The sequence below is a fragment of the Buteo buteo genome, chromosome 6 (assembly GCF_964188355.1).
Source record: "Buteo buteo chromosome 6, bButBut1.hap1.1, whole genome shotgun sequence".
Taxonomy (NCBI): domain Eukaryota; kingdom Metazoa; phylum Chordata; class Aves; order Accipitriformes; family Accipitridae; genus Buteo; species Buteo buteo.
Genome location: NC_134176.1, coordinates 11,957,176 through 12,099,590, shown reverse-complemented (window position 1 = coordinate 12,099,590; position 142,415 = coordinate 11,957,176). Strand labels below are relative to the sequence as shown.

Here is a 142,415-nt window from a genome sequence, read left to right as displayed (position 1 = left end):
TTTCCTCTGCCATCAAAAACACATTTCGCCCTGGCCTTGCAGTGGGTTGCACTTGGGCCTCATTATAATTGAGCATGGACAATTAATTCAGGTTGCAGCCATTTCTATCAATAGCTTTGTCATCACCATTTTCAAAATCGCACACTTCTTTCTACTATACTGTTAAGATTATGTATTCTGTGGAATTTAAAATTTTAAAAACAAATACAAATAATGATTTCAAACACAAGTAATGACTTTAGTTTTAGAGGCAACACTGATGATGAAAGAGTCCTGGAAATCTCCCACTGCGTGGGATTATCTTAGAATTTCTACCAGAAAAAAACCACGGCATCGGAATAAGAATGAATAATACTGGTTACATCCCTGTGAATGTAACACATTCTAAAATGGGGTTTGTAAAGGCTTAAAGAAACCCCAGAAAGTCACATCAGGCCTAAAAATTATCAGTGTAAACTAATATTTTTGTATAAACTAAAATGATTTAATATTTGGGCAGATTCCCAGCTGGTGTATACTGTCATAGCTGCAGTGCACAAGGAGGCAGCTATAACAATTACATTAGCTGATTCTCTACTTGCCTCTACCAACCAATGTCTTTCAGTCCCCAGTCTTTAAAGTGAGGTGACAGAAACAGAAATTCCTCGGTCAGTTCTGCATTTGCAATCCTTTTTCCAGAATTAAGACTCAAACCACATGCATTCGATTACATTAAAATCAATCCTTATGTTTTGTCCAGCAATTGTAATCAATTCCAACATTTTTTGCTCTGATTGCAAATACTGTTAAAGTTAGGGTCTACTCTGTCTGTGCAGTGCAGTGATAAGAGATCCTTAGTGTGACTTTTAATGTCCAGAAGATAAAAAAACTGAACTCTTCACCACAATCATGTTGTTTTGTATCATACTGTTTTCTTTTGTTTTCTGTGTGTGGTCACGGCCAAAAGAGTGACATAAAAATGGCACCTTAACTAGCAGATCTGCTTCCTGTGTGTCTTTGAGTCATATTCTCCAACTCTACTGGCAAAAACAAGTTTTTACAACTGTTAGCACTGTAGCCAGTACAGCTCAAAGCACAAGTTGCAGCCTACTCTGGATAACATACAAACATTGTCATCTAAGTTCCACTTACAAAATCACTGTCACTATCACTAGCGATAGTACAAGAACCAGAAAGCACAATTGGATTATCACGCTGCTTTCTGAGTTTTCAGAGCCTTTAGATAGGAAAAAAAATCACCTTCTGATTTGTGAATGAGCCTTAACTAGTACCTGATAATATGCAGAATATTTATGGACAACAAAGAAATAGAAAACCCACACAATCAGTTTTTTTACTATGGCCCAATTTCTAAGAAGAAAATGAATACACTTTGAAATGAACTCATTTGTTTAAATGGGAGAAACAGAATATAGCAACAACGAAATATAAAAGAGAGTAGCTGCTATGCAATTTGTCATTCCCTGTGCAAGTTTTGCTACATGGAAAAAACAGCACTAATTAATGTTGCCGTTCATTGGCAATAAAACAGCAAAATCAGCTGCTGTTAGTTTTGTGGTCTCAAGCACTTCTTCAAAAGTTTATTTCAAAACTTCGCCAATCAGAAACACAACTCTGAAAGACAAAAACAGTCCTTCCCCACAACTCCCATTTCCCCTGCACCCTTTCCCCAGCCCTGTTTAATTTGGACTGCGAGTATTAAACGTGGGCTTTATTGAGGGTGATAGCGGAACTCCTATTGTATCAAGAGGCCTAGGATTTTCACCTAACTATCCACCATTGTATAGCTCAGATTTTATCTGAGTGACTACCGCTTCCATAGAACGGCAACGCAATGCTTAGCTTAAATACCTCTTCAAGCCTGTGCACAGAACTCCCACAGATCTCACTTTTGCCACGGCTCAGGACAGGCAAACCCGTAGGTGCAAACAGCATTACTGAGCTCAGTGTGCTGCTCACACTCTGCAAATCGCTCCCCTGCTCCAATGCCTGCAGTTCAGCATTCTCATGCTGGCTGGAGTGCCCATGAGCGCAGGGTGAGAGCATTAGTCTGGTTAACAACCCAAATAAACCTCTATTTTTTACCCTTTTTCTGACTCTGTCCGAAGTCAATTACAATTTTTTACAAACACATTGTAAAGAACATATTTTACTGGCTATCAAAAAGAAAAAGATGAAGCAGCAGCCCTGTGGCAAAAGCAGAGAGTCAGGAGACCTGGATTCTTTTCTTGGCTTTGCTTCAGACTTTGTGACTGACCTTGGCAAGCCAGAGAGAGGCAAATCCCACTCCCTTCACCATGCAAAGGGTCCTGCCTGCTACCCAGAGAGAGGAGCTCCGCTGCAAGTGCGTACTGTCTGAGCATATATGCACACAGACGTATATGTACGCACAGAAATATGGATCATTTGCACAAGAGACGAGTATTCAAATCCAAAATTCCTGTCGTTGTCACAGAGCAAGGTGTTAGCTTAACTTGAGAGTGAGGAAGGAAGATAAGACACCATGCAAGTCTACTGGGTTTCTCCTTCTGCAGGTCAGGTGTTGTAGATTATTTTGTAGTCCTGATGATGAAGTAACAGACAAGAAACTTATTTATTGCATAGTGTTCAAAGGCTATTTTTCCTTGCTGGTGTCTCTAAAAGCGAGGAAAATATTACCTACATCGTAGGATGGATTTCAAGGCCAAGATGGTAAATATTTATAAGAGACATAAAGTTTGTCAGATAAAATATGCTTTAGAAAGACAAAATGTTATTGCTAGGCTGCCAGATCCCCAGAGATGCCAAGTTTCCAAAAACCCCACCAGATCCAGCGGTTTTTTCTAGAGGTTTGTATTTTCTCTGTAATAACAGGAATAGATTTGTTTCTAAATCATCTGTACACTGAATACGGACAAGTTACTTCTCTTTCTCATTTTCAATTCATAATTAAATCTACCCATGACTATACCGAGGTCTTCCTTGTGCGCTTAAAAATGACTGTGCAGAGGAAACTACTGGATACACGAAGCATCTGTTGATAGCCCAGGCTTCCACCCTCCTCCACCAGACGAACCAGGCATCAAGCTGCCATGAAAACGCCCCGCTCTAACACCGCCTGGGCGCCTGGCTGCACCAGGTGAGACCCCCTAACACCAGCCCCAGCCCTCCCCACCCGTGTCAGCTCCCTTCTTCAGCACACACCACCTTCTGGGCTGGCCAAGTCCAAGAAAAGGGAGGACGTGCTTTGGCAGAAGACGACCTGAGGACCGAGCCCTGAACACCGCCGTACCGCAGACACGTTTCTGGGCTGCACACGCCGGTGTTCCCGCCGCCGGCTGTGAGCGGGCAGCAGGGTCTGTCCCCGCGTCCCTTCTCCGGCTGAGGACTGGCTCCCCGAGGAGGAGATGCTGCCATTTCTCCAGCCACCCTCCGCCGCTTCATCCCCCTCTGCCCCACGGTGCCCCCCGACACCTGAGCTCCCTGCCCCGCCTCACACCGTCGCTCCTCTCACGCCCGGCCCGGCCGCCCCGGGGCTCCCGCAGCCCCCCGAGGGCCCGTTTAGGAGACACCCCACTCCCCCCCCCCGCCACTCCTCCAGGCCGCTGCCCCCCGGGGCTGCTCCGGGGGCCGAAGGGCGGCCGAGCCCTGCCTGCGCGGCGCCAGGCCGGGCCCCGGGGACGGGCAGGGCTCCCGCTGACCGATCCCCGGAGGACGGGGCGGGGAGTCGGGGGAGGGCCGCCACACGACGAAGGGCCGCTGCCGGCCCCCCCCCGCCCGCCGCCGCGGCCGGCGCCCCCGCCCCGCCCCGGCCCGGCCCCTAGCAACAAGCCGCCGGCGCCGGCCTCCCCGGCGCGGCCGGGCGGGGGGGGGGCGGGCCCTTCCGGTTCATGTCGGAGCTGGGCTCGGCGCGGAGGAAGCCGGGCGGCCATCTTGGCTCGTCCGGGAGCGGCGGAGGGGCGGGGGGCAGGCAGGCGAGCGTCGGGCGGGCAACCAGCTTCCCCAGCCCGGCCGCGGCCCGCGGGGTTGCCGGCCTTCTCGGAGCCTGAGGCGGGCGGGTAGAGGCGCGCCGGGATGCGAGCGGCGGCCCGGTGAAGCGGGGCCGCGGCGGGGGAAGGAGAGGGGAGCCCCTCTCGGCGGCGGGCCTGCGCTAGCCGTCGTGCCCTGGCTGCAGGGGAGAGGGGCCGGCGAGAAGGAGCCGGGCTGCGCGGCGCCCCGCTGCCTCCTCCTCCTCCTCCCTCCTGCCCGCCCGCCCGGCGTTTCCCCCTCCCGGAGCCGCTCCCTCGCCGCCTCCCTCCTCCCGGCTCCATCCCTCCCCGCTTGATGAGGCGGCCCCCTCCCCGCTGCTGACCCCCGCGGACCCCGGCCTGGCTGTAGGGATGAGCCCGGAGGACTCGGAGGGGGCGAGGCCGCTCCGCTCCCTGAGGGGGATCTAGCTCGGGCGTGGGGCGCCGCCGGAGGGTGGGGGGCACCGACGCGACGCCGCCCCCCCGCCAGCCACCTCGTCCTTCATGGTGGCTCCCTGCGACCACCATCTCCGAGCAGACGCGCAGCCCGGCCCGGGGGCCCGTGTGTGTGTGTGTGCGCGCCGCCGTCGCGGGCAGCGCGGCCGCCCGAGTGAAGTAAAATGTCCACTCGGACTCCATTGCCCACGGTGAACGAGCGCGACACCGAGAACGTGAGTACCGCCGGCCGCGGGGGGACCGGCCCGCGCACCCTCCCCCGGCGCCGCTGGCTCTGGGGACGCCGGGCCCCGGCCAGCCGGGGGGGGCATCGCCCTGCGGAGGGCTGTCATTAACCTCTTGCCGCTTGTACTACTCCCAAATTACCGATTTACTTTAATTATTTTTTTAACTCCCCCCACAGCACGGTTCGCCTGTTTAGTAGCGTTTGCGGGCATCCCTCCCCCAAGCCCGGTGTCGCTCTCTAACGCTTTATTCGAGTATCTCTCGGTGGCGAGGACCGGGTTTGTTATGTTGGTAACGGGGAAGAGAGGATCCGCGATGGGGAGGGGGGTCCTGGTGGCTTGCTGTCTTCTCCTAGTATGCAAACTTACTGCTAAAAGCAGCCTAATAAAGCTCTGGTAAACAGATAAGACTAATTCAGCTTTGGTAGTGGTGGGCTAGGTGACCTAGATAATAGGCCTCTTCCCTGCTTAATTTGCAGGGTTCTCGACGATAATGACGCTGTTACACTAGTCACCTGTTCAGATGACATTAAAAGGGTTTCTTTATTGGAATTATCTTACAGATAAAGGAGCCTGTTCCCTCCTTCCTCCCTCTCCTTTTTTTTTCCTTCTTCTTAACAAAGCCAGGGTTTAGGAGTTGACATTTTATTTACAGGATTGAGTCAAACGCTGTATTAACAATTGCACAGGTTGCATGCTAAAGGAAGAAAGAAAGAAAAAATAATAGTAGTCCTACCACATGAGCAGATAGCCACAAACAAAGCTTAGTAGGAGACTCCCTTTCTGCAGATAGGAACTGTATTTAACTTAAAACTTGATCCCAGTGTATCCTGTCTAACCATTTTTCTGCATAGGCTCTGACATGTCCCCAAATGATAAACAGAAGGGAGTTGTCACTCACTGTAGTCTAAAATGAGTTGATCAGCAAACTTTGTATTCAGCTTTCTGTGAAGGCTATCTGATATTCTTTAGAAGACAGATGCTAAGCTTGACAAAGGAGGCTTTTTTTTTTTGAGAGGACTGCTTATGTTTTGGACTGGCAAAAAAAGTGGAAACTTTGGTTAAAGATCAGGAAAAATTGTTGGATTGTTCCAGACCGTAAATAGTCCAAGAAAAGTGATGGTAGCCCCATTGTTTAAAACAAGACCAGACAAAGCATTAGAAAACATGCTGCATGGAACAATTACTGAATTACTGGGGATTTAGATTTTATTGACATAATAGGCACTTCTAACTTCTGTGATCTTTATTTGTTTTAGCACTAGATGCAACCTGCAGGCTAAGGGCTGTATTGAGCAAAAAGCCAACTAAGCATATTTGGTTGTAAAATCTCAATGAGCTTCCTGCCTTGTGGAAGAAAATAATTAAAATATTATGCGGCTCTTCCTATGCCATGGGGAGAGTTGAAGTTGTAGCATACTCTACAAAATACTTTACAAAGTTTATTTGGATAATTGTTTTAGTCTATAAGCAAACCTGACTGAGGTTTTCAAGCTCCATGTATGTGTGTGGAGGCCACCCAGTAAATAATTTTAGAAAGTGTTCTCTAATGTAATCAGGTTCTCTAATGTAATTAATTCAAACTCTACTATGGATAACTTAACGGTGGAAAAACTTGGTATGTGCTCGAGGAAATACATTATTCACAAGCTGTGTGTTCTAGCACTTGGATTTTTACATGTCTTCCACTTAACGCACCTTGTTCTCACTTTAAAATATTGGTCTAAGACTTCTCTTTAGTAATCTTCATAATTAACATAGATGGATTGTCTTGCTTGCAGATGAATTGCCTTGGGTTTAGATTAAGGCATATTTTTCAACTGCTGTAATCTGGTCTGGTGACCACAGAAATACCTGTAGGTAGCGATATTGACAGGGAATGATTAACCCGAGTACTTGCCAAATCCATTGAACCAACCTCCCAGTACAATACTGTATGCTTCAAGTAGCTGTCTCTGATATTCTCGCTATCAGCTATCTAGAAATTCACCAAAATACATTCTGTTTAGCCTTGCTTAAAACTAAATTTAAATCTGACATTTAGTCTGTCTGACTTAGCCCTACAGCTGTGAATGCCAGGTCTCTTTTTTTAATACCAAATGTGACGATTTTAATACTTCAGCTGACTTTTCTTCCACCGCAAAGCTGGATGTATTGTGTTGGCAGGTAAATTGAGCCCTTGATTCTCCTTCACATAAAAGAAGTCTAATTAGTTAATATTCATAGGACTCTTTGAAGCTCAGGTGGGAAGAGGATTAAGAGGTGCCAAGGTAGTCAGCTAGCCTTTGGGCCATGGTTGTGGACCCCCTTAATGACTTCTGTCTGCTTGGAAGGTTACCACTGCTGACAAAGGCTTGGCTGGTGTTGAATCTGGTTGAAGCGTGCTGATCATAGCTTATCCATGCCTATACTTGCAGTTTGAAAATGAAGTTAGCCTCCAGAATGACGGTGAACGTAAATTATCATTGTCTGTGCTTGCAGTTAACCATGTTCAGTGGTTGGCAACTCCTGTTGAATAGACAGGGTCTAATTGTCAGGACTTGATTTTTATTTTTTTTTTAAAGGCAGTGTATACCACTTCTTATCAAGACATGTACTGCTGAAGTGGAAATACTGTAACAGTGACTTTCCCCAAAAGCCACTCACAGCTATCAAGCCTTTAGTGCCTTTGAGATTAAAGAATTTGGCTCCGAGTCACCTGGTTTTGAGAAGAAAGGCATCCCAGATGATCTGTGATCACAGGAACTTCACACTTGGACAGTTGGAAGCTGGCTGTTGGCCTGCGATGAGCTGGCTTCTCATCGCAAAGGTAGAGCAGCTCCTCTCTGGCCATGTCTTGTGCAGCAATGGCTGCCAGCTGTTTAGGGGACAGAATTGAATGAGAGGATCAGATCTTTTCTGTTTTCCTCAGAATTATGTCCTGCATGTGGGAGAAAAAGCAACAGAGTCAGCAGAGAACGCTTTCATCCAAAACTGGGAGACAGGGTAGACACAGAGGAAGGACCTTTAGGTGACGGAAGAATGAGTAAACCTGTTTTACTAGTGATGAGGAGGAAGAGAGAGAAGGTGGAGGAGGAAAGAGTGTGGAAATACAATAGGAAAGGTAGATGGTGGAAAACAAAAGATAAGAGGCAGCACAGAGGAATGTGCATATGGCAGGATGGAGGACAACCAGCGACAAAGAAATAGGAGCAGAAGGAACAGGATTGTGGGGAGTAGGACAAATGTTCATTAAAAAAAAATCCCAAAGAGTGGGAAGATGATAGCAAACTGTAGATAGAAACAAGGAAATACAGGTGTTATGGAGGTTGGTAGATTTTTTAAGAACATGAAATAGAAAAGAAACAGTTTAATTTGAACCTCTGTTCATTGCACAGCTGTGGGGTTTTGGGGAAAAAAGGTAACTGTTTTGAATGTGTTGGTACTGCAGGCCAATCTGAATTAAAAATTTAAGTAATTTAATATACTCTTTATCTCCATGACTGTGCCTAATGTGAAAAATTTGCTATTGAAAAATACCAGTGTGATGGCAACTGTGCTTGTACAAGCCCATACAAAAGGATTCTGTGCAGCAAAAGTATCTCATTTAATTTTTTTTAATTTAAAAAGGTTTAGTAAAGGCAGGGTTACATTCAAAAATTTACTTCTAAGGTACTGTGAAGGTTAGTGCAGTATGTCTTGGTTTATTACCAATTAGCTATGAAATGCATTAGAGCATTTGCAGACAGTATGCAAGCTCGCATTATTCTATATATTATTTATCAGTCTTCTCCTATTACAAATAGATCTGTAATCAGAATGCTTTCTTCCATAGCGTGAAATCCTGTGGTGGTTTCTTTTGGGGGGGGGGGGGGCAGTGTTTTTTCTTTTAAAGAAGGGGCTGAGGAGGAAAGTATGCCTGTGGCCAAGAGTTCTGGTATATTTTTTTTCCTACAGGGACCATATACGTTCTTCCATATTTTTCACCAGTTGTCATAAATGTTCTGGTTTGAATTAGGTGAAGGTGGCAAAATAACTAGAAATAAAATATCTTTTAGGTATTCATCTGGGATGTATTTTTTAATTCCAAACTTTCACAGAGCAGGAAAATGCTTTTTGTGTGTTTCTCACTGCCTGGGGATGCCTGATAGGTCTGGTACTGTGTTTGTACTCAAAAAATACCTGATTAGGTTGTGCGACATTGCGAGTCACCGACTGCTAGTATTTTCACATTTTGAAGTGAGAAGTTTCATTCTTCAGCTCTGCTAAACCGCCTGTGCCGTATGTTTAATCATTTGGTTTCACTGTCAGCTCAAACTGATAGGAGGCTGCTGGGGGCGTCAGCCTTGACTGCATCTTCCCACCTGTGGTTTATGCTGGCACTAATTACTGCAGGGCTGTATGACAAGTCTGGTCGGCTCTCTGATCTGACTAAAATGAAGGCTTAAGAAAAGTGGGTTTATCCCCATTCTGTGTGGCTGCAAATACTGACACAGAGGAGAGGATGGGAATGTCCAGTTCAGGTGGGGAAGGCTAGAAATGCTTCTTACTGTTTTAGTTTTAGTTTGATTTAAGCCAGTTGTAGCACAGCACCCTAGGGCTAAGATAACTTGAGTTGTGCCACAATTATGAACAGAGATACATAACTGCAGTGGTGTACCTTTCACAAATCATGTTGTTTTGCTCCTGGAAACGAACTTCCAATTTTTTTTCCCCCTTTTTACATTATTTCAGTAACTCGGAAAAACTAATCTATAGGACCTTACTCTAAAAGTTGTTAAAAAAATCAGACTTAGTTCATGTATTTTATTAGCACCAGTGGATGTGACTTAAATTGTGGCCTTGGAAGTAGCGGTCTGAAAACCAGAACACAGCTACAGAAATTATTGAAAGAAAATAAACAAGAGGAAATATGGGGTTTAGTACACTAAACTTCGTAGACTTCTTCCTAGGCTTTCTTATCCACTCGCCTAATATCCTTACCTGCTCGGTTCTCCATTTTGATTCTAGTCAAAAGATGCACTCGTGTTGATGTAAGCGGACAATTCCTGTTGACTACATGTCTCAGGTGACTCAAGTCAAAGGAATTCTAAGAGTGGAGGCATTTGTCTCTCCAGATCTCCATTTCATATGATATATAAGTAGCATGTGTCTGCAACTTCTTCCTCTTCACAGTCAAGTAATGCTGCCTCATGGATGTCAGCCAGATCAAAAATGGAGGTCACTTTTTTTTTAGGCTCATGGCGTATCAAGGTTGGCTCTGCTTAGTGTGGAGATCATCTGCCACTAAAAATCTTTAGAATGTATGACAAATAGATGCTTAGTCCTCTTAAAACATAAACCTGAAAGGTACGCAGTATGCCTGTGATAACGCTCCAGTCAGTCTTCTGGATGAAATCCTTGGGTTAAGAAGAATTCTTGGCCCGTAAAGCAGCAACTTGTTGAACTCCGTGTGTGTGTATATATACGTATAAACAAAAATTAACTTTCAAATAAAATTTGTTCCTGCAGGGTTAAAGCCTAAACAAAGTTTTCTATCTGCAAGCTCAATGTGGTCTTTGAAAACCAACTGTGAGGGTGGTTTTTTTTTTTTTTTTTTTTTGTTTAGCATGTAATTACTGGCAGTGATGATTCTGGAAACAACTTAGTTGGCAGTATTGTTGATGAAGAATAGAATATGGTTGGCTCTTCAGCTATTATTCCCCAGGCTGATGTCAATAAATATCCATTTTAATCAGCAGTAAAGAAACTTTGGCTGGAAAGATATGATGAATGTCAGATCTTGATAATGTGAAGCAACAAAAGAGCTTTTAAAAAGCTTTTCTAACCGGCACCAGACTTATCTTTTTGATTATATAAGCAGGATTTCTTCAGTGTTGTGTTGTTCAGTGCTAATCATGGAATTACAGATTCACTCTCTTTCGTATGCTGTATAGAGTATGAACCAAATGAAGTCAAATACATCAGCAGAGGCTGTAGTGGTTATACGTGGAAAGGACTCCTGAGTCAGACCCTGTATGTCTACGAAGAGGAGCCTCTTCCCTTCGCTGAAGGCTGTTAGTGCTTTGCTCTTGGCACTTTCCCACTCTGGTGTCTGCCTCCATCAGGCTGCCCAGTGTAGGGAGTTGCATTGCTCTGCTTGGTTTGAGCTGTAGCAGCCTTGTCCTGACTGTTACTCCTGTTTTTTTCCTTTATTTCGCCCTCCCCGCTGAGGTTAGGGAGAATTAGGAATGTATGTCAAGAGGTATAGCCTGTGTGTGCTAAAGATTGTATTTACCCTTCAGGTTCTCCCTTTAAACTGGTTGTTTGACAAATATGACCTAATTAAACTAGCCACTCATTTTCATGAAGTGTCATACCAGTTAAGTGAATGAGTACTATGGTAGGCTGAGAATTGCACAGTGAATTCTTCAGCTTTTGACAATGGAAGCATCCACATTAGTGTGTTCTCTCCTTTACCAGCTATAATGTATTTCTAGAAGGTTTGTTTGTCTCCCTTGCTGAGTTCTGACCCTCTCAGTTGTTCCACTCGATTGCAGCATTCATAATGGTAGAGCTGTAGCACACTTCAGTGAATAAGTCTGCCTTCATGGATTGATAACTTTAGTACCACATTGGATAGCATTTTCCTTTGTAGGACGGTGTTTAAAATTTCATGAGGTGGAAGCCATGACTGTTCACCCTTAAGATTGATTATGTAGCAAGCTAGTCTAAAAACTGCCTTTTAATTATATGTGCTGGAACCAAAGAATTGGTTACGCAAACATCGTCATGGGCATACTGAGTCTGACAAAATCTACCTTGCTCCATGTCCTGATTTATGCCCTGGGCAGTGGTAGGATGGAAGTAAAATCAGGACAAGTACAAGACATCTTCACCTGGAGTTGTCTGTTTTATAGTATAGGAAAATAATGTAATGTTTCTATAATATATGATGACTTAGGGATTCCCAGAGCAGTAACTGGTATATAGACAATTCTGGTTGAGTGTTTGCTGTGACACCTCTTGGTGGTTGCCAGAAATGTAAGTCTGTGTTTTGACTTTCCAGTAGAATTCCTTCGTCAGCAGTCGCAGGATGCCCTGCTGTGCTGTTTCACGGATATATCTGCGCAATAAGATGCTATGTCTGTGAATATCCGTAGGGCTAACCTTTTTTCTCTTACCCTGAGTAGTACTTAGCAGTCTGTATGTTCTTAAAGATGTTAACGATAAATGGGAAATAAAATAGAACACATTGTTAGGAAAGGCTGCAGTGAAATTTGTCTTCACATGTTTCATTTAAAATATTTTTGTGTTTTAAAAACCTATGTTTCCTGTTAAGTTTTTCTATAAATAAGAGAGCTGGTGGGGAGTGTGCAGCCAGAAATTACCATGTATTTATATGTTGTGTGCCCAAGTTTGGGTGATGAAGCAATTTAGTGTCTCAAGTGTTCATCATGTCCTGGAATGTTTAGATTATTAACATTGTAAGGGATAGGCTTAAGTACAATTTTTTTATTACAATTAAAAATGCTGAATTGAATGAGGCTATCATGACTGTTACTGGTCTGACAGCTTTCCAAGAAATTCTATAGTATCACTTTGTACTATTTCATGCAAAGATGAGGTAACAGCTAAGGTAATAAACATTCCTAGAGACTTTTGTAAGATTACATTTTATTAGTTCATTTGGCTGATGAGAAGGTAGTTTTCACTATTGTATAAAATAAATGCTTTAAAAAAAAATGTTGATACCGTTTGTCCTCCCTGTTTTAGAAAGAAAGCTTCCTACTTACTGTAAATAAACATGGATTTTTGCAGGTCTTGGGCATTTTAATTTCTTAATGTTTTTCAGCTCTTCGAACGGATATCAGATTCTGTCTCTTCCAGGTTTTTCTCAGCTGTTGGCACCTTCTTAAGCAGTATAAGAACTTTGATACGAGCCATCCTCTGCCCTGCATATTTCTAATGCTCTGAATGTTAAGATGTCTCTAATCATACAGATACTGGATAAAGCTAACATCTACCAAAAAGATTTCAGTTATTGGCACCTTCATACTTCATTTGCTTTTTACTTTCTTTTCTTTTCTTTTTCTTTCTCTTCATGCTAATCATTATCTGGCTATGAAAGGATGTCGGCTCATCATTGGGGGAAGGCTTTTGCGAAAAGGTGGGTTTTGCGTTGTGTTCCAAATATAGTTGGTCTTAGGCTCAGTCCCTCACAGTAAGGTCTCTCACAAATGGAGATGTTTTAGTCCATTCCCTTCTGGGTTGATTAATAGCAGGGTGGAGCTGGGGGGAGGAGGAGAATGCTTTTTTTTTTTTTTTTTGAGAGGTTGTCATGTTGACTTGAAAATGGATAGTTTTTTAGGGAAGCCTCCTACTATGTACAAAAAAACCCCCTTTAAACTGTTCAAAAGATTTTGATATGGAACCTGATGCACGCCTAGATATGGAAGAAAGTGCTTTCTTGTCATGAGTGGATTTCAGGAGACTTTTCTTTTAAAAGATGGTGACTGGCTAGCCTGAAGCTGCACGAAGTAGCCAGTCTCCTTGCTTCACCCCATCTGCAGTATAATGGTCTTTCTTTGCATGAAGACAGGTATTTTGGGAATCCCTCAGCTATGGTGAGTGTCATGAAGAAGTGTTACCCTTACACACAACATGTGGCCAGGAGATACAACTCACCTACCACAATGTATGGAAACTTACTACAAATAAACACATGCTTGTTTTAAATCTGAAGTTTCTAAGACAAACCCCTATTCTTGCTGAAGCCATATAAATGTGGACCTGGGAAAGAAGCCTGTAATTGAACAGAGTCTTTGGGGGCCAGGGGGTGAGGGAGGCAAAATCTGCAGAGTTGAGGGTCTGCTTGGGAAAGGACAAATGACCTGCATCTCAATTTAGAGAGCAGAGGATGCTATTACTGTTTTTCTGGGTTGAGATTGGAGCTGTTAATCTGTTTGCTGAGGAAGCTACCCTGGGAAGTAGCTGAATACAGCCAAATGCTATACAAGCCAAAGCGTGACTTGAACTTTTCTTGGACCATCTATATTTTTGCTTTTTGCCTACACCATTTAGCTTTCCATCTACCTATCATGGCTTCTTGAAAATTATTTGGGTGGGAGAAACACTTTTACTCAGTTTTGAGTTTATGCTTTTTAGTACTGTATGCTACCAAGTCCTCTTCCTTCATTTCCATGAGCAAAAGAAAATCCATGTTGAAACTTGGAAGCCGTTTTCTGCAGTTTTTAGAAAGCTTGTGTTCTGTTCAATGCAATAATCTTGTATTTGACAGAAGAAGGACCTGCTGATATACTTACTTACATGAAGTGAAATAAAGTCCAAATTAGATATGGTTGCAAATGGACAGATTTCTACAGAGCAAAACACGTCTATGAGCAAGTCAGTTCGAGAGAACTGAACTGCTTAGGAACACACAGTTCGATACTCAAAAACCACAGCTGAAAAAGGCCATATTCTTGAAAAGAAGTAATCTGGGTTAGGGTAGAATTGCAAACCTCCGTACAAGGAGATTGTGTTAAATTTATCAATGCTAGTCCAAATAAATTCACAGCTGTTAATTCCTGCCTTTAAGTGCAAAGCTAGAAAGCATGAAAAAAATTACAGGACACAAGAAGTCATTCCTCAACAGAGGACAGCGAAGCTCTCAAGGTATTTTAACTGGGGTGGCTTACTATGTGGAATAGAATTTGTTAGTGTAACAGAGTCTTTCTTTTACCTGGTATTGTTTGTCTAAGTAGGATGTGAGTAAGATCAGTTCTGAATAACCTGTACACAGGTTCTCTTGTTTGGGAATACATGGTACCTGATGCCCACATCTCAACTTCCTCATAAGCTAGCTCAGGTCTAACACAGTTTATTAGTTCAAGCACAAGACAGCACCGATGCAGATACTCTGTTTTCGGGGTCAGCTGTGTGGTTCAAAAGCGACCTACTTGTTGAATCTGTCTGCTGGAGAGCCTAAGCAAATAAGCCCTGCTTGGAGGCAGGCTGGCTCTTGCTGAAGCCAGCTTGTGTGCCTGTGCCACATGCCCAAGTGTGAAAGAGCTATAGTCTAAATAGTCCTGATATGCTTATTTTTCCAAGGTAGGTTATCAACTTGGTGTAGTGCAGCTGTATTCCTGCAATGCCATACTTGAACTAAAAGTGAACCTTCCTCTAATGTATCCAAGAAATATCCTCTTGGCCCTGTACAGAACATCCTGGTCTCTGATCACTGGGGGGTAGCAATGTAGGAAGATGTTAGCATCTAGCATCAGCAGTTGCTGCTTTTTTCTAGTTGTCTGAATAATTTGACACTAGAAGGTACCAAAGGAGCTGACAGAGAAGTTCTCTGCATTGTGTGCTGCAAGGTTTGTTAGAAGTCAAAGTTAAGGGAAGTGTAGAGGCATTGCTGTGCCAGTACATACAGGCTTAAATAAGATGGCCTGAACAACCAGCACCAGGCTGGTGTTAAGGGCATGCAAAATAGTGAAGCTGTTGATACAGGATTTCACTGGCTTTAGTAGTTCTTTCAGCTGGGTTACTGCTCTTGACCTTCCTCTTGAGAATTATTGATTGATAAACATTTATCCAGTTGTTACAGTCTTGAGATATTACTGAGAACAATGAATTGTTATCAAGCATTGAATTTTTACTGGATCTTGTTACGGGTGTGCTTCTTGTTCCTGTGCTGGTTATTAGTGGTTTGGAAGAAGTGTATACTACTGCTCCTGAAAACTAGGATAAAGATTACTAGAATATTAAATAGGGCAGGATGGGCCAATCATGGGGAACACGTAACCTGCATGTAAGGAAACTCTGCATTTCACTTCAGCCAAATGTGAGATCATGTGTGTAAGGAACCAGGAATGAAAGTCATTACGTGTGGTAAGGGAATGGGAAGCAATAATTCTTAAAGAGTTAGGTTCAGTGTCGGGTGGTCAGATACAGATGGCCTTCTGCCATCTGATACAGATAGCCAAGAAGGCAACTTCTGTCCATGTAAAATCAGTGGAGTGTTGAACAGAAGATGCAGTCTCTGTGTTTAGTCCTACTGCACCTGCTGTGGGTATGGCATGGCCAGTTCTAGCATAAGCCCTACAAAAAGATGTTGGAAAAATAGGAGAGGGTTCTGAAAAGAACTATAAGAAATGTTTCCTTGTCTTTAATCTTTCTTACAGCAGCCTGTTTAGGGAGCTCAATATATATATATATATATATATAACTTATTAAAGGGTAATGTGATCATAGTAATTAAGTACCTATATGGAAAGTACAAATCTGGTGACAATGCAGTAGCCAGGCAGTAAGGAGAAGCTAAAGCCAGATTGATACTAAAACGTTATATGTACCACAGTGTGTGTGTAAGGGCTTAAATAGTAACTGTTGAAATAATTTTCCGAGAGTTGCCATAGACTTCTATCAGTAGTATTTATTAAATGAAATGAATGTGTTTTTAAAAATAATTTCATCACAGCTGTTGCACTCAAATTAACAAACCAAGGAACTTAAGATGCCAGAGTATATGGTCACAAGGTTACATCAGGTTATTAAATAGAGTGTGAAACTTGCCAAGTGTCATGCAAGCATGGATTTGTTCATTTGTGCCTGTACCATGGTTGTTAGCTGTTGAGTTATGATCTCACATCCTTATGCTACAGGGATTTTCAGACTGAGTGTTGCTGTATGCCAGATTTTTGGTTGTCCCTGCTGGGTTTCAGGAAGCGTAGTAGTAGAAGAGCAAGATCGGGGATTTCTGGGATGACCGTGAATTTAGTGTGTCATCTTCTGCGTAGCCAGACATTTGCTCCACATTTGCAGACTACTGAGCTTTTCTAACTAATACTTGAATTAGTGAAGTTTGTGTATAGACCTCAACCATGAGTTGAGAACGTGAAGGGACCTGCTCTTTCATAAACAGGCTGTCAGGAAATGAAAGAATACTTTACTGTTATCTTAACCATGTGATCTAACAAATAAAGACTATTATAGGTATGATATATATATATACCCATTCATTTTTACAATTAATAGCTGTTCAGAGAAACTGAGTGAACGGTACTTAACAGATTGCAGACAGTATCTCAGATCTCTGTAACTGGTGCTCAGCCTATTAATATCTGAGGTTTCTGTACATTAGGTAAGATTTCTTCCCTTGTTCTCCAGGCTGTCCTGGGTGTTTTGAGTCATGAGGTTTTGTAGGAATAGGAGTCTAGTGTAAGAGAAAAAACCCCTTTTATTATTTTATCAGTAGTATTAAACTGTCAAATATGGGTGAACGTTTTACTGTGTGTACTTTGGAAAAGCTTTGTTCGTGTCTCCTTTCCAAAGGCTTTCCTGGTCTAGTTAGGCACAGTAATGCAAATGGGAAATAATATCAAACACCTCCATGTTTCATAACTGATTTGGCAGTCCATGTAAGTTACTTGAAACTGCTCAACTATTGCTGCAGTTCAGGTTGTGTTTCGCTTGGTCTTTACCAGGTGATTAAATGGATATTGTGTTATGAACTGGGAACCTCTTTATTGCCCCCATCAGAACAAAGTTCAGTGTGAATCTGAAGTTTGAGTTGGATCCTTTGAAGAAGCCTTCAAAGGAGTTGCTAATGTTTTTGAATGTTGTATGGTTATCATTGATGTGTTTTGTCTTTATTTCTTAGCCTTAATCTGTGTATGTTTTTATTGCAGCACACGTCCCATGGAGAAGGACGGCAGGAAGTTTCCTCTCGAACTGGGCGCTCTGGAGCTCGCTGTAGGAACTCTATAGCTTCCTGCGCAGATGAGCAGCCACATATTGGAAACTACAGACTCCTTAAAACGATTGGAAAGGGGAATTTTGCAAAAGTAAAACTGGCAAGGCACATCCTAACTGGCAGAGAGGTAAAGTGGTATGGGTGTAAACAGTAGTGAATTGCAGTAGGTGTGAAGGTTCTTTTAGAATAGCATCATCTAAGTCTGTGAACATTTAGCACATTTTACTCGAGGTACTGCCACTGATGTAGAAAAAAATATAAATGGAAAAGTATCTTTTTTTAGCAATGATTACAAAACAATTTCTCTTGAAAATGGTCTCTTAAATTTGTATTTTTGACAAGTCACTGTCCAACTGCATTGTGTTCAAGTTTGCTACTAGAATTCTCTGCTAAATCCTCCATTCCCAGAAAAGGACTCAATATATAGCAATTAAATAAGCTTGCTGGGAAAACTGCCTCTTGGTGTCTATACTGCACAGTGTAGGGCTGTACTGGAGGGCAAGTTAGGAATGAGAACTAATACATCTTCTTGATTATGGTCTGAATAGCCCAAACTCAGTATTTTCTTGCCAAAGCAATGTATTTCCCAGGAGATCTGCTAGTGTCTGCAGTGCTGGGCAGCCTTGGGAAGACAGTCCAGTTTGTTCAGACCTGGTTTGTGTGTCTTGCTCAGTGTTGTATGGTGTAGACAAGCTTTCTCTTGTATCTGTTCATAGTGTCTAACTCGGTTCCATAATTAGTTTCTGCATGCCATTGCAATGTAATTAATAACTTGCATTTAATGATGGTTCTGCTTTGGTGAGCTATAGTCCTGTTTGCTTGTTACAGGAAGGTGTTACTTGGTGCTGTTTTATTAATAGTAGCTCTAGGTACTGAAAGAGGGAGAAACACTTTGTGGACCTTTTCTTGCCAAACCTGTCTAATGAAGTAAATGTTTGCTGATACCAGCAAGGACTTTTAATGAAAGCTATGTGGCTGACTGCAGTGCTTTAAGGGAATTTCTTTTTTCTAAGCTAATAGGGAGTTAGTAGCACTAGGAGGAACAGAGGGGATGTCATTTTGCAAGAGCTGTTGGGAGGGTTTGGGGTTTTGGGGTTGTTTTTTTTAAGCTGACAGTTCCCGTGGTCAGCAGTTGTCTTCTGGTGTTAAAGTAAGTACTCGTTTGTAGACAAAGATTTTGGTTAATTGCTTTCCACTCTTAAGTTCCCTCTGCTTTTTACTAATACTTAATATAGGAAATCCAAGTACCTGATTAGTATTTCTTTGCTATCATTACAGGAGTTGGAGATAGGTATCATATGTCACACATTGCTTTGCAAAAATTGAAGTACGTTTTCTTTTACTTGTACATAACTGTGTGTTGACCTCTGGTTCATTATCTTTGTTTGAAATTTCAACAAATAAACTGACAGTGTAAAATCTTTGGCCAAATTTAGAAAGATTTAAGTACTAAGTTTCTTTAACTCTCATGGAATTGATTCAGAGCATAAATCCTTTCCAGGATGTGGCCACTGGTCCTGCTTACCTAGAATGAGTGGCCTTCCTTTGAAGGGAACAATTAAGCTGGTTTTATAGGAATATCTTGAAGATATTTTAAACTTTTTTGTTTTCTTTGTAAGAGGGATGGGTAAAAGTTTCTCTTCTTGCTAGGTGAACTGTACAGCACTGATAATTACATTTTAGAAGTGCATGACCAGAATTGTTCACAATATTCTGGATAATAATTTCCCCAGTGTCATTAATTTACCCTTACAGAAGTATTTATCTGATCGATCTTTAGATTGTGCTGACCTTTTTCATGGCTGTCACATTGATATTTTTTGGTTTTGATCAGCAACAGCACCTTGTACTTTGTTGAATTTCGCTTTCTTTGCTAACTCATCTTCAAGGTTGTTTATATCAGTTTTCCATTATATTTGATGGTGCCTCTTAACTCCTTCAACAGACTTAATCATTATGGTTTGACTTCCTGTGCCAAGGCCACTGATACAGATATTAAACAAGATTGGTCCCAAGTCTTGTCCTTGAAAAACTCTCACTCATTTATTTCCAACCTGTTATCTCTTTAGCCATTTTTTTTAATTAAAAAAGCTCTGTGCACATTTCAGCTTATCTAGTTCAATAATTTCCATGCATCCTCCTAGATGAGGCTTTACAGTACTCCAGATAGTCATATCTTGTGTGTTTCCATAGGACACAATTAACTGTAGGAAAATGTTGCATTTAACACTTCTGTCTGTTTCCCTATTTTTTCCCTGCAAGTTTCGAGCTCAAGAATTTTATGGTAAATGGCTCTACTAGGAGAAAAAAGTCTGATAATTTCTAAACCTGTGCTGCCATTTTGTTCTTGATGGATGTTAGAAATCTGTGCTGCAAGAATGCTTGGGGGTTTTTTTTCTTTTTTTTTTTCTTTAAACCTGCCACTCTTAAGAATTCTGGGATAATGTTCTCAGTCTGCCCTCAGCCAGATGGCACTCATCTTCCTGAATTTGTGATTTCCTGCTTTACACACTCATTCCTGCTGGCTGTCCTGTCTTTGTTCCTATTCTTTTTTCCATCTTACGTATCAAAACCTAAAATAAAATGCTTAGTTTCGGGAGTCATGCTTAAATGAGTTTTCATCTCTGCTGTATCCTTGCTGTATTTGAACCCTACTTACTTACCTTCTCCTTGTTATCTATGTAGCTAGCCTTAATGTTCTTTTAAGTGTCTGGTTCAGCTGCACTTTATCGCAATTCCTTCTTTATATATCTCCACTGATTAACTTCTAAATCATGCAGCAGATCAGCACTTTTATGTCACTTCTTGGGAGGAGGGTGTGTTTGTTCAAGCATTATTCTAGGGTGGTTGCTCATCTGCTTACATCTGGAGTCCTTCCCTATGAATTTTCCTGTTGCTTGAGATACAGCTTTCATGCTTCCAACTGGAGTTAAGTTCCAGGACTCTCTTTCATTTCCATCTTTAGTGTATCTGCAGGATGTATGATGAGAGCCCAGCCTCAAATTACAGAAAGGGAGAAATGTTAAGCCCTTGGGGGGCTGATCAGAACATCAGCCTAACTTGAGGGGCTTGAATTCTCCTACCAAGGAGCGTGTGGCCTTCTGCTCACTGCAGAGGTATGGAGGGAGGGTTAGCTTCACTGCACGAGAGCTGGTGTTTGGAAGCATGCTCCTTTGAGATCCTCTGTCTAGGAGAGTATTATTTGTAGTCTGTCTGCCCTTTCGAAAGCAAGAATCTTCATTGTAAATCGTGCTTTTGTTAATTCTTTGATTTTTCCAACAGAAAATACGTAGCTGAATTTCTCAAAGGTTATTTCCTCTGACAAGTTTTCCATACTTGCCAAAACTAAACTAAAAGGTGAAACTACCTTTTGCTGTTACTGGGGTGGTCTGAATCACATCCAAAACATATATGGATCCTTCTGTTCATTAAAGGCATGTGTTTAGTTAATAGCCAGGAAGTTGAAGTTTCCTAGTGAGACAGGATTCTTTCAGGATCCAAGTCTGACTCCAAGGAATCTATTGTCATCTTCTTTCTGTGCTTCCCTTGGAAAAAAAATAAATTTAAGAGGGAGAAAACATTCTGAACGGTATCAGTTTGGCCAATTTGCTCAGTGTCTCAACTTCTGATTGCTTTCACTCCCTCATTCAAGTCATGTAGGAGGAGTGTTTTAAGACATGTTATTGTGATCGGTGAAAGCAAAGTTAATTTTAATTCTACTAATGAATTCACATAGAATATCATGGCTGATGCAGTGGTGTAACAGTGTAGGTGGTCTTGCATTCCTCCAACATTGGCCATAGCACACATTACTTGAAACCGTTCCAGATTCCCTTGTGTAAAGAGAACAAAGTTTCTGCTTTGGAAGGCAATTTGATGCTTTATTAACTATGCTTAGTAAAACGGAGGATTTTCTTTTTCAGGCTCATCAGAACTATTCTTGAGGGCAGGATCCCTTTGCCTGTAATTTGGAGACCTTATCAAGGCACTTGAAGCTGGTCCCTGTTCTGATGATGGGTTCAAGCTCTCAAAGTCAGTGTTAACACATTGTACTCTCAGTGTTCACGTGGATAGGAATTCTCTAAATTCATCCTGCCTTTAAGGCTATAATTAGTGCACTGAATGGGCCTATGAGTCTGCCTTTCAGAAAACTGAGGTGTGTGCCTTCCCTGTATCTCCAGGGCTGAATTTGCCAGTGTGAGAGACCTCTATGTTCATCCAGCACCAATGCACAGTGCGAGAGGTGAGCTGTGTTTTGCAGAAACCCAATACCTTAAGACTTTGTGGGTTGAAAAAAGTTTACGTCTTTCAAAGATTGACCAGAATGCTACAGCTCAGAACAAAAATGCAACTTTTTCTGAGTGGAATGCACTTACGAGGCAAACAGGGGTCTTCTGTGGCATGGGTAGTCTTGGGACACCAGGTGACTTTGTCAACAGCAGATAATGTTATTTGAAAGGCAGTGGTCACTCTACATCCAGCATGGATTTATAAGAGATTGCAGGAAGTGAGTAACTTTGTTACCTTTGTGACAATAGTTCAATAGGTGTAGAGATAAAAATCTTTCTTGGTTTCATACACAGCTGCTAATATAAAAATACCTATTGCTTAATGTGTTTCCCTTGTTAGTATTTTTGAAGTGATTTCTCAAGGTTTTGCAATGGAATTTTGCCTCAGGAAATAGTGATCTTTAATTTCAGTAGCATACTTTAGAAGAAAATACTCCCCAAAGCAAAAGTATTCTTAGATGGCTTCTACGTCTCATTGTATCTTGCATCTAGAAGGGCTTAAAATAATCTCGAATGTCAGTTTCAGAAAACACCATACCCATCATACAATTCTATGATGCACACAAGCGTTGAACACTGTGTTCCCCTTTTACCCTCTCCATCATGATGATGATCCATCCATGTGTTTTTGCACTTGAATGTAGGGATATAAATTTACTTTGATGTAAGATATTCTTCATTCTTTATTCCATATGTTGTCAACCCCAAGTTAATGACATGACAAAGATAGCACAAAGTGATGCAGGGAAACGGGAGCTGTGGCATGGAGCAGTATCTACTGTTTGAGCCAAAAATTCAAGGGGAATTGAAAGCCCTTGCTTTGCACCAGTGAGGTATTATAATCAGCTGAGTTGCAGCATCTTGACTCTTTGAGAGGCACCATCTTCTTGGCTTCTGTAGAGTTTCTTCTGGTATGTTTAGTCTCTAATTTAGAAAGGAAAAATACCAATTGGCGTGTAATTCTAGAAGGATTCCTGTTTCCTGTTCTAACTCATCCTGTATCTAAATGGCATTGCACTGAAGCTTGTCTCTGTTGCCTATTGATTGCCTCAAATCTTCAGGTTATGACTAGTTACCATGGTACTGAATTTCTCTTTTGATTAATTTGTGAAATTTTTATTTTGTTCTTTAATATTTCTGTGCAGTATTTACTAAAAAGATAACTAGTAAAGGAATGAACTTGCCCAAATTGTTGTACTATAGCCAATATAGTTGATGCACAAGTGATACTTATTTTCATATCCATCATGGAGCAAATTGATACAAATATTCAGTGAATTTCCAAAGATGAACTTAGTTCTTGCAAAATCTGTGTGGAATTGCTTTCAGTTTGCTCTGAAATCTCTGTTTTTAGAAGCATCTTCACAAACTGCCAATGCCCAGTCAGTACTGTGTAATCTGTTGTGTTATTATACTGTGTAAATATTATCTGTAGACACACTGCTCTATATTGGGGCACTGTCTGGTGTTGGAGTTTCCACTGTTATAAGTGTGGTGGTCTTAATGTCAAGAAAAAGACTGAGTGAGCTTCTCGTCTTAATACATTTAAAATACTAGGATTTTTCCCACTCTGCTGTTTAGTTTGTTGCAGCAGAAGTAAATTGCACTTTAGCCATTATTTCCAGTTGTTTTTAGTTTAAATACAAGTACATAATTTACTGAAGAAACTTGAATGATTTTTGTGTAATTTTCATGGTTTCCATTTCTGTTACTGGATTTGCCTGTCTTGTAATAACGCTGTGTTATTCATACGGAAAATACTGATTATGAACTCTTCCTTTAGGTTGCCATAAAAATAATTGACAAAACACAGCTGAACCCAACTAGTCTACAAAAGGTAGGTTTTTACATTTAATCTTTCAACAGTATTGTAACTTGTTTTATTTCACCACCTTCCATTAACCCCGAATGCCTGTGCTGGAGAATCTGAAGCATTACATACCTTGCACACATCTGACTACTGTATTTAATAACTAGTTTTGTAACAGATATTTTTGACAACCCTGCAGTTGTTCAAGATGAACTCGTACAGAGCTGTAAACTGAGAAAACGGTGGTATTAGCCACTTCCTTTGTCACCAAAGCATAGCTAACTCTGTAGAGAGGACGTTCATGGTTTGGTGTCATACACCGGTGTCACATTCATGCTGGTCACTTTGTTAAACTTACAAATACAAAGCTTATGTTCTCTTAAACTGGCCTTGAAAATACTGCCTCTTGACTGAAGGCCAAGCAGTATCTATGCTTTCCATGTAGTTTGCAGCAGGAAAGGTGATGCAGTTTTGTGGAACAAACCGGGGCATGGCTATTCTGGTTTCTTGCCTCTAGCCTCAAATGTTTAATGTGCTGTTACAGTTGTATCGCCTTATCTATTTTAGTAAGTAGTGATAAATCCTACTCTTTCACCAAGCAAGCCAGTCTGCTTTGGAGTGCCTGCAGGAAGTACATTTAAATGTCACTTTTACCTAGGACTCTTCTAACTCTGTCCTTTTAAGTGCTGCAGTCAAAGGCTTTTTATTTACTTTTGAGTACTTTGATAAAAAAGCCCCTTGCAATATTTCTGTTTGAACGAGAGAATACCCAGAACTTACCTGCAAACAAAACGAAATAGCATAACCAGAGTAAACTGGAGAATATACACATTTAGATTTTATGCAAATATTGAAAAGATCGTGTTACAAGATGTTTTTATCAAAATTAATAGTGCAAAAGTAAATTGGAAAAAACGCACAAGTTCTTACATTGCACAGTTTGGTTGAGAGGCAAAGAATAACCTATAGAAGAAAGGCTCCTTCATCTGAGCAGGTAGCAACTTCCTGCTGACTCTGTAGACTGGGTAAAAGTAGATAATGTGGTTCCAGCTTTGAGAATTTTTTTCAGCTTAATCCCTGAGGTTATTAGTAATTTCTGTGCAAGCAGGGAGGAAATTAAATGCAAATTAGGTAATAAGATGGATTAGATAAAGTTGATTTTGTGTGGCAGATCTGTGCAACTTGGAATACCTGAAAAAATTGTTAAATGCTTGAAGCGCTTGGAAGAGAAACAAAAGCTGTGTGATATGAAAGGGAGGGGTCAGGGCATGGGAAGAATGGTCAGAGAAAAGTAGAGAGGCCGTGTTTTCAGACAAAAATGTAAAATCTTAATCCTTCGAATGGTGTTATCTTGAGATTGGGCCGTAATGCTAGCTTGAGCTCATATTAAGGTACAAAGCAAACCTTTTATAAGTCACGGGTGTTCAGTTGGCAAGGCCACAAGGTGGAAGTGCACTTGTTGGCCCTTTGGTTCCTGGGTTTCAGCCTGCTCAGTGTCCACTGGTGTCTCAGTCTCTGTTGTAATTTCATTTTTGTTTACAGTTTATAAATTAGATTATAAAGTGCTTTGTAAATTGGTCTTGTCTACCACTGGGTTTCTTAAATGGGAGTCTGGAAGAATAGTACAAAATAGCAGCGTAGAAAGCAGATCAATTTGGGGAGTGAGATTGCTAATGTGCTCTCCTCTCTAAGCTCATTTGTTATATGAGCACAGAAAAACTTTAGCAAGATGCGTCAGTGTTCTCAATTCAAAAAATGAAAGTAATTTTCTTAAAATTAAATGCCTCCTTGTCATGGTAAGCAGAGTAACGCACAACACGTTAATTACCAATTTTGCTTGATCGAGGCTTTTTTGCAAACCCTTGCCCCTTTTCTCCCAGCACTGTCAGCAGTACCATAGCCTCAGTGCATTTGAAGCCACTGCGCACGCAACCTGTAGATGCAGGGGAAGCTAAGATCAAGTGCTTCTGATCTTGTACTTCTGGAGAGAGTGATAAAATATTTGAGGTATGGTGGGGAGGGAAGGGCTGTGCCAAGGAGAGGGTGTGGTATATAGTGTCTCAGCTGCGGTGTAGCTGCATACCCTAGTCATCCTTAGGTGGGGAAACAAATGGTGATGAAGACTGCCGATTCCTATTTCTCTGTATTATGTCTTCCACACCAATAATGCCGATACTGCTGCCAGAAAGAAGTTAACCTTGTTAAGGACTTGCTTTGCTTTCTGGAGCAGTAATGCTTGGTATGCCCTTGCAGTAAGCTACGGGTGGCTGCGGTCTTGACAGCTCAATATTCAGCAGTGCAGCTCTTCAGGAGAGTCGAGTTTCTTGTCTGCTGCTGAGGAAGTCTGTGGTAGCCACATGCAGCTACTCTTAACTGTTGTTTTAGGACCTAATTACTACTCTGCTGCTTTTGCTTAGTGAAGAGGAAACTGTAACCGGTACTTCCCTGGTTTGAAAGAAAAGGGAATTCTTAGAGCTTTTTTTTCCCCGTGCTGGTGGTGTTAGTCATAGTCGGTGTTCTCCACAAATGTACTTCTGTCCCCAGTTCCAGTGAATATTGGTCTCACTGGAAACAAGTGCTGGTGCTACAGTAGTTCACTTCCTCCTAGCCCCCACCTTCAAATTGTCTGGTTTTTTTCCTTTTGGATTAGCAATGCCATTATATACAAGTTTTTTCACCAAGCCCATGTAACAGCACTAAATCACTTCTCATTTTCCTCTTTTAGAAGTTGGCTCCTCAGCCAAATATTTTTGTTCATTATGTGCAGATGTTTTGCCACTTGTTTGGGCCATTTTTTGTTAAAGCTTTTTAGAGTTCTTAAATATCAGTTTTAACAGGGACCATGTCCTTTCCAACCGTGGATCAATAAATATTTTAAAAATGGCGAGAAAAGGATGAGAATTTAAAATGCCCAGGCCTTTCAGTTTATAACAAGTATTTTTTCTGTTTTCAAGTTGTGGTTTGTTTGAGGCAAACTTGTATTGTGTAAAGGTTTCCTGCTTGAGGCTCCTAATTATATGTAGGGCATACTTCATTGAGCAGTTATGAGGAGGAGCCTAATACAGAGGTCAAGCCTGAGCTGGCTTGGGACACCTCATGAAAAGCCCCCCCCACTTTGAGGGGAAGGAGGACAGGATATGTTGGTGCTCTGCATCTGACAAATGTACTGACTTGCTTTTTAGCAAACTTTTTCTGGTATTTTTGAAATAATTTGTTACTGAAACTCTTGCAATAGCTGATGTAGGAACAATTCTGATCTCTCACTGTGTTCAAAGAGAGTTGGCTTAAAAGACTGGTCTTCTTTCCCCCCACTCCCTGTTGTTTCGGATGTGTCAGCATAACAAAGTTGAAGTAAAATTGATTCAAGTTCATTACCCAGTATGTGTCTCTGCTTCCATTGCTGATTTGTTGGGGTTTTTTTTACTCAGTTTGTTGGCTAGCAGCATTAATTAAATGTAATTCTTTCCCTGTATCTAACATGGGTTACAGTCAAAGGACCAGACCACAACAAAGCTGAAAGCCATTTGTTTGGCAGACTAAGGATATTTGTCTTAGTCTTTGCCTAGAAGCATTTGTAGAGCTCCTGTTGATGGAAAATGAGCTGTTCGACAACTTGGGAGTAGTTTTTAATCTCAGCATTAGAAATTAAACTGATGAGCACTGTTTTCAGTTGATTGTCTGCCTTTATGGTCTCATTATAACAAGTAAGTTCTTAAAACTAAGAAAATCTTCTGTATTGAGACCCTTCACATTACATCTTCTGGTGTTACACCTCCTGTGTTCCTGTGGCAGAGAACCTCAGATGTGTGGGCTTTTATCATACCTGGCTGTTTGCAATGAATTTTACTGCGTGATGAGAATTGCTACTTCATTTGCTAGAAGTTGATGCACATAATATTTGGGGGGAATGAAATCTGGGGAACCTTTTTTCAGCATACTGTGTGAAAGTTATATGATGTTTTACATTGTATTCCTCTATCAAAAATAGACTATAATACAATGTCAAGCATTTGCAGATATCCCTGTGGAAGTTGCTATCTGTGTCAAAATACCACACATAACATTTAAACTGACTAGGGGAGCACAATCTCAAGTGCATTTATCTAACTAAAATTATAATAAAGAATTCAGTGGTGGTTGTATCCTATTCTCAAGTATTTTTATTTTTTATTTCCTCTGAGACAAAAATAGTCTTTTTTTTAAAAAGCTTGTTTCTAGTCACCCGCTTCAACAAATGGCTCATATGTAGAAGCTACTTTTTGACATGCTTCATTCGGGTTAGTAATGCAGAGTAGTTGTCCTGTGGACCAGTGTTATATTTAGAGCAGCCCAAAATGTATTATGAGCCTGACTTTATTACATTAGACCATCAAAGTGTACAGTGTACAATGGAGGAAGTAGCTAGCTCCAGCCAAGTCAGCGTACTTAATTTAAAAAAAAAAAAAAAATTTAGAGTGAATATATTCATTTACATAATGGTATTGTGAATTCTAGCCTCATTTTTACTGTCTTATTCTATATTGCCCTTGGTTGACTGTTGTTGTTTGGTGGCACCAATTATTATTGCCTATATTCCCATACTTAATCCTATGAAAGGATTTATTTTTTTTTTTAGGTGGGTGAGGTGATGATAAATAGGCTAATGGCTGAAGAACAGCCAAGGTCTTAATCTGTGCAGCAGTGGAGTTGCCCTTGATAAGAGTCTGACCCAACAGGCTTTATCTGAGTATTGGGGGTGGAAGATACCAACAATCAGTTGAGAGTGAATTAAGCAAACTGTCTTCAAAGCTTTAGAAGCCGACCAGAGGCATTCAGTTATATAAGCTGTGATTAAAAGTATTAATGGAGTATTCAGAATATTTTATACACCAGTTCAGCTGAACTGAATGAAAAATAAGAAAAAATAGCCATAGATGCTATTGCTTTTAAATTTCTGACGATCAGAGAAAGATGGTGAAGTAGTCTACCTTGTCTAATTATATATGAAAAAGCTCCAGAAATAACACAGTTTTTAAAAAAGGCAATTTACTTGCCTCTCTGGGGGAAAAAGAAAAGATGCATGCATAGTTTTTGACACTGTATTTTGCATTGCTAAAAATTTACTTGATCAATCAATCCTGATTGCATTTAAGCAGCTTGTCATCTAGTGAAGTGTCAGGCATAGACCTGGATAATGATAATAAGATAATTAAAAGCATTTGGAAAGCTGTTTGGGTTTACTCTTGTGTTCAGATAGTGTGCTATTCACAGCTGTGGCTGTAGCATGGGGGAGAACATCTGTTGGGCAGTGTGATGAGGATGACTCCCCAAATCTTAGCCTTTACAGAAATGTCAGAAAGCAGAGAATGGTTAGAACAACTCATCTCCAAATTGTGATTTCCACTACCCTTAACTAATAAATAAATAAATAAATTAATCCTACCCCCACATTTTTTATTTTATTAAAAGACACAAAGGCACATGGATTTTGTTTTGCTGACTCTTTGGTGGTTTTCTGTTTGTTTCCTATGTTTCACTTTTTTTTTTTTGCACTTTTATTAAGTACACCTACAGATTTTTGAGTTGTTAGTAATACATGTAGACATATTAAATGTCTTCACTTTATCTGAAATCTGACCTGAGGCAAATGTTGCAGCAGCACTTTTTGCTTCTTTACTGTTAATAACAATGCTGTTATCTCTTATTTACAAAACTCTTTCTTTTCTCCCATGTCTGCATTCCTGTGGAGCTGTGGACTTTCATTCTGTTTTAGTTGCTTAACATTAAGTTTAATGTGATTTGTTACATTACTGGTGTGCCTGTAGAAGTTGGTGTTGGGTTATAATAAAACCTCTTAATTACTCCTGCTTTTTGAAGCATCCTGCTTGAAAATAAGCGAGGCTTAAGAACATCAACCCTCTGGAGTCTTGGGCTGGCTTGGGAGGAGCTGCAGAGGAAGAACAGCTATGCGCTTGACAGCCATATAGCGTACTGCCTAAAAAGAGAATTCTTTGGGTTTTCCAAATACAATAGTACTTGCACTTCAAGTTTATTGTAATAGTTTTTTATCCTGGGTCTTTTCTGGGAGAAGTAGTAGGACTATTTTTACTTTATCTGCTATTAACCAACTTCATTAAAAGCAGTGTTTTATATTGTATTAACAACACCTGTGGCATTTTTAGTATTACACTTACAGATTTATGTGCATCTTATAATTGTCTTTTGCAGAAGAGTTTTCAGAGGTGAAGATAATTAACAGCTGATCAGTACTAGACTTTTCTTTCATTTGTGGTTCATTAAATGTCATTCCCATATTACCATCCAGTTGCAGGAGGACAGAGTTTACTCTGTGTGACAGGCAAAGTTGAACTCTTTGGAAATAAGTATTCAGGCAAAACCCTCTTCACATGGGTATTGGTGTTGGGGTGGGGGGAACAAGATCCTTACAATCAGTATGTGATCTCTGGATGCAGCACCATTGATGTGATGTCATGCTGCGGCTTGAAATGGGTGGTTGTACTCCCTCACCCCCTATCTTGCCAAAATAGATGCGCTGGGCTGGGCAAGGGAGCTGCAACAGAAAACTTAGAGATGGAATGTTTTTATTTGGGGGAGTTGTGTGTTTTGTGAGATTTTTCTGTTGAATTCATTCCTGGACCTTGTGTGTCAGTCTGAGTTAACACCAATGCTTGCATAAAGGGAAGCAGTATGATCCTGTTGCATGGGAAGGGGAAGAGGGTGGGAGCAAGCTGATCCCTTTGAGACTGTGCCCCTGAAGTAATGGTGTTTCTTCTGTCTGCTGGGGTTAGGAAAACACTGTTTGTGTTCTGCCCTATTAATTTTGGCAAGTACGTTCAGCGTGTTGTACTGGCTGAGCAGGCTTGGAGGCTGGATGTCTGGCAGTGAGTCAGTGGAGCTGCAGTGACAAACCCAGGACTACATGCTGCTGTGCCTCAGTTGCCTTTCAGGAACACTTGTGCAATACAAGCAGCTGATTTTTCACCTGTGAGTGCCTGTGGTAGCACAGTAATACTACGGTTTTAACAAAGTACTGAAGAGTGATGAATTCATGCCAGTAACATACTGCAGTGGTCTTCAAAAGGTGCTCTCGTGGGGGTTCATGAAACTTTGGAAGCAGTATTTTCTGTGAAGGGGGTGAAAAATGGTGTGAGATGTACTAGCCAGCAATGAGCTGTGTGATCTTGTAGTGGTCTTCTGGCCCCAAAAGTCTGTGAACCACAGAGCTAAGATCACTTCTCTCCTGAGCTATCTGTAGTGCTTTGTGGGTCTTTTCAGGTTTTTGAGGGTTGATTTGTTTGGGGAGGTGTGTTAAAAGAAGCAGGCCCATAACTTCCTTCCAGTAAGTGCTTATTTCCGGAACTTCATTGAAATGCTAATAGTAATGTATGTTTGTTTCTGTTTAAGTATATCAAAATCATCAGGCTGTAGGAAGAATGGGTGCTACCTATTTCATTAACTTATTTCATGTTTTATGTTTGTTTCAGCTCTTTAGAGAAGTAAGAATAATGAAGATCTTAAATCATCCAAATATAGGTACATTGTTTCTTTCACATAATTTTCAACTCTGGAGAAGTTTTAGCTTTTTCACTGTTAAAATTGCTGTGGTATGATTTTAAAAGATGATTCTGCACTAGTGTGTCAATTTACTGTAAAGTAGCAGTAATAAATACTTTTCAGAGCTGTGTGTTTTTGCTGGTTTGTTTTTGGTTTTTGTTGTTGTTTTTTTTTTTTAAAAAGCCAAAACCCAACATTTTGGTCCCTTTGCACAAAACACTTATTTGCATAGCTAACTGATAATTTTGCTCCTTTGGAGTGTAATACTGATTTTGACTGAAATCAGGCTCTCATTAAAAACAACTATATACCAAAAATTAGAAGATGTCAAGAAATTAATCAGGATTGTACATTTAGATGATTTAGTCTTGTTATGGGACTGTCAGCAAACTGACTGATAACTCATTTGTCACCATATATGCCAGTTCAGTGCATAAAAATGACTATTGCTGATGCTCAAATCTGTGGAGGTTCTGCTTGATTTAGTTGCTTTTCTCATGTAACAGAAGCAAAGTATTGTTTCTTGAGAAAATGTTGTTCTGTATGGCTTGACCAAATGTGCTACAGTATTTTCCATTTAGGAACATTAGACAGAAAAAGCTTCTTTAGAGTGATAGTCTGATATTGTCAAGCAGCAAGCAAATAGTTTTGTGTTGGGTTTTTTGTTTTCTCTGACAGAATTCTCTGTGGGGTTAACAATACTTCTGCAACTAGTTAACTGATTAATAAATGGCTTTCTTTTCTAGTGAAGCTATTTGAAGTCATTGAAACTGAAAAAACCCTCTATTTAATAATGGAATATGCAAGTGGGGGTAAGTATCTCTCTGCTGTGATGACATAAGTAAACAAATTGCTGAGTGGGAGAAAGCATTTGTTTTCTTTAAAGTTTTGTTTTCTTTTTCAGCAAATATTAATGTCATGGTAATGTGAAATACTAAGCAAAATCCTAAATATTCTCTGGGACTTCTTCGGGCAACATAATTATAACTTGTAAAACCAGCTTCTGAACTTACTGCAACTTAAATCACATTTGCTTTGTTTTCACAACTCAAATTTAATGGGAATCTTTATTTGGCCATCAATTGTTCCTGTCAGTAACAAATGCCAACCTTCTCAATTTATTGTATTCAGCTGCCTATCTCTGGTGCCCGATAGTGTATAAGGTATTTGGTAAAAACATGTTCAGATGAAACATTTCTGTTTCTTTAACTGTTGCTTTCAAAAGCATGAGTACTGCAACTTTTGTGTTTTAGATGTTGACATTTGACATATCTTAATCACAGACCTTCTACTGTCAAGAATTGTTGGGCTTAGCCTTATGCCATCTTAGGAGGAACTTAAACATTTATTCCTGATTGCAGGGTGAGAAGCGGGAAAAGCATGCATCACTCAATGTCAGAAATTTTCACCAGAGTTAGAATTAAGGTATTCAGGCTTAAGTTACTCCTTGCTGACTAAAACCTAATGGCACTCAGTTTGTTAATGTGACCCTTTAGCATCCACAGCTGGGGATCTCAAATAGTTGAGGCTTTGCTTTAGTTCCAGGAGGGAGATACAGACACTTCTTTTCAGAGAAAATCAGCATTGAATTCTGACGCTGACATTAGGTTATGTGAAGTTTAATGAACTACTATAAATCAAGTAATGATTCTCTACCTGCCTGTGTTTTCTTCTAGCACCTCCCTAAATGCTCAGCCAAGATATACGTAAACAGAAACAAAGTTGGTAAAATACCATTAAAATAATGGCTAGTACAGGTGTTTGTGTAGGCATGCTGTTTGATGGTACTAGACTTAAAAGTGAAGTCCTATTGCCATCTAGTGATTAGCTTCTAGGAGGTGGAAGGGCCAGCGGTTCTCTAAAGCAGTGAGAATCTTTCTTAGGGTAATGGAGAGATACATACTGTACTGGTCTAAAAGGCTGTGAGCAGTACCGTTTGCACATGCCATGTTGTGCAAGACAGGAATGGCTCTTAATCTCAGTGGCAGGCATCAATTTCCCGTATTTCCTCTTTATCAAGATACTGGTCACGCATGATGTATATGAACTCTGTGGCTGCAGGATGAAACTATTGCTACAACTGCAACACTTTGCATAAATTGGGGATAATTCTTTCTCTGGTGTAATTTTCTCTGAATTATGAAGAAGTGTTCAGGTTTGTTCCTTCAAGGTTTTTGAAGAAGCAGCTGTGAAATACAGCCAAGAGAGTTACCTGAGTTGAGTATTAAATAATACGCTACAGAGGGAAATAAGGCTATTTTGTAGAAAATCCTGACATTCCCTCAGAATGTTAAGTTGTTGCTTTGCCCACTGTATGACTCTTGGGTTTTTTATTCCAGTTTGGTGGAGTTGCTTCTGTTCAAAAATAAATGTGAAGTTACTTAGCTCTTCCGTTGTGAGGTGGCTATCTACAAAACAATGATTTCTTGCTCAGTAGAGAATATTTAGACGTTTGATCCACTTCTAAAGTTTTTATTAATTTTGCATATTGGCGAAGAATTTTTAAAACTGTGTAGTAGTCTGTGTTTGTAGGACTTCTTATGTACATGACTGGTTTTTAGTAAAGAAAATCTCCCATGCACTTGCAAACATGGGCCAGTTGGCAGCACCTAAAGCTCAAACGTTGTAGTCTGTATTGATGTGCTATAAAATGACTGGATTAGTTAAAGGGAAGAAAAAACCCCAAACACAACAGATCTTTACTACTGCTTTAGTAGTCCACAGCCATACAACATTGGGCTTGTTCAGGAGTAATCCTTCTCAGTGTATCTTACAGATCTGATGGTTGTGTGATGGATTATGTCAACGTGTCCTGCTATGCTCATTATTGTGACCTTCCTTGTGGGTACCTCTTCCAAGCCTAGGTTAAAGCTAAGATTTCTGATTTTGGTTAGAACAATTTTATACACGTGCACAAAGAAAAATTCTAGTGCTGGTATGACAATATTTACAAATACCATCAGATGTTCTCATATATGAAGCTTTTTTTTGTGGGGCAAAAGAAACCCCTGTGAGAAAGTCTGTGAAGAGGTACGGGTCATCCTTATTTACAAAACAGAACTATGCTGCTCAATTTCTATCATAAACAATTGGAAGGAAATGTTGTTTGGTTTTTTTCCTATATCCAGTCATTCATTAAGTCTTACTATTTTCTTGTATAAGAGATGATGTAGTAAATTGCACAGCAGTTGTGCCTTGTTCTCTTGAGCTAACCTGTAATCATAAACTTGAAATACAGTCATTCTAGTGAAGCTGCTGTGGGCTACTGCTAGAGTGGAATCTCTAGGTTCTGAAATTGGCGTTAATGAATCTTGTTACTGAATTGTAGGGGAAGTGTTTGACTATCTGGTTGCACATGGAAGAATGAAGGAAAAGGAGGCTAGAGCTAAATTTAGACAGGTATGTATAACATTCCTATACATGAGCTTTCACCCCTTCCCTGGTTTTAATGCTGAAATGAGTAGAACGGCTGTCCTTTGTGTTTGACTTGTTGCAGTGTTCAGCATGTTGTGGACTTGTAGCCCCAAGTGAGAAAAAGCTTGGGTTATGGTCGTACTTCAAAGGGGTTAGTAGTCCATTCAGTAGTGCTAGTTTCCTTAGGGCTGTGTGCCAGGGTGTCCAGGAGTGCCAGAACACAGTGCTTGATCCAGAAGTGTATTCCATTCCAAAATGCGTTTCCTCTAGGTTGATTTCATACATCCTTAGTTCAGCTGGTCTGTAGCATTTTGGAAGTTGCTCAAATGTAACAGGCTACAAACAGGCCAGTTTCAAAATGCAGGCAGTGCGTGTAACAGGGATCTGTTCACCTCTATCTGCTTACATGAAAGTACGCAGTTTAATAGTTGTTCTAAAAAGTCACAGAAAAGTAATTTCTAGGCTTGTTAGTTAGCTTTCTGTATGATGGATAAACTAGCCTTGCAAAGTTGTTGGATTTTCATTGATCTGTAAAAAGCCTTTTCATTCTACAGTAAAGCAGTATTGAACATAACAAAATATTTTTGCATAACTAATTTAAATCCATATCTCTGCTCTTGTAGCACCTAGAGTTTCATTTGTGGATCTGACTGGTCTGATATACTTTTTCTGCTCTTGTGCAGAAATGCGTAATTGCCCATGTTATTTCCGTGCCTTTAGTCACTTGGATAACCTAGGTAATGTTGTGAAAAGTAATAAATATCAAAATTATGCTCCTGCTTAATGACACTTTAAAATAATGAATAGGGAAAAGAGTGTTTTATTGAATGATATGTAGGGGTTTTAAACTGGTAATTTGTGGCAACGATGTGACAGTCACTTTCACTCTTGGAAGGGGAGGCTCCAGTAGCTTCACTTCTTAAGCGTAGCCATAAAAAAGTAGAAAAAAATTGATATCATATACAAGAATTCCAGGAAATAAATTAATGACTTTCACAAAATGTCTTGTAAAGAAAACTTTCACACTTCTCTAGTGTGGGTAGTGTGACTGAAAGGAACAATTTGGGAACTAGGAAACTGTGCCACAACTGTTTTGCTCCCTCTGTCTCATAGTAATAATTGTGTGAAAGCAATATAAGGAATAAGCTCAAAAGTAGCAATGAAAGTAAGAAAAAATAGAAATGTATTTAAGCCAACATAAGGAGCCAAAAAAAGCATTTCTGTGAAATCCCTGTTCCTTTGTTTTCTCTCATCTCCAAATCTTATATTTACCCTCTTTAATCTTTTTGGGGGGGAAAAAAAACCCCACAAAACAAAAAAAACACCAAAACCCAAACAAAACAACCCAAAAAAAGCAGCTGCCAACTTCATATCCCCAGAAGTGATTTGTGCTTACTGGAGTTACACAGCTTGATAGTAAGGAAGATTTTTCTTCCTCTTAAACAAAATCTTACATGTCTATTTAAAGCTGCTTCCTTCCCTTTCATATTCCAGCAGGTAGAGAACTTTCCTTTGTGATTGAGAGTTTCTGGTATGTGTTTCTGTGCTGTGTTGGAGTAGATATGATGGGTTGTGGAGCAGTCGTTCCCACTTAAGCCGTCTTCCAAATCCCAGACTGTTGCCTTGCTCTTCGTAATGTCACTTGAAGAGCTTCAGAGTAATTTGAGAGGATTTGCTGTTGTCTCTCAGATGTGAATGTTGAAAACTTCTACTGGTATGGTTTTCTGCTCTTTGTCCTCAGTTTCTTTTATCAGGAGCTGTGTGGAAAAAGATCTTTCAGTAATTCCATTGAAATTGCACATTTGTTCAGCAATTACCTATTTTTTTCTAGCAATTTGACTCCCCTTTAAGTGAAAACTTGTGGAAACAGGTCAAACATGTTTTACAGGTATGCTTTGTGCTTAATTTTATGGGATAATTTGGGTAGTACAGGATATACATAACTTCATTTTTTCAAAAACAAATGTAAAGGGAAAGAATTTAAAAGGTAGTTACCTGCCGAGCTGAGTATTTGACCCATCAAGAGCTGATTTTATGTACTTCAGGTTCTCAGCTTTTTTTAAATTTTTTTTTGTACTTCAGTAGACTAAACGCTGCTTATAAAGATACATAGATGGCCTCACTTGAATCCACTGAAATACACAGAAGTGTTTTCAGTGTTGTCTTGTAAGGCTTGTCTCCTTACACAGGCAACTGTGGTCTGTCTTCCTTCAACAGCTGACTTCCCAGCTACTGAGGTCAACCAATTTTAGAGGACCTTGATCTTAAAGATGGGAGGTTCTTGAGAGCTTCAAAAGCATGAGCGCCTGGAAAAAAAGAGAGAACCCTAGTAATAACCCGAGGAGAGAAACTATATAAGCTCATTGCGCTTTGCTAGAGAGAAGAGGATGCACACAGGACAGAGGTCAGGCAACTTTGATCAGAGCTTGGCATTTATTAGACAGTAAGGCTCTGGCTGTGGGACAGTGTCAAAGGAAACTAGATCTTACTGGGTTTACAGGTCATAAAACTATTCATTTCACCTTACTGTAGTCCCAGAATAGCTTCATACAGCTTTTAGCCATTGTTGGAGGGCGAATGCTCTCTGTAGAACTTTTATCTGATTCAGTGCAGCTGTTCTTATGTTAGATAGAGACTTATGACATAATGGGGGGGGGTATTTGCTAACTGGTTTAACAGACGGTGGCTGTCTTTAAACTGAAGAAACAGTTGTGCCGTGGTATTGAGCTTATTTCTTACAATAGGTTGTATTATATCTTGTTTTCGGATCATGTTTCTTCTTTCAGTAGATGTGATTTCTGGATCAAACACTCATGTTTTATCTGAGGAGGCTCTTCCTCTCTAGCAGGCAAAGAGCAGAATTTGGCAATTCTCCCCTCTGCTTGTTTAAAAAAAATAATTTTTTTTGGTCCATTTTGTTACACATACTTAAGGTTTTTAGCAGGAAAACATAACATAAAAGACCGTGATCATGTTATTCTCGTCATGCTTGACAAGGAACACAGGAGAGGGTACAAACACTAAAAATAAAGCCATGCTCTGCAGTTCACCATTTCAAACTCCTTTTGTGCAGCCATGTGTAAGAAATTCAAATCCAGAACGTTTTGCATTCTTAACATCACCTCATTTTTCTTGCCCTGTTACAGGTTTCCAAGCAGTTCTGGTTTGATCTTACTATCCTTTTTCCATAGAATAATCTGCCTATCTGGATAAGAATGCAAAAATGGGTAGCCAAGACTCAGGGCAGAGGGTCTCCTGAAGTGGATGTGTCTTAATTCCCTCTCTCCCTTTACTGCGGCCAATTAGATCTGGCCTGCTTCAGTTTTCTCACTGTTGCCCTGCAGAAGTATTTTAGAATTTTTAATGCTGGTAGATGTTAGGACAGATCTTAGAAAATTTAAAGCAGCCGCAAAATACATCTTACTTGTTTCCAGTTAAGAAACAAAATACTCGTGGCGATGTGGAAGGGACCTTGAGAGGTCATTTATCTATCCTTCTGTCATTTAATCCTTATGAAGAATGGTTTCTCTGCCTAGAGATAACTTGTTCTAACTTGTTCTTTAAAACCTGTGATTATACAGATTTTTGAAATCCCTCCCAAGAAACTTATTTCAATGCTCCAATTGTTATCTCTAGCAAAAAGGTCTGCTGTTTCTTCCCCTCTTCTCCCCACCTGCCAAGCGTCAGCAAATTTCTCAAACTGAAATAGGTTGGGGGTGAGGGGGCTGTCAGTGGAAACAGTGATGGAAGTTGGAAGACAAGGGAGTAAATGCAGTGCAGCCATGCTTTGTGCTATTTTTCATTGTTATGACTGCTGTTCTTCAATTATTAATGTCATACACATTGCATTATTTCTCTTCCATTTAGATTGGACTCACTTCTGCAGTCTCTGTGCTATCCTGTTGCAATGCAGAGTAGTTCAAAAGCATCTGCAAAGGAAGCTACTGATTGATCATCTGCTAGACCTTCCGCTCTTACGTAGTCAGAGTAAAAGTGGTTTAGGAACAAGTGGTGCAGTTTTGTGTCTGCAGTCCCGAATAAAGCTTGAGGTGTTTGTCATGCTGTCAGCCTTGGAAACCCCTGCAGAGTGAGCTTGTGACTGGTGATAAAGTAATGGTAGCAGAGACGAAAGGAAGGAAAACCAAAAGGTGGTACAAGTGGTGGCGTGGGAGCACTTTGGCGGTTTCAGTAACTGTAAAAAGCTGAACTTGGAGTCTGAAAGAGGGAGCCAGTATGTAAAGGAACAAGCAAAACCAGAATGAAAGTGTAGGGAATGGAAATATTTCAACTTCTCATAAACTGCTTGGCTTGTAAGGTCACATTTTGCACACGTGTGATTCAATAATACAGGAGTACAAAGATCAGAACGCTGGTGCTTAGGTTTCGAATGCAAAATTGACTGGTGGGTCAGTTCTTTGACCTGCCAAGAACCTTACTTTCACCTAATGTAAATACTGGGAGAGAGAACCATTGCTCCTTACCAGTACAGGAGGATCCTTATGCTAAGCTGGGCAGTCTGATCACAAGTTATTTTTTGTAACAGTAATGATATGTCGTCTTCCTGTGTTGAAAATCTTAATCTTGAACAAAGAATGGAAATACATTTATTTCAGCATAGTTATTACAGTGAATTATTTTTATGTGCAGTTCCACTTCTTTTAAGCAGTCATAACATCTGCCTCAATTCTGACCACGTATCCATGACAATAAAATGTGTTTGACTGCATTTGTGATCATGTAACAAGACTTTATCCAGCTTTTCCATACATGTAGAGTTTTGCAGCAATGCTTATGATTCTAAAGCAATGTACTAGGACATTGTACTGTGTAAATAGCTTATATAGTTCGCTATATAAAGCAGGAAAAACTAAATGATATTTGGAAACTATGATGGAAGAAATTATTCCATTACACTTGAGAGACAGAGAGAGGTTTTTTCCATTCAGCTTGCTACTCTTGTACAGTATACAACATACAATAAACCATATGCACTTAACAGACCTCTGTCAGATGCACAGTTGCTTCTCACTGCGGAAGTTTTGACAAACAAGCTGTTTCCTGGTAGTTTCTCTAGTAGCTGAGCTTGTTTCTTACCCTTTTCTCTCCATGCTGCAGCATGAAAACTCACCTTTGGAGAGGGACTGAACACTTCAGTCTAGAGGGGAAGCTTTTATTGCTGTATACAGTATTGGAATGGAAATACTTCAGTAACCTTTCTGAAAGTCATTGCTTCTACTGGTCTATAATTAGGCACACAGGAAAAACAAACTCCTCTTTCAAGTATAGTAGAAACCAAATAGATCAAATAACAGACACCTAAGTTATTTAGCAGCTTTTCCTCAAATACGCTGGTCAGTATAGTAGTTGGTTACATTGCTCTTGAGTGGATAAGTACATGTCAACTTCAGTAATAAGTGTTGAACTTTTTGATTAAAACTCCTGTTTCTTTGAGATGTCACTTACATAATTGGGCTTGTTTTCTATCCAGATAGTATCTGCAGTGCAGTATTGCCACCAAAAGCATATTGTTCATAGAGATCTCAAGGTGAGTAGGAAAAAGTGCGTGAAGTGTGTCAGTGCGTGTCAGCTTCTGTACTTGTGGGTGTGATCTTTATTGTGCTGATAAAATTTAGTGTGTATTAAGCTTTCTAGTTAGTTTATTTTTTTGCTTGTGTTATAGCAAGTTTTGAGGAATGTTTACAGTATAGAACCATTTCAAATAAAAGGAAGAGGATTTGTAAGGCTTTTAAATACAGAAATTTAATGGCTGCTGAAAGATAGCCTCTCACCCTGTAGTCAGATTCAAATCTCATGCAGGTCAGTGTTAGCTGAGAATTTTTTTTTTTTTTTTTTTTTTTAAGGGTAGTTTGATAGAGGTATGACAAGTTTTGGTCTCGAACAGAATGAATTACCAGTTGTGATCATGCAACTGAAGTATGGTGCTTTGTAGCTTGGCATGAAATGGTATATCCCTTCTTTAAATTGTGCCTGTTGTGTTAAGTGTCGCCACATAACTTGTTCAACATATCATAGTTTTGTAACTTAAAAAACAAACAAACAAAAAAAAAAGCAAAAAAAAACCAAAAACCCAACAACAAACAAAACACTACCACCAAAAAAACCCAACAAACCTCTTGAAAAGAGTTTAAAGGTTATGTATATTACCAAACTTTTGCAAGAATACCACATAAAGTATGGATAGTGAGACTATATCTTGTTTTCATCTTAATAGATCAAAATCTAAATTACAATAGCTCAGGATACATTTCTGTGGAGAAAACAGATGGTAATAACACAGTTTTCAGGTAGCATAACAGCTTGCATAGTCTGAAGCCATTGTACAGAGACCTTTAAAATAGGAGATATGTGAATGATAGAGTAAAGCATACCTAAAGACATTGCAAGGAAGTGAATGTTAACAGATATTTCAGCTTTCTGTCTTTTAAGAATGAGTAAAAATGGACAATAGCATTCTAAATCAAGTGTTTTAAGTTCATCTTACAAACCATTCTTTCTATTCCAGGCTGAAAATCTATTGCTAGATGCAGATATGAACATTAAAATAGCTGACTTTGGTTTTAGCAATGAGTTTACAGTTGGAAATAAACTGGACACCTTTTGTGGCAGCCCACCATATGCTGCTCCAGAGCTTTTTCAAGGGAAAAAATATGATGGACCTGAAGTAGATGTTTGGAGTTTAGGTGTTATTCTTTATACCCTTGTGAGTGGATCTCTTCCTTTCGATGGACAGAACTTAAAGGTGCGTTTTTGTGGAACATGTTGGGCATGTTTATCTAATGTTTTAAGTGATTTGCTGCTTACAACTTACTGTCTGTTCTTCTTCTGTTACCAAGGAACTTAGAGAAAGAGTGCTAAGGGGAAAATACAGGATTCCTTTCTACATGTCCACAGACTGTGAAAACCTCCTCAAACGTTTCCTGGTGCTAAACCCCACAAAAAGAGGCACTCTAGAGGTAATGGCACAAATAAGGTGCATCAGAAAGCTAGACGCTATATTTTTCAAACTGTATTTTTGAGTTGCGACTGATTATTGTCGTACTGTTCCTGTATAGTTTATTTGGAGTGGGGTGGGGGATTGTTGAGTAAAGCATGTGACTTTTTTTTTAAGATTTTGTTTACTGGGGTTACAAGAAAGCTGACTCCACAGTTACTTTCAAAATGGATGTGAGACTACACTGCATATGTCATATAACTTTTCCTGATGGTTACCTTGTGGATTCCTGCATTAATGGATGATCCATCAGGACGTTTTCCACATTTTTAGATGTGTACTGGAAGTGTTAACTGCTAGGTTATGATGGGGTTGCCTTTTGCCTGCATTTTGTTCCATCATGGAGGAGAAAGGCTAAAACAATACTGGCTTCCGTGGACTTCCATAGTCAAGCCTGGACTTACTAAACTTGTCAGAGTTGTCACGCTGCTGCTGGTCTGTGTTACAGACTTTTGGCTTTCAGCTATGTGCTAGAATACAGCTGATTGGGAAGCAGCCGGGCTTGATGTGCGTAGTTGGTCTCCTCACTGGAGCAAAACAAAACCGAGTAGGTGTTGGCACCTGTTCTGGAAAAGAAAAACTAGAAGAGGCCTTGGTGTTTGGTAGATAGGGGAGTTGTTTTTTCAACAGCTCATTTTCTTTTCTGGTGAGTGTATTGTACTAACAAAACCCTTTCTTTTTAGCAAATTATGAAGGACAGGTGGATCAATGCAGGGCATGAGGAGGACGAACTTAAACCTTTTGTTGAACCAGAATTAGACATCTCGGACCAGAAAAGAATAGGTAACTGAGTATTTTTCAGCATACTGTTTGCATGATGTGGGCATGGTTTTTTCCTCCACCACTCTGTATTTGTTTGCCATTTGGAAAAAATAACTAATTTTTTTAATAATGATACTTCATCAGGCTTATGTTCTCACACTTAATCGTTTAGTTTAATTCTTTAAAGTGTTCCATTCTTTCTCTTGAACTTAAACACTCAGCCAGGCTAAACATCAGAGTATTTCTGTTACTTACAGAATGTGTGTTTGTTTTTAGATATTATGGTAGGAATGGGATATTCTCAAGAAGAAATTCAGGAATCCCTTAGTAAAATGAAGTATGATGAAATCACAGCTACATACTTACTGCTAGGAAGGAAATCATCAGAGGTAAGTACCATTCTTAAAAATGCAAAGAAACAAAAGAATCCAAAAGTGTCCATAGCAAAGTTAGAAGCAAAAATTAAGTCAGTAACTATAGGCATTGCATTCCTGCACAAAAGTCCATTATGCTTAAAAGCACATTATGCTAATCATCAGTGTCAGCTGTCCAAATGATGCTATGTTTGTTCTCACCTTGATCTGAGTCAGTAAACTCTTGCCTTTAGGCTCCCCAAAACTACCCTGCTTACTCAGCAGTTACTCCTCTGAAGGACTTTGTATGCCAGTTACTGTCCTGTCTAGTCTAGGAGCTCAAGTGTGAATATGCCAGCTGTAGATATTTTAAAAGAACCAAGGAGCAGGACCGATCAACCTAAAAACATTCCCACGTTGTAGATTACTTTTCCATATGATGCTGAGAGGGCTCAGCATCTGTAAGCTGCTCTTGGTTCCTCTGCTGTAGGAGTTGGTGTGGTGGCTTCCACAAAATGTATTCTCTCTTCCTGTTAAAATCTTAAGAGAACTCTGAGGAGACACTATTGAAAGGAGATGGGTTTTCTTTATCTGATTGTCCTTTGAGGAGCTGCAAATTCCACTTGAGTTTTACCTAAGACAGTTGCACAAGAATCTAAGAGAAGGGACCTCTAAGCAACTTCCTTGCTGACTCAAAATTTCCTATGTACCAGAGCCATCTTCCTTCTGTCTCCCTGTTACTGCTCCCCTAATATGGTGGATGTTGAATTTGTTTTGTCTGAACTCCTTGTTCTAATATTCTCATTTGTATTGTAGTTGGATGCAAGTGATTCAAGCTCCAGCAGCAATCTTTCACTTGCCAAAGTTAGGCCAAGTAGTGATCTTAATAATAGCACTGGACAATCTCCTCATCACAAAGTTCAGAGAAGCATATCTTCTAGCCAGAAACAGCGGCGGTACAGTGATCACGGTGAGCAATTCTCATTTTCAGTGTTGCAGAATATAGTGACTTCCAGTTCTGTTTGGTTTCTGAATTTGTCTCCATCCCCTAAAGGTAAGGAGGACGACAACAGTGTAGCTCACAGCATGGTGGTTAAATAATTCACTGAAGAACCAATTTTTTTTTAAATGGTTTTATAAAGCCTTCAAAAACAGCATTCTAGAGGAATGCTGAATACAGCAACTTAATTCTCTTATTTTGCCTTGTCTTGTCCCTTGCATTCCTGACCGTGCTGGGGAAGTCTTGTTACACAAATTGAAGAGAGTGTTGCAACCCCCTTTTTCATGAAAAGCACAGCACTCCTCCCCCATGCTCTTGTATGTCTGTTCAGCTTTTGTTTTCTTTGGCACTAGTAGGTCAGCTTGTGTCTAAAACGAAGAAATGTCAGTTTGCCAATATTTCTTGTTTCCTGTTTCCTGAGGGTAGTGTCACTTGATTGTCCTGCAGGAATTAAATTTCTAAAGAACAGTGACTCAGACAGACTTAGAACTCTACTGTTTAATGAGTGTGCAAGGTAGTAGCTTAGGGTTTTCTAAATATCTTAACCATCTTCCTGCTCAGACACTAACTCATAAAAGGAGTCTGTGTTTAGGTCTGCTTTTAAATACCTCAGGTGCGTTCAGAGGTTGCTTTCCTTGGGGAGTCTCCTGGGATGACAGTTACTGTGTTTTCTGATGCTTTTTAATATATATATTCTCTATATATTTATGTATTTTATATATAGTCATCTGTATTTTTAGATGTTTGTGTGTATACATACACTTTTTGATTGTTATTAAAACACTAACTACAAAATTGATGTATCCTCTTCTGAGAAGGTGTAATTGAGACAGCAGAAAACACAATCCTGATGTACTTGCATGCTTTTCCCAGTGTGCAGGAACCTATTAAAGCAAGAGGGAGCTTGCCACTGTTGAATGGGCTGCCTCATTCTCAGGTGTGCTGGAGCAGTTTTCTGTTCTTGACACACCCAGGGAGGCTAGTGGCAAACCGCTGCTGCTTCTGGGCTGTTCCAGGAGTGCAGTCCACTGGCTGTTAGTGCTGCTGGTGGTCCAGGGTTCTGTCACCAGGTACCTGTCTCAGGAGCCTGGTTTTATCAGAAGCTGGCTTGAACAGCATGTGCCAGCTTTGTGCTAATGAAGGATCATCTGGTTTGCATGAGTCAGTTACTTGTTAAGTGTCTTTAAGGTGACTCTAAAGGGGTTTTTGTAGCAAGCCAAACCAGTGCCAATACTCAAACACCAGAAGCTTCCGTGAAATTCATAATTTTTTCATGGAAATCAAGTAGTATCTTCACCTGGAAAGGTTTTTGTTTTTCACAATATTTTGCTGTCTTCTGAAATATGTGTACTTTGATAATTTAAATAATTACCTTTTTGCAACTCTGATTCCCAGTGTTAATTATTTTGATTCTCATGTGTGAATACGTTTCCATTGTAGAGAAAAATAGCTACTGAACTTCTGAGAAGAAAAATCCTTTTCCTGTTTCTTTTGTGTTTCTTTTTTAAGCTGGACCATCCATCCCCTCAGTAGTGGCATATCCCAAAAGAAGCCAGACTAGTACTACAGACAGTGACCTCAAAGAGGAAGGAATTCAGTCAAGAAAATCCAGCAGTAGTGCTGTTGCAGGAAGAGGAATTGCACCAGCTAGTCCAATGCTTGGAAATGCCAGCAATCCCAATAAGGCTGATATTCCTGAACGTAAGAAAAGTTCGGCTGTTCCTAGTGTAAGTAGAAATGCTTATTTATCAAAACCATGAAGTGCTTTTGAGGGGTGAAAAAGTGTGATATATCAGTGGTTCTGATTTTACTTTTCATTACTTTTCAAAGGTGTATTCCAACCTGTATGTAAAAGCAGTGTGCCTGGCTTTTGTCCTTGTGGGCTTCCACCACCTGCCCCTAAACCTCAACAACAAAAAAAACCCAAACACACTGAGGTGCATAACTAGTGAATTCACAGGGTTGAGCAGTAGGCAGTGTGCCAAAATAAAGAAACTCTTCAGTTCAGTTTGGCTTTAACTTGTATACTCTGTGGTGCCTCCCTCTGAGGCAAAGTTGGAAATCTGTTTTCACGTAAGTCTTGAGTCTTATAACATTTAATTACTAAAACTTTGGGGGTTTGTATTGAAAAACTTCCTTCTTTTCAGAAGAAATAACTTCCCAGTCCTTTATTCTTCTTGGAATGATTTATTTTTTTTTCTAAACTTATCCCACAAAGCTGTCATATTTGGTCATGTGCTCAGCACCATTACTTACAAAAATGAGAACAGAACTTCCTGAGCTCACAGCTCTTTGACAATCTGAAGCAAAAGTAGTAATCTAAGATTTGTTTCACTTTATTGGCTCTGTATTGTCAGTTGGCTCACTGGGTGATAGTGACTTAGCTGGAGGATTTCAGCCAAAGAGATGGCCTTGGAAAGACGTGTCTTCTACTGTAGCAGCTGTCATTCATAAATCTGAACAAGAGCTCATGATTTTGGGCGACCTTTTTCTGATTTTTGTGGTCCCCTGCCCTTTCCCTTGTTTTTTGATCAGTCCAGAAACCATTCAGATTTTTTTTCTCCTTACATGACAGTTCTTGGCTACTGAGCCTCAAAATGGTGGGATAATCAAATCAGTTTTGTCCTACATTGAACTTCCCTCGGTGTTGTGTAGTGCCTTATTCAAGAGCTTTGCATCACAGTTACAACATATGTTGTATTTAGTATCTTTAGTATTTTGATCTGCTATTCTACACCACTCCCAAATCCTGGGGATTTATTCTAGTAGTCTTATTTCAAATTTCATACTACTGTAGCTGAAGTAAAATCTGAGCTCTTAACCATAGGATCTTTCTCTCTCCTGATTCAGTGTGCAACTGATCCAACTGATGTTTTACAAGCAGTGGTACAAGGTGGTGAACATGGAATCAGACTTGTGATGCCACTCAATTAATTAGGGTTTAAAATTGTCTCTGTTTATAGGTTGCGATGTCAAACAGTGCAAACTCTCTTTTTTATCTTCTCCCCTGGCTAGAGATTATTCTTTTGCTTTCTGGCTGTTGGGCATAGAGGGAAGCACTGACTTTTTTCACAATTCCTGGAACTGATTAGGGAGTTTTATTTCTTACAGTATTAGCATGCATCTAGAAGGAAAAAAAGAATGTTGGGAGTTTACCATGTTGTCCTGAAGTTGAAAAAAGTTTGAGGTGGAGAGAGTTTGTGTTCTCACTGAGCCCTTAAGACCTAAATTTGGTAATACGGTGAGAAAATCACTGAAGAGACAGAAAAATATTGTTTAAAAACAATTATTACTTTGACAGATACAGTGAAAGTAGTAGAACTGGTCCTCACTGGAGACCCTTAGCCAGTTGTGTGCTGCTCTTATTAAACAACAGAGCTTACAAGCATGCACTTAAGGATAAGAGTTGTGCTTGTAGAGCTGATAGCTAAGTCTGGGGTTGAAGTAAGGGGCTCCAAGCTGTACCTCTGAAGTTGACAGAGCGTTTAAGCTCTTGCAAACTAAATAGTTCTGCAAGCTGAACAAGCCCACATCAAAAATATTCAAGTTCATTGGGCAAATACCAAATCAATACTGAAAACCTGCTACAGGGGTTGCATAGGTAGCAGCAACTAGTAACAACTTGTTTATTACTCACAGCTTTGGATGTTTCCTCAATGCTTGTAATCAGGCTGCCCCAGAGCCCTTAGTATAGCTTCAAGAAAATTGGAAGAGGAGGATAGATGGTATGTTTGGAAAATCATTTAGGACCAAAAAACATACTAGTGCTCTTAAGTAAATAGATTGGTTCATTATTGTAAGTCAGAAGCTGATTCTTTGAAAGTTTTTCATCAGTCCTTGCCTTGGTGTCTCAATGTGAAAATAGCCTGCCTAAGCAGCGGACACAAGACTCCCTAGGAAAAGAGGAGGACTCTGTACCACAAATTTGTCCTTTGTGCTGTGATTGGACCTTGTGCGTATGCTCAGAAGTCTTAACGTGCTTTTGCATTGTCAACACCTTCTGCAAAGAAGGCAGATAGTGCCACAAGGATGAACTTATGCAGCTAACCCTGACCCTAGGGGTTGTCATTCCATCAGGGAGTAGTGTGGTGCTGTTGACACCAGTTTCAGGCTCCCTGTGCTGTGCATCTATGCAATTTAGTCATGCAGTAGATTGGCTGAACAAAAAAGTCATAGCTGAAGAACTTCATTGATGAATTGTGAAAGCTTGTATGCTAAAAAGTGTAAAGGCCCCAATACCAAGACTGTATTCTTGCTAAAACTGACATTTGAAAGCTTGAAATGCTTAAATCTCTTCTCATGACCTCTGAAATCTGAGCCAAACAGAAAAAAATGTATACTGATCCTTCTGTCTTTGCATTCCAGAAAGAGCTGGGAAAGTCCATCTTCAGAATCCTCTGATTTCAGATATGAATAACAAAACTTGTCCACTCCCAAACCTGAAAATGCATAGTCCTTAAAGTTTGATCCAGCACAGAAATGGCTGTCTTGTCTTTCTAGATGTGCAACATCACAGTACATTTTAATGTTATGTGGTGTCTTCTCAAGGGAGACAAATATTTAATGTTCTAAGGGAGCAGGTAGAAAGAAGGAAGCCACCCATTTCTGTGTGTATTTCCCACCAGAAAAACAGTCGGATTTTCTAGGTGCTTCATTCTCTAGCATGTTCAGGAACACAGACCAAAATGATAAGCAAATATTAATAGGCAATACTTCAATGTACCATTGGTGTGTGAGGGCTCCGCAAAGTATCTTGCACAGCGTGACCTCTCAAGAACATACAAACAAAACTTCACCTTAGGTGCACAGACTTCATTGCTAGCAAGTTTAGTAAAGAGAGGGGAGTTTGCCCAATGACAAATGTCAGAGAAAAGTGGAAGAATCAATGTGACTTTTTTTTTAAATAAACAAACAGATTCAAAGACAAAGGATGCGTAAGGAATAAAGTACAAGGAAGGGGCCAGGAGGACTTCTGCTGATGCTTGGCACATGCCTATGCCTAAGGAATATCCAGTGAAAAATTCTTGACAACCCTTGAGACAACTACATCCATCTTAGATTTTAATTAATAGTTTTGCTAATCTAAAATACTGTTGATACTCTTTGTACTTTTTAACACCAGGAGGTTGCGCAGTTCACTTGGTTTCGTTTTTGTTTGTACATTCACGTAAAGATGTATAACAGGTCAGCAGTCTTTTAAAGAGGCAAGATGGCTTCATTAAATCTGCTGCTCAGGGATTGCATTGCTTGAGACTCCCTGTATAGCAAATATTATGCCTTAAGGCACTGGAGGAGCTTTTGCTGGTTATTGAGAATATTCCACTGTAACAGTTTTATTTCAGGTTTGGAAACAAAAAAGGTTTGTCTACTCTCCTTTTGTGCTTGAACTAGTTTTTCCTTTCTTTTTTTTATCCTTCTTCCCATGATTCTCTACTGTGACCATTTATGTAAAACCTTTTCTTAATGCTATTTTGAAAATCCGCTGAATTTCCCTTGTCTGTCATAGCAGTAATTCTTCAAAGAACTCCAAAAGGTTAGTTGAGCATGAAGTCCCCTGCCTGATTCTTAGTGGCCATCCTTACTCAACATGTGCTTATCCAGGTGCTGACCAGTCATTCCCTTAAGCTAGCCTCCTCCAAGACTTTCCCCAGCAGTGATGTTTAAAGTTAATAGCCTATTTTGCTTCCTGCTTTGCCCCGTGATCCTTTTCTTTAAAGAAAAATTTTAAATGTTTTTTCCACTTTTCCAACCATATGCAGTTTCCTGTGTTATGTTCTTGGGGTGGGGAGAAAAAAATATAAGGCTTGCCGGCTTTTACTTCCTCTACAACCTGGGTGTGCATGTTTATCTGGACCACCATGCTTTTCCTACAGTAATTGCATCTAACTTTTTATAATTCTGTTATCTGTGAATTACCTAGCTTCTCAGTCGTTCCTGGAAAATTGACCGCCAACTTGGGCATATCTCCACCCTCTTTCTCTGTAAAGACAGAGGCAAAGTAATTCTATTTCTTTTCTCCCTTTAAAGTAAGGTCTGTAGTTTAAGTTCCCCTGGTTCTCTTGTCCTCAATGTATTATGCTTGTATTTAAATGTATATTTTTTAAAATGTCTTATTAAAATTCTCTGCAATTTGTCTCTTTAATTTGACTTATTCTTCCCTGTTTTTAAAACTTGTCTAGTGTTTTATAGTATTTTAATATTTAAAAGTCCATGTTTACCTTCCCACTGAATTTTACCTCATTTGTTTCTTAAGTCTTTGCTTTTCCTATCTTGTTTAAGGGTATGGTTTTAACTTAAAGGAAAATTCTACAATCTGCAAGTGGTAAAGTATTTCAAAAATAGGTTATAAAGACATAAGGTATCCAGATGTAGATGAATGCTATACATGCTGAGAGTTTGTAATTCAGAACATTGGTAATTAAAAACGTTAAGCGATATTTGTTTTGAGCCATCAACATGAAATACAAGAACAACTTGTTAGAATTATTTTTTGTGATTGCGTTATTCCTTAAAAATACTGGAAGGTGTTTGTATATTAACTTAATTATTGTAAGTCTTCTAACTGTGTAGAACTAGCATGAAGTAAAACTGCCTTCAATTATATGTAGACTTAACCCCAGAAAAGCCTTTTGTGGGGAATAACAAGCCTGTGTTTTTTAATTGTAGAATAATACTGCCCCTGGAGCAATGACGCGGCGCAACACATATGTTTGTAGTGAAAGAACCACTGCTGATAGGCATTCAGTGATACAAAATGGCAAGGAGAACAGGTATATGAAATGTCTTCATATGGTATATGTCCCTGTCTTCACATTTGCAAAAAATTGTAATGCCTAATTTAAAAATCAGTAATACTCTAGTGTAATTCTTAATGAAAGGTGAGTACAGATCCTTGGTTATGGAGCACCTGTAAGTATGTTGGGTTTTTGTTTTTTGGTTTTTTTTTCCTATACTTAATTCATACAATCTTTATACTTAGAATGTAAAAGGAAGTTCCTAATTTCTGGTTAAATACATGTCATATTTGTACAGCCTTCATCTTAACTCAGCTGTTAACTCCTGTGGCCAAACAACATACGCTTGCAGAAGAGGTTTGTTTACTGTCAAACGACAAAGTCCATCTCTCTTGGGCCATTCTCTTTTTACATTTCACTCTAAACTGTACTTTGTTGGGATTATTTGGAATACTGTTTTTCTACAAAGTCTCAGGGAGAAGGTCAGTTTTTTCTGAGGAAAGATGAAACAGTGGTAGGCCATTGTCTTGGACTAATAATGTTCCTTACCGATATTCTTGTAGTGTAGTTGCTTCCCAGTGTTTACAGAACTCATCTTGAGAAGGGATGCACTGATACCTCCATATTCTGAGTGAAAACAGTTAGAGAAATAACAGGTTTCCTCCTACTTTACTGAATGAAAGCCTGACTGCAGCATGCAATGGAGTTGGAGTTAACCAGTTCATGGGTTAGCACCATGGCCATGTCTAGTGCCATCCTTACCTGTGTACCAAAGACTGAGAGCCATAGAAAATAAAGATAATAGTGAACGTATGCATTAGGTATAGAGTAACACTTGTGAAACATACCACCAAATTTCCTGGCTGGGTGAGGTGTTTTAAGTTCCAACCACCCATTCTTCACAGAATTTTCCTGGTCTTAAAAACTGGTAACAGTTAAGTACTTGACCATTGCCAGGAGAGCACCCAGAGAGCTAGTACTTAATAAAAATGCTTAAGCTTGGAGGAATATGTACATCTCTCCTACTCTTACCAATTTTCTCCAGCCCTTCCTAATTTTATGATATATTGTAAAGGGTGGGAAGAAAATGCTTTTCTTCTAGGTCGGGTTTAAGTTGGTGAAAGATCTGCCATTTTTTGCACAGAATTTTTCCACTTCCTCTCAGCAGTTCATAAGGAAGAGTGGCAAAGTTGTGATGTTGCATGGAAGGTCCTTCTGTCCCTTGTTTGACTCCTGGAGCCTAGGGATAAAGAACATGATTTTGACCCTGTCTCTTCCTCCTAGCTTTCTGCAAACTGAAAGTGATTAAGAAAAAAGTCAAGTATAAGTTTGAAGAGTGCCAAAAGTCTAGCTGGCCAGCTGGGCCTGCAGTCAACTGTCTTGTGAAGTACAGCACAGCTATTTGGTACTGTCTCTTAGTGTGTCTGTCTCAGCCTTCATTGGTTAGTCCTTGTTAATGTTACCAAGTTTGTTTAGATTAAAGCTCACCAGCCTTTCTTTGATTTGATACGTTAATAGCTTTTTTCTTTCCAAACTGTCTTTGAAAAATGGATCTTTCTGTCCAAAATAGTTTTGATCGGATTCGATTACTTGATTTCTTGGTTTAATTACATTTTTGTTCATCTTTAAACTAATATCTTTGCAATATCTTATCTAAAATTTCTTTATTACATTTTTTTAAAGTTATTAGATATTGTTTACTAAGAAGGCTTGAGATTCAGATGTCCCCTTAATTTAGGAGTAACTTCATAATCCTAAGGAGCTGTCTTCTGAAATTGTTATTTTTTTCCCCAGATTTGAGTTTCTCAGCAAACTACTGTCTTTCCGGTTTGTCGCATATGGGCATTAAGCTCAAAGTTAACATTGAGTAGTACTTGGCAACTACATTAATTCTATTTTATATTCATAATTGGTTATCCTTACATAATTTATCTTTTATTGTCAATATGGTATCCAAACATCATTTGCTTATCCTGCAAACTTTAGCCCTGTTTAGGTCATTTGAAATGTCTGAGCATTTATATTTTCACTGTTGGGGAAAAAAAAATCTTTATAGCTTTTATCATGTATTATTGATTACTACTTTTGTTACTTTTTATAGAGGGTTAAAACAAGAAAAGATAATGAGAATGCATTGCTAATTGTTTTACAATTAGATTTCTCATTGTCTGAAATGCTTCAACACTAAACTGCACATTCATTTTGGCACAATTTCAGAATTACTGTGATTTGGCACAGAATTCAGAACTTATATCTGAATATTTTGTTGTTGTAACTGGGCAAAGGCTTGGCTGATCACATGAAATGCAGGGACCTTTAACGCAGGCTAAATCGACATAGCTGTTGATGGGACTGGCTCTTCAGGATGAATTCTGCCTGCCTTCAGGTGTTTCTGTAGTATCTAATTATTGTACTTTCAACTTGGCAGAAAGAACTTTAGAAACTTGTAATGGTTCTTCTTCTGTGAGGCAAGATCTGACGTAGAACCTGGGCTTTGTATAAATCCAAGGTTTTGTTAAAAATGCTTTCTGTGCTTTTGAAATGCCTATTGGTGGCAAATGGTAAAGGCAGGAGTAATTGCTATAAATGATTTGTTACAGATTGGATTTTAGTTTTTCCATAGCCAGTCAGATATTAACTGTGACCCAGATATTAACTGTGACCCAGTGAAAACTTGGGAGACTTGCCTTAAAAGGCAAGATGTGCACATTTGAAGTCTCTTCTTTCTGTAGAGAAAGTTTTAAAATGTTGCTTGTTCTGCTTTTATCTTGCACATTGAATTCTGAGAAGGCAGTATTTCCAAATGTGTGGAAACTTTGAGGAATTGATAGTCAGCTAGTGGGCTTGGTGTTGGAGAAAGTAGTCTTGAAGACCCCTGTGCCAGACTGGTAGAAGCAAAAAAAAAAAAAAAAAAAAGGTTTTGAAGTTTCACATCCCTACTTTTAACACATTGTGTGGCTGACACAGGCATTCTGCAGAGGACTGCTGGCTTTCCTCCAAAGTCTGAGCATTAATTAACGCACTTGGGGACTTGTGAAACACTCTTCATAATTATAGGCAATTGCTTTAAATCATTTGTAACACAAATGATTTACAACAGCATCAGATTTTTAATAAGCATTGGCACTAATTAGTGAATGTTAGCTCACTGTTTCTGTGTTCCCAGGCTAGTAAGGAAGCTGATTTCTAGCAAAGATTCAGAGGAAGAGATATATATGCTTTAATACGTGCTCTGGTACCTTACTGATACCTTTAGCTATCACATCTTCGGAAGCAGGCGACTAAATAAAACCTGGGTCTAATGTGTTGTAAATCTAGATTCTTTCTCCTTTATCTTTTGCAACAAATTGAAAGGAACTAGAAGTGCTTGAGAGGCTAGTGACCAATTATTTGGGGATTACTTGACTTCAGAGTATTGCTTTTGAGATGAATGTTTATTTCCGTACAATTTCTTAATACCCTGGGATAATGTAAAAGCTGGGCTGTGTTGCAGGCTTCATTGTAGAGATGCATACACGATGTGGATGAAGTTTTCTAGATTCTGAAAAGTTAAAACCAAGAGAAAAAGTAGTAGATTTTGCTAACTGTTTTAGCCAGCAGTTCTGATGTCTGAGCTGTGGGGTGTTTTCTACTAGTGCTTTGGGAGCTAAGCCTGAGAAGTGGGTCAGCTTGATACTTGTAGCTGGACTAGCTTTCTCCGAAGTCTGACATGCCAGAATGAGATAACAGGACTTGAATTTCAGTATGTGCAGTCATGATGTAACGTGGAAGTGAACATGCAGTGTCATGAAACTGTTGCTGACAATTACGATTTCTTAGCCTCGAACAATATTTCTGAACTACAGTTGCCTTACTTTTAAAGCAAACAAGATGAATGACATACGGTGTTGTAGCCTGAAAGGTCCAATACATCTTGTTGGCCTCTCAGTTTTCTCACATCCTTATTGTTACTAGATAATGTGAAGGCTGCAAAGAGTATTTTGGCCCAAAGAAAGAAAAAGATTTCATGCTCCTATTTTAACATATTATACAGCTGGCAGCTTACTGGCCATTCTGCTAAGACAGCACTGTATACCTTCCTTCAAAGCCTGAATGGTAATTTGGAGAATTTAAGGTTCATGGCCAAGCAATATGAGACGCTCTTCAACAGTCATACCTCTTTCTTCAGAGAACACCAAGTGTTATTTATTGCTTCCTACATGTGCAGGTTGATTTATAGTAGCCTTTTTGTTTGGACCTCTCTGGACTTGTTAAAGATCATGATATTGTTGTTTTCGATTGCGCCTGTGAAGTCCCTCAGTTATCAGATGTGGATCGAGATTTGAGAGCTTGCCCAACTTACACTGATTTCTTTTAACATGGATACATTCTGAAAACAAAGTATTTCACTGCAGTAATGGAGCTATCATCAGTCTTTTGGAAAGTGCAGTTGGTGGGGTTTTTTAATGCATTTTTTAATGTTAAGACCAATACGAGTTACATCAGTGCTTTATAGCAGTGCTTTGTCACAGAACACTGAGTTATTCAGGTTCTGTATGTCAAGGAGGGTATCACTGCAAACTAATGCTAATGGTAAGAGAATGATCACTTCATAGATGTCAAGTGATATAGTAAGGATGCTTTTTAAGGGGAGTGTAGGGTAGTTACTACTATTTACATAGAAGAGGGCTGTTAGAGTTCGTGTTCTTTGATAAATCAGTTAATAGAAGGAAAAGTTTGCTTTTTTTCTATGCAGTAGTTTGTTGTTGGTCCATCATGCTCTTCTTTCTGCCTCTGCCTGAACCCAAACCCCCTCACAGCCTGACAGAAATGTTCGCTTACGCAGCTAGCCCTGCTTCAGTTTGTACTACATCCTTCTCCAGTGTTCGGCTGCGACATCAGAAGTCGATGTCCATGTCAGCCTCTGTGCACACGAAGATGATGTTGCCTCCAATAGACAATGGCGCAGATAACTTCAGGCCTATGTAAGAACCTGAAATCGTTGTGAAACTAACTTATACCCACTGCTTCTTAACTTTGTGCTGTGGAATTTTAGTCCTAGATTGTTCTAGTATATATTGCCCACAAGATGTGTGTTTCCTCATTTTTTTTAGTCTTGTTTACATTTGTCTCGTGGTGTGTCAGGCTGTCTGTGACATAATCCTGCAATAATGAACCTTAATTTTTTTCTTAGTGTTAGGAGTATTGGGCGTTCCCTATTGTCAAAGTTTGTGGGAGACTTTAATTCTGTATCCTGAAGGACTTCACTACTTGGAGCAGTTCACTTGTAGAGAATTTTGTGTAGGATACTTTCAAATTAGCAAGATTTTCAAAGATGAATATATAGAATGTGGAGGGAGAGACACTAAAGTTACCTATTGCTTCTCTTTCCTGGGAGGAAACTTTACTTGTCTATTCTTTTATCAGTCTTCAGTGAAACATTGTATGCCTAGTTTATCTGGTCTTTTCCAGGATACTCCTGTTGCATTTTTCTGCCTATGTAGGTTTCTGTTTCGGCAGCCTTTTAATCCTAACTTCTTACAAGTTTTGATTCCATACAGTGCTGTAATAATGTTGATATTTCCAACCCTGGCCTATATAAAAGTGTCTGCTTATGCTTTACTGTAGAATGTAGTGTTTTGTGTTTCCTGCAGAACTGTAGTGCTTCTGGAAAGAAGTTCTAGCGTTGGTTTTTTTTTTTCTGCTCTAGCACTATTCCCGATCAAAGAACTCCTGTTGCTTCAACTCACAGCATTAGCAGTGCAACCACACCTGATCGTATTCGTTTTCCCAGAGGAACGGCTAGTCGGAGCACTTTCCATGGCCAGCTCAGAGAGCGACGTACTGCTACCTACAATGGACCACCAGCCTCCCCCAGTCTGTCCCATGAAGCAACACCACTCTCACAGACTCGAACCAGGGGTTCCACTAACCTGTTCAGTAAACTAACTTCAAAACTAACAAGAAGGTAAGCCTCTTAAAATGGTAATGCAACATTTCCTTTCTACCGGGTAGTAGAAACACCTAGTAGTTCATCGCTTAGGTGGTTTTGTCCACATTCTCTGATTAATGGCTTAACAATTTCTGCAACTTGAAATGCACTGGCTTATGATTTTTTCATAGTTCTTTTTGGTTACAGAAGCTATTTGTTTTTAGCAGTTGAATCAAGTGGAATAAAAAGTGAGACAGTTTGGTCTGCGCTCTTCTATGCTCTTCATCCTCATGTCTCAGGTACAAATGCTGCAGAGCTGAAACATTTCAGCTCAGTTCAAAAGCTGCTCGCTCTGACTTCATGGTCAGTCAGTAGACAGCATAAACTAGGATTGCAGTCTTGATATTTAATGGAGCATTAGAAGCTCAGGTTGTGTTTCCCAATCACTTAGGCTGTCAGTGTTTCCAGAATAACTTTGCTGGCAACACATGAATAGAATTATCACAGGTGAAAGGGTAGGGGCAGGAGACACAAGTTTCTTTTGGCAGTAGTGCTAGCATAGGTCATGTTAAAATAATGGCAGTACTATGCTTTCAGTCTAGGCAGGAGTCTGGTCAAACCTTGAAAAACTTATTCCTGTTTTGACCTTTAGTTCATGTGCAGATGCTGATTTTGGTGTGAAGGTATGTTGGTCTAGCCAAAGCCTAGCTTAAGTAGGTGCTGTTCCTGCACTAACAGTTTTTATTCTAATTGGACTTCTAGTTTCAAATCCATGTATGATTTAAATTAGTTCCTACAAACCCTAAAATTGAAAACCATCATTTTCCTTCTATATTTAAAACCTGTTGGTTCACATACTGCATACTTCAGACCACTCTGATACCAACAACTTTTGTTTGCAGAAGTGAGGGTTTGTTGATCTTTGCCTTAAGATAATCTTCATGCTTTTGTACCTTCCTCATCAGGTGAAATTTTTTTGAATATATCATTCTGATCTTTGCCTGCTTGCTTTTGTTCTAGGCTTACATCACATCAGCACCAAGCCATTTCCTTCCTGTCTGTTCTGTGATTATATGTTCCTCTCTCTCTCTCAGCATCCTCTTCATAGTCTCCAATTCCTACAAAATAATGCTGAGCCAAACTCACAGTTTTTCACAACTGGCTGATTTCAATTTAGAGACTGAATTTCTTTAAAAATTTAGAAGTTGTTTCTGTGAAAAACAAAAATGTGACAGCCTAGCCTTTGGTAAATGTTTTACCCTGCTCAGCTCTCTGCCAGCTAACACTTCCCTGGGAAATACTGTACTGTATGAAATTCTCTTTTTTTTCTTCTTCTTCTTTTCCCCTTTTTTTTCTGTTGAGAGGGATAAAAGATTAATTTGAATTTCTTTTTAAGAATTAAGTCATCTGCTTTTTGTCAAGTGAAGTCTTAATCAGACACATTCTTTTGGCACATCTTTCTTACTGTACTTTTGTTTGTAATATCCTTACTTAATTTTCCATCTGACGTTCCAAATGTGGATGCTCAAACTGTGAACATGTAAGCTTTTCACTCGGTTGTTTAGGCAGTATTCAAACTTCTGTCACTACCTCTGAGTTTCAACTTTTTGCAGTGCAGTGTGGTTTTCTTGAAGTTTTTCTGCCACTACTTTTGACAATAGTTTAAATTGCATCTGAACTTGATTAAATAACATGCAGTTGTAATACAGTAGCACTGTTAGAGATGGTTAAGTTTGCACTTGGAGGACCTTTTACAGTTGGGGCTCTGTTTAGTATAGGTGCTGTACAGACTACTAAAGAGGTGAATAGTGTTATCAAAGGACATCGTTATGTTTCTTCTCTCTAAATAAATTATAAAGAACCTTGAAACATGTTAATTTATTTTAGCATTCTCTATGGGGAATCAGAATCCTTTTGATTATGAACTACGTATGTTCTGGTGTAGGCAGTTGTTACATCTTCTGTCACTAAATTAACTAAATATTTAAGGCAGTTTTTGGCACAGCGTGGCTGACCTAACGTGCTGAAGGAAGGAAGAAACCTAACTCTGAAAATACTCAAGATCTAATTGCAGTAGAGTTACTGATTTTTGCTTTCTATTTGAAATACATGAAGAAAATCCAAACATATTTTTATGTGGCCTTGCAGATTGAGTTTCAAAGTGTTTCGACACTAGTACGTATTTTAATTCATAATAACTACTGGTGGCATATTCCCAGAAAAATTAAGTTTGGAAGTAGCAATGTTAAGATTTTGACTCTTCAGACCCTAAATCCTCTGCCTAATCTCAGAATGTATTGAAGTGTAATTTCATTGCGTGTTTTAAATGAGATCTTTTTGCATGTTTCACTCTAAATGGCTTTTTCAATTTATTTTGTACAAGACTTTTTTGTTAATTATTATTTTGGCTTAATTTCTTTTAGAAACATGTCATTCAGGTTTATCAAAAGGTAGGATTTATTTATATTTAAAAAAAGTGGCTCCTGCAATTAACAACAGATTTGGCTTTCTAGCCTTGGTTTTCTGAAAAACTAAACTTTCTGCTGAGAACTAAATACTTTCTTTCTTGAGAGGAAAGCATAGAATAAATCCATTAACTCATGATGATACTTAAGAATCTGTGGCACCTGTATAACAAGATGCTAAGCATGCCTTGTGAATTCTTCTTTCTTTGATAGAGTTGGTAGTACCAAAGTAATTCTGTTCTCTGTACTAATACACTTAGCATGCTTATGTTTGAAGAATGAGGTGTTTGATAACAATGATGAAAGTATAAACAAAACATAAGGTTACAAGCAAATAAAGGTAAGTGATTCTAAATTTACATTCTTTCTCTCTTTGTTCTGTGATAATTTATAAAAAAAAAAACAGTTTGAAGTGTTGCCTGCAGTTGATGCAATAGAAGGCAAACTGAACACAGTTGTGAATAACAGTTTTGTATGGAAGATTGAATGAAGATGCAACGGCTGTGTACTTATTTTAAAATGGGATGCATTTGCTGAAGTGAATTGCAGCTGCAGTGCAAAAAGAGCACTTCAGTTATAAACAAAAAGTATAACATCTATGCAAATTTACGGACAAAAGGGAAAAGCTCAGAAGTCTGATTTGCATTTCAAGCCCAAAGGATTTAATTTAGTTTTACAATTTGGGAATGAATCAAGCTGCTATGTATCTTGTCAATCCATTATGATTCATGAAAGTTGGTTATACAATTTTGATCCGCAGGTAAATATTCCAGCAGAATTTTGTAACACTCTGTTCAGTTGTATGATAACTTGGAGCTTCTTAAAGGGTAGTACTTTCAATTTCCAACTACTGATCAAAAATAGGGAGACAGGGCCAAAAACCAGACATCTGTTTTAACTTTCAAAATGCAAGGCTATGCACGTGACTAATTTGAAGTTTGTCAGACCATTTCAAGGAAATACTTTGATTAGGGCGACCTGAGACATGTAAATTGCTGCCTAAATTTGGGATTATTATGTACAGTCCGAGTCCTACCTGATTTAAATGAGTAAATTCCATGCAACGGTATTAATAATCAGAGCTCTTCCAAACATGACTATGTTTAGAACTGGTGTTGGTTGCGCTGGCTGGCATTGTCATAGCTGACTTGAGAAAAAGAACACACACCAACTTTTAAGGAAGGAAACAGTCCAACACAGCATACAGATGAAACTGAGCAGCGGAAATAGTTTTAACCCATTGTGCGTCATGAGTTGTGGGGTGCATACCACATTGTAAGAGGGAGCTTTTGCCTCTCTAGTCACATTGCTTTTAAAACAAAGGGTTGTGATCTGTGCAACCTCCACAACTGGATACATATAAGTTTGTTACACTGCTGCTCTGAAGAAAGATGGAAAATGCCAATATGAGTACAATTTTAAACTAGAAGGTTACTGTTCAAATTTGAGACTTTAAAAAGTTATTTTTTTTAATAATTTTTAAAGATTTTCCTTTGACTTGAGGCCAAGAATCTTAGAATATTGTGGAAATAGCTGCTACAGCTTCCATGAATATGCCTTTTGAGTAAGAGATTTGCAAAGTCTTACACCACCTACACAGGACCAGAGCCTGCTTTTTAAATTCCGTTTTAAGTGTGCATGGTGCCCCTTCATACCTGATCTGTATGTAGGTACAAAATAAAATTGAAAATATTGGAGGTTTTGGCAATTTCTTCTCACTTCTTATGCTATGAGTCTTTGATACTGAAAGAACTACTGTAGCTGAATAGCACGTATATATACTACTGCAACATCATTCTACGGAGCTGAACCAAAAGTCGATAATCAGTCACTCCTTTTTAAACTACTGAGTTCTAATACTGTACTTGGTGCACAGAGGTATAAAATATATATGTATCTCTTGTACCATGCACTGTCTTTGCCAGTCTGCATATTGTGGAAGTCTAACTTAACTTTCTGACAGCAAAAATCACCTTCTATGTTCTGGATTTTATTGCAGCATCTTTTCTCCATTTCCATAAATTGATCTTATTTTAGCGTCTTGCACTTTTTGCTGTTTTTCCGTATCTTTTTAGACAGTTTTCTTTGTGTTTATTTGGATTTTTAACACAGTGTACAAAGATGTAAAGAACAGAAAACACAGCATAACTCAGGACAGATATATGGAAACATTTTTGAAAGCCTTTCACAAGTTATAAGGGAGATAGTGTATAGGCATTGCATGACAAATGAGAACACAACTTTCCTTTATATTTGTTCCATTCTCAAGATCAAGGAGCATCTTGGTCCATAAAATTAATTTATGTAAAAATACAAGCAAAAGCAGAAAATTCAGAGCATAAACTAGCAATTTGTAGTTCCCACAGAAGTGAAGATTGTATTAGCAGTGAGGCGGCCTCAGGGCTGCCTCTGACTTGCAGACCCACTGAAACAGTACTAGCAGTACAGTAAGTGACTGTTCCTGAAGCACCAGTGCTGGGCTGTAGAACTGGACCATAACCATGTGCTTCATGAAGGAAGGAGCATCTAGAAAGACTGGCACAGCTCTCCAAAGCTTGACGTGATGGCTTGTATTTGAGGATGCGTGTCACCGAATGCAGTTCCTCATGCTAAACAAATGGAGCATTGATGCATGGAAAAACTGAGCGTAGTAAGGATTTTCTGAGAGGCTTCCATGAAAGAGTGTTTATTATTTCAAAGTGGCAGGTATTTTGTAAATTATGACCTTCTTAGATTTAGAGTACAGTGGTTTAGAAAGAGAACAGTTTGGCTTAATTTCAACCATGAAAGGGTCTAAGAACATCATTAGGGATTTTCCCTCCCAGACTTTTCTGGACAGATTCCAGTAACAGTAAGACTATTCATTATCAGGGAGACTGGTTGTGTTCCCGTTTTCTACAACCTTTGGCGAGTTTTTTTTTAAAAAAAAAAAAAAACAAAAAAACAAAACAAAACAAAAAACACAAAACACACAAAAAAACCAAACCACAAAAAGCCCCATAAATGCTTGCAGCTCTTAACAAAGCTGTTGTCTTCCACTTCGTAGGTTCACAGTAGGCTCTTTAAAGTTCAAGTACTCTCAATTTTTCAGTTGAGCAGTGTCTTCAAACTTGTTGCTTGCTTTGCCTGGTAAAAAGAGCCTTTCCCAGATCACCTGAAAGGTGTGGATTTGTTCAGCTGGTACATGTGATGGTTTCTCCCTTCCCACCTACTGCCTTCTCGGTCCTACAGAGTTGTTGTCAAGGATGAGTTCAGGGACTGTATATGCAGACCTGAAAAGTCTCTTTCTACCTTCTCCTATATACACAATAGATAAGTAGCATGAGATCTCATGAAAGTAACTACCATTAAAAACCCACTTTGAAGTGCTAGAATTAGTTGAGGACTTGTCAGTTGTTTTCTTCTCATTATCATCTTTATCCTTTTTGCTTGTGACAGCTGTTCATTAGTCAATGGCAAACGTTTCATAGCAGAGACTCTGTCGTACCATGTGCTGTGCACTACCTCAGAGAGCAGGGTTCTGATCAGATGCTGTTGTGACAAGCAGCTCATAGCTGAGTGACTTACCACTTTCTTAATTGGATTTCTATTGCAATAGCAGTGTGAATTTTGAACAAGGAGCAGGCTCCATAGCCTGTACAGCAAGTGCTGCCACCGTGCTCCTCGCAGTGCTAACACAGCGTCTGTTTCCTCGTGACAGGGACTGCAGAGTCCTCTTACAAGCCTGTTCCCTCACCACAACCCTCAAAAGGCAGGAGGAAATTAAGCCTCGTAACACCCCCCACACCCTGATCTAAGTACTGCTCTGCATCAAAAAATAAGCTTACCATCTTACATTCCTATCCCTAGACACCTGTCAGCCAAACTGCTTTAATAATTTACATTATTCAGTGAAGCCATGTACTAGCTTAGAGTAGTCTTGATAAGAGCCTTATAAAAGCAGCTTCCCTGCAAGCAGAATTAATGCTGAGATGTCGAACCATGGTACTGCAATAATGGGAAGGTCGAGGAAGATGATTTTCCCCTTAATTCTGCTTGATAATGTGTTTTCAAAAAATGGTAGTGATCAGCAATGTAGCTTTAAGCAATGCAAGAAGACAGAAAGCTTGTTTATTCTTAGATGTGGAAGATGCGTCACTGTGGGAATTAATAGGATAGAGTTACCACAGCTTGAGAAAGCTTGGATTTACCTCTAAACTTTTGTTAAAATACATATGTATCTTGTTCTTTTGCGTTAAGGTATTTGGTATTGTTTTAAACACCTAATACCTCAGATCTGATGTGCATAAAAACACACAGGGTGATGAGACTTGTCTGTAAATAGGATATTTTTTCAAATATATATTGTACTCCCAGATAAAACTTCTATATATCATTAGCCTAAAAATAACTGGGAGTTATTTCTCTTTTAGGAGGTACTTACTAAATAATAGAATAACTTCAATACACTTTGTAACTTTAGTTTCACATTTTCTGCTTTTAGAAGTTCAACTTTATTCAGTGAGTCCTACAGTATTAATATATATAGACATTCATTTTAAAAATAAGTTATGGTCTTTTTAAAAACTGTAGTTTATAGACTTCCATTTGGTTTGACACTATATTCTGAATTTGGTCTAACCTATGAAGTTCTTTACATCTTTGTTGCTTTGTATTTTAACACAACTTTGGTATGATTGCAGTATCTTTTAGCAACTACTCAGATATTGTATATTATAGTGTAAGATTTGTCTTCTCTTTCCCACTTCCTTTTGCTTCTGCATTCTTTTCAATGAGGCTCCCGACTGAATATGAGAGGAACGGGAGATTTGAGGGCTCAAGGTGAGGGTAAAATTTTTGTTTAAAATGTTACGTAGGTGAGTTTGAACCTTTCTCCCCTTGATTACGTGGCATAGTGGCTTCAGGCAGCAGCTTTTGTTTCGTGTAAGGCTTTGAAACTAAACAAAGAAGCATTTCTGTCTGCAAAATGGCTATTAAAGCACTGACTGACTTGGTTCTAAACTTTCATCTTTCCTGTTGCCTTTTCCCTTGTGTGTTTATTTGCATTTTAGTCATTATAATTTGCTGTTGTCTTGTAGATGTGTAGGTAAGTGGTCTCTAGTGAGGCTGCAAACGTGTGGGATAACCACTGAAGGGTGATAAGATATGTCTCATCTCCAAAATCACAGAAAGTTAAACAATATTTTTCATGTTATACTCTTCTTCCAAAATCTGCATATCAAAAAATACTAGAAATGATCAAACTTGTGCTGGTTCTGCCAACTGTTTTCAGGTAGAAAAAGCTTTCAAAAAATAAAAGGAGCATTGACTAAAAGTTGGTGTTCCCCCTGCCCTCTTACAGCCTTATTAAATTAAAACCTTAAATTTAAAACAAAGTTCTCTTTAATTTGCTTGCTGAATTTTATAACATCTGGCAAATCATGTAGCTGCATTTGACAGCATAATTCTATGACTCTTGCAGTTACTGAAGTCTTTCTAATAGAAGATAAAATTATGAAATAGGTTATCTTTGAGAAATCTTATTTATTTAGTTTTGACCTTGCTATCGCTTTTTATTTAACTTTTTCATAACTGCCTACTTTTCATGGTGGTAGAAGAAAAGCATTGTGTAACCGGAAATCCATTGCCAACTGTTTTAAAGAGCAGCTTGACTTAATACTGTAAGTCAAACTTTGAAGCTCAACATGAGACCTAAACTGCATGGTTTGGGGTCAGTTAGGTTAGGTATTTTCAGAAAATACTGAAGCATGACAGTCAATGTATTTAAGTCTCTTGTCCTGAGGGCAAGCAAATTTGAAGAGGCAACTGACAGTGTGCAAATATTCATAAAGCAAATATGTAATTTTTTTTTCCCTGGAGGTCCAAATATAGTTCCTTATTCTTCAGCTGCGTGACCACTGATTTTAATTGAAGTAGAAGAATCATTGCAAACTAGAAATTTCTGGAACGTTTATTTTCTTTGTCCTGCATAACTTCATTTATCCTTACAAAAGGAAAAGCTTTTTTTTTTTTTTTAATTAAAAAAACAAAACAGTTGCAGACTTGGGAAATGCAGCCTCAATATTTTGTGCTTTATTTCTTAAAACTGTGACAGTAATGGTAACCATCTTATTTGCCATCTTTACTAACAATGTTGAGGTGGTGTCTGATAGTGACTTCCAACTCTTCTTCCTGCATTTCAACCTCAAAGGCGCTTAGCTGCATAGCTTGTAGCAGCGAAACATTTCACCACTTTACCTCTATCAGTTGTTGGTATTAAACAAATTACTTAATCTCTAAGTTTCCTCCCTGTTGAAGGTAACTCCAATAGCCTACAATGTGGTGGGTTTCTAGTGATCATCTCAAACACTTACCAGTGCAGGAAGGCCAGAGTGAAACTGAACCAGCCCAGAACTGGGTGGCACATGTTGGCCCTGGGACAGTAGGTGGGTGACCCTTGGCAAGGTGCCCTGGTCCTGCTGTCCTTCCTCCTGCTTGCAGCTAACTACTGTGGGATGCCATGGGCCCTCCCAGTGCTTGGTCTCCAACCTGCTGCACAGGAGGAGGTGCAGAGGAACCCCCAGGATCTTTCTGCACAGGCTCATCCCCGTTGCGTATGAGTGGGCATCTCCCATGGGCTGGCATTCCTACAACCTGGGCTGAGCACCCTTTAGTCACAAGTCACGCTATTTGAATGTTCCAGAAACTTCTAGCACAGACTTGGTGTTTCAGCTGGCCGCGTGGCCTAAGAATAGGGGTTTGAGCAGAACTTGCCTTAAAATTGAGTTGTAGGTGATGCATGTAGTTCTACCTCTGCAAGGTTGTTTCCCTCATGCTCCTGACTCCAGTGACTTCCAGTTGTCGCCCGTCGTACCATACCTTTGTTTCAGCCCCAACAGCTAATGCTTCACCTTGACTGTGTGTCTGTACAGCAGCTAGGAAAGCGGGGCATTGCTCGCAGCCGGAGCCTCTAGATGCTGCTCTAATACCAGTAGTGTGCGTTGAGTGTTAGTTTGCTTCACTAACATGAAATGTGGAGAAGTTAGCTGGCCCTGCTAACTAATAAATTCTTGTCTTTCAGCCGCAATGTAGCTGTGGATCAGAAGGACGAGAACAAGGAAGCCAAGCCTCGGTCGCTGCGTTTTACCTGGAGCATGAAAACCACCAGCTCCATGGATCCCAATGACATGATGAGGGAAATACGAAAGGTCTTGGATGCCAATAATTGTGACTATGAACAAAGAGAGCGTTTCTTGCTTTTCTGTGTCCATGGAGATGGGCATGCGGAAAACCTTGTACAGTGGGAGATGGAGGTGTGTAAACTGCCAAGACTGTCCCTGAATGGAGTTCGCTTTAAGCGGATATCGGGAACATCCATAGCTTTTAAAAACATTGCTTCCAAAATTGCCAATGAGTTAAAGCTGTAACAAGAAAAATAGTTAAGTTGTAAATTAGTTAGCAATTTCAAGTGTTTTCGAGAATTCCGATGGAAATGTATAGAATAACATTTAGGCAATAACTTCTGCATCCTTCTGAATAGTGATATTAAAAAAAAAAAAAAGCTGCTGAGCTGGGAGGGAGAGTTGGACTTTTTTATAAGTGCACTACAGCATTAAAGTTGCCTACTATGTAAAATATTACCCCTTCTGCTTTATTTCCATTGCTCCTAAGTCTTTGACAACAATTTGAAACACAGAATATATTCATTTAAATATGCCTCCTGTTTGTGTGGACGTGTGAATGTACAGTATGTGTGTATAATATATAAAGTATTATATGTAAACAATTCATTTACAACATCGAGCTGTACCAGTACCTCTTTTTGGGCTAATTTTGGTGCTAAAAATTGAAATGGCCAAGGAGGAAACACTTGAGTTAATATTTAAAATAACTGAAGCGATAATCAGTAAATGCAGGTTTACAGTTCACTGCTGTGTTAAGAAAAAAAAAGTGTGTGAAGGGTTTGGATTTACGGTTGTGAACATTATTAGTCCTGTTTTCTAAGTAGATCTCATGAGATTATTAAAAATTCACTTTTACTGAGTAAGTCTTGCATTATATTTTGCCCACCTATTTATTATTTAAGTCTGAATCAAATTTTAAAAATGTAGTTGACTTGTGCATTAAAATTTGGGTAAACGCTTCCATTCTTCTGCTTCTGCTAAACTACTAAAATTGTATCTTTGTCCTTTTGGCTTATTGAGTATTGATTGCAGCTAAGAACACTTTTCTGTTGTTCCACCATTCCTGTACAGAATGAGGCAGTCTAAAAGGATGTGCTAAATGCTGATTAGTGACTTTTTCTTTCAGACCAAGTTCTCTACATTAGACTAGGTCAGACTGATATAAAGCACAAAAGGACTCTCAAATAGTGACAGTATTTTGATGCAAGTCGCCATGTCCGAGTCAGTGCCATTCTGGGGTGTTGCTGCACATGTGGCAGTACTGTCCTTTGCGTTCTGGGTGTGTACAGTATTGAAACCCAAAAGTGGGAATCAAATTGGCTACTGATCTCCTTTGTTGTAACATCCAACTTGCTAAACTACAGCCATAGGCAGTAGCAGTTAAAACTTTTCCTTGCAGCTCTCTTCCAGCGTGCTTCCACTTGGCTCTGGTTGTATTGCTTTTGATGGCTTTGTGCCAGTTGTGTCTCCTAGCTTCTGCTGCAGAGGGAGTCCGCTGTCGCTCTTTTAACATGCAGTGTGGAAGCCTGCCCTTGATGAACTCCGACAGCCAACTAGCTTTCTGTAGGACGCAAAGATACTTTGGGATGGTCCCCACTTTTTAACCATCACTGTGGTGAGCCGGATTTGATTTTGCAAACTAGAATGAAGAGATTTCTTCATGCATTGTTTCCTACTGATACTCAGTTTATTTCATCAAGGACTTATGTAGATAATATCCTGCATTATCTACTTGACTTTTTGTATTACTGTTTTATGGTTATATTTCAGTGAAACACTTAAGCATGTACTTAACATGTGCTTTAAACTGGAGCCTAAATTTGCATTTTAAATTTGCAGTGAGCTGATAGTTTCTCATAGTACACAGTTCAGATTTGACCCGAGGTGAAAATGCAAAATCCTTAGTATTTTGCAAGTTAGTTCTTGTTATCTGTAGTCTGTGAAGGCAGCAGACTTCCCCTCTCTTTCCCCCTAAGCATTGATATTGATTATGCTAGTTTAAAGGGTAATCATAGTTGTTAAATGTAGTAAATATTCCTGAATTTGCATTTTATTCTCTGTATATTCTGTATCATGCCATGGCTTGAGAACTCCAGGTGCTACTGGAGTTCAGTTGGCTTTCAGTGCTCTGCCCGTGCCTGTGCTGCTCAGTATGGTTTTTTCCATGAAAACTCCGTTTTGTAATAGCAATAAGACATTTCAGGGCAGTCATTGTACTTTCTCAGGTGAATGGTCACCTATCCTTTCACTTCCTAAATTTTAAGCACTCCTCCAAATGTATTTTTTTTCACCTGGCAGTGCACTTTGTTGTCTGAACTGAAAAAGTGTTCTGATAAATGATGTAAATCTGTATTCGATGGAAGTTACAAAAGGTTTCATATTAAATGTTTTCTGAAATACTCTCTTCCTACTTCACCTGTTAAGTATGTAATTGTTTCTAAAAAGTGCACCAGTATCATACTTTGGATATTTAAAGTTTGTACTTAGAGTATTTTTCTTAAAGTGTTCTCAAAAGGTTCTTTCAGAGTAAATCTGTATTTGAGGTATTAAAAAAAAAAATTAATCGGAAACAGATTTTTAACAGCTTACTTCCCAAATGCCGTGTAAAATTACCAAGTTGCAAGAATATGCCCTTGTTTCTTTAGCATACTGCATGCTTGCTGTTCAAGTCTCTAGGAGTTGCCTGGAAAGGAAAACTGCTTTCTTCCTATCTCCAAAACAATGACGAACTTCTTCCCAAACACAGGCCTTTTACTTGTTCATATTCCTTGGGGATCTGTGTAGGTTTATCAGTGTTGCTGCTGATACAACTCTGCAGAACAACAGCTGTTTTTTCTCTCCGTAAGAGACAAGTTTTAAAAATACTCGGAGGTCGGTGTGTGGTGAGGAGGTAGCAGCAGGCCTAGGCATTTTGAGATGCATGTCTAGCAACCAAGAAGGGATTTTATGTAATGGTATGACTGGTGTCCTGGAACGTGTGGTCTGAGAGGTGTGTTGGGGAGTGTTTGTAATGGGCTTGTGACTAAATGTTTGCATCGCCAAAACCCGTGTCATCCAGCTCTGAAGATGTCTTTCGGTTGCTGGGTCTGGCAGAGAAAAATGTCTTAAGAGTTTGTGTTGCGGGGGGTTGACTGCTTTAAATAAAAGTGTTTAGATATGTACATTTTAAAAAAATACGAACACTGAGCAGGAACAAACAAGTTCAGATAAACTTTTTCTCATTCAAACCTTACCTGTACTTAGGCTTTCTAAACCACTTCAGTCTATTTGACCTCTTTGCAAGGTCTAAAGTCCTTGACCACGTCGAGAATAAGTAGAGAGGTACGTTAGAGGAACAGCTAGTCTTGCTGGTCTAAGTGTTTTCCATACTACATTCATTCAAGCTACAGTATCTGATCCAAACTGTGGCTTCAAAAGTTTTTTAGTACAGATTTGGGCAAGGTTCACCTTTTTCTCCTGTATTACAGTGAAATTTCAAGATGAAATATAGTGAGATACTGTATCCCAATCTTTTTTTTAATTGCAGTACTTTTTGTCAAGATAAATTAGAACATTTAAAAAAAATAAATCTGAAATTGTATCCACATGCTTATGTTAAAGAAATGAAGTCAGATGTTCAGGAGTCCTTCTAGTCATATGGAAAGATTGTAGCATATCTGGAATTTAAATAGACATCTCGAATTCAGTTAAAAGCTCAGATATACATGGGCCTATTGGGATAATGTGTAGAGCTTTTAATCAGTCGTTTCCCACAGCTGCTGTGTCATACGGTGTGTTGTGGATTGCAATTTAATTAGGACTGCAGCCAACCCAGAGAACCATTTTCTCTGTTAAGCCCTGTTCTGGAGCAGCAGTAGATACATGCACACTTCAATTTAAAACTCGCTTGGTCGTGCTGGTTTTGGTTCCTGAAGGGCTCAGATACCGCGCTGGGTGTGGACAGAGGCCACCTATGAACTAGTGGTGGTGGTCTCTGTATTTCAAGGGTGGGGTGGTTGGGTGTTTCTTGCTGTGCAGTCTGTGATCAGCTATCCAAGACCATGTCTTTTCTTAATAAGCTAAAGAGTTAAATATTTAGAGAATCTCAGTGGTAGATGGTATTTCTGCTATTGGGGGGGATGTCATACTAATGTAAAATTTTTGTTTTCTAATTCACATTGCAGATGTTTAGGAAATACTAAATAGAGTTTTGGAAAGCTGATCCTACTGTAGATTAACATTTAATTTAAAAAAATGTAGATTTGCAATTTCTCCTATTTCCAACAGTCAATACAATCTCATTTCTGTAAGTTCTCACAGAAAAGCCCTGGAGCTTTCCTGTAAAGATAGGCACACATTATTACAAATCACTGGTGCTGCCAGTTAAACCCCTGATCTGGCAACCTAATGAAGTGTGGTTGTGAAAATTCCACCTCTGACGGGAATTTTTCCTTCCGGTAGCAGTGACTTGTTTCATTGATTTCACCACTGACCATTAGTCCATTGCTTCAGAGAAACTTATCCAGCAAGAAGGGGCATACGCTTTGGATAAAAGCTCAACCTAGTGCAATTAATAAGAATTTTTTAAAAGTCACACTTCATACCAAAGGCCCAACAGTGTCCTGCATTGCAGCAGCAGTAAATCCATAGAGAAATCTAAGAAACACAAGACAGATACAGTAATTGTTCTCCGTGTGTGTGCTCCTTACTTCTGACAAACTTAAGAGCAGGAGAAAAGCTAACCTTTAAACTTGTTCAGATAACTTGATGGTTTTCATGTTCCCGTTTCTGCTGGTCTCTTCTTAATGTACTACCAGGTACTGCCTCCAAGGAAAGGGGTGGATAAAATGAGCAAAACCATGGGGGAGCAGTCTCTTAGCCCAATGCTTCTGAAGTTGAAACAGCATGGTATTTGAAGCAATAGAATTTGAAAGACCCTTAACTAGTCTTTTTTAGCCTCCTAAGAATGTTTTAACCTTTGGTACAAACAGTGGGCTCTTGTTCCAGCAGTAACTGAACACTGAAGCTGTGTCAATACCAACACTATGAATCCTGTAAGTATCTGCACAGAAGCCATGTTCAGGGCATTAATTGCGAGTTGTTGGGATTTCATCTTCACCTACAAGTGCCATTAACACCTTGTAGTGGTTGTGACTTAGCAGGTAAGAAGATATTTATTGCAGGGGGAAAAAAAATGCTTTTGCTTGGTTTTTGCTTCTGTGTGTTGAGCACTTGAAACTGTGTTCTGAGACTCGGATGTAAAATTCATGCAAAGTGGCCATGGTTATGGTTGCTGTGGGAACCATGGCATTGAATTTCAAGGCGTAGAAATGTTGCAGTTCTCATTCCATTAGTGCCCTTATGTTATCATTTAATAATATCCTTATGGAATTCAGGGCATAAAACCAAAATATTTGTACAGTTCATGTTTCCTTGTAGTTGCTGATCACACTGAATGTATTAGGTGAATAAAATCAGATAATGAAATAACTCACCAGAAAAATAATTCTGTTTAAAACATATGGGCACGCAAAATCGGAAAGTAAAATGCTCCTGGTGTTGAACAATCGCACCATTTTCAATCATTTGCCTATCTCAAGGTACAGCCCTGTTTGCTTGGAGGTGTCCCTGACCAAGACCTCAGCTCAGTGTGAGCACCGTAACCAACTACAAACAGCAAAGTCTTTCTAAGCGCAGAATTATTTCCCCCCTGCCGTCCCCAGCCAAAAGGCATGAAATGAAGTGCTTTCACACGTGTTTCCACAGAGATGGGATAAACACCAGCCTGATAGGATCCTGGAGGCACTTGAGAGCATGTGTTCTAGTTGTCCTGCGTCCGCGGTGCCCGAAGGAGCAGGGGCTGGCGGCGTGGGGCACCTGCTGCGGAGCCGGAGGCAGGGTGGGATGGTGGTGGGTGCCTGGGTGGGTGGATGGTCCTGTCTGCAAGGAAAGGCGAGCTGCGGGGGGACGCTGCAGTGTCTGCAGTGGCCACAGGATGTCTCTCAAATGCAGAAGCACGCTTTTGGTTGGGGTTCATCTGGAATATTTTTAGGAAAGAGCTCCAAGGATCACTTGCTCCATGCAGAGCGACGACTTCACGTCAGTTATCGGTGTTACCAGCCGTTCGGACAACTTCGACTTACTGTTAAAAGCATTGGGGGGAAAAATGCACCACAAGATATTCACGGAAGGTGCATGTTTTTCAGGTTGAAAAATACCCTAATGCTATGTTTAACTTTCCATTATGTTTTATTGCTTTCGGAGCTGAGGTGTAGTTAAATGGTCTTTAGCTTTGCCACGGAAAACCTGTAGGGCTGCAAAACCCTTTTCCACTTGTTTGTCAAGCCTCGTTCCGTCTCCTTTCCTAGAAAATGACCATGCTGGGCAGCAGACTCTTCTGCTGAGAAGGGTAAAAGGAATATTGGATATTTAAATTCATTTCCAGCTTTTTAAAGAGTAAAAATCTTTGTTTTCCTGTTCGGAAATTTAATTACTGAAGCTATTTTGCTGTTCGTTCTTTAGTAATCAGTCTAATCAAGGCTGTAAATTGCAGCCAGCCTTTTCTAAAATAATCTGGGATCACTTGCCATTTATATTTCACTGTATTAAGTAACTCTAAAGCTTTATGCCTGGCATTTTCCATGTCTGCAATCTGTTTTAATCTTCAAACAAATCTTGTTGCTTATGCTTTGAGTAGGCAAGAAGTGAAATTTCCTTATTTGCTCAGGATTTTTTTCAAATCACATATTTTGCTGCAGCTTTCACTTTTACTGTAATCAAAGTTTTGCTGTTGGGGGATTAATAGTGACTGGTACTAATATTTATCACTGGGATGTTTGGCTTTGGCATCTGGAAATGGAGAAGCTGTTTATTTTGGTCAATCTCAGGCTGCTCCATGTTCTTTCTATGAAAGAACCCTGTGACTGGTCCCCTTCCTCCTGCAGTCCCAGACCCCATTACCTGCTGCCGAGCCCTTTTCTGTGCTTCCCAAGGCGATGCCCTGAAGCACTGGTTGCGGTGGGAGTTGCGGCGTGCGCAGGGCTCATGGCTTTGTGTGTGGCTGCGCGGTGGGAACCGCAAAAGGAGGATTTTGCTGTTGGGAAGTTCTGTTCCTCGTCACCAATCTGGGAGCAGCCACCAGAGCAAATTTGTTGGGTCAAATATATGTATTTTAGTGGTTTTATCTAACTGACCCCTTTATGAGCTTCTTTATCGCTGGCATCTAAAATTTGTTGCCCTCTCCTTACCTCCAGAGATGAGCCTTGGCTGAACCCATCTGGCTGAACCCGTCTTTGAGCTAAAGTCTCGATTTAAGGGACAATCTCTTTTTGAGGTCTCCTGTGGTGTCAGAGCTCCGTGAATCTCTCTGGACCGGGTCTGTAAGTGCTGGGGAAAGAGTACAAGTGCTCCAGGGCCCCCTGAAGTGTCTCAACGCAGGTCTGTGGTACAGAGCATGGCAAATGCAAAAGGATCTCGTCAGTGTTCAGTTGCTGAAGTGATTCTTCAGACCTGGGGGACAGTTTAGCTCAAATAAGTGCAAGGCTGTAATGAACGGTTGAATTTAGAGCAGTCCCTAGCACGAGGAGGAAGGAGGCATCTCTTCTGGATGACTGCAGTTCCTAGGTGCTTTCCAGACTTCTCGTTACAGAATCAAAACACCTCACCAGATTGCATACTTAATTAGGCGTATTCTGTAACGTGTGCAGGGCCTGCACAGTGGTGGGCAACGTGCACGACAGCAAAATGCCCCAGTGAGGAGCTGTGTGGACCCTATGTACTAATGAACAGGGGCAGGACTGTCCTGTTGTTGTGGCTCTTGAGGGAGAGACCTGCTCTCACTGTGGGGCCTCCATAAGCAGGACGAAAAGCTCATCCTGGTCATCTTGCTGTAGGAAAACACGTGTATTTTTCTCCCTAATGCTCCTTTGGCTCTGCTTGGGAAAAGCATTAAAAGGAGTATTGCAAGGTGTAAAGGCAGAGGTGGTGGGAGCTTACTGGTGGCAGAAATGGAGCTCGGTGAGCACCATCTCAAGTGGCCCCTGGTTCATGTGGCTTTGTCTCTGGGGCTCAGTGTACCATTTCCCGTATCGTCTCACACTGTATTCAACGGTCCCAACAGCTCTTGGGGTGAAGCTGCAGCTTGCAGGGAGTTCACGGAATGGCCTGTTCCTCCTCTGAGCTCTGTTTTCAGGGGACTTGCAGGGAAGTTTATCTCCGATCTGTCTGCCGACCCTGGTTGAAGCTAGCTTGCAGGTTCAACAGCTACAGGGAGGACAGATTGAGTGTACACGAGCACAGGCGCTCACACACAGTGCATGACTACATAAGGCTTGTTTCTCTGGGAAACCAGCCTAAAAACCATGACAGTGCACAGCAGGGACCAGATCTGCTGGTCAAGAGGCAGCTCTCCTTAAAAGGTCACTTTTCAGGTCAGAGTTGCACTTGGGGTGAATCCTGATGGAATCGGGGTTGATTCTGCTGTGCACGAACGGGAGCCAAGCTCTAGTCTGTGCACTCGATGACTTGAGTAACTTAAAATACCAAAGACTGTTCTCCAATTTTCTTTCTATTGCTAAGATTATTAGCTTGGGTCTGCCAGGGTGAGTGTTGCATGATGTAAGACATTATTAATTTTTTTTCCTGACTATTTTACATCTGGCTAATTCTGCTGAAGCAGCGGGGAAATGTGGAACCACATTTGCAAAGCAGTAGAAGTAAAGGCAGTGACAAAAGCATTCGTCAAGGATAAAAATAAAACAGAGGAATGAGAGCCAAGGCTTATGGGGAGACACGCTGTTTATTTAGCCAGCATCCAGCATCTCTCATTAACTTACTGTTACCTCTACCTTACCCTCCCCTTCTGTCCTACAACAACATGTGAGAATAAAGAATGTTTCATCCTTGCCTTGTTTTGTCACTCAGATGATGCCTTTTCCCAGTTTTCTGTCTTGGCAGCAGTAGCATTCAGCATTTCACTGCAAAGCTGAGTTTCATTGATTTAGCAGCTGAGTTCAGGGAAGGCAGGGGATGAAAACAAGTCCTAAATTTGGATTCAACCAAAGATAGACATGCTGCTAAATGGAAAACCAAAAACCTGGAAGTAAAGCTCTGGATCAGTGTGGTATTGCATTGAAATTTGTGGTTATGCTGATTGCATCTGTTACGCTCACTGCTGTAATGTGCCCTTTAATCTTTACTTATGGCATGTGCAAGTGTCCTGGCTGGGGACGTGTGGAGCGTGGTGGCAGTCACCTCTCCTGTGGTATCGGCTGGTTGCAGAGAAATGGGGTTTTGTGCTGCTAAGTTCACTGGTGATAGAGTAACCCTATGGGTAGGGCATTAGAGAGGTTGGAGGCCAAGTTCTGACCTCTGAAAGGGTCTGATCCCCCCACTCTCCCCCAAGGGCTGTGTGAGTCCCTGCTGGGGTGCTCTCCTGCCAGCAGTGCTCAAGCTTTGCAGCTTATTAGAGCAAGGAGTGTAGCCCTGGAGAGAGAAAATGGTAATTTCTTGCCCTTACTTAGCAAGTCTAAGCTACACTGGCCTGCTCCAGCCAGAGCTCTGGGGATTTCCACTTCTACACAGCTTTAACCTGCAGAAGCCCCTTGGCCTGAGAGGTGGGAGACCCTGATTCAGTTTGAAAGTGGCTTCCCACAGAATATAGGAAGAGAAGTAAGGAGGGGGAGGGGATGGAGAACAGGGTTCTGGTCCATCTCCCGTCTCTGTTATGAGTTCAGTATTGCTCTTCCAACAGCTCAAACCTTTTTACCAATATGTGCCCAAATTTGTGTATGACATCCAAATTTTTTGAACCCTTTAGTGGGGCTGGGATACCTGAAGCCACGTCCTCTGCCCAGCTCGAGCACCCTGCAGCCTGCAGGGCAGCAAATCCAGGAGCTTCCGCTTCTCTGTCCACAGCAATGTCTTAGAAACAATATTGTCAGTCAGTCTTTTCAAGTGAAATTACTCTAGTGCTAGAGACAGCTCTGAACATTACAGCAAAGTGAGCACGCAAGGCCAACGCTCGTTGCTATAAGTTACGCTTTTCTTTAATTACCATGTGGACAGAATATGGCTGGAGATGTTCCCAAATGCGGGTCATGGTGGCAAGGACCTCTTGTGCAGTATTGGCCATGTCAAAGTGACTGTGCTAGAGGAGGATTTTCTGAACACCTCTCAGCCTCTTCTCCGAGCAGTGTCTGACACCCACCCTGGCTGCAGAGCACCCTTCAGCCTGGCTTCTGGTCCAAGGGCGAAGGGCTGAGGTATGGGCAGCCTCTGCAGCAGAGATGCTCTTTGTGCAGTTTAGGAGGCCCTCCGCCAGCTCTCTGATGAACGACCTGCGCCCGTTTAGAAATCGGTGTACGCGCAAAGAGGATGCGGTCACCGGCAAAGCTGAGCTCCCAAACCACTTTTTCAGTTTGCAGCGCAGCAAGCTGTCTGCACTCGCGTGGTGTTGTACAATCTGCTGTTGAGCCTAAAGGGCGCGTAGCCTCCTTTCCCCATGTTTCTGGGGCAGACAGCAAAGGAATCGAGGTGTTAAACCCAGTAGGAGCTAGAACACAGCCCTGCTCAGCCTTGATGCCATCGGAGACAAAAAGGCCTGCCAGCAATCCCACTCACCAGCTGCCGTGTGGAGAATCCCGGAGTGGGCTGCGATTCAGGAAAAGGTACTAAAATCTGTCTTTGCGGGTGATGGGGTCCGTAACTAGGCCATCTCCTGAAGCAGGAGACTGAGCAGAAGTGGAGCTGACTCCAGAAGAGGAAAGGCTGGAGTGATCTGATCTCTGCTTCTGTTCCGCTTTCCAGTAGGTAGACTAGATCAATGGATTTTAAAATGGAATAGCAGGAATTCTGTCCCTAAGCACCCTCCTCCCAGGCATGGCTGGAGGATTGGGTCAGTTTTTAGGACAGTCGCTTGTTCCTCCTCCCTGTCTAGTGCTTATAACAGGGGTCCGCTCATGCTGCACCCCTCTGGGGCAATCTCCATACAACCAATGCACGGTCACCAGTGCCCACCACCACTGCCTGCCTGCAGCAAGGGTCCACCCTAGCATGGATGGGGGAGTACCCACAAGAAATAGGATCACCCACTGATGCATCCTTCTGTGTAGTTATGGTTTCCCACAAAAGAGCACCCCAGTCTGCTCCCATCTTACCCTACAGCGCAGCAGGGGGCTGCTGCCCCAGGATGGAGGTGAGCTGGGGGGTGAAGGACAAACTGCTGCCTAATCGTAGCAAAAAGCCTCTTCCTATCTTGGCTGGTTTCATTTCTCTTTTCTGGCCTGAATCCAGGCTGGGTTGGGGCCAGGACACTTCCTAGCCCTGCTTTCTCGTTTAGTCGCTAGACCAACTTCTCCTTTGGCTGGCTGGATGCTCTCTGCTGGCCGCTCCTCAGAAGGACCTTCTGCATGGGCCAGGCTAGCCCCTGTGTGAAAGAGGAAGGGAAGGTCCTGGCCTCGCACACAGGGAGTGGTGCAGCTTGTGCAAGTGTCTGTCACAAGGCAGGAAGAGTAGGAGTCAGACTTTCCCAAGTCTCAAGTTAGATCTCTTTCTGGCCGCTGCGATGAGTGTGGGTAGGCTGACGTGTAGGACAACAAAAGCTCTCTGTTGGTAGATATAAGCAGAGTAGTTTCAGAAGGTCCAAAATTTTCTTCTTGGCAAAGGAAAGCAATAGTTTTTCACAGTGTCGTGAGAACTTCGCTGAAATTTTCTCACCTGGAGAAGTGAAGAGAAAGGGCATCCAAGGATACTGTCAGGAAGACCTTCAAGCTTGTATTATAGTCATATGGCTCAGCAAAGAACTAGGAGGAGGCACAATACATCAACCCCGTGGTTATATGTCCTGTGTACAAGCTACTGCTGTCCTTTCTGGGGGTCATAAATATTCTCAGTCAACTCGGGCAGATGGTTGGCCAATTATGTCTCTGGGGAGCCAGAAAGTCTCTCGAATCCTCACTGTAAAGAGCTGGTATCTGTTTGAAGTGGCGCTGAAAAGGGCTATCTGTCTCATTGACAGCCCTGGCTGTGGCCAAAGCGTGGCCGCTTGCGTCAGCCGGACCAGAGGTGTCCTGTGCACATCGCAGGGAGGGAGCTGGGGGAGCGTGCTGGAGTCTCCCTGGGTGGATAACTGTGACCATCTCACCACCACCGCTGAAGGAAGCAGCAAGCTGTTTTGTGAATCCCTTAGCCTGCAGCAACCCAGAAAAACCTTGAGTGTTGGCTCTTGCTTAAACTGTCATACGCTTGAATTCAAGCAAAGTTTTCTCCCTTGGCAGAGAAGGAGCGAAGCCAGCCTCTGGTTTGGTGCTAGCCGGGAGCATCGCCACTCTCCCTCCTGCCCCAGCCTGAGCGGTTCCTGGGCTGGCTGGTGGTGGGCCGTGCCTCCTGCCGTGGCCACGGCCATGGTCCTGCTCTCTTGGGCAGCTCCTCCCCACGTGTGACGTGCTGCAGACGATGTCCCCGGAGGATCCAAGGGAAGGAGCAATTGTTACCAGGAAGGACAGGTCTCTCGGATGCCCTTTGAAGCCTCTGAGGCCTGGGAGTGGGCAGGGTTGAAGTATTGTGTTCCCAGAGCAGGAACACGCCAGAAGTCTGGAGGAGGTTATGGAAATAATAACAACAGTGACAATCAGAATAGGTGGGATTGAGCTCAACGCAAAGACAACGGGTCAGCGGAAGCAGGCATCTGTTTCTGTGGGAAAAGGCATCTGCTTTTGTGATGAGCCTGTGCCCCTCCTTGCCTTTGGGGAGCTCGGGGGAGGAGAAGACAGGAGGGATGGAGGTGGCTCAGTGTGCTGGTGGCCAGTCCTGGCTGTGTCTGAGCTAATGGCAAAGCTCGATGCCTTGGTGTGCATGTAGGAAAAAGCAAGGGAGCTCTTTTCCCCACTTACTGCTCCCAGACAACATCAGCTATGGCTTTTGTGAACCTCTGAGCCAAGCTGAACCTCAGCAGGGTGAACATGTCAGTAGAAACCCTAATGGTTTGCTGGAAACATCATGTCAGGTTTGGCCCCTTTCAGTTTGGTGGACTCTGAGGTGACAGCAGGGACAATGTGTGGTTTAAAACAGGTCAGCCCCAAACTGCAGCAACTCATGGTGGCCCTGGGTATGTGGCCTGCAGATGGATGGTCTGGAAATACAGCTCCAAAGGTGAGCGGAGACCCATCCGCAGCCTGCTGCTGTGGTTAGGAGAGAGATGCAGTTGGAAGTAACAAAATCCTGGACAGCGAAGGGCTGTGCCGTGCCTTCTGGCACCGTTTGGTCATGGCTGGTGGTGGTGGCAGCCTAAGTGTCCCTGAGCCTGGCCCAAATCCAGCTGGATGCTGGGTTCCTGGTGGCGGGTGCACTCATGTGCCGCGGTCCCACTCACCGCGAGCAGTCCGGTCCCCTGCTGCCAGCTCCTCGTGTCTGGTGGGTGCTCACCTGACCTGTCTACCCCCCACGGTGGAGGTCATCCTGCAGGACCTCAAGGGGCTGGTGCCATGTCCCCCTCTCGTGGGCTGCATTCTTGTCACCTGCAGGGTGATGTTCAGGCTCACAAAGCATCGCTCAGACCTGCGGGTCTTACAAGCCCCCACTGGTGGAGGGCTGCCCCACGGAAGCACCACCCAAGCAGTGCGAAGGGAACTCAGTTCCCAGGACACATCAGCTCTGCTGCAAGCACCCTTGGCTATACCGGCAACACCCTGCTGTGTTTTAGAGCTGCACCTTTCACAAAAATATGAGCATCCCCAAACAGACCCGGGGTCCTAATGTGACTTGCCAAGGATTTCTGCTGGGCTGCAGCTTCCAGCCTGTGCAAACATCAGCCCAGCCGGAGATTAAACAATATCCTTTAATAGGAACAGACAGGCAGCGATTTCTAGCGCAGGGAGAAAAGCGCATTCCCCATTCAGAGCTCGCATGCAGGCACCACGAGGGCCACAGGGGGGATTGGGATGCCCTGATTTGGAAGTCTCTTGCTTGACCCAACTACTCGAAAGGCGGCTGTTTTCCTGTGCTTGGGCCAAGGGAGATTTTTTTTTTTGTTAGAAGATTCCTCATCTGCTCAGTGTAGAGGGGAAGTTGAAAGACACCAGCTTGCGCTCCCGGCCTCTGCTGAATGTGACTTTGACCTATAGCAGATACGGGAGTTACCACCGGCTTGTCAGAGCCTCCTTGGCGTGCAGGGCTGGGGCTCGCTGGCGCTGCCGTTTATGGGGCTCCAGCTGTCGCCCTGATTAGATAGTGCTCTCCCAGCACAGGGGCAGCTCTCCCTCCTGTGCCTCGAGGCGTTGCCTTGCTCCTCGAAGGCCACCCTGGGGTCCTGCCAGGGGGGACCCCCCGGGGAAGGGGGCTGCTGAAATGCTCTCCAGCATAAACAGGAGCCACCTTTAAAAATAAGCTGAGAAAACAGCCAAGCTGAAGGGCATCGCTCCTGTTTCCATGAGAACGAGAGAGTGAAGCCTGCCAGGGCAGCACTGCTCTGGACTCAGCTTTCCGACCCCACTTTCACCCTGCAAGATTTCTCCCCAGCTTTTCCCTGCTTTTACCCCCTTTCCTTATTTCGGGTGGACCGTCGCTGTGGTCCCTGCTCTCTGCAACTACTCCTGCTGCCGGTCCTGGTCCACAGCCCCCCAGGTCCTTGTTTCAGGTGCTGGGCTTTGTCCTCCAAGTTTTGGCCATTTTGGGGTGTGGGACAAAACTTGGAGGACAAAGCCCAGCACCTGAAACAAGGAGCTGGGGGGCTGCGGACCAGGAGTCGGCCTCATCTATTGCAGGGTTTTATTCCTGCTAGCGCTTGGTTTGGTGCAAGGGTCTACCCTGAGCTGGGTTGGAGGGTGATGTCCCCTTTGGTGCCATCTCCACGCTGGTGGGAGGTGAGTTGTGGGGGGCCAGGGTCTCCAGCTGTGAGTGGACTACAAGGCTCTTCATCTCTGATAACGTGCTCTTTACAGTCTTTTCCATTCCCAAGAGAAATTCTGCAGGAATTTTCTATTTCTGCAGGAGAGGCAGCAGGGAAAGGTTGAGCTCTCTTGAGACCTTTGTACTTTATTTTTACTTTTGTTGTTGGGCTTTTTTTAATCTCGAGGAAGGAACAGAATAAAAGGGGCATAAATAAAATCCAACTAGTTGGGACAAAAATACTCGGGCAAAATCCTCGCCCAGGACTGTGAGTGAATTTGTACATGAGAGAGACACTCAGCTAAGGGCAGATTCTGCATCTTAAACCAGGATTGGGTTGTGGGGTTTTTTTTCCATTTGGAGAAGACAAAGAGTGACCAGGTCAACCCTCATCTCTGAAAAGGGTGAGCAGGAAGGCAGAGGACCATGTCCAAGAGCTGCTGTCCCCAGCCTCAGCAAAGCTGCTTCCTCCACACTGTGAAATGGGGCTAACGATTAAAAGCCTGCATAATGATTTGCTAAATGGAACATTATACAAATGCAAAGTACCATTAGGACTAAGCCTGGCATAAGCTGAAGGAGTGATCTTGTTTTCTTTCCCAAACCAGAGTCTGCAGTTTCACTGTTGTTGATGTCTCCAAAGCCTAGCCCTAGAGATGTCCTTCTCCTAGGTTAGCATTGCATCCCCCCCTTTCCTACCTTGGAAAGGAAAGAAAATACTGACAAGATTTCAGCTGCTTCTAAAATATGCTTTAGCTGCATGCTTCATGCAGAGTGTAAGTGTTGTTGCTTAAAATAAATATATATGTATTTAATTTTTTTGTCTTATTTTCCAAAGATCGCACAGTCTCAGTGTGGCTTGATAACAGTCCCTCACCACAGGTTGCCTTTTCTGAGAGGCTCATTTCCAAGTCCCAAAATATCTCCACAACAGCTCGTTTGGAAACTGCAGCCACTAGTCCACGGCCACCATGTCCTGGGTGCCAGTGTGGGCACAGGCTCGCCGCTGTGGCCAGCTTGCTGCTGCTGTCCGCAATTACCTCTGCCCGCACTCCAGGGTTTTTCTCAGTGAGGTGGAAGGACAAGAAAGAACATGTTGAGAAATAGCAAACGGAGAATTATGTGCCAAGTTCAAAGATTAGTGGTTGGCTTATTAGGTTTTCTCCTAAGCTTAGTATTAAGTAATGCTAAATGACCCACACAAAAATCAGAAGGGAGAATTAACAAAGGTTTAATGATGGATGTTTGTGTTTGAAAGCATCATGGGACTAAGTGCCGGCAAACAACAAAGTGTTCCCCCCCCCCACTGGTACCCACTGGAAGATATTTCTTAGTATCTTAAAAATTGTTTTACCTTACTTCTGAGTTTTATAAGTCTTTGTAATAACTGTTCCCATGCCCATTCAGCCTCGAATAGCTCTTACGTTTATAAATACATTTCACTGTTTCTCTATATCTTCTTGATGTGTTTATTGCAAACTCCTTTTAGGTAATCTAATCTGTGTTTTCAGTGGTCCCTGCTCAGGGCTGGCTTTAACTGGAAGTGAATAAAGTGAGCTGAAAGGCACATCAGCTGGGCACTTAAACAACTCCTGTACAAGATGATGGATCTTCGGAGGAGTTGTTCTTGGTGGAGGCTTCACTTCAGAACTAAGTTGTATGAAAAATCTCTATGTGGCCATGTCAATGGCAAGCAAAATGGAAAGGATGTCAAAAGAGGAGGACAGTGTACAGGTATCCCAGAAAAGTAAAGGCTGAAAGGGCACATAGTCTAACTGCAAAGCCAAGTCATTGCTGGCTTCGACACTGGTTATATAAAAGTATTTGGTAAAGATACACTGGCCATCTGCTGTCTTATGCCTCTTCAGGGGCTCCGGGGGCTCCAGCTGACCCACCGCTTGGTGTCATTTCTCATAAATACTGCTCAAGGGCTGATCCTTTATTCCGTGTGAGGAAAAAAAAAATACAATTTTTGTCTGCCTTTAAAACTGTGTTTTATACTACTTTGAAGGGTTTTCCCAGCCAGGTGTTCAAGGGTGTCATGCCAAGGCACCAGGACTACCTGAATCAATTCAAAAACATTTCAAGAGGAGGGGGAAAGGGCTGTGGGGAGGGGTGCTCAGCCCCTGGAGATGTCCTGGTCCCCCCAGGAGAGGAGAGGGATGCGGCGCCTTTCCAACAGTGGGTAGCAGCCCAGGGCTGCATCCTGAAACATGCAATCCTGTCGCATGTGTGAGGACACAAGTGACCACCGGCACGAACCGCTGCTGAACTTCTGCAATGGCCAGCGGGAGAGGAGGCTGGATGCTCTAGGGGTGGCTGCTGGGGCCAGACTGGTGATTCCCCGCTGGGGCTGGGGCCTGGTTTTGTCCAAAATTTAGGTTACTGCCAGCAAGTGAGCCACATGAACCAAGGCAGAGCCCTGTGCTGCCACAGGGCCCCTTCCCCTCTGACATGCTCCAAAACCAGCCCCGGTGCTGGGGTGTTGCCCCACAGCAGCAAGCGGCAGGTCCGGCAGAGATGGACCTTCTCTGTCCCCTGCTGAGGTTGTCCTCATCACCTTATTCTGGCTCAGCGGTGACACAGGCTGCTGCCTGCAATCCGAGGCAGGCAGCTCCCCCCATGCTAAGCTGCAAGTTCTCCATCCTGCTGACAAGTCTCTTCGCAAACCACAGCGTTCATTGCAAATAAAAACCACCAAAAAAAAAAAAAAAAAAAAGCCTCCCAAAAGGCCAAACCACCAAGTAACAGAAAACACGTAGCTTATGGCTCTGGTTTGGTCAGTCCCCTGCAGCAAGCCGTGAGGTTAGCTCGCCTAGATGAGCCCTCAGCCCTGCCCCACTTCATAGCACCCCACAGCATGAGTAAGTCAAAGCAAGCACTTTGGTGAGATAACCGATGGGCAGTTTAGCTATTGCACAAGGGTAAAGTGATGCTCAGATGCAAGGTGTGATATGCAGCAGCTGGGCATTAGTGTGCTTCTCACACAGCCCTGCAGAGAGCTGGCTGGTGCAATCCCTACTGCCTCTCAACCTGACTCTCTTCCATGTTAATGCAGTCAGGAGGTGCTTTGCAGTGAGAAATGGTCTGTATGGTCACCGGTGGCCAGGGATGCTGGCCAGGACCCAGCCCTTTGGGACAGCACTGCGGTGGGGAGGTGCACCCTTCCCCGGCACTTACCTCCTGCTGCTGGGATGGGGCTTCACAAGAGTTTGGGCAGTGGGGGGGGGGGAGGATGGACCTTCTGGGATGCTGTGAGAGCCAGCACGGGCTGGGGATCAGCATCTGGAGAGGTACAGGCAGAATGGGAAGATGCCCAGAGCACCTGGTGGGCACTGAGACTGAGCGCTGGGGGTGGCTGGGTATACTGCAGCACTTGCACAGGCGTCCATGCGTGCCCAGCCTTGCGTTCCCTCCTCTGCTCTCCTCTGGCCTCCAGAACAGCTGTAAGAAATCCTCAAGCCTCTCCTGAGGCTTTCAGCAGTGGGAAATAGCTGAGCTGTTGATTACTCATGGCCCTTTCCACCCTCTAGGTAGATGCAAGGTTTAGGGCACTGCTGGGGCCCCACCAGGCACCCCTCCGTGGGAGCAGAGAGCACCCCGTGCCACCCACCAGACAGAGGAGGGGAAGTGGGACTGGCAGCAGCATGTCCCCTTGGCCTGGCAGAGGCAGGGATGACGTCCCTGAGGCAGAGAGAAGGAAGTAAGGCACTTATTCCAGCTCTAGGGAAAAGAGCATCCTCAAGATGCTCAACGATGTTTTGCCTTAAAACAATGGCTTATAAAAAAAAAAAGCCAGCCATCAGTCTCTCATGGCGAGGAGCTGACGCTCTGGCCCCATAAGCGCTCCCGTCTATTGCAATCCTCTTCTCATGCATGTTCCCATGAGTATCTCTGGAGCCGTCTCTCCCCAGACAAGTCCCAACTCGGAGGCTGTTGCAGCAGCGATCCGATACGATGGTATCCCGATACCCCTTGCTGAAGGCAGCTCACTTGTGGAGCAGCATGGTCCCATGGCTTTCCTGGCGTCCACCCCACTGGAGACCTCTCCTTTGGTGGCCATCTGGACACACGTTCAGTCACTCACTTCCAGCACGTCGCTCCGGATCGGCATCGCCAGCACAGGACAGCTCTGCCGGCTTCCCAGTGATCACAGGCACGCTCTGCCCAGGAGCCTGGGAACGTCATTAGCCCAAGCAGTGATTAGCGATGATTCAGGGGATTTCACCACAGCTGCGGAGGGAGACCAGCCAGTTTCTGCGGGCAGACGAAGCCTGGCCCACACTTACTGAAACACCAGTTTTCCTGTCCGAGATGACTTCACCATCCAGTGCCCAAAACCATCTCGTCTGCCTCTCACTGCTGTGGTCACCTCCAGCTTTGTCCCAGGCCAGCGAAGCAGGAGAAATCCGCTCTGCGCCAAAGCCGGTGCACAGCCTCCGTCAGCTCCCGTGGGCAGGGCTGGCACCGGTGCTGAACCTGCCGTTGGTTTTCCCTCCGGTTTCACTGCACTTTGAACAGATGGCAGCGTTTGAACTGCGAACAGCCGCTATTTACATCCCAACAAAACTGTCCTCAGCGTACATGCTAACGGCTCTGCCGGACCAGGCTGAAGAACATGGGATTTCAGATGAGTTAATTCACTTATTTTTCAGTGTCTTGCTCATTCGCGAGTTATCCAGGAAAGCTTTGCTGTGCTTGAGTACTACCATCAAACACCATCACAAGAAGTAAGTCACTGCAAAAATATAAGCTGACACTTCCAAGGTCTCTTCAGCACAGGTTATTCTCAGTTTTACTCTCTGGTCATCAATGGATGTGGAAAGAGCAATCAGACTGCAGCCGTTGGCCGAACCTCGCACCCACCTGCACTAAACACAGCGAGAAGCCGAGGTCTTTACAAAGACATCTGGGGCTTGCATGCGTATCTGGCAAATTAATCTTCAGTTCTGATTTTATTCTGAAATTGCATCATAAAAAGCTCAGGGTTGCCCATTCTATATTTGTAGCTGAAGCTTTTGACAGTGAATAAAAACCACAGTGCTCACATTTTTCTGAGTGTTACCTTTTCTATCCCTTTTCCCAGGTGTTAAATATGAGACATTTTGCTCTTTGAAAGTTTATATTAATATATATACACACATATATATTAAAATATACATATGTATATATAGAAATATACGTACATATATATATATTTTTATATATGGTTTCTCATAGTCTTACTCACTGGCTGGAGGAGGAAAACAAAAATCTTTGGTAGGTTTGGATGCATCTCTGTTTATTTTTACCCTGTCTGGTAATGCAGATTTTCCCCGTTAATTGTCGATCCCAGTCTGAGCCCACGCTGACAATTTAATTACTAGACCCACACTGTGGGTGTAGTAGATACGGCTTCTCACCTGATGCGCACGACCTGGCTCTATGCAGCGTTTGAATAAAAAAAAAAAAGATGGTCTTTCAAAAGGTGGGGGAAAACCCCTATCTCCACATACAAACGTCTCTGCAGCCCAAGGGCAGCCCTCGCCTCTGGGTTCTCCTGCACGGTGGGTGGTGAAGCAGAGGTGCTGTGGGGCCAGGAACCCAAGGGGAGCGGGCCCGGCCTCAAAATGGAGCTGGGCAGGAGCTTGCATGATTTCTGTGTAAGACAGTAAACCCTGATGTGTCAAAGACGGGGGAAGAGGGTCAAGCGATGCAGGAGACCTGGTTCTCATCTCAACATCTTAGGCTATGGGGCGTCCTGCTCCATCGCTGGGCTTGGCTCCCCCTTCAATGGGGACAAATAAACCTGACGAAGCCCCAGGATGGTGGAGAAGTGCCCTGTCCCACTGGTGGAGGGCTGGAGAAAATGGTCAGCCGGGCTATTTATTTTCAGCTTTGTAACTGTGGTTTTTTAGAAGAGGTGGGAAGGCAGACTAGCCAGAGGAATGCGGAGCAGCCAAAGGAGCCTGCTGGCCTGCTGCTTCCCCAGGGGAAAAAGAAAAGCAAACAGGAGATGAAAAGGCTGTGATTCTGTCTCCATTCCCAGAACAGTGCCCTTCCCACCACGCTACCACATTTTTTGTGGGTGGGTGGGTGGGTGGAGCAAAGAGGGGAAAAAAAAAAAAAAAAAAAATCACTAAAACTCTCCTGCTCAAGCTATTCCATGTTGCGTAAAAATATGGTAACACTCATCTGAGGACAGGCTGGAGCCTAAACCTCCTCCCTCCCTGATGGGTGTCAGAGACATTAGGCAATAGCACCTTCCTTTTTCTACTTAGCCTAGTGATGGATTAATTACACTGGGCAAAATGGAGAGCTGGAGGAAAGCATTCCCCCGGCCTCAGCTGTGGTTGGGCCTGAGCTGAGCCAAGCAAGGATCCCGGGCGGAGGGCAGGACTCGAGCAGCAGCCTCCTGCACCCCAGGCAGGACTCTCGCCAGGCGTCCAGCACAAAAAAACACCTTGCTCCGTACTTCGTTCTCGTGAGAGAGTCGTCACACAGTTGGGCCACCTCATCCCAGGACGCAGGAGCCTCCCTGGAGCACGTGGACCTCGTCGTGAAGCAGCCCTCCTGTCCCCTCGCTTGGCCGGGGGCACAAGGGAGCGTGTGGGGAGCTCGAACGCTTCACTCCGGCCTGGGAGCTTCCCACGGCATGGCAGGGTGCCCAGGGTCGATGCCGTAATGCTGAGCTTCCTCCGTGCGGCTTAGTCCACAAGTGGGTGAAAGACCATGAATAATTTTCCAGTAGATAGCACGAAAGTGAAATAAGGAGCATTTCTGGGCAGTCTACTGCCCGTAAGTGTAATGTGAGATGTAAAGGGTTTCCCCAGCAGCTTGATTTCTTGAATAACGGACCCTGGGGGTCCCAGCGGGCAACGTGCTGCCCAGTGCCAGGTGTGCCGAGAGGGAAGGGGAATGGGCTGGCTGCCTGCTGCCGGCGCGGGCATTGCCCCGCACGGGCATCGCACGCAGGCCGGGGCTAAGGCAGCTGGCTCCCCTGAGGAGAGAGAAACGTTTAGGAGAGAAAGACAGTGACAAAAAGAAATTCCCCTTGAAAACGTTACAAAAATGGCGCGTGTTCCGAGGGGTGAGCTGGCAGCCGAGGGGCAACATGCCAGGCTGTGGGAGCAGGGCCTGTGAGGGCAGGGAAAGAAGGCCGGCCTGACAGCCGGCAGGGCGCAGCCGCTCTCCCCGGCAGCGGGACGGCAGCGACCATCGCCGCTCCCGAACCTGTAAGCGAGGAAAAGTTCAGCTGAAACTTCACGAGAAAGCCCCGAGACACAACACACGCCTGCGTGGCCCGAAGGGCTTCCCGGCCCCTCTCCTCCCCCAGCCCGCGCCCACACATCGTCAGCACTTTTTTGGCCAACTGAGGAGCCTGTGCACCGCTCCGGGCTGCGTGAGGGATGACGCCGTCACCGCTGGGTGTGATGCAGAGCGTGAGCTCACCCATCCGGAGGGCTCTGCCGGCCACGCCAGCTCCCGCATCCTTCCCAAAAGCTACGTGATGCGGGTGGCTCCGCCAGCAAGGCTAATTGCAGTTCCCCTGTATAAAGCGCACCTGCAAGTGATGACCCCCCTCTCCTCCCCTCAGTTTAAAGCCACGGCAGCCCTGACCCACGGCAGCTTGCCGATGCCCAGCACGACTGCAGACGCCTGAGGCACGAGCGAGCAGCCGCTCCGTACGACCTACTTCGTACGGCCGCAGTATCCGAGTGACCCACGGTAGGCACCCAGGGCACAACGGTGAGTAATGCTGAGAATCAAACCAAAGCTTTCAAGGCGAGGCGGTGGGAGGTTTAATTTCTCTCTTGATCACAGGTTTTTTAGCAAGTTCCAGCTGGGGTAAGTCGCTGTGTCCAGCCTTTTGCCGTGACATGTTCATTCTCTGGAATATTTTCAATTGCTTTGTACAAGCTGAAACAAAAGCACGGTCATGTTATTCCTTGTGGCAGCAACAGGAGGGAACACAGCAAAGGTGGTGGGTGGGAAAGAAAACCAGTTAAAAAGAAATATTTTCTAGTTAGATGCAAGTATTGAAGACTAGCTTGCTGCTTTGACCATAATTTTTTAGCCAGCTACAGGTCCTACCTCAGACTGTGGGGACCCAGGAGCTAAAATGAGACAGAGAGATGTAGCAGCTCTGATGGGCTAAGGACATAGGAGAAACAAGATGCATAGGGAGAGAGATGTTTTTATTAGTCCAGCTGATATAGCTAGAAAAAAATAGACAAGTTTTCAGGCACCCTCCTTCCATTAGATAATTGCTGTGAGTGCAGTAACGACACTGTGTTGAGGAGAGGTGCCACTAAATGAACACTCTCTGATTACAAGATACAGCACCAGCTATTCACCAAGCGTCTGTGAACAGTGACATGAAGCACAGCAAGAGGGATCTGAAGAATATACAGAACCAACCGGTTGTCTCTTGCACAGTTTTCCCTTTCCCGCTCTCACAAGCCTCACACAGAAAAATCCCTGTGCTGATTAACTCAAATACAGGAACATCACCCAGCACAGAACAAAACTCTTACATGTGATCTCCTCTCCCCCACCCAGTCAAATTTGAATCACATAGAAAGCTATTTAAAAAAAAAAAAAAATCTCATCTGAGATATTCACTCAGCCTTTCCCTCACCAAAATTTAATTAGCTTACCCGAACTGGAATCATCACTTTAGCTAAGTGACAGCCTGCAATCACAGACTTAGAAATATCACAGCCTCTACAAAAGAAAGCTTCAGTTATCTATGCAAACCTATATAAAGCTGCACACTGTGAAGCTATGTATCAACCTTTCATCCCACTCCCCCTATAAAAGCCAGGTTTTAGCGGTGGGTAGAGCTGTTGAGCAGGTGCTATCTGCTTCCCAGGTAGCACAAGCTGCAAAAACTATTGTTACTAAGGGTCTGATGCTTCTAGCTATCAGTACTTCTGGAAAACATTGCTCTTGTGGGTTAATAATGTGATGCTTCCACACAGCAAGCACACACATACACTGACTACAGCCATTCTGGATAACAGACTTACTTGATGTAACACTGTAAACTCACACCCAGAGAACAGCCTGAGCTTGCAAGCCAGACCCACTTTGGAAAAAACCCCAACTATTTAGCATGTTCTAACTAACTATACTGCTTGCTTTTAGGTTCATGGGATAACTGCTACAGCTGAAGAAAGCTAGTTATCTATAAGCCCTCATCACTTCCCTGGCTGAGCTGAAACCACTTAGAGAGAAGCATGAGTTTAAGTTTCACCTCACTCCTTACCCCCAAAAGAACAATTAGCTGTTTACACCAACTCTCTGCACATCTCTAAAGATGTGATCTTCTCCCCACAAACAGGCTTAGTGTGGATATTATTATGGGCTGAAGTCTGACCTCAGAGTATTGCCCTGCACCCCCAGGAGGACCTGTCTGAAAACAGTACCCTTTTGTACCCAGATCTGTCTCCCCTCCCTTACAGGAGTCAGCCTGGCTTACTGTAGTCAGGATAATGACAGTTTACAGTTGCCACAAGCAGATGCACAAGTCAAAGCCTCAGAGGTAGGACATGTTCGACATGTTCGCAGTGACTCATGTTTAACACTAGTTCTCAAGTTTACAGCAACTACAATCAAGTTGAAGGTTCACTTTGACACTACTTTAACCACACTTCAACTTGAATAGACTGCAGCAGCACAGCCAGGAAGATATGCTAGCACACAAAACCAGCCCATCTAGCATAACTACAAAACCCAAGTCACTTCAATCTCAAAAGACAGTCAGTTAACACATCTAAGACATCTCAGGCCAAAACAATAGTTTATTTTGTTTTCAACAACATCTCAACCATCAAAAAAATAAACTCTAACACAGATGGATGAAAGACTTCTCTACAGTGTAACTAAGTGGGCTCTGACCCCAGGGGTTTGAACTGGAGTGACATTTTATTATTCATCCAATAAGTTAGGAAGCATGAGAATAAAATGCTTTATTTCTGAGCTGGTATGAGGTCATCAATGGACTGGCCTTTTTCAAGGCGTTTTTCCATTTTAATGAGCAGCTTCACACCATCCACCACCATCTGCACCAGCTCCACTTCAGAGAAGCCCAGACGATCAGCATTGGAGACATCAAACACTCCTCCAACAGCAGCTGTGTCCACACCACCTGGAGCAAGAAATTTAGTTAGTACACTGACCACTGCTAGAGCAGGTGAGTATCTTTCTTCCCTCACTAGCTTGAGGTGGGAACACAGCAAGACAGTTCTCTACAAGCTGGCACTGCTGCCTCCTCCTACATGAAGGGAGATAAAGCTGTATGTGACTGCCAACATGAGCCACTGAGCATGCCATTAGGCCAGCTCTTTATTCTTTTAACCCATAAGCAATCTAACCTGTGGTCAGAATTACCACTGTAGCTATTTCCTAGCCAGAAGTTAAATCAGAATTCCCATCCCTGCTTACAACAAGAACAGCTGCCACCAGGTTTACCGTAACTGGTGCTCAGAATACCACATAGAAGGACATACCTAGGTAGCCAGATACAGTAAGGTATAGGCAGAGCACTGTCATCCCCAACTGCTCCAAGATACAATTTTAAGGCTTGGTTCTCTCCATGTGCTTTACGAGATGTCACACCTTTTGGATGGTGTGACAGGCACTGCCAGTGTGAACCAAGACATGGCTCTGGCTGTAGGCAGGCTTTTGCTGGTGTCTTAGGGCAGCCTGACTAGGACATCACTGTATCATCTCTCACCTGTGCCTCGTTTCTGGAGCCGAAGCCTCTTGAGGACTTCTCCAAAACTCTCATGTTTCCCAAGGTTCGGTAGCTTGATGTGCACACCAGCACGGAGCCCCGTTCCAAGGTTGGATGGGCAGGTCAAGATGTAGCCCAAGTGTGGATTCCACATGAACTCATAGTTTTTCGCCTTGAAGAGAGTTTCTATCTATAAATAGAGAGAATGAATGTTTAGAGATTGTTCTCTGCCTGAAGGATGTAGGGTCATCCATTAGTGCTCATTTACAGCTTCAGTTACATAGCAACAGCCACAACAGTTTGAACACCTATTTAAGTCAGTCACTAAGCCCCCTTCATTTCAAAAAAGGGCCACCAAGGGGCCTTTAAGGCCTTAATCTTGCTCCCAGCAGTGAGACAGGCTAAGTTTAAGCTACACTGAGAACTGAAATCACTATCTGTTGGGAAGCTTGATTCAGTACATGTCAAGCTGGCACATCTGTTAGGATTAGGGAAGGGCTGATAAGGCTCAAGTTCATATCAAGACTAGAAGCTGAGAAAAGCATTCAGCCTAGAAACCTCAGTCCAGCTTTGCCCATCCACATTCAAGCACTTTCTCCTCCCTCCCAGGGTCTCTCAATGCTTGATTTATAGAACCATGTGGAAATCCTTTAAGTACAGTTTAAGACACTTGGATAAGGGTGCCACATCAGAGGACACGTTCTAGATTTCATAGCCACAATGCTTTGACAATATAGGTGTTTCAGCCCCCACAGCTCTGGACCTCATCAGGGTGTTCCCAAAGACCCAGGCTATGAAGCACCACCATGCAGGACTCTGGAGGGGGCTTGAAAGAGTTTGCAGTCTCAGCTCTAACCCAACAAACATGTACCATTTGGACCTAGAGTTCAGGCAATATTGATTTACCTGTGTTAGCCCAGTACAGAAGCGGGTAAATACTTCCTTCATGTTGCCACCTTTCTGCATGGAAATAACTCTAAGGTGATCCTCCTCATTGATCCAGACAAGGAAGGTCTTGTTATCATTGTGCCTAGGAGACAAGTCAAACAACTTGTTGTCTGTCTCACCTGACATTTTCAAGATAAGAGTAATAGCACCAAATTACTCATCATTGTAGCTTTTATTTTGAGAGGCTCACTTAGTTGCTTCTTCAAAGAAATTAATTTTACTTCTTTTGTCCATGCACAACCTAACAGAATTAAACTGGTATTTTTTACCCTGCTCTTTTCATGAGGTATCTAGAATTGGCCTGTATCTAAACAGGTCAGAATGAGTAATAACATGACATTAGCCAGCCTAACAGTATCAAACCCTAAAATCCAGTCATCCCCCTAGCTTGCTCATGGTCTGAGTTTACAAATTTTAAGAAATTTCATCTGTTCAGCAGAGTTTGCAGAAGGGTGATCAGTACAGACTTTGAGGCAGCCCTGTACAGTGATGTTCATAATGACACCATGTTGACAATGTATAACAAAGCCTTTTATCAGAATTTTGTCAGATTCTGTTAAACTGCACTTTATACCTTATCAGAGAACTAAGTTGAGTTTTCACTACTAATTTTAGATTGGGGCTCTTCAGAGATGCTATAAAAACCTCTGAACACCAATGGGCCCCTCTTGTCCTAGCTTGCAGCTGGCAGCAAGTACTATTATCAATACTTATCATGCTGATAATTTCTCAGCTTGATTAGGATCAAAAATTAACTAGTACCTGAGGAAAGTTATTTATGCAGACAACACTGAGAATTTACACTTCAAGCCCGTGGATTAGTCATGCTCAGATGACAGCACTATCTAGTGCTGGCAATCTGCAGGTAGATGATGCAATCTTAAAGGTGACCTACAGAAACAAAGCATGCTTCCTCTGGGTTGTACTGAAGCAGCTACAGTAATAAGATTGGAGTATTCCAGCTGATAAAAACCTAGCCCTTGGCTTACAAGGGAGCAAGTTAATTATGCTGCAGAAGCTCCTGAGATGCAGAGTTTTATGTAGGTGACCTACATCTGACAAGCAGAATCCTTCCATTCCACACCTCTGCATCAGTCAACTCATGTCACTGAGTCTCTGGGGGCAGGGGGGGGGATATCTTATCACTAGTACAGGTAAAGCCATACTAGTCCAGCAGAAGCGAGTTTCTGCAAGCAGAAGCGATGAGACTACAAGGGAGCAACTATGCATCCAGTCTGAGCTAAGCCAACACTATGGTTTTGTTACAAGTTACTCTTGCTCCTGAGACAAGAGCTGAATGTAGTAGCACATCTACTCCTTTATAAGTTACCTACTTTCACAAACTGCTTCAATTATTGCCTGATGTTTCACTAACCTGTGCTGGATGGGTGGGCTCTGGTTACAGGCTAGCCAACTGGCTTGCTCCTACCAGCCCAATGTGGTGCATGGTTAACACTTGTCCAAATTCTGCTGGTTTAGATTCAACTTTCCCAGAGGATACCACAGAAGTTTCTCATTAGATTCCATAATGCGAGTTCAGAAGCTGCCATTTTGCCCAACAGAACAAGCCACAGCCAAACTGCAAGATGTTTTTGCAGGGACTTTGTATGACTCCTCCCTTCCGGGCATACTCACCAGATACCCCTGGCATCAGGCCAATCTCGTGCCATCCCAGATGCCAACAGAAGAGGAGAAACTGGCTTGTCAAACAAGAAGTGATCATCAATCAGCTGCTGCTGCTCTGCATCAGTCATGTTCCTCAGAGCATAGTACTTCCCCTTGAGATCACCTTCCAGACTACCCAGAGCTGAAAGAGAGTTACTTTTAGGATGGGACCAAAGATGCTAGACATTCCCAGCACTTTAGAGACCACACACAAACTATGGCAGTGCCTGATCTGCTGGGTTCAGTTCCCCCCTTGCTTTCATCTGCAATGGCAATGCCTTTGTGGCATTAACAGAACTTAAGGCAGTATCAGATGATTTGTCTGCACCTTCCAGGCTTATACAAGTAGCCTTTGTTCCCTTACACGCAGTATAGAATCATTAGTGCTGCTTAACTGTAGAAGTGGAGTGCTTTCTTCCAAGGAGAATCAAGGTCATTAATATAACAAACAGTATTATTCTAGTCAAGGACTGTTACCCTGCCCTTGAGAGGTTTTGGAACAACTACACTCTCAGTCTCCAGAACTGCACCTTGAGTGTATCCTTTCCTCTCACGTATTAGAGTTGGGAGGCAATAGAAAAGAACTGCAGCTGATGAGTTCCACTGAAAACTAGGGCTTACTCCAGTCAATTGCACATTTGGAGCAAGACTACACCTCTAAGCAAGCTGAACATTAATGAAAGTCAATTAAAAGCAGCCACAAAATACTGCAACCATGACTCAAGCCCTGAAGTTGCTACACACCTATTACACTTCAGGTTTGAGCCATGATGAACCAACCTCTTTCCCCCACACACAGAGAAAGAAGCTTTCAAGATCAGTAAAGGTCAACTTAATGCAGTCTAACTTCCCTCTGACAAGTGCTCTTGCTCTCAGCTACAAACTGCAATGCTGAGGCAACTGTAATGTAATGAGCCTTTTTCAGGGAAGGCTCCATATTCAGACCAAGTCTTGAGGGAGGTGGCTTTCGCCAACTGCCTCTATTTTCAAACTGCAAAGAACACCTCTTGTGCAAAGGACATAAGTAGTTTCCCCCATGCACCCAGTTCTCACTTTACCTTCAACAGAGAGCTTTTCAATAGCCCGCCTCTCTCCTCGACTACAATGCGGGGGAAGACAGAATCCACGGATGCTTCTACCAGTTCTGACACGGGAACTGAGCACGTAATTGGGATCCAGGTCATCACCTCCCTACAAGAAAAAAAAAACCAGTGACTACAACCCTGTTGCCAAGATACCTACCCTAAATACATGTAGCTCCCATTTTATACTTGAGATATTGACTACTTGGCCTCTAAGCCAGTGTCTGTCTTCAGGACTATTTTCTTCAACATTAGCTCATGTATCTGTGTAACACAAGCCTTATTTTGAGGCTAAGTCTACAGCTACTAAGTAGTGCTAGAAGACAGAGATACCACCAGACCATCAGTTTTATGTCCATTTCAGACATTTCTGGGCTTCTGTTACCCCTTCAGATCTGCAATCTAGAGATATCAACATGAAGCAAACCCTTGTTGTTTAGGTAGGTGTTTACTCTTGCAAATAAGAATTATTCACTACTGTTATCCAAAGCCTCTTATTTTCAAGATGACCTATGGCTAGCGAATCAACATGGCATTAGGAATTCCTAGAAACTACAGTAACATTTGAAACCCATAAAACGGGCAGAAATCCTTACTCCTAGCCATAACAATCTCTACTCTATAGTATGAGACCACCAGGTGGTATTTAAGATCCAAGATGAGATAGTAAAAAATGTTAAGTTTCATGACAGTCCTTGAGTCCTAGGACAGTGTTGTTTAACTTGACTGCTACAGCCTACAGTTCATGGAAATACATGTTGAACGTGTCTGGCATGACCTACGCTGCAGCAGCACATGAAGCAAGCTCCTGCTGCATGCCAGCTGCCTGGTTCTACCCAGCTACTGACATCCTACAGAAGCAAGCTCTTAAGTCTGATTGCACTGGACACACAGCCTGTGGGTCTGTGCTGGGTGAAAGTGAGGGGACAGAGCCCAAGCCATCAGTCTAGGCAGCTACCAACAACTTTACCCAGTCCTCAGACCACTAGGCATCAGTAATTGATCAAAAGTTTATACCTGCAGGTTATCAGCATTCAGGTCAGTCTTGTGCTCATCAGTTGGTTTGTAGCCACCATGCCTGTCTTCAATAACTGGATCAAAGAGTTCCTTAAACACATCATAGGATTCTTCATCACCAGCTACGCATCCTACTGTCATTATGAAGGGATGCCCTGGAGTGGTAATAAAGTCAGAAGAGCTAAGTTTGGGTGATGTTTGGCTGTACTCCAACACAGCACTAACCAGGCAAGTTCTTTAGTGGTAGGTCTAGTCACTTAGAAATGCATTCTTATATAAAAACATTTGGAGAGACCCTACATTTCACACTTTATCCAGTTAGTAAAATGCAGTGCTATGGAAACCCATAGCTGTTGCCATTAAGCCACACTCATTTGTCAGGCTTGGTTTAGGACAAATTTGCACAGCACATCCAATTTCACTAGCTAATTTAGACCACCAGATAGAACTTTATGCCTAAACAATCATGCTTTGCTCTAAGCAAGCATGCTTTGCTTTTTGTTCTTTCTGCTACAGACAGAGCTGCATTTTTGTAGTCTGCTCATAAATACCACCTCCACAAGATTAGTTTTAAGTCACCATATTCAAAAGCACCAGTTACTTCAGCTGGCTCACACAAAATACTCTCAACGCATTTTACCAGGATTATCAACCCCAGTCTGAATGACATCATCCAGGGTGAAGCCACTGGGCGTGACTCTGTCTCTCAGTTTCTTGTATAAATCCAGGGTTAGAACTTTGGCCATGTGGTTGTTGTGGGTGCTCAGGTCCGGGTACTCCTCATCAGGAGGCAGTCTCTGATTATTTAGTTGGGCCATTTTGATATTGCTAGAGTAAAAATAAATACTGTAATGTTAACATGTAAACACATCTGCTCCCCCTTTTTTCATAGAAGTGCTAGAGAACATCAGGTAACCAGTTTGGAGTATAAATAGACCAGAACAGCCAGGTAAGCCGACATTTTTTTTTGTCCCCCCCCCCCAGTTGTGTTATAATTAGAATGCATTTGGTTTGGGGGTGGGTTTTTTTTCCCCCTCCAGATTGAAAGTATTTAGCAGAGCAGTTACATAATTGAAGTGTCTGGGAATTGATATGTCAGATCACAGCAAGGAACGTGGCTTGATAGAACAAGGCCTCCTTTAACACAGCCATGCGTTTAGAGCCATCTCTCAATGCTTTATGAGATTTGCCTCTCAGCAGCTCAAGAGCTTTGGGTGCTGTTGTCAAGAAGCACTTCCAGTAAGGAGGGAGAACAGATCATTATGCAGATCTAACGGTCCCCAGCTGTTACCTGGGTTGTCAACCCCAGTCTGGATGACATCATCCAGCGTAAATCCACTGGAAGTCTGTTTATCCCTCAATTTCTTGTACAGGTCCAGGGTCAGCACCTTGGCCATGTGATTGTTGTGAACGCTCAGGTCAGGGAACTCATCATCAGCAGAGTACTTCATCTTCAGGAGGTTGTGGCTGTTTGAGAAGGGCATGTCTGACCCTACCGCAGTCACTAGGGGAGAAAGAGGGGAAGCCTATCACTGGGGGCTTGGCAGGCCTCCGAACCGCCCGAGGCGGGCAGCCAGGCACCCCGGCAAGGTCACCTTGGCCGTTGCTCCACCCGTGCCTTTTACACCTTTGCTGCCGCACCACCTTCCACGAAGAGCCAGGCAGGAGGAAAGAAAAAGTTCTTCACCTCCACCAGCCTTGCCCCGTCCTTAAACGTCCCAGCCGCAGGGGCAGGGCTCTCCCCCGCTCCGCCGGGGCACCGCCCAGGTGAAGGGATCCACCCAAGGTCGCGCAGCGCGGCCGTGGCAGCGCCGGGCGGTCCCCGCCGGCGGCTGGGGGGGGGGGGGAGCGGCCGGGCCGCCGCGGGGGGGCTCTGCCCCACCGGGACCCCGGGTCGGGCGGCAGGTGAGCTGGGCAGCAGCGCGATGCCCTCGGCGGGCGATCGCGCCTCCTCCCGACGCCGCCGGGCTGGCGGGGCGAGGACACTGGACCCGCCGCGCCCCGGCCCGACGGAGGGATCGCGCCCGGCGCCCTCCGCGCCCGCGGAGCCCCGGCTGCTCCCCCCCACCCCCGACTTGGGAGCGGAGGAGTGGGAAGCATCCAGCAAGCCATTATACAACAGACGGCTCCCTCGGGGGACCTGGCTGGGGCGAGCATATGTAACTACCCTGCTAAATACCGGGTTAATCTGGTTTTAGAGCGGGGCCCGCTCCAGCCGGGGGCAAGCCCGGTAAGCACCTGCGCCGCGCCCCGCTGGAGCTCCGCGCCACGTCCCCCGCCCCGGCTGCTGCGCGCCGGGCGCCCCTGTCCTGCGCTGCCCCCCGCCGCGCCCGCAGCCCCGCTCCCCCTCCTCAGCCGGACCGGCTCCACCCCACACAGCGCAAAAAAAAATATGAATAAAATAATGTTATTTTAAAGCTGCAGGACGACTCGGCTGCCCCGGGACTTACCGAGGGCTCCGCAGCCAAAGCAAGGACCTGCCCGCCCGCTCAGCGTCCCGCTGCTGCCCCAGTCGGAGTGGAGCCCCAGCAGCCGCCCCGCGCCTCTTTTATATAGAGCGCGACTCGCCGTCCCATTGGCCGCTATTTATAGCCCATTCATTCCATTGGGCCAGGCGCGGGAGGGCGGGGCGAGAGCCCTGTCGCTGGCCGGGCCCAGGCTTGCCGCCATTTCGCTTGGCCTCGGGGGGCAGGGGGGTGGGGGGCGCATGGCGGGACTTCGCCGGGGCTGCCCCCCGCAGGGGAGAGGCAACGGCGGCCTTGGTGACTTCATTAAACACGTACACGAGTGCGGAATCCGTCTCCGCGTTCCATCGGCCAAGGGTTGTCCGCAGGCGGCGGTGCGGTTGCACGCCAACGCAGGCACATGGCCTGTCGCCGTTGAGGCTTCACACCTCGGTTGAGGATTCAGTAACGCATGTAATAATCCATCATCCTAAAAATAAGGGCTTTGTAGTGTCAGGACCGGCACGCCCTGAGTCGCATGAGTGATTAACTGCCCCTGAGTGGGCTTGGCAGAAGCCACCAACATGGCTGCAGCTCTGGCGCTCAGCCCCCCGTGCCCCAGAGAGGCGGCCTGGTTCTGCAGGGGAAGGGCCTGCAGTCCGCCCTGCGCCTCGCCTCCAGCACCTGCGAAGCTGTGGGCTTATTTTACAGTTTAATCTGAAAGGAAGTAGGGTGGTTGTGTGAAGCACAGCGAGTCTCCTGCTCTTGTCATGTGCCAAAAAAAAAAAGTCTTAAGCTTTATTGGAGAGTGGCTGAGTTCCCTCTGAAGGCAGATGCAGGAAGGCTGGGATTTGACCCATGTAAAGCTCACCTGAAATTCATGAAAATAGTGACTTCTACTGGTCTCTTTGTAGGAATGAGCAGGGTTTGTCCCAAAGCTAAGATACAGCTGAGAATCCCGTCGTTTGCAGAAATAAATATACTAACAACGTGAATGACTATCTTGATCTTAATTTCACCTTTACATAATAGTTTCTTTATCTTTCTCTGACGTGTATTTCTCACAACAGAACCCACATTTATCCTCCTGTCTAAACAGAGAGTGTACTTATCCACGTGAGCATGGATCTGAGTCGCAGAGTTCCTTTCTTTGACACGAGTTGTGAATGTCAGGAGACATCAGCTGAAGCTCTTTCCCCACGACAGTTCTTTCAGAACCACAACCAGTACCCTCACCCTGACAACGAGAAGCGTGCGCACTTTACAGAACTGCTTAGGATTTAAAAAAATATATATACATATAGTGGAAATCATTACAAAATATAAAGCATAGACAGCTTCAAATAAAAATGCGTTGTGTTTGGCTACCATCCAGATTTCGGAGTTACTCCAGGTCTGATAGACTGAGATGCTGAGTATACAGATCTCCAGCAGAAGCCAAAGGGCTCGGCATCTGTGCAAGTCTGGTCTCTTATCTCCCGGATCAAAGAACAAATCCTCTCTCTAGGTCTCCTCTGCCTTTTTAACCTCACAGAATCTTCCCCAACGTTTTACTAGTTTCACACAATGTTCATGCTTCAGAATAGTGTAAATTGCAAAAAATGCCATCGCTAAGCAAATATTAAATGAATGTAAGTGTAAAAACATACCCAGAGTCTTCAAAATAAATGTAGTACTGCTGCGTGACCTCAGTTGCAAACATAGTTCTGATTGTGGATTTTGTTGATGTAAAACACTCAGTTTTATTTTTAATTCAGAACAACAGACGTAAAACTAAGCATTTTCTTACTTTACACCATATTTTTGTGGCATTTTTCTTCACAAAAAAAAGCATATCAGAGTAGGTAGTGAAGGCTACTTTTGTTTTATTTTATTCCATAATCTGTTGCCGCATAAACAGAGAAGCAATCAACTGTTCTGTACTATAATTGCTCCATAGATTCATGGAGCCAAGGTCACCTCAAGAACCAAAATCCAAGGATCCACTTCTGTTCATTGGATATGCTCTTTCCCTCCCAGTCTTGCAGAACAGGGAATACCAGTCATTATTATAAGCTGGTAGTAGTCTCAATGTGCCATTCATTACAGCACTTCCGACACAGACACCTCTTCTTCACAAAACTTCTCTCTGAAAAGACATGGAAAGAGTGTCATGAGTACAAAACAACCAAAATATATCCAATTTATGTGTTTAATAAATAGTGCACCCTCTACCCCCTTTTACTCACCACTATTTGACAAATTTCTAGCATGCAGTAAGTCAAAAGTGGCTATTACCTCACTGGGTTTTATTCAGACAGCATTTTAAGATTTGCTGAAAGCTGTGTATAAGTTGGATCCTACCTTTGTTACAGCATCCCATCCCAGCTTCCCTAGTGACTTAATTATAGATGCTGTGCCTTGTGTCAACAGCCTCTGATCAACTGTTTTATCTAGCTCATCTGCTGAGAGAATACTTTCTTTGGATAAGCCTGTATGGCCTGTTAGACTGTGATAAAGGCACCAATACTTACCTTCCGTGCTGGGATGACATCTTGGTGCATACTGACTTACATGCTACGTTGCCGTTCTGCAGCTCAGGATGGAAAGGTGGGTGATTACTCCAGAGATCTCTGCACTGAGCTTTAACAATGAAGAATTAAGGGAAGTTAATCATGGGCCATGCAGCTAACTTCCTAAGAGGCTTAATTATAAATGTTGTGCAGTGTACAACTGCAAGAGGAGATGGGTGTTAGCTAGTGAATGTGTCTTCTGAAATTACTCGTGTGAACATAAGATGAACCTGAAGAATTAGGGGATAAACATCTTGAAAATCTAGAAGAATATTCCAAATTAGGAAATAGCAAGAGAAAGTGGCTTGCCACGAACAACTGAATTGTTTCCAATTCCTAATTGACAACTAAACAGCACTTGAAAATTAAACATAACACTCATGTATCAGCAGATTAAAGAAATTGGTTATAGCTGCATCTGCTTAACTTCTCAAATGAAACTTCTCTTCCCATTTACATTTATTGCTTAAAATATATTTTCCTGGTTATTATCTTTGGTGTATTTTTTTCAAACTGCTTAGGCAGTCTGTTGAAAATTACTGATCATTTCCAGTGAGTTGAGTGCCTGTGGAAACTAGGAGTTGCTGAGTGTCTCGATCTTGCATACGGTTGGGCCCACAGTGATCAGAACAGCAGTTCATCATGGGAAAGAAAGGGCATAAGAACATAAACAATGACAAATATAACCAATGACACTAAAAATGACAGAAAAAAACCCAAGGTAGATGCAAATATAAAGGCACAGTAGAGCCATGATTGCCAGTCAGAAAAACAGCTGAGTAGGAGTTCGCAGTTTAAGAAACCTCTGAAACTGCATACATTATGTTTAGATTAGATGGAGAAGAGTTTCATAACTAAATAACAAAGACTACCGCAATTATGATATGGGCAGGTCAATAGCACAACAAAAAATATGTTCTCACTTAAGGTAATGGGCAAAAAATTCCCTAATACTTGATGGAATCACATTCATTAAAAAAAAATCTCAAACTGTCATCTAAACAGCACTCCATTATTGTGTTATTGATTGTGGAAGGATGACTTTTTCTCCACTATTGTGCATTACAGGTTACTGGTGAACGCAGCACTGTACAGAGCGTTATCTGATTTAGCCAGAACGTTACCTGCACGTCCAGGGTGATTCACATGCTCTCTGCTATGCCCATACCCCTCCCATGCCAGGTGGCCTGGGCTTGTTGCAAACAGAAGATGAGGCGATACTCTCCTCCTTTGCTCCTCCTTGCCTCCTGACTACATCCCCCGTACCACTGGGGCACGCAGGGCTCTCCACATCACTTCAATCCTAAACACGAGACAGAAGTAGGAGTTAGTACCGTGCTATTTGGGGTTTAGATAACGATTCCGCTGCTTCTGAGCCCACATTGTGGTTTCTCCTACAGCCTTACGAAACCCATATGAAGAGCTTGGTTGGCCTTGAGCTGCCTTTCCCCCGAGGAGGCTGCCCTGGGGGGAGGGCAGGCAGAGATTTCTGGAAACCGCCTGCCTGGGTGCCGGAGACGAGGCCTGGGTTCACTGATGGCAAAGGCAGAGACATTCCCTGGGGAAGGGGCTTCACCCTTGCTGCCGGTGACCCTCAAGTCTCCCCAAACACACATTTGATGGGAGACACACGAGTTCCCCTTGGGTTCATTGGCAACCCTCAGGGCCCGTCACAGCAACCCGCTGCCCCCTGCGACCCCTCAAGTTTCACCCAGAGGCACGGTGAACGGCAGCTGCCCCTCTGTGCCCTCACGGCCCCACAGCCGGCTGGGACCGCCACCCCTCGCCCAGGCGGGACCACCCCGGCCGGCTCGGCGAGGGCTTCCCGGGGGGCTGCCGGCGGTGACCGTCCCCCTCCTCAGGAACTCAGCAAGGAGCGCTGAGAGGACCGCAGGCTGGGTCGGGGCAGCGGCGGGCTGCGGGGCGGAAGGCTGAGGGGCCGGGCGCCTTGACCGGGCTGCGGGCGGTGGGAGCCGAGGGACCGGGCGGCGGGAGCTGGGGCTGCCCGCGCCGGGCACGGGCGGCGGCGAGTCCCCGGCTACCGGCAGGGCTGGCGGGGGCGGAGGCGGCGGGGAGGCGGGAGCGTCAGCAGCCTGCGACCGGGGCGGAAGGAGGCGCTGGGCGGGCACCGCGTGTGAGGAGAGCCGGGCCGGGCCTGCTGGCGGGGCTCAGCCCCGGAAGGTAACGGCTCTGGGGACGGGGCGAGCTGGTGGCTGCTGGGGGGACGCGAGGCCCTGAGGAGCGGCGGGGGCCCTGGGGCGAGGGCGCTGCCGCTCCGTGCGGAGCCGCCGCCCGGGCCCGTCACGGGTTAATGCTGCTCTCTCGCAGGCTGATCCCTCCCCTGACCTCGCCGGCAGGCTCTCTCTCCCCTTCCCTGCCTGGTCTGTGCTTTTAACCCCCACCCCAGCAAATACCGAATTAAATCAATCAACCCCGGACACGGCCGCGGGGCAGCCGTTAGGTTCCCGGGTCCGCTGCGACGGGCTCTCGCGCTCCCAAGGGCGCGGAACGGCGCTACCCCCCTGCCGGCACGGGAGCCGGGCTGCCGCTGAGGGGGCGCGGGGAGAAACGGCCCCCGGGAGGGCGGGAGGCCCTGCGACCGGGGACAGCCTTTCTGCAGCGGGGGGCCGGGTAGCGGATTCACCGGCCTTCCTGTTACCGGGATGGGGGGCTGCGCTGCCCGGGAGGTGAGACGGTTACGCCTGCCGCCGCCGCCTCCTCCTCCTCCTCCTTCGCAGGTTCCCCCTGCTGCCGTGTCAAACAGCCAGGCATCTCGGAGAGGGAAGGGGCAGCCTGGAGGTCTGTGTGGAAACCAGTCAGGAGAGGGAGAGGTGGATCTGGGTTTGGTTGAAGGGAACACGGAATCACTTTAGGGGTTTAACTTGTGAGGCTGCAAGGGATCGCCTGGGTCATTGAGTTTGGGTCGCTGCAGTCAAGGGAAATGTAAAGTTGAGGCAAGCCCATTGAAAAGTCCTAACCCCTTGCCACAAGCCACTGCCTCACCTTCCCTTCTACTGCCACTCCACAGCACCACGTGGCAAAAGTAATACTGTACCAAGACATCTGCGTGCTACCCAGAGCGTAAAGGAGACAGAGGTAACACCAATGCAGGAGGCCCCGCGTTGGTAGGGAATGGAAAATTATTGAAAATGAATGAAGACGAGTGCTTGTAGATCGCCGTGCTCCTTGTTATAGCAGGAGACAAAGAAACTACCAAAACCACTCACAGACCCCAAATTTAGTGGCAGGTGAGAGCTGAGCGCAAGAGATCTGTCACTTGGGATGTCAGCATACACTGTTGTGACAATTAGCTGTGCAAAGTGGAGCGGCTCAAAGGAAGGCAAAGAAACTGGAAGCCAGTTTGTGTAATCAAAGGGAGAGTAATTCTCTCCATGTCCCTCCAGACATGCTGCAGGAATGTTGCTTTTGCACATGGGTGTAACTACAGTCTAAATAATGTGAAAGAAGTGGATTACAGTTGAGCTCCTTTCAAATGGTACTGTTCTAAGAGCTGAAAACTACATCGCATTAATAGTATCTAGAGTGAGAACTACAGGTGTCATTTATGAAAGATTAAGACATTAATATAATCAGAAGGTGCAAGCTATAAAACACAGTTAAGCATTTGTACTATCTCACAAAGTCCAGTATGTATATGTTTCTGAACTCATGGGATGCCCTTCTTACTGTTTCACCATATGTCCAGACAGGCCTATTCTGCTTTGGCATCTGAATACCTTATGCAATAAGCATGTCATAAGTTATGGAAGTTTTGGCGACAAGCACATCTGTCTATCAGTCTCAGTGACTGCAGCGGAAAAATTCTAAATCTAGCTGCTTAACAGCAAATTGAACTACAAAAAGTTCTGGTCAACAAAAAAAGACTAGAATTTGAGAACTAAAAGTTTTTAATGAAAACGATGAAGAAGGACCAAGCTATTACACACTCAGTACAAAAGCACTGAAATCAAGTCATTGTTCTGAAACTGAAAGTAACGCTGCTTTTAATTCTGTAGTGGAAGAAGTACCAGAAATCTGACTTTCAAAGCCTTCTCTCATAGGCTTTCATTTCTAGTTTTGGCACTACCGTTACTTCCTTCCATGAACTGATCAACCTGCAGCTTAGATAGTTAGCTGCCGTATCTGAAATGCAATGCCAGGTTTCATTGTAAGCTGCCTTCTCATTTCTAGATTGTCTTCTCAAAGGCAACAAAATTTAATTGTAGTTCTCCAAACAGCTCTGAGATGATGGGGCTGAAGTGATACAACTGTTCGCATTAGTTTGCAAATGGTTGTTTACATTTAGTTGCAGCACAGATCACTTTCCGGACAATTACTTTGCACCTCCAGTGGCATGTTAAAGGCCACAATATTGTTCTTTTCCTTTTAGTTAGTCATATTTATGCATAAATTAATGCAGATACTACCTTTATCCTATCTCTAAACCTTAATTTGGAAGACTTTCAAGTAAACTTTTGTTAGTGGTCCTAATAACTAGTGATTGATATCCAGGCAAGTGACAGTTGTTTTATGTTGTAAGTCACCAAGGTATAAGCCAGCAGATGGAAATAAAAGTTACTACTTAACAACAATACTCTGAGAGCTTCTGAACTGGAATTGAACAGAGTGCTGAAATTGATACTACCTTGCAAGTTTCTCAGTAGTATTCTGGAGCAGGCTGAGTAAATTATAATTTATTTCCTAAATTTTCTTTAAAATGTACCATAAAATGGGAAAAATACAGGTTATATTAAAATCTGTGGGATCTTTCCATTGATTTTAATTGGATCAGCAGTGCAGTGGCAGGGAGGTCCCTGAACTTCATGGAGTTCTCTTGCTATCATCTTATTTGCACAGTATAGTTTTGTTCTGTATTGGGGAAAATAGAATTACTTGGGTTTATGTCTGTAGTTTCAGCAACATTGTGATCCTGCAAAACTCTCTTGGCATATTTGTTCTCTTCTAGGTGACAACCACCAGCCAACTACAAGACTGTCACGATGAGTTTTGTTGAATATGGAGATACGATAAAGGATGGCGACACAGCCATTGTGTTCTTAGGCCACGAATCCATGTTTCCTGTGAAAGTCCAGCATGGCACTGTAACTCAGACTAAGTATGGGGTCATCAGGCATTCCACAGACCTCATAGGCAAGAAGTATGGCTCCAAAGTGACGTGCAGTAAAGGAGGGTGGGTGTTCATTCTTCATCCAACTCCAGAACTATGGACTATGAATCTTCCGCACAGAACACAGATTCTGTATTCCACTGACATCTCTATAATCACCATGATGTTAGAACTGAAGCCAGGCTCCATAGTATGTGAATCAGGTAATAATTAATATGTTGAAATCCTTTATTAAGAACTAACACTTTAATGAAAAAACAGGCTTATCTTTACATTTTGCAAAAGGTCTCTTTTTTTTCCATTGTGATATAATTTTCCCAGTCTACACATTGAGTAATTCTATTTCATGTGCACATGTTATCAGCTGCTGTTTCTTCAACAAGTGATGTTACCTCAGTATGCTGGCCTTACGTACGGGTATACCTTTCAGTATGTGTTTGATTAGAATAAATATATAAGCATTTTTCTTTCCCTTTTCTAAAACTGTTGTTAAGTACTTAAAAAATATTTTTAAATACATGGTTTGAATCAAAATTCAGGCTTTGAATTTGCAGTTTCAGAGAACAGAGTTGAGATCACCCAATGAAAGAGACTGTGATGATAGGATGTTGAGCTAATAAGGGAAATAAATTGGCAGTATTTATATAATGTGATACCATATAAGTACATGTATTGCATCTTTCTCTTCCAAAGTCTGATCCACTTGTAGCACTGCAACTGCATGCAAAATCACTGTAGCCATATAATACGATGGATGATGTGTTCATCACAGGGCTGTGTTTTGTTTCTAAACTTGGTTTAATTTATTATGGCTTCCATGATTTTGCTTAATTTGCAAGTGAGGAAATTTTATATTAATAGATATTTTCCTGGTTAAATACAGTTTATAGTAATGCCTTCATGACTTTATTACTACAGGCAGTATGAGGCTTGCTTGATTTGAGTGCATCTCTGTAGTTTGGAAAAATATGAACTGAAGTAGTTTGTCCTTGTTTTTTTCTGGTTGTTTCCTTTGAGTCTTTTTATGAAGCAGTTTCATACACTTCCCTCTCAAGCATAGATACAGCAAAGGATCAGCATGACAGGATTGTGCTGCACTGCATTTTCTTGCATTAAACATTTTCTGTTCCCACCCAAGCGTAATTTTGGACAGCTTTTCAAGCGTAATGACCACTTTCCAACACAACTGAAACACCACTTATCTCTGCATCCAGTTGCACCCATTAAGAAGGAGGTGGTATATGGAGCTGGTTGCTGTATAGCAGCACTTGAAACAGGCAAAGCCATATGCAGAAACCTCTGGTACTGCTAAAATGGTTGGGTCCTAGGAGTTTATAAGTTGGTTTGTAGGACAATCAGGCATTTTTAGGGTTGTCATGGGAAGTAGCAGTATTGATCATTGGGCAGCTCTTCACATCTTCCCCTCCCTGCTATGTTTAGACAGAATGGGAAAAATAAACACAGCTAATATTCAGGGTGAGGGAGGTTTGAATTGCTCCATGTTCTGTCTCACTTGGAGTAGTCGAATGTTAAAGTACAGAGCTGCACATATGTTTTCAGTAATGTCAAAGGTACCTAGAGAAGCTGAAAATGTTTGAAAGTTCATTTATCTAAACAGCTAAGAAATGGAAACACTTGATGAGATAACCTATTCAGATTCCCAAAAATGTTGTGAGTCAAAAGTCATAGCCACAAACAATCCTTTTTGCTAATGGGAAACTGTCCCCAGGTTTATTACAACGCCTATGCTGTCAAAGTATTATAACTTAAGCTTTCAGGGAAAAGTGAACAGTTTTACTACTATAGTTTTGCTTGTATTGCTTGAAAGATTCACTGTTCACGAAGAAAGAAGGAAAGGGTATTGCATCAAATTCATCTGGTTAACCTTGAAGCAAGAGGTACTGCAAATGTGCCTGCAACTGACCAGAAGTGGTGATTTGAATTAAAAATTTTACAGATATTGACAACTGGAGCCTCCAGTGTGATGATGTAACCTACTTTGGTGCCGTTCTAAATTAGAATGTATTCAGTGATCCAAAATCATTAGTTCTAGATTAACCTTGTGTGGCCCAGACGGAACCAGCCCAATGGCGATTAATAGAAACAAGACAGGAAATCTGGTCTAGTAATGACATTTGAGTCTGCTTCCTGCTGGTGCTGGTTTTAGATGTATTTTGAGTGTTAATTAGCATGGAGGTCTGTCTTTTTTATTATTTGAAATCAAACTGATACACATAGTTGCTGTACGGACTGGCAAAGTAGGCACTGTAAACAGACCAGGCTCTCTTCCTCTTGTCTTACTAATTAGACTGTGGAAGAGTACCCTGCATTTACCCAGTGTAAGCAAGCAGAATGTATGAAGAAAGGGTCGATAAAGTGAGATGAAATACCCTCTGTGTCATGTTGTAATGCTGTGAATATGAGTGTAAATGATCTTTTGTGTGTGATTAGAAAAATTCAGTAGAATAACCAGAAGGCTTAATTTTCTATCACTTGAATGATGCAGTTTAAATTGATTAGTCATGATTTGTCATAAATGATACAAACATATTAATGCAGTTTTTACTATTTTTAATCATCTTTAATAAATACATAAAGAGCAAGCTTGTCAGCAGTGCATGCATAATTAAAATGATCCAAGCATACTCTATTGAGGCTATAAGGGAACTCGGCATCTGCCTGATGTTTCATTATGGAGGTGTAGGAATATGATCCTTTTTCTTCTGCTAATTTCTAATTTATAAAGGTATGTTGAGATTTAAAAACTGTTAGCACCGTTGCTGGACCTAAGATCTCTTGAAAGCATTGTCCCTGATCTGAGGAATTCCCCACTCTGATAGTCTTTAACAGCTGAGTCTTTCCAGAATTAAAGGATACTTCAGATAGCTGCTAAAATACCTTCTGTGGGTGGCCTGGTAGTGTGAAACTTTAATTTGTCAGGTAACTCTGATCCCATTTGTGTTCATTGCATGTGCAGCCACTGTCTAGATGAAGGCATGAGCTGAATCTTTTTTTTTTGTGTGGCTACACTTTCCAACACTAATCTTGATGTCAGCTTCCCAGGCAAGGCTATTTTCAGTCCAGTGATTACAGCTGCCTGTAGTAAAACAACTCCATTTGACAACAAATATTGAGGTTTTTACATTTATTTTTATACTACATCTGAACCAATATGAAACCTTCCAAATATTTTTTCCAATCAAAAGTGTGTGGAACCCTTTGTTTTTAATTCCCAGTCCCCACATATCGAGGCTGTTTTACTGTCCTCTCTCCCTGGTGAGACCTGAACAAGTGTCTGTCCTAACCCTCTAAATTGCTCAGGGAATGCAGTACAGCACTGTGAAACCTCGTTTAATCTGATAAATCTCAGAAATATTTTGGCTTCGATGGAGCATTGTACTTAGACAAAATGTAATTTAGTCAAAAGTATTCTAACCACCATCCCAGTGATCCTTCAGCAACCAACAAAATCAGACTCACATGAGCAAAAATGTTAATTGGATTTTTCATTTCCCTTCAGCTAAATCCCAAATTAAAAATTGCTAAACCCTGTTCATTGCCACACAGCAATGGGTTTCTGAGCCCACAGACTGGATTTCTGAAGGCTGAGAACAGTATTCTGGGTTCTTATGGTTTCTCTGTGGAGGAGTAATGAGAGCTGCTGGCTGGCCTTACACTAGAGCTTCTCAAAAATAATTATGAAATTTTCAAACTTACAGCCTGGCTATAGATTTTGTTAAGAGTACACTCATAAAAAAATAATGAGGACTTAATGATTAATGGATACTCAATAAATGATTAATAGTTTATTGTGGAGTCCCAGCAAGTCAGCTGTATACTTACGACTCTTCTGAAGCGCTTATAGACTTTTTGACAAATACTGCTCATATCTTTACAGTTTTTGTGGCATAAGTATATGTAAACTGTTTGCAGCTCTATCTTTAGTGTAAAATACAGACCAAAGTTTCTAAGTATTAATTTTATTTTGGAATGTGCTCATACTAATTAAGTCAATGTTTTATAATGTCTCCCTTATCTACCTCTTAGCAGCTGTTTAGGTTAGAGTGTGGGAAGAATTTGAAAACCTGATCCTTGTATAGCACCTTTTGAAGTATAAGAAGGGCCTCATCAGTACAAACATCAGAGAGCATAGTATTCTCTTGACATACCAAACAACTGAACCAAAACTGTGGCCACATGAGGCATCCCTCTAATGTATTCAGACTTGTGGCTGACCTGCAGCTGATGAGGAATGCTGTTCATACCCTAAAGCATTTATTTCCAGACCTTCTGGACTCACTTTCATCTTATCATTTCACTTGACCACCACGCGCATTTCTCATGCAGCTCTGAACTTAACAATATTATGTCCGTTTGCAGAAGAACCCTAAAGAACTCTGACTCTTGAATCTCTAAGGAAAAATTCTTTTCAGTTTTCACATTCCCATTCCTGTTGTAGGCAGTGCCAGCCTTGAAAGCTTCCCTGCTATCCTTCCCCCAACTCCTCAGTCTGCTCAGTGTGCAGTGGCCCTCTCTGACTTGCAGGCTGCTGCCTAAAATGTCTATTTCAGCATGGTGTCCACAACAGATAGGCAGGAGAAAGAGCTAATCTTCTGTAAAGGAAGCTTCTTGATTTGCTGTTTCCTCTTTCAGCTGCCAGCTCATCTCCTTGAAACTCTTTCCCTCCCTGTCCTCCTCCCTCTCTTTGTCCCTGCTCTTGCTGTGTCTCACCTCTGCCACCATGATTTGTGCCCTTGACTATCTTAGGGTTAGTTTCCATCAGATGCTTAGTATCTCTTAATATATTTGCTAGGAATTATTAATGATTTGCCTGTTACATAAACTTGTCATGTACAGTGAGCAGTCTTTCTCTGTTCAGTGTTTCTTGACAGATAGTAGCTGTGGAGTTATTAGCTCTGTCTAAAGATTAATTTTCCTTTGGTTTTGAGGCTCCTTCCGTTCTCATGGCTGACTCATGACCTGTCTTACTATTTGCTAGGTCTAAATGGCGTAGCTAGGAGACAAATACAGCAACACTGTCATTGTTTTGTTGTATTTGCTCATTTTAGAATATCTTAGGTAGCCAAATTTTGCAGCAGAAACTTCAGTTCTATTAAAATGTTGTTAGATATTGTATTGACCCTGTATTAAGTAATGTTCCTTATACTTTTTCACTTTTCCTTTTTTCAAGCAATATGAACCTATGTATGCACTTAAGAGCTTCTTCAGCCATGATGAGAAATTTTTAGGGAAGACAAGCCAAGTGATAGCCTGCAATGAGGAAATGTAGTGGAACGCAGAATCAGGTCAGTTATGTTTATAGCATGGGTGGGATTCCAAGAGTTAGACAGATATGCTTTGCAAGAAGAAAACCAGACTAAACAGAAAACTGTAAAAATGCACTCTCTTACTTGGTTATCAGTCAAGTGCTATGCTAGATACTGTGGTAACACTCGTGTTTCTGTTGACAGTGTTCTGATGTGTATCTATACTGTGTTGAAATAGCACACGTTATTTTTGAACAAGTCAGATGTTGTCCACTGCAGCTTTGAAAAGGTGAGAAATGATCTTAATGTGGACGTTGTCTCAAGATGGCTGAAGCGTGTGGAGGCTTCTCTGTGGAAAACCTGTCACTTGAATAAGCAGTGAGTGAGAAGAACAGATCTGTTTGAGGTCAGGAGAATGATCAGGGAGTTCATCTGATCAATACTTACTTGTCTACAAATCAGAAGGAGGTATCAGTAAGTGCTGAGCTAGAGTGTTTCATCTAGGTGTTGACTTCTTAGGATTGAGATCCCTCTAAAACTGCAGTGTTTTCCTTGTCTTGGGAGAGGGCAGAAACACTCCCCTGAGCTTAAATGTATCAAAGAACAGAGTGTGCTTGAGCTCAGGAAGAAGGGAAGGATACTACATCCGTCTGCAGGGCCATTAGCCAACTAACTCGTGGTTTTAACACAGGATCTCAATTAATGACTTTGGACCGAGATGGACCACTTTCTTAGTCTACATGCTGATCCCCTACACAGTGCCTTCTCCTCAGATTTTGAGCTTTGAGTATGGCATATTGGGGACCCTGTGGTGTCTCATTAAATGCCTTCAATGCAGATGTCTGCTTTTTGACTAAGATGCTTAAGATCACAGAGTAGTCAATGTAAAAGAGCATCGTATTTTCCAAAGGCATTAGCAATGACCTAAGTGCTCACCTAAGTGAGCTCTAAAAACAGCAGCTGTGGTGTTAAGAATGTCTTCAGTACAGTTTGAATTATCGTTGTTTTACCTCTCTTCTATAGGCTCCATGATTAATACGCTGTAGTTAAATGGGCATTGTCTTGTGGTAAAGAGCAAATAGTTTCTAAGGCTATTTATAGTGCAAGCTGTCAGAAAGGCAAGCGTCCTGGTATAAAAATTATAAACTGTATTTGTTCTAGAAGTTGTCTTACTTTCCGCTTTCTTGGTCAAACCAAGAACACAGGCATTTCACCACACCTGTATGAGAATGAAAATCTATTGAAGTCCATCCAGTTCTTAACTTGCCTTTTCTGATACAAAATAGTCATTTTTGAGCATTCAGTTTTTTGGTTCATTGCTATACAGGTAATACAGCTGTGATATTTCAGGCTTGGTAGCATTCTAGTTCATGTCTTCAGTAGTACTCCTTGCGTTTTGCTGCTTTCCTGACTGATTCTGTATCATGCTAACGATACCTGCCATTTCCCAAGGAAACCTGAATCTGACTAGAACTTATTCCAAACTGGTGCCTAAGACTCTTTGAGTCATATTTTGCCAAATACTGCTTTTTCCAGTAGTGATCTTGAAATAAGAACAAAGAGAAATTGAAAAGGAATTGAGAAGGTGGTAGGAGGGCTCAAGTGTTGACTGTTGCAGATTTGCAGGGGAGAAGGTGAATGTAAACATTCATCTCCCCTTCTACAACATCAGAGGAACATAAGGTTGAACCCCTGCCTTCTGTAGACAGTGCTGATGGGGCTTTAGGCGTTGTGTTGAGTATGGACTCATGCTGAACTGCCAGACCCTCATATTCTTAATGAATTACATCAAGCGTGCTGAACTATCAGGCACATGAGAGTTGAGGGTCATCATTTCACAGGACTGAGTTCAGAATCTGTCATCTCTTCAAGGATAGATTTTACAATGGTGCACGATTCATAACCATCTTTGTTTCTTGCAGTTTTGAGAGTGTTGTCACGGAGAAGGCAGGCAGCATTAATGATGTTAGTGTGATGGAATTTGATATGTTAAAATGTGATACATATGTATTATTCTCATGTTTGTGGTAGCCAGTTAACAATAAATAATTCCTGGCAACCTTGTTTAACAAAAGCTCAGTCTGTAATACGCCTGCAAGTGGTGACTTCCAACATCCTGGTTTTAGTTCAGGATTTAGCTTGGAGTGTTTGTGAATAAAAAAAAAGAGTACAAGAAAAGAAGCCAAAAATACTTAATGGGTTTTCCTAGGAAGGAAACAAACAGTATCTTCTGTGGTGTTTTTAAGAGCAGATTTAAAAGGAAAGTGATTAAAAATGTAAAAGAATATGAATAAGGAAACTGGATACATGCACAAGCTGCCTCTCCTGCTTACAGCCCAGCTGTTCTGACAGGCCTTCTGTTCACTCCTTTAGATTAGCAGAGAAAGATGCAGAGTGTGCAGCATGACCCATTTGAGAGGTAAAATAATTAAATTCTGTCAGTTTGCAAAAGTTCTCAATTGTGCAATAGTGCCTTCTGGCATGAAATGTAAAGGCAGGATTTCAGTCATTTTAGCATCCTGTGGACAATAGTTCACTGCTCTTGTCATTAAAAAAAAAAACACATGAAGTGCTTTCTTTGCTATGCACATATATCATTGCGTTTTTACAACCCCATGGCTGTTGTGCTACCATTCCTCCTTTTGACCAGGGAAAAGTTTATGTTGACATTTAGAGCCTATAGATGCCATGACCAGATAGTTTTTCATGTGTGCACATGCAAGTGTCTTTTGCCTTTTGTTTGCTTTATTTTAATACTGGCATGAATGCACGGATTTTCCCTTTAAATAAATGTGTGTGTCACAGTTTCTCTTTTCCCTTGGACCTCTCTGAGGCCAGTGCTAAAATCTGTAGGTCCTCTCTCCCTGTCTAATCTGCCCCATTAAAGTTGGGGGGAAGGTGCTAGTCTGCCTGTTGGGGTCAGAGCCCTCTCAGAGGGAAGCAGAGGAGCAGTGCTGATTCCGCAGTGCAGGCGGTTGTTCCGGGGGCAAACATGGGCCCTGAGCTCTGTTTACAGTCTGAATGGCTCCCCTTTCAGAGCTGTCGGATTAAATGCAGTGCCACAAGAATGTTTCTCCCCTTACGTGACTAGAGGGCAAGAACCTTGGATCCGTCAGTAAACTCTGACTTCCTGAACAGTTACGGGAAGTATTGCTCCAATTAAGCAGCTGTACCAGCCCCTGTGTCCCCTAATTAATTTCCTTTCTACTAGTTTCTGAGCTTTCTCCAACACTGCTGTACTTCAGGTTCTGTCCTTTATAAGTTTTTTAAGATTTATGTTAGTTGAAAGAACTTGCTTCAGGCTGAAATTTAGCCTGAACAGTCGTTGAAGATAGCTAGAAATAGATTTTCTTTCTACAGGAGAAATGTGTTCCAAGTACAGAATTATAAATCAGTAAACACAGATAATTTGGGGTTGCTGTGGTGTTTTGAGTTTGGGGGGTTATTCAGTTAAATGCCACTTGAGTGAGTAATTTGCAATTTGAATTGGTATATGGGAGTTTTCTTCAGTGAAAACACTGGTTATTAGTCATTCATCTATTTAATACTCCAATGGATCATTTAAAAAAAGTTTCCTAAATTATCGAACTGAAAGAAGGAAAAAAATCTGTGTCTTAATAGTTAGTCCGTGGTTGTACATCGTAATTGTACTTACATACAATTTCAGGTATGTGATGGATCTCATTAGACTTCGGTAAGATTGTGTAGGCATGTATGTATGTAAGTCACATGTGAAATCAGGTTGTTTGGTCAGTGTGACTGCAAGGAGCCTGGAGGCCTTAGTTTTGGATAATGTCAGTGGGAGCTGAGGATGGCCAGTGTCTCTTAAGAGGCCTGGGCTAAACAGACTCCATATGCTGAAGCCATTTGTTTGCATGGATATCAACAGGACTTTCAAACATGGACCCTTGCCAACATCTCTTCTTTGTTTTAATGAAGTATAAGGTTTTGAAAATACATTAAAATTTGCCTTCATCTCCTTTCACCCTCGAAGAGTCTGGCACTTTGAAAAAACTCTCTGGGTAATTTCCCTGAATTTTTCCTGTTGCATTTACTTCCTCCTGTTGTCTTGTGGCACTTGTTAGAGCTATAACTGACCCTTGACATTACTGTTCTACTCCAGGGAGAGAGGACAGGTCCTGAGTTTGCCAGATTTGTAATTAATGCTTTGAGGACCCTAAAGACTGTTTCCTATGTCTTTTAGTCCCCCTCTCATTGTGAAGGAAGGACTGTTCTCTTTCAGTAGTTTAACCAATGGTTTATGTTCATTTGGGTTTTGGGTAAGTGGACTTTGCGTTTTGGCAGGACTAATGGAGAAGACTTTTGTTCTAATGTTTAGCACTGTCAAAAGGTATTTCATGAGTTGTTTGTCTTTTGTAGGTACGGGCAGCGGATCCCTCTCCCATGCTCTCATCAGGACAGTGGCTCCCACAGGGCACCTGTACACGGTGGAGTTCCACCAACAGAGGGCTGAGAAGGCCAGGGAGGAGTTTCGAGAGCATGGGGTGGAGCATCTGGTCACCGTGACCAACCAGGATGTCTGCAAAAATGGGTTTGGTGTCTCAAACATTGCAGATGCCGTGTTCCTAGATATTCCATCTCCATGGGAAGCCATAGGACATGCAAAGTCAGCATTAAAACCTGAAGGTAACTGCACTTACCTCTTTCTGTTCGGGAAGTACTGTGCATGCACACATCTCTGCCTTTGAGCCATACACTAGATCTGCTCGCTTCCGTTGTGTGATCACTGTTCTCAAATGTCAAAGTCTCTAGGCATTTCTAAGGCTGAAAAACCTTCAAAAGAGGTCTTCAATTTACAGTGGAAGATTTGAAAGGACAAGAACAACTGTTTCCTACAGGCCTGTGCTAGCTACAATTAGCATGGGCAGTTTATAAAAAGCCCTTTGAACCTCTGTCAGGTGCATTTTGCTAGATCTGAGGTGTGTGCGAAGCAGCAGTAACGATAAATGCTGAAAGCAAATTTTTTCGGCAATTCAGTGGAAAGGTGTTTGTATAAAAGGTGTTCAGATGCACTTCACATCAATCATTGCAGATTTGGACCTATTTAACAGAGCACCCCATCCGTAATGTTAAAGAGAACGTGGTTATACTTAAATATGCTTGCCAATTTCTGCCTTAAATCTTTGCTGTTGGAGCTAATGAGAAGTTTGCTGTTGGTTGCAGTGGGAAAGGAACATAAAGGCTGTTATAGCTTATGCCAGTTATTCTGGGATTGTGACAGCAAGTGAGAACTGCTGTTGAAATTTTTGATGGATTTCATCAGTTTATTATAAATCTTTTCCCTATTGAAAAATCAGCTTCAGTGAATAAATCATTCTTTCATCCTGGAATGAGTTTTCCCCTAAGTAGTGTTACACTAATGTAACCATACTATTGTGGATCTGAACTAACTTGCGCCAGATCACTTCCATCTACAAAAGTGACTTTTCTACTCAAGCGAGCATGGAGTGCTGAACAGTGCATGTGCTGGGACATGAGTTTAATAAAACTTGATTATGTGCCAAGGCCCAGTTCTTTGTTAAAATATGTAATCATAGGCCTGACTAAGTGAATTACTAGGTCTTCTTGAAATCACAAGATTTAAACTTGTCTTTAAATGTCACTGAATGTGCATTACCTTGCTGAGTCAGGACTGACCCAGCTGTTAGGCTACCTCAGCTATTACTGAAAATTTTCTAGAAGCTTTCTGATACCAATGTAACACACACTTTCTTTAAAAAGTGAATAGGTAGAGACTTGCTAACACTCTGTACCTGCAAGAGTTACAGCTTAATTTGTAGCTGCTTTCCAGTGTGTCCTGGGAAAAAAATAATTTTCACTGCACTGTACAATGCCTTTCCCATGCTCAAATTATCTAATCTAGTGAGCACAACACTCAGCTGACTTCCCAGCTTAGAAGGCGCTGCATTGCGCAGTCCAATTTGAATTATTTAAGTAGTGTATGTTTAGAATACTAAGCAGAGCTGCTTAAACAGTTCCAAGTTGTGAATTCTTGTCTCACTCCAGCATTTGTAATCCTAGAAAAGGTATTATAGTCCCAAACTGGCCATACCATCTGGCTATACTTTTCTGTGCTATGCTACAAGGTTACATCTGCTTAGGCAATATAAATAATACTTTAAAATCCCACATTTTTGTGTTTGTGAAGTGCCATCATGCACTTTACGTACCAGTCAAAAGGCAAAGTTGCTGTTCCTTGCTGCAGTTTTTGCTGCAAACAGCCACCAGTGTCTGAGATCTGGTATTAGTCTAAGGCTCAACTTTTGGGTTTCATAGTACCTGTCTGAGCCAGGGGGCATTTTTTTTAATTTTGCATATAAACAAAATCTGTTTTTCATATAAAATATAATTGATTGTAGTAGTAATAGGTACAGACTTACACACGTTTCTGTTTTATTCCAAATCATGCAGCTAGTTTTGTTGTGGGGTTTTTGTACTGCTGTAAAATCTAAAATACGATAGAAGGGTATCTGTAACTGCTTCCCTTTCCCTACCGCAGGCAGATAATTTTATAGTGCTCCTTTGTTTTGTTTTCGAATAGTTAAAGCTCTTCTGCGGTAAGAACAGTCTGTGCACATACTGCTGTTGTTCACCGCCATTCCAAGGGTTAGTATAGTGATAAAGCATCACTGGAGAAAAGGAGTTGTTCCACTCTTTTCGCTCCACCCTCTCTCTCTCACAACTGGACAGGGTCACATTTGAACCATTCTTACTGTGGGTTTTATTGTGATGTGCCATGCAAATACTGCAGCTGTACTGCCAGATAGTGACAATTTATTCCCTAAAGTCTTAAGGTACTTTGAATGAAATCAGAGCTAAGGAAGTTCAATGTATAGCATCAGCTAGCCTCCTCTTTAAAACCGCAATAGTCATTATAGAGTGTTCAGCTGAGACAGTGTGTATGAGAGAGTTCTTAACCTTAACAAAACCTTATCATATCAGTGTTTTCTCTCCTACTTAAGCTCAAGATCCTGAATAGTTGCAGCTTCTAGTCAGCTGAGTGTTAATGATGCTCTTTACAGAGTACATTTATTGCTTGCGTTACGCCTTGCAGTATGCTGTAAATACACTACTTACAGTAGCTTGGCCTCCCATTTAAAGCACTGCCAACCTCTGAAAAGCTAAAGGAATAAAATGGCACAGTAGGTTTGTGACGTGAAGGTTCTTGTTCTCTGGTGATGTGCTCTGCCGACGTTCAGGGTTGCATCTTAACTGCATCTTTCTGTGCTGATTTCACCAGTCACACTTTCAGCAGAAATGCTGCTTGTAATATCCCTCGGGCAGTGCTGCACTGCAGAACTTGCTTTCATTTCCAGACCTGCTCTGTTTTTTCTTTGGCAGCATCTGCTGATTAATGCTTTTCTATAGTCATAGCTGCTGTTCCCAGTATCTGACCTTGGTGGTTTTGCAAAGTTGCTGTTAATCCCTTCAGGTTAAACTTTAAAAATTGTGAATGTAACAAAATGAAAAAATTGTGAGGTAACAAAAATATCCTCGATATTCTACAGTTCTTAAATGCTCTGAAACTTTTGACTCACAGTCATCTCACAGCTGAATACTGTAGTGCTTTGAATATAATTCTGCACCCACCTACTCTACTCTTATAAATATTGTCTATTTCTTCCAAGGCTGTGGAAGATGAGGCAGAAACCCATTTGTACAATAGTTTTCATACAGATTTTAAATTTTCAGGTAGGGAGATGGAAAAATACAGCCTTATATTAGGTTGGATTGGCCTCTTTCATTACAAATCGGTCCTTGGTGGTGTTTAAATTAACAGTTTGAGTCACAAAATTATTAAAACCATCCCTCTTTTATTTCCTTTCTTTCTTTTAAAGACTTTAGTCTTAAATGCAGACTTGCCACTCCCTCTTGAGCATCATAAAGCCCCTAAATTATGAGTTTGTCAAATTGGTCAATTGATCCTTGAGATATCACCTGAATCATGGTGCTCTCACGTCTCCCCCCAAAACTCTGCAGGGAAAGTTCCCTCTGCACATCTCTCTGTTTGGGCCTCTGTGTTTCCTGCCATCACAGAAGCCCTTCAGCAGTACTGTGCTTTTTGTAGTAGTAGTAGGTTTTCATTTCCAAAGTCTTATATTTGTTTCATTTGTACACAATGGACTTAAAACAAGTCTTGTTTGCATTTTTTCCCCTTAGCATAGCCATTGATTGTTGTCCTAACCTGCCAGGTTTGGTTATTATAGATGCTGTATAAGAGAATAAATAATATCTCATCCTCCCAGTAGCCTGTGGTGCAGGTAAGGCATTGTCTGGTTTAGCTAGTTTCAGTTTTCATTTGGGCTTGCCTTCCTCCTCCCCTGAGCTTTCAGGGAATACCATGTCCATGTAGAAGGCCTCACTGGCTATTTTTCTTGAGTCCCAGAGGTTATTCATGATCCGGTTTTAAACCACCCAGATACGGCTTTGAGGAGCAGCTGAAATCCCTGGCCACAAGTCTCACCCCTGTGGTATCAGGGTAGGGAGTACGCCAGGCTGAATCACACTGAGAAGAGGGCAGTGGCATCAAGGCTGATGTTGTTTGGGCTCAGACTACCTCAAGAACGCACAGGGAATGTGTTAGGGCAGGAAGTGGAGCCTGACAGTCTAGTATGCTGTTGTCCTCCACCCGTGCAGGTGGTACTCAAGTCAGTATTAACATTTCTCATGTCCCCAGGAGATTGTTTTGAAATAAATGAGTGAAGCAATAAGTGCTTGCTGAAATGTTGGCACCAGCCTTTGCTAGTGTGGTACTTGCTCTGATTCGAAGGAAAATTAACTCAAGGTGAGGTTAAAGATCCACAAACTAACTTTAAATTGAAGCATATCCTGTCAACATTGAGGGGCCATCTGGTCTAGTGCAAAGCTGCCCCACTAGGATCTAGGACTGGGTGCTGACCCACAAAGCTTCGTCTGGTTCCCAAGCACTGGCTGCTTGCTGGGCCAGCCCCAGCTGTTGTATCTCATTGGAGGCCATTAACCTAGCTCTGGTCTGTCAGGGATTGGTAGGTGAGGTGCACGTGATGGGCCTGGCCTGAAGTAAAAGTGATTCTCTCACGTGTCAAAAGTCAAGCAGAAGGATTCCTGCATTGTAATCCATGCTGTGGAATGCCAGCCAAAGCTATTGGCCTTTACACAGTTTATAGGAAGTAGTTTGGGATGAAAGGATCCTCAGAAGAAGTTGTTAAGTTTTCTTCCCCAATTCAGAGCCAGCTGATTTTTTATTTTCCTTGTTGCATGCTTTTGCCAGCCCATAATAGTGAGCAGGAATAAATTTCTTTTGAACGATGCACCTACAAATGTAGAGGTTAAGGTCACATTTGCAGAAAATCACATCAAGCTCTTACTAATGAGCTGGCAAGTGATTTGGAGAAAATTTTCTTTTCTGAATCAAGAAACATCCTTTAATTTCTTCCAACAGCCGAATCCTCTAATTTCACTTGTCAGGGAAGCTACATCAAATCGCCCACGAGCACACTCACTTAAAGGACGTTCTGTCCCCTTTTACGGAGGCAATATTTTTAGTGTCCTACTAGCGCAGAGTAAATGCCATGGTGATGCTGCTCAGTGACTCTCCTGCCTCACCCCTACATAATGATAATGCTTGTGTGATTTTTTTTCTTCCATGAGATCTTTGTAACATAATCTTCCAATTATGACAATGCACTGAAGTCCCAAAACCCAGAGCTGTATTCTTTTACCAGAGATAAAAATGCTGTGTTATATTCTTTACATCACAGAACCATTTCTAAAATTACAGGCCCTTTTCCTTGGAACTTAATGGTGCTGCACTACATATGTTCTTTTTGCATCTTCTGAATAATATTGGGATGATGAAAAAACCTGTCAGAGCACTTGTGACACATACTATAACTACAGAAGTGAGAGCACATAACTTGGACATGTTTTGTGTATTGTAAGCGTGCACTGGAGTTCTTGTCAATTGGGTAGCACTGCCATATTTTCCATACTTGAAACCTAATGCAGTTATTAGCTAAATAGAACTGGTAGAGGTGTTAGTCCTTGCTCAGACAAACCAGAAACAAAATTGCTGGAGTTGCACAGGAACGCACCAGTAACTGCTCTTGAAGGAGGAGCAATTTCCAAGGCACTGACCTCCTGGAAAGATGCAAGGGTGTGTCCCTTGATTACTAATTAGATACTGTCTGTTAAAATGTACAGTGCTATGTGGATGCAAATCTTCTCTTTTATTTCCCCCTTCCCTTAAGCTCTCTTCTGTAATCATTCCAGTCTGAATTGTACTTCAATTTTCATATCCTCTCGACCCTATTGCTGGTTACAATGACTGCCAGGACTGTGTGGGCTTGTTCCAGCCTACAGATTCGGGAGATTTAACCTCTCCATTAAATGTTTCAAACTAACTCAGTCCCTGTAAAATTGAAGGTAGAAAAAAATTTAAGTCTTTCATACAGTCTCATTATTCTCTTCTCCTCAACTGTAGCACTTGTCAGATGCATTATACATGAATAAACACATTTCTAGACAGCTCTTCAGATCAAAAAGCTCACACAGCTTCCCAATGTGAACAGGATTAATCTCAGATAATTACTATATCAATTTATGGTGACACACAGATCTCATTAACCAAATTTAGGAACGGTAGCTTTCCTAAAAGGAGAGCTCTGAAAGAACACAAACTCCGTTTGTACTAAAAAGTTTCCGTTCAGTTGTTTTCGCTGCTCTCTACTCTAGTCCACCCCTTTTTGAGCCACAGGCAGAGCAGTGTGCCCCAGCGAACGGAGAGAGGGAGTACATGTCTTTTCTTCATTCATTAAGGAATCCTTGGCATGGCAAGACAAAGCAATGCATATTCAAGTCCTTTAAGCCCTAAATGCCTCTTGATGTCTAAAGGACAAGAGGGCTCTCAGAGAATCTGAGAATTGTGAATGCTGAAATCTAGATTTATATCTGTTTGGTGATTGTGACAGAAAGGGTGTTGCCTAGCTGGTAATCCGGTGGGGGTACAGGGGGCAGCCCACAATGTAGAGAATTCAGAAGCATCTGGTCTGTTGAAGATCTGCTCCTAGAACAGATGAGTATGTCCTTTTGAGTGCTGGTTTTCTGCTGCTCAGAGTCCAGGGTTTTTGCTGTCTAAACACACCATGGCAATTGAAGCTTTCCCAAATCTTTCTATTTTAGACAGCGTCTCACAGACTGGAGCTGCAATTTCATTTTTGCCTTCCAACCTTCTGCGAACTGTTTGTTTCCAATTGTCTCTTAATATCTGCTTAATGAAACAAGTCCAGCCTGCAAGTCATGTCCGGCCTGCCCTATGGTGTGTCCAGGAAAAAGCAGAAGAGGCCCCTCTCCCACTTGTTAGGATCCATAAAGACAGATGCTTGGTGGTTTTGCTTCTAAGCTGTTTGCAGGTATATTTATTTGGGAGTGATGTATAATAATAATGAGAACAATAGGTGCAAAAGGGAAAAAATTAAATTGGCAGAACTACTGAAACCCACTGGATGCTCCCAGTTATATGGAATACCAGCCGTTACGCTGTTTTCTCACTCTTCATACCTGAGAAGCTTCCAGCAATGCAGTAAGTAAAGTAACATTATTTTTTGCGCTTCCCCTCTGGATATTAGCTATTGCAAGCAAAAGCTTTCTTCCCTACCAAGTGGCTTGAAAGCCTGTTTTCTGTAACCCTATGTCCCCAAGCAGTCCGCTTTGCAAGGAGGCAGTCTGATAAATCATCACCAAGTTTGGTGTTGACATGCTGTGCTCAGCTGACCATCCCGAGGCAAAATGAAGGGTGCTCTGCCTTTAATTGAAGGCTTGACAAGAACCGTAGGCGGCTCTGCAGCTTGTATGGCAACAGCTGTGTGCAGACTTCTTAGTTTTTGACTGTAAATCTAGAGCATGTGAATTTGAAAGCCTAAACATATCTTGAAACCCTTGTAGTCAGAATAAATAAGAACAGACTTACTGTAAATGTAAATATATTTCCCTTTTTTATTGCAATATAAACCACCAAAAACAAAAAGCCTGAATGAAATAGTAGTAAGTCTCTGGTCTCTCTGCACATTCTTGCTTTGCAGACAAAGAGTTATTGTGAATTGACATTTAGCTAAGTTAGACATTTGTTCAGTTCCCTACACAATAAGAATATAACATCTTTCTTTATAACATATGTGCATCATAGTAGCTTTCTAATTATGTAACAGAAATTTCTTCCTCAGCTTTTCTCTTTTACATCTACAAATGTGGTAGAAGTGTGTACTGCTTTGGCCAGAAAAGATTAGCTGTCTGATTCAGAATCATTTTGGTAGCCCTGGCCATCCTGATGAACATAAAAATCTAATTTCATGGGAGCTAGCGGACTGGGTGTGCAATTAAATCAGCATCAACAGAATTGGTTAATAATGACACATACCAGCATTAATTTTGCAGGTGATTATTAGATTTGGTTTTTAATTGTCACTCGAGGGAATTACTTGTCCAGGGTACTTTGTTGTGAAGATGCATGATAAGAACCCCTGGCTGTGGAGACTTTATTTCAGGACTAAAATTAAATCCTACTTAGTATATGGTGGATTAATGGTCATGGAAGGTGTTCTTCCCCAGTCAGTACCCAGCACATCATTGCTGCACAGTAACTAGAGTGCTACAGTGACGTGACACTTTCAGACCTGATGCTTTCTTTTTTTAGACTTTAGAAACAAAAAAGGAAAAAAAAGGGGAGTTTGAGATAAAGCAGGCTTCATGTAGTCCCAGCATAGCCTCTATTTTTAGCAGGATGCTTTGCTTTCACTTGCATGGGTTCTTTAACTACTTAGACAACCGGTGTTGGAAGCCTTGACTGGATGAGCCTGGGAGAGGGCTGGGAAGGAATGTAAATCAGGTCAGCAACCATTTTCATCTAATTGTAATAAGTAAAACAATAGCTGAAGCCACATTGCCCAGCGTTCCTTCCCCTAGCACAAAAGCCTTTCAGGAAGGGCAGTTGCCTTGTGGGACACTCTGTCCTGGGTGAAAGCACATGCCCTGGCTTTATGGCAGACAGTGTCCTTATAATTCTTTGATCTGATTTGGCTGTGGCTTTCCAGAGTAAATCTGAATCATTCTATTCTCAGCTGTTAAGGTCACATTGTAGCACACAGAAAGTTGTAGGGGGCCTATTAATACTCTGTATTTAGAATCAAAAATCTGATCTGTGCAGAGACAAGGAGACAGTGTTAGTTTATCACTTAAAAGTCCTATCCTAGAGTTTTAAAGCATTTGCTGTAAACCTGCCCAATGTGATATCCAGTAAACTTTAATGCTCAGGAGACATGCTAGTCAGCTTGACTAAAAGGGTAAAGCCTTAACAGCACTCCATCTATGGCCTGGAGAGATTACTTTATTCTGTACACACATACCATCATTCTCAAATAAACACAGCCGCTTTTATCAGAGTGTGTGTGCACGCACGCTTATATTCTAATGAAGGCAACTCTGTACAGTGTGTGGAAAATGACTTCTGGCTTTGTGTAGGTGCCAACTCCAGTTCGGTGCCTCAGCCCAGAATAGTGGATAGTGATTCCAAAAGAGTCGCTGCTCTAAAGAGATCAACTTTAACGGTTTTGTTGTGAACAAATGTGGGCAACACTGGATTTGGAAGATGAATGAATTTGCTGTTGCAATTTTTAAAGGGTCTGAAGCATCTTGTGGAGTCATCTGTGTTTGATTTTGTGCTGACGCTTTACACCTGCATAGTAGCCTCATGGAGATTTTCTTGAAAAATGTTTTCACTTTGTATAATAGTAACTCTGTGCATCTGTGAGAATTTGAAAAAAGATAAAAAGTGCTTCATTTTGGTTTTTGCTCTCTTTTCCACTACCTGTCTCGTTTTGCAGGTGGCCGCATCTGCTCTTTCTCCCCTTGCATTGAACAAGTCCAAAGAACCTGCCTAGCGATGGAAGAATTTGGTTTTACAGAGATTAACACCTTGGAAATTCTGCTCCGAGTGTACAATGTAAGGACAATTAGCTTGCAAATCCCTGACCTTGGAGAAGCAGCTGAGGATAATTCTAGGACTGGCTTTGACAGCAGCAACCCATCAAACCAAGGTAGCCCATGCGCTAATCTGCAGCAAGGAACTGTGCAGTTCAAAAGCGGCGTGCCGCTCAGGGAGATGGTTGGTCACACTGGATACCTGACCTTTGCCACCAAGAGCCTGTTTTAGTACATGTTGAGTTTGTGCAGTTCAGAGTGTTTTGTGTGTTTGTGTATGTATTCTGTTTTCATGGTTCTTTTTTGTAGGGCATCCAAATTTTCACTTGTCAGGGAATTCCATATATAGTCACATTTTGTTGGAATATGCCTTGTTTAAATAGCAGACAAGCATTAACCAGAGCAGCATCAAGGGAATGTTGAAACTCTGGAGTGGTGCTCCACTTGCTGTCAGAAAGAAGATGAAGTAATAACAAATAGCCATTCACTGGAATGTGCAGAATAAAGATCCCCCCTGATAAGAAAGCAAAACATACAGTGCACTCATTGCAAATAAGTTGGATTTTTCCTCCTCTTTTCTGAATTACTTTCCCAGGTTTAGGGGTTTTTTTCCTAGCACCACTAGACACTTCTTTTTTTAACTTCTCTAGTGTCTGTGTTGCTCTTAGGAATGTGAAAGTGCCTACTTGCTTCCTTTTAGATAGGAAAGTTGCGAGGTCATAGTTTGCCAGCACAACTGATCATAGAATTAGTGTTTCCTTGGAATAGTGTTCGGCTGCACAGAGGATTATTGGCAGTGCTCGGGAACACAACCTCTCACTCCGTTCCAGGCTGGCATCTGCAAATCATTTAGATTACACAGAGGTCAAAGAAGTGTGCTAATTGTTGGATTTGGTTTAAAATAGTATATTGTTCTCATCAATTTATAGTAGAAATTTGGACCTGGATTCATACTGTAGTCTTCTAATAGATCATCCGCTTTCATAGTTGATGAATCCACTGTGAAAATTCATTGAATGGGTGGTTAATATTATCTGAACACCTCTTTGTAAGTGGTGTGGCTGAGGTTCTGTTTGTTTGGTGGTTTATGTGCATTATGGTGTACTGCCTTCCTGCAGTTGAATGACAGATTGCTTTTGGCAGGATTTCTGTCTCCAAATTGCAACAACAATGCAAACAGTAAAATCCTCAACCAGCTTTATCAATTAAGTTTTCAGACCATTTACTCTTTGGTCTTCCATACAGAGCTGGTGGTTGTGATGAACTATGTGAATGCTGGATTAAATTTTGTATTTACAGATTAAAATAATTATGCAAATTTATAAAGTTCCTGTTTTGTTTTGGTTTTTTTTCATGAATTCAAAAATATTTTTATTCCAGCCACTAGTACTGTCTCTGGAAGCATTTAGCTGTGCCTTGCATTTGGTACCTGAATATATCGATTGCCATGTGAGAAAAATAACCATTCATAAACCACTGCCTGAACGTTTGAACCTGATATCCCTCCCCCATTCTTGACAAAAATAAACAAAGCTAAGCTTTTAACGTGTTATAGCAGAACGCTAATCCATAACGGTTTAAAGAAAGCTCAACCGATCACGACAGCAAAGATAAACTGTTGAGCAGATTAAAGGCAGAAAGCAATTCTGTTGAACTAAATCAGTTATGTAAGTTGGCCTACAACTGTAGCACTTCTCCAAAAATTACGTGAAAGTTCTCTTTCTACTGCTGTTAATGTCCTCCAGAAAGGCATGCAGTAAACTGTTAATACTCTTTGTATGGTTTGGTAGCTGTATTATAGCGACACGCTTGCATGTGTATGCATATGCACGTTTGTGTGCTTAAAACACCAACCATAGAAGTAAGGCTAAGGTACTAACATAAACCAGAAGAAAGGATGGGGAAATACGACATTAAAGCTAAAGGTTGTTCTTAACTTCCTTCAAGGTGATTCTCATTCACTAACAAGTGGGATCCCCAGTCTTCACCAGGGATAATTCCAGCCCTAGACTTGATTCTTTTTTCCTGACAGACTTTATTTTAAAACAGTGTAACATTTAAACAGGATGAAAGAGGAGCAAAGTCACGTTTCTGTCCTACAAATAGCCGTGGAATGGAAATACCAATGTGCCTTCATGGAGCTTGAAACAACGCTGATGCCTTTCTGCCTACAAAGCCCAATTCAAAACCCCTTGAAATAAACCATTGACTTTGCATGGTCCCATATTGATTTGATCCCTGCTGAGGAAGGACAAGCATTGCGTAAGAAGAGAAGGATTTCATTTCTGTCTTTGCAATATTAGAAAGGCTTCTGTGTTTTTGTTGCCAATATCAGCCATGGCCAGCAGCACCACACCGCTTCCTGCTGTTGCTTCGTTGTCAGGGTCACAGAGAGGATCCCACACTGTCCAGCGTGGATGGTAATGTGCTGCCAGAACCCCCCACTGTTTAATTCTGCTTATGATCACCCGCATTTTACATTCTGGCTACATTCCCTGCCAAAAGTGGTAAATCAGAAACATGGGTCTTTACTGCCACACTGGGAGAATCTGCCTGGGCCATGCTTTCAAAGACTCATTTCTCTTTTTAATATGTTTTAGTCTTCTGTCTGGAATGAAACATCTCTTCTTCTTGCCCTGACACAGTTCAGTCTCACGCTGGCAGGCTGCACGTTTTCATTGCTGCCGTGCGCTTGGATCCCTCAGTTGTTGTGGACAAGCACCAGTACACAGCTCCGCCCGACAGCCAGGTTCTGGTTGTCCCTTTGCACTCCATGCCCTACAAGCTAGCGTGGAGAGGAGTCTTAGACACCTTGCAACCTACAGGACAAACAGTAATGACTAAGATGAGGCTTGTGAAACACTTGAGAAGTCTGCTGCTGTTCACTGTTTACCTGTGCTTTAATTAAAGCATTACAGATCTGTATCTCACTGTGGTTGTTCCTGCTTACCTGTTAGCACAACACTGTTTTCTTCTGAAGAAGACGTGATCATAAATCCTGCTTGAGAACCTTAAAGGGATAAAGTAGCAAAAATGCTAGGAACTCACTCCTCTGCTTAATTTCCTGCTCTGTCTTCTCCTTAGGTACTTTGGGATATGTGATGGTGAGGAGATGGTTCTTCCTGGGAAGTGTTCCAGAGATGAGGGTTCTGGTTCACGCTCACTCCCTCGAGAGTACATCTGTGCTCCATTAGTCCTGGCAAACAGGATGATTGCGGACATCATGGTGACCTAGAAAGGACAGGGGCCCAGAGATGCAGCGAGCCTAGATCTACTTGTAAATACTGGCGCTCATCCCAGCAGAATCTGCATCATTTAGGTGGATGAATGCACTGGGCAGCCCACGTGTTCGTGCCTTACCAGGTTCCTTCTGAACAGAAACTGGAGAAAACTGCCCTCCTGGGCTGCAATTCAGTGGTGTTTGGTGCTCCCAGCTCACCTCTGATGCCAGTGGGAGCGGTGCAGGCTCAGAAAAGGAGGGTTGAGAAATGGCTGGGCTCTCGGAGGCCATTGCTGGGCTCCTTCTCGGCTTCTGCTTGCGCAAATATGGGAGGCACAATAAGAGCAAAGTGGGAGAGTCAGCATTGCATAACCATGATGTTACACCAAAGGTACGTGCAGCTGTGACTAGTCAAAAGGAGGAAGGGGGTTGCTCTAGTACCAGAAAGTTCTGTGTGTGTCACCATGAGGGAAAGCATTTACATGCTGCTGGCCTCTCTAGTGCTTCTGAGGAACTATGTTGTTCAGATGCCAAAAGAGAGGAGCCAGATTGTGTTATTTCCTTTCTCCCTACGTGACGGCTTCTGAACTGGAATGAGTCTGCATCAGTATCAACACAGGGAACAAATAAACCTTGAATTAAATAGTCAAATAAAAATAATCCTCCTCAGTGGTATCCAGCCCTTTACCTGCATATCTCACCCAGGAGCTGTGTGTCCTTTGTAGGCTGTTCGGGACATGCTGTTCTCATCTGCCGCAGGGCAACAGCTTTGAACTTGGAGGTTAGCTGGCTGATACGCTGGTAGAAATAAATGCAGAAGCCAGCTGGGAACACTGGCCTGTGGGGCATCTCACTGTACCTCTGTGTTTCTACCTGGCTCCCTAGGTAGGTGGTCCACAACTGGGCTTCCCTTGCTGTGGAGCAGTCTCCCCCCATCTGCCCTCAAACCCAAAGCTAACAGGTACTGCTAGCATGCAACAGCTCTTCCTGGTGCTCCGAGGCGGCTCAGATTGCACAGCCAGGTTTTTGGCAGAGGCAGGCCTTTTCCTCTTCTCTTTACTGGACTGCAAGGCAGGGAGAAGGGCTGGGTTTTGCCACCCCATCAGGACATGCAGCCGCAGAGGCTCTGCAGGTACAGCTGCTGTGAGATGCTGTGGTGAGAAGCTGCCTGACTGCTCCTGAGCCTGGGGACCCTGCAGATTGGAGAGCGGTGTGCTGCCATGGCAGGAGCCCAGCATCATTCAAGCCACTGAAGACCTCAGCCTTCTGTGGGGGCTGAGTGGGTTGATGCTAAATATCGTATTCCTTTATAGTTTTTAAGAGGGCAATTTGCATGAATGGTTCCAGTGGAGCTGTGGAGGAGCTCTCCCCAGGGGTCCAGATAGCTGCAGGAAATGTCAGAGACCAGGACCAAGTGAATTCAGAGCTTCTGCTCCCAGAGGTGCTGGCTGAGCAGTCAAAGCTACGTAAGTAGAGGAAGGAGCTTTTTCCATCTTTTTTTGATAGTGCTGATACTGATTCAGCACGAAGCCCATGTGCATGACTAGGTCTAGCAGTCAGCTAGGAGAACTGTTGCTTTAGCAACCTCCCTTTGTATGAGGCACTGTGCAGGAAGGGGAAGTCTGCAGTGGGATTTTCCTCTCTCTTTTATGTTGCATTGGGGGGGCTGTAGTCCTCCCTCCTTCCTTGAGTCAAAAGTACGTTAGTAGTAGTTACCCTTAACACAGGCGTCTGGGACTCAGCATGGCTGGTCCCCGGGCATGTGGAATGTAAGTTTGTGATGCCAAGATACTCTGAGCCAGAAGTTATTCCGCTGGGGGGGGGTTAGGAAGATGATGAGACTATAGGCTTTCTGGTACTTTTTTACATTGGTTCCCTCATGCCCTTAGAAATTGTCTATAAAGCACTATTTCAGAATAATTAAAAAAAAATAAAATCAAGAGCCTCCTATTCCTAGGAATCAGCTGGATTTGAGGACAAATCTGTTTGGAGGAAGAAGTGGAAGAAGCAGTAGCAAGGTAGAGAACAATTTCTGGGAGAAGGCTCCTCCTCACCTGACCTTCTGCAATGAAGAGGCGTTTCTCCAGAAGGTTCCAGCTGCTCCCCTTAAAAGCTGTGGGATCAGAAATGCTCATTAGTGAGGATATCAGTTTAATCAGGCTGTTTTAACAAGACATGTAGGCTGGGATCTACAACTGATGGACTGGAAAGGAGGGAGGGATAGGAGAAGGTTTTTAAAGCATCTGCATTCAGTTCAACCTGTTGGATTATATGTACGTCATGTCATGCTGTTGTTGCAGAAGTCACAGTATGGTCTAAATTATCTTAGCAAAATATACAATATACTTATATATAATACAGAAAAGAATCACCCACTTCAATACATTACTAGGCAAGAGCATGGGACAAGAAAGATTTGATTACCTGTGTTGAGAAATCAGGTTTAACTAAGACACCAGTTGCAGTTTGTGCGTGTTCTCTTACTGTGTGTTTGTGTTCTCTGTCAGATAAGCTGGAGACATTTAAGAAAATGGATAATACTTGAGTGGAATATATGCCCCACAAGCACACAAAGCCTCACAGATAGGAAGTCGACTTCCAGCTTTTACCACCCAATGCTCCCTGGAGGATCCTTCATTGTCAACGTTTCCTCATTGATCTTAGCAGCACTTTAAAGAGAGAAAATCGCCCTTTTTCAGTGGAGAAAGCAGATATTCACATGGTTACGGCTGATTGCCAGCCTGTGGACACATGTCAGAGCAAGGACGGCAGCACTGGACTCCTTAAGGTTTCTTATATAGACTATAAATGGGACTGTATCCCCCCTCAATGGGTTGCTAGTATTACATCCAGCCCCCATGCATTGCTAGCATTATTGCAACACCACGAGGCCCAGGTGGGCTAAACACTGCACATAGAGCCTGTCCCAAAGAGCCCACCAGCTGAGCAAGCCACAGGCAAACCAGGCATGGTGTGACTGGTGCATGACTGTGCAGTGCATGAGCTAGCCAAGGCTTTCTGCTGACCCCAGGAACAGCGCTGGGTCTTGTGCATTCTCCTCTGGAGCATTTTCTGCCTCCAAGGGAGTACGCAGGGCTCGCTGTTTCCTTTAGACTGAGCAAGCACCTTTGCACCTGCCAGGTCCTTCTGTACCACTTCTGACAGAGGTGTATCGTAAGAGTCAAGGTGCAACTGCCTCCCTAGGAGAGGAAAATGTGATTCTTCTGCATGATAAATCTCTGTGTGAGACATGATTTCTGCTTCATAAGGAAACACTTCCTCGTTTCTCATGCAGTTTGATTTTGATCCTGCAAACATTTACTCAGGGAGGGGAAGGGATTTGGTAAAATGGCTATGGCAAGGAGATGGAAGTACCCGCTGCTGTTGTGAGAGCATGGTGGTACCTCCATGTAAGGGAGCTGCTGGCTGCCTGAAGAAAGAACAGATTTCTCAAAGAAGGTAAAGGGATTTCATGCCCCAGTTCCTACTGACTTTCCTTACTCATTTATTTTAGTGGGATTTCAGCACAGCTCTCTTGATGACCTGGGCCCTGGATGCATAGGCTTCTTTGGGAATTGTACAGCACCATGTTCATTTTAAAGGCTGATGCATAATGGGATTGTGCAAGTAAGTGGGAGGATGGAAAACAGGACCTGACGCCCCAGATCTTCCCTCTGCTAGAAGAAGGGTCACAGCTCCTTCCTAAATAACAGTGCTCTCCTAATGCTAAGCAATAATATCCTCCAGAGCAAAGCTCTCACCTGGCACCATCTCATTGCCCACAAGTTCTTACAGTACCTGGATGCAAATATAGTTAATGTTCACCGTGTCACGACTCATTACCAAATCAGAGCATGCAGCCATATCAATGCTTAGTGATTTTCTGAAACTTTATTTCATTTTACTCGGTAGCCTTTTTCATTAATTAGCTGGATTAATTTTATAGAGATTAAAAATGCAAGTCAATCTCTGAAGCAGAAAAGTGGCATTTTAAAATCTATATTCTATCCCAAGCCTATAAATACATCTGCCTCATAAAAATCAGCTGTTCATGGTTGTTCTTATAGCAGAGGGGATGACTCAAAGAGGCTTATATGCTGCATTGTTTTTATCAGAGCTGAAAAAAACCCAACCAAATTCCCTGTGAATTAGAAGGATCAGTGACTATAGATAGATCCTGTGGTTTTCCCCCACCAGGTAAAACATGGCACTGGTTTCGGATAGTCTGGATCCAATGTGGTCACGTTAGCAGCAAACAGTCACATTTTGTTGCACTTTTACAGAATACCAGACAGTGTTTGATTTCCTCAAGTAAAAATCAACAAAGCAGAAATACCACGTAGGCTGCCAATTGCTCAAAACACCACGTAGCCAGTGGTTTCCTCTCTCCCTGCCCCACTTCATTATAGAGCACCTAAGAGTGGTTGAATTCAATTATACACCCCAAAATAGTATTAAAAGACCATGAGTAAGGCTGCAGAGCCACCCATGCAAAAAGCTAGGGAATCTAATAGAATTAAGGCACTTTCTGAAGCCATTAGTTGCAGGATAAATAAGGCTAAGTAACGAGTTCAGGGATAAGGGACAGAGGGTAGAGGTCCTAGCTGGGTCTCGCAGGAGCATGGAGGTCACGAGTGGCATCCCAGCGTCCGTGCTGGTACTTGTGCAGCTCAACATCGTTATAAATGACCTGGAAAAAGGGCTGAGCACTTAGCCGAGGAAGTCTGCTGATGGCACAAAGTTATTTATGGCAGTAAGGATGGGGACAGGTTGTAAAGAACTATAGACTTTACAGGTGAGTCCTTCTTATGAATGACTGACTGGGCAATAAAGTACAGGTGAAACTCAGTGTAGATAAATGCAAAGGGCTACCAAGGTGAGGGGAAGGAGGGCAACTCTGTCAAGAAGTGTGAGCCGATGGGTGTCGGGTATCAGGTGTTGGGGCTGCAGCGCAGAGAGAGAAGCTCAGCACTCATCCTCTCTGAGGGAAGGACAAGCTTGTTCCTTTTCACAGGAGCTGTTTTAAAGCTCCTAGCAGAGCGTGACTAAATGGAGCTAATCTAGGAGCTCATGCCCATTTACTCCAAGGTCCCTCTGTACCTTTCTGGCAATGATGGTCTAAAGCTGCATGACACTTCCCAAAACGTGTAATGGCTGCTTGGTGCAAGTCAGAGTCAAGTTCCAGTTGTGTTTTCAACCACAGTAATAAGATTTATATTGCAAAACTCTAGTGGTTCTTAACAGCACATTTGCCGACTTGTAAGATGGGAGGTTTTCATTATGACTTGTTTCCTAAACATTTGAAAGCCTTTGAAAAGCAAAGGCCTTGCTCAGCTGTGTCCATAAACATTCAAATTATACTTGACTTGATAAATACCCTCTATTTATCCTCTGAGTATGCATGTTGCTGTTTAGCAAGTGCAGCAGTCCTGTGAGACCAACGATGGAAGAAGCCTCCTACCTGCAGTGCAGCCTGGGGACCTAAACCTTCTAGCTCCTGTGCCTGAATTTGTGATGAACCAAAGAGCGAGACTTCTAAATTCCTTCTTTAAACTCCATTCCACCCCAAAACCGAGGACAGCAACCACCACAGCGCCAGGGAGGGCACTGCCAAGTAGCACCTTTAGTTGCACTAACTGATGGAGAACTGGGCAACCCTCCTTGTCCTGTGACTGCACCTCTCAGCCCATTTACCTGCACCAGGGTTTGGGCTGCAAGCAGGTGGCTGCAGCAGGGAGCAGCCCTGCTCCCCTGCCGGGCAGCTCGAGTGACCTTGGGAGATGGCACGGTTCAACAGGGGCAGTTTGATTTATAGGCATTAGGATTTTACCAGGAGTTTTAAGAGACAGCGCTCTGCCTCAGGAACAGGCAACGCGGCAAACACTGGTGATGGTGCTCTCCCCTGCAAGGCACCGCACAGCTGCAGGGAGTATCTGTTTCACTGCTCCTGACAGGGCTGCCCATGGCATTTCAACTTTTTTCCACCTACTACTAAGTCCAACTCTTCCACTTTGTTTGGGAAAAAAATGCAATAAACACACACTACAATTTGCATGAAATTTTTCAACAGCCCAGGCTAAAATCACTCTTTAGGTGCTTGGAATTTATTTGAAATAATTGCTATTTATGCCTTTTTTTTTTTGGCTTTTTACCAATCTAATCAGCATAATTTGATTGTGCTGGAACAAATCTACAAGACTCCAGAACTGCTCTTGCAGATCATGCAGATTAAACATGAACTAATTAGTAGATTTCTGGATCTCTAAGTCCACAGCTTTGGAAAAAGCTGACAATACCCATCAGTCTTCCCACAAGAAGAGAGAGAAAAAACCCAGATGCACTAGAAAAATGGCTACAGATGGAGACGTGTGAGAATTCTTTGCAAAAGAAAAAAAAAACAAAACAAAACAAAGACATTGGGATATTAAGCAACAGCAATTAATTAATTTTTTTTCTTCTAAACATTTCAAGAATAAAGACCTTTTTCTGACTTTAGGTCACTCTTTTGTGGAAATTGAACATGGTTCTGTAAGAACTAGTGGCCATAAGCCACCATGGAGTAGAAAAGAAAATGTAGCAGAAGCTATGAAGATGAATATTGAATTCACCCACGAGTTAGTCCAAGCACATCCAAAAGCCATGACGTCAGTGAAACGGAAAAACTCTTAACTATCACCCTGGGAATAAAACCAAAAAATTGCTTTGCCAATATGCGAAGGCTTCTTCATTCTGAAAGTCTTCTAAAAGTTTCCTTGGGAGGCAACAATAACTCGATCAGAAATGTTCCAGCAGATGAAGAACAATAACAGCTGCTCCAAGGCTTGTGGCAAACAATGGAAAGTCCCCAGTTGATTTGCTCAGTCTTGAACGGGGTCCAAAATTAAACAGAATTTTGGAGAAGAGGTAAAAGCAGCTGTCTGCCTGTGAGAGTGGCATTCACGCAAGGACGGAACTGGAATGGCCCCGTTATTCAAGCCCTGTCCAACAACTGCCACTGACAGGCAAGAGCCTAAAAACATGCACTGGAGAAGTGTGTTCAGCAGTGGTCCCAAAGAAGGATGCTGCCTTCCCAGGCTCGGTGTTTGATGGGATAATGTGGACAAACTTGGAAAGGTCTCTCTGGAATTAGACTCGTCATGCATAAGGTGACATTGTTAAATCCCAGGTGCATTAAAGAGGTGTTTTTATGTTCCTGTTTGGTTAGTCACAAGCAATCAGGGTGCCCTCCTGATCCCACCGGTACCGGTTTTATGGGAGGTCTTGCGGTTGCGTTTGCTGGCACTGAGCTTATCAGGCTGCCAGCCAGGGCTGCTTGGGCCGGACAGGCTCTGTTCTTTGATCTGATCTGATTAACGTCCCAGACCGTTTCACCTTCAGCAGTTACTCAGGGGATACCCATACACGAGACTGCTCTAACGATTTCCTCTTCTCATCACCACCTAAGGCCTTCCTTGCTGTGCAAGAGCGGGAGGCTGCCGTGTCTCTGCCCAGAGCTCCCGTTCTCATACCCAGTGCGATTAGAGTTAATGAGGAAATTTAAACGAATGGCATCAGAAATGCATTTGGCTCATTATCTTTGAAATACAGATGAAAGAGGCAAGACAGCTTCAAAGACATCTGCAGAACGTCCCAGTGCTGGAGTCCGAGTTTCACGGTGCGGTGCTGGCACTGCCCCGGCTGCCGGGGATTTACTGCCGCGTAACCGCAGCCGGAGGCAGCCGCCGGCACCCGGGGAGTGCTGGGCTGAGCTCCGCAGCAGCACAGGCTGTGGGAGTTGGTGCAGCCTCGCAAGGAATTTTGGTTCGGTTTATCTACGGATAAGGGAACTGTGCTGCCATGGGAGCGACAGTGTAAGCAGCGGGTTTTGCCAGCGGAAGGACAAATTCCTCTTTCACCTTTTCAGGACCCGGACCAAACCTGCACAGCGAAGCTTTGTGCCTTCCCCACGGTTCAGAGCAGAGCAGCTTTGCACTGTGGTGCAGTAGCTGGGGAAAGTAAGCAGGAACAAATTGAATCCGCTTCGCTTTCATAGCTCTTCCCTCCACTCCCCCCCAAAAGACGTATTTGGGAAGTCCTAGAGACTCTTTCCTCACAATGCAGCTTGAGTTCGGTTTCAATAAGAGATGTTACTTCTCTGCAAACGGAGCTTTAACAGCACATTTATTTCTTTAACAGGAAAATCAAGCTGAAGATAAAATAAAAATTAACCCTATTCCTGAGCTTTTCACTAGTACATGTTTATTTTGTCATTTCTCACAAAGCTACATAGTCTTTTATTTGACGGGAGCTTGTGTTGCATCATACCCTTTTGGTCAGGTACAATGCTCCAAAAATAATCCTAATAAACCTTGTGCAAACATGCACATTATAAGCATGCTCCCTTCCCCAAATTCCTGTCCCTGCCCCATGGAACTGGAATCAGGCTTTTCCATGACACGGTTAAAGCCTGTGCGCAGGCTGAGCAGAGGCTCTGGATCCTAGTCCTCGCAGTTAAAATCCCTCTGGAATTTGTGTCAATTTATCCAAAGACCCACTTGGAAATACTGCACAGGGCTTAAAACCCCCTCCCTCGTGCTATTTTCGAGTGCAAGCTCTAGCAGCTCTGAAGCATTTATTCAAATTGCACCCACAACTTTTCAGTTTGGTCTCTTTTTAATGTGCCAGTTTAAATCTCTTTCCCTTTCTCAGGCAGCTCTTGGGCTGCGTGGTAGTGTTGGGGCTGCTGCCCAAGAGCAGGAACAGTGCAAGGTGCTCTCATGGCAGTGGCACCATGGGGATGGCTTTCTCATTTCACTGCTTTGCACATCTTGGTAGGGAGGGGGTAGGTTGGTTTATGCCCCAAAAGACATGTTGGCACTTCGGCATGTGTGAAGGCAATGCAGCCAGCAGCCTTTGCTTTATCTCCTTAATCACCTCCATAACTTTTCCTGCCTGCGTCATAAGCTGCTAATTCAGATGCTAGTTATGGATGGGGTGGGGGGGTATAGTAAAGGTTTTATTTGGGGGGGAAAGAAGCAGTTGTACCTTCACCACAAATCATCACACTCAGTCATCACCATGCACTTGCAAAGCAAAGGCTGGGTAGCGACAGAAAATCCCCCCCCCCCCAGGTGGATATGCCCCAGAGGCAATGCTGCCAGAGCAGGAGGAGCGCGCACACACCGTGCCCCTATGTCCCTGTCACCTCCTGGGACACTGCAGGGGACTGATGTTATCCTGCTGGAGGAACCATGTTCTGTCCCTGTCTGTCTCACCAGGAGCAAGCGAGGAGGGAGGAGGTAACCTCAGAAACTCAAGCCCCAGGACTGGGAAGGCTTTTGCCATGTTCCTTGCTGAAATCAGTCTTTCCAACTTCTCTGCCAGTCCTCCTCCTCCCAGTCAGGCCTGTCGCTGAGGAAATGCTAAACCCCAGGCACTCCAGTGCCGATTTGGGGAGGGCACGGGCCGGGAGGCTGCTCCCCCTCTGCAGAATCAATTCCTCCAGCTGTGGGGGCAGTTTCTTGCAAATTCAAAACAAAGAAATCAAGGAAAATGTGATTACCTGTACAGGAAAGCTTCAGCTGATGGAGCAGGGCCAGTGTCCCTGCTTGGCCAAAGCAGTCCCTGTGTTTGACCTTGGATGGGTCACTCAGGTCCAGCACAGCACTACCATGGGCAAGGACTCTGCAGTCAGTCAGCACGGGGCCAGATACTGCTGCCGGCTCTGCCCTTAGCTTTCTGCTGTTTATTATTCATATTAAGCCTTCTAACATGCTCATTTATAATATTAGTTTCTACTCTACAAAGGCTGTATGGACATGTTGATCGATTATATGCAGAAAGAAAAGTGAAAGATGCTTTATAAAGTCAGCATATTAGCGGTTTATTCAGTAAATGAATGTCTTCTAGAATGCTTATGTACATTGAAACAAAGATCTGTCATAAATTCTGTAGTTCAGGCCTACGATTTATATTTCTGAAAGCCAGGGAACAAACCAATATAATTCAGCCCTATCTCTGCACACAATAAACACTCTATACTCTTCATCCAATATGAAAGCAAAGTGTTTGGAGGTCTCTGGAGCGGAGTTGCAATAGCCAAGTTCAGCTGTAACACGCACTAGCTGGAAGCCAGATGAGCTCATGGTAGCGCAGATTAAAGAGGGAGCAGTGTGATGCAGCTTAGTTCATCCCCTGCTCCTCTCACCTGCATCCCACTGGCCTGAGTTGCACAGGGGCAATGCTTCAATTTAGTAAAGAAAGTGTTCTGTCATTTTTCTCCAGATCTTCACAAGATATAGCCTGTTCTTAATGTAAATATCAAGAATCTCAAAAAACTCTCCCTCGCAGCACACAGAGCTGAACAAAAATGCCTCTTCCTTAGAGCTGGCACTGTTTAAGAAGTCTTAATGAGCTTCTCTTATTCACTAAAATGCTTTGTTTTTAAAAGCTTGCTGTTTCATATTTAAATAACAGCTTTAAATATGTCTTTTGCATCTCTTCAAATTTGCAACTTTTTTTCCTCCCACTTTCCTCCAAAGTCCATGTTATGGAGCATACATGATATGGTCTTGCAGCTGCTTCTCTGTGAGGGAAGTCCAACAACTCACCAAGTGGCAGCTAGGAGGAAATATCAGCAGGGAAAGTTAATTTCAATGAGAAGAAAGGAAAACACCCAGTGACAAAAGGCAAAGCCAGCTTGTGCTACCAGTGGAAACCGCTTGGTCCTGTGGGACCCCTGAAAATCATACCCAGAGGACTCGACCCATACAAACACCTTTGCTGGGCTTTCTCCCTAGCTTCTTCTTTTAAGGTCCAGCCCAGCATCACTTCACATGGACATCTTGCTACACCTGCATGACATCTCTCTGAATTCTGCCTGCCTGCAAAAAGTTGAAGAAATGGCATTCTCTATTAATTTTTTTCCAAGCAAGAACTGTTCTTTTAATTACAGGTTTTAATGTGGTATAATGTCACTCCTGTGCTCTCAAGTGCCCTGCTGTGTGCTTTTGCAGAGCAACAGTAGTATCCTAGCAGTGATAAGATCTTTATAAACCCATTGTCCTTGCTAAACAAAGAGGACTTTGATTCTATAGTAACACTGCATTTGGTGAAAACTTTATTTGCAGACATTCCTTTCCCTTCAGCCTACTAGAAAACCCTACCATTGACCTTCAAAGGCTTTTGAATTCATGTCTAGCAAAGGAATTGCAAGGTGAGCAACTGACTTTCACCCTGTTTGTCAGAGCTGCCATTGCTGGCCCCGCCTCAGCGCGTAACCTTCAGCTGTGGACTCCGAGCTTGCAGTCAGCGCTTTTACCACCTGAGCTCTTTGAAATGCCTTTCAACCCCATTGCAAATGGTAATACTGGTGATAGAGAGAGATTAAAGGCCGATAGGGGAAGTGTCATAGGAACTATTGGTATCTCTCCAGTTGTCTGCCAATATTTTCCAGGAGCCTATTTCCTCTTATATCAGGATATATATATTAAAAAAATGATCTGCCTTAAGCAAATACTCCTTATCAGCAGATAAATGCACCTGCACCACCAGGCATATGCGATTAAGGAGCCTGGGCTTGAGGTGACACAGCAGTAGCGCATGGTACTGTGCAGAACAGCAGGTGGACTCTTTCCATCTAAAAAGTTGTTTGTACTAACTGTAAGGAATGAACCATTAAGCACAAATGACCCATTTAGCAAAACGCTTTGCAGAGCACCATTGAGTGGATCCTCCAATCTAGCCTATATGTGCCAGTCCAGGATTGGCGCGGGGACAAAATGTGGCTTTAATGCCTTAAACTCTTCAGATGAGCAAAGTAATATAAATGTGTATAATACAAAACTGCATGTCTATGATCCAAGGTGCCATTGTGGCACCCAGGAGTTCACCAGCAATGCTTCCTTTCTTCTCAGGACAGTAATATGGGGACCAGTTTCCAAGGCTGTCATGTATTAAGTGTTTTTCTCAATGAAGCCATGCTCAGGATTAGGGATCAGATCTAAACCCATGGACATAACCCATTGGAAAGCCTCCCATTGACTTCAGTAGCCTTTGAATCAGTCCCTCGTTTCTGCAAGTGCTGCGGGAACAGGGATACATAGTGCTCTGCAGCAGTGTTTTTAAAAATATATTTGGGATCATCCCTCCCTCTGGCAACCTTTAGTTTAGCAGCTTAATCATCAGACAGGAACAAGAGTAGCTGAAAGATCTTTCACCTTCCTGCAATGAGTTAATTTTCTCCCCTGCTATATTAGCCGTCATACATCTATATATATTGTCATTTGTTTCTTACCCTCCTCCAGATCAGAGGGCTGCTTAATCACTGCCTGTCAACTACCTCCTTGCCATATTTCAGCCTGCTTATTTAAAATGTTGTTATTTGCTCCCTGGGCAGGCAGTAGTAAACCAGAGAAGCAATCAATAAACGTCCTTAACTGGAGCTCAGGCTGCAAGCGGAAGCATTGTCTACAACAGGGGGAGGATAAATCCTTGTTTCCTTCCCCCAGCACTGCTGATTGCACGTATGCAGTGATTCACTTGTCAGCTTGCCATTAGCAGATGCGCTCTCCCACCCGAAGCAAAGGGATTGCGAAAGAAGAGAGGGGAAAGCCATGTACGGGAGCAGCCAGTGCCTCCCTGGGCAAGCCGAGTCTCCTCTCCAGGCTGGGCTCACACCTCCACGACATCCCTCCCTGGGCAGGGTTTGGGTGCCTGCAGCCCGTCCCCATCCCAAGCGCCCGTGAGGTTCCGGCACCGGCTGGCACATCACGGCCCCACAGCATCCCACAGGCAGGCCACCGCGCCAGGGAGAGCCCACGGCACGGCAGTGCCACGCCACTGTCCCTGCTAAGGGCTGAGCTTTGCGATTGTCCTGCTCAGCGCCGAGCTCACCTCCGTCGTTGCTGGTTCATCTCCCCCCCAGACCCAGCCGCAGCCGGCAGCCTGGCAGACACGCTCCGGTTGGAGCTCCTGCCCCTCCAGGAGCAGGGAGGAGCTGGTCTCCTCTCCATCACGACGGCCCGTGCCAGGTGCCCCATCCGTCCCCACCTGTCGCCTGCTGCGTAGCTCATCAGCGGGAGCCGGGGATTTCCTCCTGGCCTCGAGCAGCAGTACCTCTGCACCCCGAAGCCTCCAAGCCCATAACTCTTGTCAGAGTTGCAAACGCCGCTCAGGCGCGAGCGACGTCCCCCTCCTCCTGCTGCTCTCCCAGTCCTCCACTACATGCCATTTGATGCCACTGTGATGGACGTCATAAGGCATAAACCTGGCATGAGGTGAGCAACGGGGACAAGAGCTACCCCTTCTGGGGCTGGTGAGGTACCAGAGCGGCTCCCTGGGGCTGGTGGAGCTGCTTGCTCGGGGACATGCCAAAGGTGGCATGGGAAAGCAGTGGCACAGCCACTTTGTCCTTGGGTGCACAGACTTTGCTACAAGACCAGACTTGTTTCCATGCTCGGTGATGAGAGCAGGGAAGCCCCATGCTCTGTGCAACACATGTCTCCAGGTTCATTATAAAGAAAGACAAACAGTTCATCTCTGCTGCCAGGGCTCTGCAGCCCTCACCAGCCTGGGGACAGAAGTCTGGAGAAAGCAACCTTCACTGCAGCATAGCAAGAGAAACAGAATTTATTACCAGTCATTCATTAAACAAATGGGAAAAAACCTCTGCTTGATTGATGTGATCCTTTTTTTTGACTCCCAGA

At 42.7% G+C, this 142,415-nt stretch overlaps 3 protein-coding genes and 2 long non-coding RNA genes across 23 annotated transcripts; 3 read left to right on the top strand and 2 right to left on the bottom strand.

Moving 5' to 3' along the window:
- The first annotated feature begins 3,903 nt into the window (after positions 1-3,903).
- On the top strand, positions 3,904-68,253 carry MARK3 (microtubule affinity regulating kinase 3). Of its 13 annotated transcripts, none has more exons than XM_075029763.1 (20): positions 3,904-4,657; positions 12,756-12,794; positions 17,320-17,511; positions 23,457-23,510; positions 30,968-31,016; positions 31,784-31,849; positions 34,366-34,436; positions 39,940-39,996; positions 40,975-41,211; positions 41,306-41,425; positions 42,147-42,246; positions 42,502-42,614; positions 43,395-43,548; positions 45,088-45,305; positions 50,245-50,348; positions 55,175-55,276; positions 56,002-56,259; positions 58,647-58,673; positions 63,465-63,509; positions 65,749-68,253. In XM_075029763.1, exons 1-20 carry the CDS (start codon positions 4,607-4,609, stop codon positions 66,092-66,094), a joined length of 2,403 nt encoding a protein of 800 aa, XP_074885864.1. In that variant the 5' UTR covers positions 3,904-4,606; the 3' UTR covers positions 66,095-68,253. The 13 variants fall into 13 exon arrangements, with proteins under 13 accessions (XP_074885864.1, XP_074885859.1, XP_074885863.1 ...); XM_075029758.1 differs by having other exon boundaries at positions 55,112-55,276; XM_075029762.1 differs by lacking the exon at positions 63,465-63,509 and having other exon boundaries at positions 55,112-55,276.
- Positions 68,254-90,478: 22,225 nt separating this feature from the next.
- CKB (creatine kinase B) lies at positions 90,479-98,672 on the bottom strand. 4 transcript variants are annotated; one of them, XM_075029757.1, is made up of 9 exons: positions 98,596-98,672; positions 97,534-97,649; positions 96,786-96,973; positions 96,146-96,300; positions 95,105-95,237; positions 94,017-94,188; positions 92,340-92,463; positions 91,434-91,623; positions 90,479-90,845 (listed from the first exon to the last, which is right to left on the bottom strand). In XM_075029757.1, exons 3-9 carry the CDS (start codon positions 96,961-96,963, stop codon positions 90,667-90,669), a joined length of 1,131 nt encoding a protein of 376 aa, XP_074885858.1. In that variant the 5' UTR covers positions 96,964-96,973; positions 97,534-97,649; positions 98,596-98,672; the 3' UTR covers positions 90,479-90,666. The 4 variants fall into 4 exon arrangements, with proteins under 4 accessions (XP_074885858.1, XP_074885855.1, XP_074885856.1 ...); XM_075029754.1 differs by lacking the exon at positions 96,786-96,973 and having other exon boundaries at positions 97,437-97,649; positions 98,596-98,666; XM_075029755.1 differs by lacking the exon at positions 97,534-97,649 and having other exon boundaries at positions 98,596-98,666.
- On the top strand, positions 90,803-99,859 carry LOC142031914 (uncharacterized). Its single transcript, XR_012650663.1, has 3 exons — positions 90,803-90,890; positions 97,038-97,094; positions 99,660-99,859. It is a non-coding gene; the product is annotated as an uncharacterized LOC142031914 (long non-coding RNA).
- Positions 99,860-100,371: 512 nt separating this feature from the next.
- Positions 100,372-103,193, bottom strand: LOC142031912 (uncharacterized). The gene is made up of 3 exons (XR_012650662.1): positions 102,266-103,193; positions 101,103-101,211; positions 100,372-100,717 (listed from the first exon to the last, which is right to left on the bottom strand). It is a non-coding gene; the product is annotated as an uncharacterized LOC142031912 (long non-coding RNA).
- Positions 103,194-103,236: 43 nt separating this feature from the next.
- Positions 103,237-128,424, top strand: TRMT61A (tRNA methyltransferase 61A). Of its 4 annotated transcripts, none has more exons than XM_075029752.1 (5): positions 103,237-103,322; positions 106,108-106,472; positions 115,917-116,183; positions 125,414-125,626; positions 127,576-128,424. In XM_075029752.1, exons 2-5 carry the CDS (start codon positions 106,142-106,144, stop codon positions 127,578-127,580), a joined length of 816 nt encoding a protein of 271 aa, XP_074885853.1. In that variant the 5' UTR covers positions 103,237-103,322; positions 106,108-106,141; the 3' UTR covers positions 127,581-128,424. The 4 variants fall into 4 exon arrangements, with proteins under 4 accessions (XP_074885853.1, XP_074885852.1, XP_074885850.1 ...); XM_075029751.1 differs by having other exon boundaries at positions 127,458-128,424; XM_075029749.1 differs by having other exon boundaries at positions 125,414-128,424.
- Positions 128,425-142,415: the final 13,991 nt, after the last annotated feature.

What these genes read in the sequence shown, in the direction of transcription:
- TRMT61A (XM_075029749.1), top strand. Translation starts at nt 106,142, where the DNA reads ATGAGTTTTGTTGAATATGGAGATACGATAAAGGATGGCGACACAGCC. An exon ending in CTCCATAGTATGTGAATCAG is followed by an intron (nt 106,473 to 115,916) that starts GTAATAATTAAT and finishes TGTCTTTTGTAG; the next exon opens with GTACGGGCAGCGGATCCCTC. An exon ending in GTCAGCATTAAAACCTGAAG is followed by an intron (nt 116,184 to 125,413) that starts GTAACTGCACTT and finishes CTCGTTTTGCAG; the next exon opens with GTGGCCGCATCTGCTCTTTC.
- CKB (XM_075029754.1), bottom strand. Translation starts at nt 97,629, where the DNA reads ATGCCCTTCTCAAACAGCCACAACCTCCTGAAGATGAAGTACTCTGCT. An exon ending in CCTGATGCCAGGGGTATCTG is followed by an intron (nt 92,464 to 94,016) that starts GTGAGTATGCCC and finishes CTTGTCTCCTAG; the next exon opens with GCACAATGATAACAAGACCT. An exon ending in TCTGTACTGGGCTAACACAG is followed by an intron (nt 91,624 to 92,339) that starts GTAAATCAATAT and finishes CTCTATTTATAG; the next exon opens with ATAGAAACTCTCTTCAAGGC.
- MARK3 (XM_075029758.1), top strand. Translation starts at nt 4,607, where the DNA reads ATGTCCACTCGGACTCCATTGCCCACGGTGAACGAGCGCGACACCGAG. An exon ending in AATGGAATATGCAAGTGGGG is followed by an intron (nt 31,850 to 34,365) that starts GTAAGTATCTCT and finishes ACTGAATTGTAG; the next exon opens with GGGAAGTGTTTGACTATCTG. An exon ending in CTCGGACCAGAAAAGAATAG is followed by an intron (nt 42,247 to 42,501) that starts GTAACTGAGTAT and finishes GTTTGTTTTTAG; the next exon opens with ATATTATGGTAGGAATGGGA.